At 36.0% G+C, this 128,491-nt stretch overlaps 1 protein-coding gene and 1 long non-coding RNA gene across 6 annotated transcripts; both read left to right on the top strand.

Annotated features, from left to right (window-relative positions):
* Positions 1-2,305: 2,305 nt before the first annotated feature.
* Positions 2,306-39,801, top strand: arhgef7b (Rho guanine nucleotide exchange factor (GEF) 7b). Of its 4 annotated transcripts, XM_048196468.1 has the most exons (23): positions 2,306-2,964; positions 5,461-5,541; positions 14,777-14,861; positions 16,849-16,982; positions 17,200-17,401; positions 22,322-22,410; positions 29,353-29,447; positions 29,521-29,616; positions 29,787-29,909; positions 30,099-30,237; positions 30,847-30,906; positions 31,855-32,001; positions 32,308-32,394; positions 32,725-32,803; positions 32,904-33,037; positions 33,226-33,447; positions 34,596-34,689; positions 35,854-35,904; positions 36,470-36,559; positions 37,602-37,772; positions 38,205-38,304; positions 38,461-38,515; positions 38,619-39,801. In XM_048196468.1, the coding sequence occupies exons 1-23, from the start codon at positions 2,800-2,802 to the stop codon at positions 38,739-38,741; spliced, it is 2,622 nt and encodes an 873-aa protein (XP_048052425.1). In that variant the 5' UTR covers positions 2,306-2,799; the 3' UTR covers positions 38,742-39,801. The 4 variants fall into 4 exon arrangements, with proteins under 4 accessions (XP_048052425.1, XP_048052426.1, XP_048052427.1 ...); XM_048196469.1 differs by lacking the exon at positions 35,854-35,904 and having other exon boundaries at positions 2,308-2,964; XM_048196470.1 differs by lacking the exon at positions 37,602-37,772 and having other exon boundaries at positions 2,311-2,964.
* A 23,103-nt stretch (positions 39,802-62,904) lies between these two features.
* On the top strand, positions 62,905-127,871 carry LOC125271995. 2 transcript variants are annotated; one of them, XR_007185748.1, is made up of 4 exons: positions 62,905-63,444; positions 121,073-121,174; positions 122,974-123,035; positions 127,057-127,871. It is a non-coding gene; the product is annotated as an uncharacterized LOC125271995 (long non-coding RNA). The 2 variants fall into 2 exon arrangements; XR_007185747.1 differs by lacking the exon at positions 127,057-127,871 and having other exon boundaries at positions 122,974-123,135.
* Positions 127,872-128,491: the final 620 nt, after the last annotated feature.

The following is a 128,491-nucleotide window of genomic DNA, read 5'->3' as shown; positions in this document are numbered from 1 at the left end:
AACATTTGTAATAAATCAGCATATTAATATAATTATTTCTGAAGGACACTGAAGACTGGATTTAATGATAAATCCAGTCTTCAGTGTCCTTCAGAAATATATGCTCTGCTAAATTACATTAATGATACATTAATGAAAATATCAGGGAAATTTGCTTAATTGTCTGAAAATCATAATGGTCCTTAAATTGTCTTTTTTATGCAAAATATTCCTTGTCGATATTACAACTTTTACTAAAAAAAAAAATTTTACTTGTCTTTTGAATTCAGATAGATTTTTAAAGAATTAGTTCACTTTCAAATTAAAATTTCCTGATAATTTACTCACCCCAATGTCATCCAAGATGTTCATGTCTTTCTTTCTCCAGTTGAAAAGAAATTAAGGTTTTTGATGAAAACATTCCAGGATTTTTCTCCTTATAGTGGACTTCAATGGAGCCCAAACGGTTGAAGGTCAAAATTACAGTTTCAGTGCAGCTTCAAAGTGTTCTACACGATCCCAGATGAGGAATAAGGGTCTTATCTAGAGAAACCATTTAAAATTTTATACATTTTAACCATAAATGCTCATCTTGAACTAGGTCTCTTCTTCTTCTCTATTTAAATTCCAGCAGTGTAGACGCTGCTACACTGTTAAGTTGAATTTACTTAAAAAATTTGAGGAAACTGGTTGCCCTAAAAAAATTAAGTAATGTTAACTTAATAATTCGAGTTCATTTAACTTAAAATGTTTTGTAATATTAATTACTTTGTAGTTATTACACCTAGTATATTTAAGTTCAATGTACTAAGCAAGTTAACTTGCCACCAATCAAAATTCATCCATGCCTCCCATCATGCATTGCTGCATGAATAAATTATGAGCTGAAATGTCTTAGTAATTTTCTTTATTCTCACTATTTAAATTTTGCTGTTTTTCTGTGACTTTTTAGTAGCTTGTTTTCTAATGTTCAGAGTTGTTCTGTTTATCAGAATATGTTGCTTGTCACCGTTGTTGAGATTCATACGTTGATTCTTGATGTCTGTGTGTGCCTAAAATTATTATTATTATTATTATTATTTTTTTTGTGATAAGGACAACTTAAAAAAAAAATTGTATTGTAAAAGTTGATCTTCCGCTGTAGAATCACAGAGCTGCTGTAATCAATAATGTAAATCTAACTCAGAGATTTGGCTCTAAATGAGTTTAGTGATTCAGATCAAATAATGATTATGTGAAAACATAACCAACACCACCTGATCATCTTTTAACTTTGCTTGTCTGGTTGGTTTTAATGCAGTTAAAACTGCCCAAACAAAATCTAATATTAAAAAGTCAAGGGTCAAGAGCTCAACTAAAACAAACCCTGACCTCGATGATGGCAACTTAAAAATTGTGATTTTCTCCTTTGGTGAAAAACTATAAAAATGTTTGGAAAAAATGTCTGTAGAACAGCCAAAACAAATGTTCCAACTGCTCATCAACAGCTCCTTGAATTCACACACACCACGACAAAATGGCGTCATTACCTGCCGCAAACCAGTGTGTAGGAGGCGTGGTCAGGAGAAAAACTTCATAATTTAAGTGCATTTAACTTACATTTATTAACACATTCAAATAATAGAATATACTTATATTTTATAAGTAAAGCAACCAAACTTAAATATTTTAAGTATACTGTAATTATATTTTTAAGTAAATATAAAATCTGGGCTAAGAGTGTAAGTGTATTACTGCCCTCCACAGGTCAAAGTTTGAACTAATTGTTATATACTTGCACTAACATTGCATATGACAATTTAGTTCAAACTTTGACCTGAGGAGGGCAGTAATACACTTAGCAGTGTCTACACTGCTGAAATTCTAATAGAGAAGAAGAAAAGAGCTAGTTCAAGATGAGCATTTATGGTTAAAATGTATATAATTTTATTTTTTTTTGGAAAATGAGTGATGGTTTCTCTAGATAAGACCCTTATTCCTCATCTGGGATCGTGTAGAACGCTTTGAAGCTGCACTGAAACTGTAATTTTGACCTTCAACCGTTTGGAGGTCATTGAAGTCCACTATAAGGAGAATAATCCTGAAATGTTTTCATCAAAAACCTTAATTTCTTTTCGACTGAAGAAAGAAAGACATGAACATCTTGGAAGACATGGGGGTGAGTAAATTATCAGGAAATTTTAATTTGAAAGTGAACTAATCCTTTAATAGCTGTCGTGAGGAGGTATGGGAATCCGGCAGGGGGCGCTAGAAGAACATTTGGATTTCAATGGTAACCTACATTATTTGGCATCAGCGCCTTTTTTGAATAATATAGACGCACTGTTCGGTCTTATAACAAAGCGCTGAATTTTATGGAAACATGCGGTCTGTAGACAATAGAAGTTGACTTTTGCTAAAGATTGTATTAATAATGTGTGTTTTTTCTCCACCTATGGACGTGTGATGGTAAAAATATTTGTCTTTCATATGCATTATAGTGCTCCTGAAAGCCTAATGTGTCTCTGAGGTCTTTAATGTATTCACTGACCCGAGCTGCTTGAACTGGGTTTCATGTGGCGGAAAACAATTGTGGGTTGTTGATTTTGGTTTAACACTAGCTGACATCCTGCCAGATGAAAGAAGCGGCGAGAGAAACCGGACCTGCCAGAAAACCCTAAACAAATCGTCATCCCTATATCCAGGGAAAAGGAGGGATCAGAGCACCAGCTCCAAATGTCCTGCTGCTGTTGTGGACTACACAGGATATCTGTCATTTCATACAGATTTCATATTCGTTTGCTCGTGGATTATCGCTTTTAGCTTTGAACGCATGAGGTCATGAATTCGGCTGAACAGACCATCACATGGTTAATAACGCTGGGTGTCCTGGAATCACCCAAAAAGACACTCTCGGATCCCGAAGGATTTTTACAGGCATCTCTCAGAGATGGAGTGGTTTTGTGTAAACTGCTGGAACGACTGCGACCCGGTACAGTTTATACGGTAAGCTGTTGTTCATGAAGTCCATGCTGCAGTTTCACATTAGAGTAAATAATTTACACAGTTACACAAAAACACAGATGTGACACACACAAGACCCTTATTTGTCTGCGCGCGCGCGTTTTGTGTTCACCGCACGCGCTAAACCAGTGTAAATTTGTGCATTAACATACTAACGTAACTGCTTTTTTATTATTATTATTAGCTTATTTATATCAACTATGAGTGAAAAGGGTGATCACGTAGAAAATATGTAAAGAAAACCTCGTATAATCTGCGTTGACGGGGCAAGATGTTAATAATCGTAATGAAAAACGCACGGTAAGTGTGGCAGTAAATATATCAACGGGAATTAACCTTGGGATTCGTCCATATGAGTCGACCGCCATTGACTGTGAGAGAGAGAGAGAGAGGGAGAGAAAGAGAGAGAGAGGGAGAGAGGGAGGAAACGGCGGTGTCCGGTTTGTGTGAACGAATTGTTCTTTTGATTTGGATCTTTTCAGCGAATTGTTCACGAATCTGATTCTTTGAACCGAACCAATTCGGACATGTCCAAGAACTGACGAGGGAACAAATCATAAAAGCAATGAATTCTTCTCAGTTGTTTTTATGAGCTGAATCAAATTACTGGGACACTTCAAATGACTGTGAATGCACTTATTAATCAAACTTCATACCAAAAGTGTGAATGTGTCAACATATGGTTTTATTTTAACGTTTTACAGCAGGTGATATGTTGCATTGAATGGGAAGTCAGGGTCCATTGTTGTTTTTGTTTTGTTTTTTGTTGTTTTTGTTTTTCTCCTGAACCAGTTCATTGGAAAGAATTGTTCGAAATAAGCGATTCACTGAAATGAACTTCTCATCACTAGAAAAGACCTTAAATATTGCTAATGGAGCAGAGTGAATTGAATTTGAGCACATTTCAACAAAAATTTCAACATCAAAACATCTTTATTTTTGCAGGAAGGACCTTTAGTTTTAATTTATATTCGGGTCAATGACATGACGGATCTTTTTTTCTTTCTTTTTTTTTGTCCAAAGGTAATAATAATAATTAAATACAAAGAAATTACATCCAGAGTATGTAAGGTAGTACAATTAGATCTCTTTTATTGAATCCAAAAGGTTTTAATTATATTTTGCTACATATAAAGGTATTTTAAAGATTTTGAAGTGTCAAAAGGTCATTCGGTTTAACCGTCCAAAGGCCAATACAGCCATTTCATTTGTGATTAAAATATCTTAAAATGTAATAAATGTATATATTTTTTATTCTTGCATGATTTTATAACATCATATATCAACATAGTGCAAAATGGTATTAAAATTATGTGTAGAAGTTGTTGCTTTGTTATGAGAACGAATGTCCGAAAAAATACATTTCATTGATGTCATTTGGAGTAACCAATATAAAGGGACCGTTTTGGATAAAGTCATGCGGTCAGTATCATGTGACAGGATGTGACATCATTCAGACACCTGCAAAGGACCACATGGTCATGAAGCAAAGTAACTCTTTTAACTATTTGAAAAATTCATGTTTTCACTTGCTCATACGCATGTCCCAAAACATCAGGTCATTCGGTACGACTGCTATAAAACATGGAAAATGTTGTAATCTTTTAAAAACTAAATATAAAATGTTTAATTGTCCTTTTATTAGCTAGCAAGCAAGATAACTAGCTAGCTAGCTAGATATCAGCCTGTTAGCATTGTTCGTAAATATCGTCATTCGGTGAAACCGAAATTTTGGTTAAACCGAACTACTTTTTGGTGACAAATTTTGTCCATCTTGTGAAAAAAATTACAAAAGCAGTTTTAATTGATTATAAAAACCAAATAATCTCATTGTTAACACTTAGTGAAACTTCAAAAAAATAATTATATCTCTATTATGTTTTTTTTTTTTTTAAACCTTATTCGTCAATGACCCATTCCCATATGCTATGATATAAATGATAGTGGTTGTACTTAATAATTCATAAACATTTTGTGAACTATATCAACCACAGTCTTGACAAGTTTAGTAGAATGTATTCTAATTCATAGGCAATACAATCTTCGATGCTGACAGCAGTAATGACTTTATCCAATGTCTGATATGCTCGACAGACTGTGACAAACTCTGGGAAAGTGTAATATTGCACTAAAATGTTCCATTGTTCCATTGTTAAACTCGTTCTATTATAAACAATATGTCGCATAGTGACAGAGTTACATCGTGAAGATGTTAGACTTTGCTCTGACAGGTCAGGTAGTGTTTGCCTGTGCCAGCATGCCCCTCTCACTGAACCCAACCACAAGCTATTAGAGCACGTCATTTCCGCTATTCCTCCGCCAACTTCCCTATGAAGAATAAGTGTCTTTTTGCAGGAACGGGGCGATGATCTGTGATATAAACAAATGGCGCATTCGTATACGTTTTTGTTTATTTTTTGACAAACCTTTTTGAAAGTACGGCTCGTGAGAGGACTGATCTGTTCGCTTGATTTTCAGATCTATCCGGACCCGAGGAAGGACGAGTGTTTGAGTAATATCAGAGAGTTTGTGAAAGGCTGTGCTTTATATCAAATTGAGGTGAGTGTTGCATGATGTTTGCGCTGCTGCTTTAGTTGTTCATTTTATTTGCATGCTCATATATATTTCTGTTATTGATTCAGAGACTTAAATGTGGTTTGGAGCAAATCAGGTCGCCAGACTGAGTCTCAGCTGGAGTTGGGAACAGACTAATCCTGTGTGTTTTGGTTTTAGAGTTATTACTACATGGGTTACAATGGCATTTAGTGTTATTGCGGTATTTGTGACTTATTTGTTACCATGACAATTCCTTAAATGATTTATGCAACAGTGCATTAATGTTCTTAATGCAGAACTGCAACAATGTCTCATTTGTAGATGTCCAGGGAGCTGTACCTTTTGTTTACAGTCAAGCTGTTTTGATTAAAACAACAACAAAAACAGTGAAATAAAAAATCAATAAATCATCATCAATAATTTATTTATAAGAGCCTTGTGGCCTGCAGTTTGCAAGTGATCTTTTATTATTAAGGACTATTAATTAATGAGAATTAATTGAGTTGTGACTGTCCAAAATTACACACAATAAATCCCAAGAGCAAGTATTTCAAGAAAAGATTGTACATGCCTTAGTTTATTCAGAATATGCTGGTTTACCTGTACATTAAATATTCCAGTAGCTGCGAAACATTTTCAGCCTTCAGAATAAAGCAGAATGTGGACCTTAATGTGAAAATTATGTGTTTGTAAGTCATAAATTTGATTTGTATAGCGCTTTTCACAATACACATTGTTTCAGAGCAGCTTTACTGAAAATCATTGTTAACGTTCATAATATCTTCATACCTTATAGTCACATTTAACAGATCAGAGCTTGGTGATGATATAGTTTACATTTTTATGACAATACTAACAATCAAGAGATTTTCTTTACAGTAAACATTAGGGCTGTCAAACGATTAATCGTGATTAATCGCATACAAAATAAAAGTTTGAGTTTGCATAATATATGTGTGAGTAATGTGTGTAAATAATATGTATATATATAAATACACACAAATTAATGTATATATTTAAGAGAAATATGTTATTTATGTACAAAAAATGTATTTATATATAATATAAATTATATAAAAATATAAATAAATACATATACTTGTAAATATTTCTCAAATATATACATGGATGTATTTGTATTTATATATACATAATAATTACACACAGTACACCCACATATATTAGGCAAACTCAAACTTTTATTTTGTATGCGATTAATCGTGATTAATCGTTTGACAGCCCTAGTAAATATCGCTTTATGTGAGTATCCGGTTGTTAAGTCTGACGTCACGCGGCAGCACTTCCGGGTCCAAACGCTCTATCTCATACCACAAGAAAACAACAAATGGTGCTAATATACACACGTAATACTACAAAAACATATATAATCATAACCTTTATCTCCATACCAATATTCCAGATGGCCAGACAATGATTCATCTTTTATAAATCGTTAAAATATTAATAACTTTGACGCTGTGAGCACGGAGACTGTTGTGTAGACTGTAAGTATTTAAAATGTTTAACTTTTTAAAATGATTGATGTTTAATTTGAATAAATATCGCTCATAAACGGCCGTCGATGGCATTTGCCAGTGAAACGAGTTGAGGCTTGGACCCGGAAACAGCGTTCCTTACGTCACGACTTAACAAGCGGATACTGTATGTTTGTGGATAAAGTTGGATTTACTATATATCCAACTTTAAATGTATTGCTGTCAGATAATATAATTTAAATGTTGCCACAAAATAAACAATCAAGCAGTAGCTTTATTTGCTGTATATATTAGCTTTACTTGATTGTACTGTATGTATGCAGATAAAGTTGGATATACTTGTATATCCAATTTATATAGAGAGCTGTGCATATTTTGCAAAGGAAACATGATCTTAGTGAAACTTTTGTTAACAGGGTCTGCTGAATTACATTCATAAATGTCCAATATTTAACATTTCATAATGAAAACTTTCCCTTTTGTAATGTACAGGGTGCAGCCAATTGTTAATGGGTGTTTCATCTGGCAATTCTCGATGCCAGGTAAAATTTATCCAGAGTCGTCCAGACTTGTTTATCAAGATTAGTGCTTTGCTGAAAATTGCAGTGTATTGTAACAAAAATATCCAGTGTTGATGATATATTATAACAGTTCATATGTTTGTAAACATGGCATTCTGGCAGCTCATTCTTCACACAAATCCACTAGGTGTTGGTGTGAGATTGGATCAGATCCCTCACCCACACACTGTTTAATTGGAGTTCGAGCCAGTGCTGTTGTTAAACCTATTTTTATGGCTGAATGTTGGGTTCAGATCCAGCTCTGCCCATTTGCAGATCTCTATGTCTGTACAGGCAATTGCATGTCTTTTCTTGAAAAATCATGCCATACAGAGCACAGTATGCAGCCATAAATTATTCACAATATAGTGCAATGAATTATCACATGACCTTTGATTTACTGCAATCCCCGAAGTCTGGCTATGTAATGAATTTCTTTCAGATCTAATATGGTAGCATATTAGTAAAACGTGACACTTTTCTCAATGACTGCTGTTCTGTCAGTAAAAGCTGTTTTGAATGTTTGAATGTCACATTTTTTTGTCACTCTTAAGTGTTTTTTAGAAAAACTGACAGTATTTTTTCTTTACAAAGACTTGTGTTTATTAATCCCTGTTCACACTAAGAACAATAACTATAAAGAAAACTATAAACTATATTATCGTCCACACCAGCGGACGATATTGTTGTGTTTATCATAAGCTCATGCTGTAGTTATGTCATCTTTAAATACTTGAGCTCTTAGGCCCTGTTTACACCTGGTATTAAAGGTGCCCTAGATTCAAAAATTGAATTTACCTTGGCATAGTTAAATAACAAGAGTTCAGTACATGGAAATGACATACAGTGAGTCTCAAACTCCATTGTTTCCTCCTTCTTATATAAATCTCATTTATTTAAAAGACCTCCGAAGAACAGGCGAATCTCAACATAACACCGACTGTTACGTAACAGTCGGGGTGTACGCCCCCAATATTTGCATATGCCAGCGCATGTTCCCAACATTATGAAAGGGATTACACGCCTGGATCTGTGCACAGCTGAATCATCAGACTAGGTAAGCAAGCAAGGACAACAGCGAAAAATGGCAGATGGAGCAATAATAACTGACATGATTCATGATAACATGATATTTTTAGTGATATTTGTAAACTGTCTTTCTAAATGTTTCATTAGCATGTTGCTAATGTACTGTTAAATGTGGTTAAAGTTACCATCGGTTATTACTGTATTCACAGAGACGAGAGCCGTCGCTATTTTCATTTTTAAACACTTGCAGTCTGTATAATTCATAAACACAACTTCATTCTTTATAAATCTCTCCAACAGTGTAGCATTAGCTGTTAGCCATGGAGCATATAGCCTCAAACTCATTCAGAATCAAATGTAAACATCCAAATAAACACTGTACTTACGCGATTAGACATGCTGCATGACAAACACTTTGTAAAGATCCATTTTGAGGGTTATATTAGCTGTTTGAACTTTTTTTATGGTGTTTAAGGCAAGCACGAGCTCTTGGGGCATGGAGCACCAGATTTAAAGGGCCACACACCCTGAATCGGCTCATTTACAATTATGCCCCAAAATGGGCAGTTAAAAAAATGAATTAAAAAAAATCTATGGGGTATTTTGAGCTGAAACTGAGCTGAGACACATTCAGGGGACACCTTAGACTTATATTACATCTTTTAAAAAAAAGTTCTAGGGCACCTTTAAGTTGTGTTTGGTTGTTGGATGAGGGAGACACATTCCCGTTTTCACCAGGTGTTTTAATCCATTTCTTTTGTCCCCTTTTCAACCCCTTCTGTCCTGATATCTCTGAGGGGAGGGTCTTTAGGTGGGTAAAATGTATGGGCTTTTTCAGATATTTCGATCTAATGGATGAAACAATTACAAACAATTTACATTGGCAATGAAAGCAAACAAAGAAGATGGAAAAATATATGGAGAGCAGCAACAGCTTTTGTTTCTGCTCTGGTACATTTTTCGTCTTCAAACCAAACTTGGGTCTTCAGACGAAGTTTAAATCCCCTCTGACTAGCATGCTTCCCATAATGTTGAGAGGCAGCTCACTGCAGAGCCATGGGTGGAGCGTGAAGTCCAGCTCCCCCTCTCTGGTTGAAATTTGGGTATAATGGGTGGAGCTAGAAGGTCACAGAGATGGAGATGGACTAGGTCAGGCTGAAACCATGACGTCCAGAGAGGTGGGGCTGGATGTCATTTAGCTCTGCAGTGAGTACCACTTGATTATAGGTGTGATTGACTTGAAGTGGCACTGCGCAGACCGATCGGCCGGGTGCAGTGTTGCCAGTGTTGGTTTTCACGGTGGAATTGGGCTACTTTTGCAATGTTGCCGCGGGTTGTTTTTCATGTCCATGGGTTGAATTGACCCAAAATAATGTGATATTCAGCCTCTGGAATGCAAATTTTTCCAGGGGAGCCCCACCAAAAATGCAAATAATACCCCCTGAAATGCGATTGGGCTAGTTTTGGGATAGTTTTGAGGAGCAATTGGGTGGGTTTTGTTGTGAAAACCTGGCAAACCTGGCCACAACACTGAAACAACAACACTGAAATAGGAGCATGCAGTTTATCTGTCAATCAATTACATGTGAAATGTTGCTTTCATTACTGTAATAGTATATGTAATTGTGTGTAATTCGTACCCTGCCAATCGGTGTATGACATCAAAGTACCGCGAGAGTGATGCGAAAGCATAAGAATCCGTCTGCTCTAATCACTTTCACTTTGATATCATACACCAATCGGTCTGCGCACCTCCGCTTCAAGTCGAACGCACGTATTTTGTGGCTGTTCTAACGCACTCGATCACATGAGGGTTTACACCACGAAAGTAATCCGGTCGAATGTGTTTTCGACTACCTCTAGAAGTGGTCGAAAATGGACCACCTCAAAACTTTGTAGACCCATTTTACACCTGTTTTTAGCGCCGTCTATTTGTGATCCGATCGACCAAAAAGTACCTTAGGCTACTTTCACACCGTCAGTCCAAATCCGATTATTTGTGTATCTTGTTAACATCTGATGTTCACATTTTACGTGGTGTGAGAAAGACATAAACCATGCGAAATCCGATTAGAGTGGTCAGACTGAAACTGATTTCAGAAATGCGTTTTGAACAAGATTTCAAACTACATATTTCATGTTATTTTTTTTTTTTTTAACCGTTCACACTTGCTTAATCTAATTTCAATCGGATATGCACAAAAATCACATTTGTACTGACACTCTAAACACAGCCTTAATACCATGGATTCTGATTGGATGTCATTGTTTTTATCGTTCAGCAGCTGGAAAAAATCATTCTGAAAGTGATATCTTGTCTCTGTGCCTTTACCATTATAGTTGTGGTGTGGACTCTGCTTATTGTTGTATATTTTTAGAACAATTTTTAGCGCTATATCATTGTTGTTATAGTTCCATTGTTGTTATCGTCCTTGGTGTGAACGGGCTTTTCATTTTTGGCAGCGTGATCACGTAACTGAGATGTTTCAGCTCACAGAGATGCTGTGTGCGTATGTAGCTCTGTGCGGCATTTGTTGCTCTGTATGAGTGGTGTTGTGTGGGACGGTTATGGCTCTGTGTGTGTGTGACTGTGTGTTTCATGAGTGCCAGTGTCTTCGGTTCTTCTAGCCAGCTGTGAGAGGTTCAGACAAGCCCTGTATTGTGGTGAATGGAGTTGTGTGTTTGAATGGGCAGAGCTGCCAGCTCATTAATGGTGTTGTGGGGTTTGGCACAGGCCGGAATGAAGAGAGGCACTCCACTAAAACTACTTTTTCAAATGGCGTGGTTGGGTGACTGGTTTAAAGAGAAAGAGCAGGAGGGAATTTAATTCCACTACAGTGATGGCAGATGATGTAATGTAGACTTAGATGTGTGTGATGATTGTTGATAGTGCTTGAGTGTTGGGGATTGGACTTTAGGCTTGTATCAAGTACTGAATATTAATGAAATGTCTTTGTGTCTCTTTTTGTCAGAGGTTTACCCAATTAATTTGAGCAAATAAACACATTTCTTAATTCACTGATAGGAACTGATGAAATAAGCTTTATTCTGATAAATTCAACCTTATGTTAAGTAACTGTAAATGTTTTCAGATTGCTAAATTGGCATGGGGCAAAAATGTCATTTAGTTATGACTGCAAGCTGTTAATGTACACTACCATTCGAAAGTTTGGGGTTGGTGAGTTTTTGTTTTTTTAACGGAAAAAATGTGAAATACTATTACAGTTTAATAAAATAAAATAACTGTTTTCTATTTGAATATATTTTAAAATGTAGTTTCAATGTAGTCTTCAGTGTCACATGATCTTTCAGAAATCATTCTAATATGATGATTTGCTGCTCAACAAACATTTGTTATTATTATCAATATTGAAATCAATTGTGCTTCTCAATTTTTTTGTGGAAAGTGGAAACCATGATCTTTTTAAGATTCTTTGATGTATAGAAAGTTCAAAAGATCGCCATTTATTTGAAATGGAAGTCTTAACATTTAAAATGTAACATTTTAAATGTCTTTGTCAGTTTAATGTGTCCTTGCTGAATTAAACCAAAGACTATGGATATAGAAAGAAGATTCACTCCTATTAGTTATGAATGGGAGAAACTGCAAGGTGCAATATGGCGGAATAAGTCCCGCCTTAGTAAAAGAGCCAATCGCTGATTGATAAAGTCATTGTGTCACTGTAGCTGTTAGAAGCTCTGGTTTCCATAGAAACCTGAGACTTAGGACTTAGAAACCAGTCGCGCTTAGGACTGCACATGCGCATTGGCTTGTCTAGCCTGAAAAATAAGCTTTTTTTAAAATGCTATTTTAGCAAAAAAAAAAAAAAAAAAACATTTATGGGACAGTTCATGTCAAATTTTGTTGCTGATTTGAAATATGTAATTTAATTGGGAGTTCGCCAAGCAGTTTTTTTCAGGATTCCCCCATTCAAATAGATAGGACTTGGTCTTGGATGCCCGAAATAGCTGCCCGGAGACGTTGCAAATATGGCCACCGAGTGAACAGACTTTCCTTGAAAGGGACTTTGATAAACTAATAATTTCTTTAAAAAAAAAACCTTTGAACTTTGAAGTGTATTTGGTTTATGAAATTAAAAACAAATCTCCAGTCAACGTAGCTGAAAACTAGTTGTGATAAAGTTACAGGTTACTTTAAGACAAATGAACCCGAATTATGTTCTTAATACATGTTCAATTTTTCAGTCAATCAAGTGTTTCATTATTGCTTTGCATGGAAATACTTAATATTATGGAAGTAAAATTGTTTGCAAACACCATTTCCAAAAAATGAAAAATTTGTAATGTTAAAATGGCTTGCTTCCTAGCTGTGCAGTGAAATAAATTGAAGCAGGTTGATTTTCACCTAAATGTATGGTTTCCTAAATTATAGTAATCATAGTGAAATGCAAACAAGCTGATCCAACAGGACACATTTTGTGTGTGGACACAGATCCAGGATCACATTCCATCTCTATCTGAATGCCTTGTATCTTTTGAAGAGTTAGAGTCAAGATCAGGCCAGTTTTGGGGCAGGTCGTTTTGCTTGAGATGAGCTTATGTGTCCAGATGGTCCAGAGAGCAGCAGGTAGTCTGAGAGCCAGAAACCCACACACAAACATTGAGCGTAGCAAAATCACGGTCCCATATTCCCTCAGAGAAGCAAACACATTTTATAGAGAATCTTTGATCATCATAAATGTTTGTAAGTTTCTGTAATGTACTTATTAATGTTTTATTTGGGAATGGAAAGAAATTGTGTAGAATAAGAATAGGCACACTTTTATGAATGATTGTTACTGTTCTGCTGTTTTGCATTTCATATGGCCTCCGGCTTTGCATATGTAGCATTAAATGACATGCATTATAATCCATCCTCTGCTTAAACTGTCCATCCAAGTTTAATATTTAGACCTGAAGCTTTCATCAGGTTTAGTGCTTGAGTCTGCATCACTCATCACTGCACACTACAGTAATATTGTCAAATAAACAGTAATATTGTCAAATATTATTACAATTTAAAAAATTGTTTTAGAAGTGTAAAAAGTAGGGGTGTAATGATCGCGATATAGAGTTAGTTTTATCCAAGACTCAGCTTACTGTATTTATAAAGTATGATTCACCCAAAAATGCAAATTCTGTCATCATGTACTCACTCACTCATGCCGTTTCAAACCTGTAAGAGTTTTGTTCATCTTCCAAACGCAAATGAAGATTTTATTTTTTTTGGATTCTTTGATGAATACAAAGTTCAAAACAACAGCAATTATTTGAAATATTAATCAATGTTTTGTGACATTATTAAAGGATTTACTGTTACTTTTAATCTCATGTGTCTTTGCCTGAATAAAAGTATTTCTTAAAAAAATTAAAAATAAACTGACACCAAACTTTTGAACAGTAATTATTTGTCATGAATTAAGTCTTGGATTGCAGATTGAAAAGCAATATTTGTCCCCTTGGGACATGTTAGTCTACTGCACTCAAGATTTAAAGGTGCTAAAGAGGATCTTTTCGTCGACTGAGAAACCAAAGACTCTTACTGAGTTTTTGAAATGAGCGCATGCGTAAGAATTTCGAGGGAACGCCTCCCAAAACTCGTGCACGAATATTGGAACACGAGTGTTTACCACCGGCATTCACTGTGTCGTGTTAGTGGATTCATTATGTCGGACTCACCGCATGTAACTCATAATCTGCAGTTGTTACTACTGTCTCCTGACAAAAACATTGCATGCGGTGCCTGTAGAGTGTGGAAAGTTACTGGAGTGCGCAGCCGCGCTCGTCTCTCACAAGGAACGTCATGGCAGTGATTGACAAGCCAGAGGGCCAATCGTTTATGCGATTGGCTGATGTTTTTAAGGCCCTACCTCATGCACAGATGATGTATATTAATATTATTCCTCTCAGTGCACCTAATAAATAGTCTTTTATCAGTTAGTAAAGACAGTTTCAAGTAATATTGCAAAAATGTATAAAACAAAACATCCTCTTTAGTACCTTTTAAGATCATGCTAATCTAAAATAATTTCATTTCCTTTACAGTTGACCTGAGAGCAGCAGATTCTGTACTTTTTCTTTCACTTCATATTTGAGCTGATGTGTTTTTGTATTTAGCATATGTAATTGTGAGATTTTTTTTGCCCTCTGCAGGTGTTTGAGGCCAATGACTTACTTCAGGGCCAGAACTTCTCCAAGGTCTTGAATTGTTTGGTTGCACTCAACAAAGCAACTTCAGGTGAGATATGTCTGAAACACCTGCATTATCAGAGCTGTCTGGCAGTAAATTTACAAAATGAGTCAGTTTGTTTATTCACAGCATTGCCTAGCTGCGTTTGCCGTGTGTGTGTGTGTGCCTGCCTGCCTACTTAACTCCCTGAGGTCTGAAAACGCGCCGGCGCGTTTTCAGGTTTTTTTTCACATTGCAGCAAAACAGACTTAAAATACTCCGTCATTGTAATATGACATAAGTAATATATCAATTGAAACTATAGAATATCTTCTTTTATTTGTATACACTCAGAGTAAAAACAAAATGTTGTGCTTTTTGCAAAATAAAGAAAACTAAAATGATGTATGATCTGTCCTCTCCCTCTGAACAAAGTTTAATCTGATAATTCTCAGAAAATGAACTATAACTTAGTGAATACTAATCACAAAAAAATAGACTTATGTCTAAAGACACGTTGAAATGTCAGGTTTTAAATCATGTAAGTCATATCGAAAACAAAAATTCTGTGTTTATGTAATCTGTATGAAAAGAGACACTTGTCAGAAATCCGTGATTCAGCTCATTATCCGCTAACGCGGCCACGCCCACGGAGCGAGCGCTATTCAGAGGCAAATTCAGAGGCAATACATGCATACATTGTCTCAATCGTGTATTTATTGTCTTGAAAAGTGTTTATCTGTATGTAAAAGCCTGTATGTTAGCGACCTCTGGAAGACATGCCGTTAGTTCCTGATATGTCCTCTTCTTCTTTAGAATAATTTGTGGACTAAATGTGCACAGAGAGCGCCCTCCGGCTGCAAGTATGAATTGAAAACACCATTCCTGAAATGTCCTCTTCTTCTTTAGAAAAATTTGTGGACTAAAGGTGTACAGAGCGCCCTCCAGCTGCAAGTATGAATTGAAAACACCAGCGCTCATAGTGATAACAATGAATATAGAATAAATATAACTCCTCTGTATAGAAAATTGACATAAACATATGAGAATCCATCAATATTTCTCCAAATGTGAATGCTTTTAAACTAAAAACCTATATTCAGACTCTTTGCATCACAGAAATACATTATATTTTAAAGAATATAATAGAATACCATTATTTTAAATTGAGCTGAGACATGATTACAGAGGGTTTTTTCACAGCCTACCTGACTGAAAGGCCTCATTAATATGCAGCACCATTAGAGGATCTTTATGCGATTCTTTTGTCTTCTCAGGTGTAAATGAGCCATTATTCATGATGATTCACGCCTCCACACATACTGTGTTTCTTGACAAAAAGTGTCTTACAAAAACTAAATCAATATATTGTTTTATATGAACAAGTAGGCATTATAATTTTTACATAATTTTGAAGCAAAAATTCTAGCCTACAACCCCCAATACCCAGAAGTCTTGTAAACACAGATTTAATATATATTTTTGGCCTTATTTCAGTGACTTAATTTTTTTGTTTTTTCAATAACCACGCATAAACGTTATTCCTTCAAAAACACAAACATGTGCATACATGTTCCTCACATATTATGGTAGCCTAGTTTGTGCTGAATACAGTGTAATGACACTTTTGTCATTAATATGTTTATGAACAACTGAAAAAAGCACAAATGTCAGGGCATGTCAAAACTTCTCCAGGCCCCAAATCAGCCTCAGACTCCAGAGGGTTAACCATATTTTGGGGCCAAATTTGAGCCAAATCTGACAAAACATCCCAAAACCTCCGTTTGAAGAGGTACTTATTTGTAAAATAATAATAATAATAATAATATTTAAAAATATATATATAGTTTTGTTTGGTGGGGGGGAGATGCAGATGGTTTTCTGTTACGGTTACAGTATTTATTAAAGTATTTATAACTAGCTGTAAATTAAAAACAACAGTATATAAAAAGAGTATAGATGTCTTTGGAAAGTCCCTATTTAAATAGCAAAGTGAACGTGTGCGTGTGTGTGTGTGTGTGTGTGTGTTTTGTTGATCATTATTCTCTGATTGTAGAGTCCGGTGGTGGGAGTAATTCTGTGTGTTCTCGTCACTCGTCTTCTCTGCGGATCAAGTCCTTTGACTCGCTCAACTGTTCGTCCAATCACAGGAGATCATCCAGACACAAGTACAACCAGTACCGCAGTCTGGTGAGAATCACAACCACTCCACACCCTTATGAAGAATAAAATGCCTTTTCTAAGCTCCAGGAAAACAGACTGAAATTATTTTAAGAGTGATTGTCAAAGGTACCATTCAATTTTAGATGTGCAACATGTGTGAAAAACTACTTTGTACGCCAGTAAATAGAAACCTCAAACAAATACGAAAGATTCTCTCTGAATTTTCTCCTCTCTTTGTCTCTAGGACATGTCTGAAAACAGTGCCCCTCAGGTGCTGGTGAAAGCTCGGTTTAACTTCCAGCAGACCAATGAGGATGAGCTGTCCTTCAATAAGGGTGACATCATCCAGGTGACGCGGCAGGAAGAGGGCGGCTGGTGGGAGGGGTCTCTCAATGGCAAGACAGGCTGGTTTCCTAGCAACTATGTCAAAGAGATCAAAGGCTCTGGTTAGTATTTGCCACTTTTAAACATTCAAAAGTTTTAGTTGCAGAAGTTGAACCCTGACAAATTCTTGTAGGAAGACATCAGATCTAGGCTCCTGCAAGACCAGACAAGCAAAGTGAACTAGAGGCATTTGTCTTACTCATACTCCTCTCACAGACTGCCAAGAAAAGCAGAAGAGATAATAAGAGAATGTGTAGAGAGTTTTGTAGACCCCATTTACCTGCTGACTTTCTTCTGTATCCTTGTGTTCCCATAATATTTTCATAAAAAGACCTGCTGAGTATGTGTATAGATCAGAAAATTGCTATGGGCAGCTGCATGTTAGGCTGTTCATATTTTAGCCAGCTTAAAATATTTGAGTGATTATATATATTTTTTTAAAAGCGTAATTTTTTATTTGGACTCGGAGGCACTACGAGTTGAGAATGTAAAATCTGGCCAGGTCCATTAAAAGGGCGATTAATGGAGGACTTACAGGCTTAATGAGAATGTGCCAAAAGAGAACTGAATGGCTGCTCTCTGCAAAAGCCAAAAACTGAGATTATGTGACCATTACAGGCTTACATTGGACAAATGTGTGCTTATCCAGCCCATGTTGGGTACAGGTGCTGGATACAATGCAGCAACCTAAGAATAAAAAGAGTAAATGGTAGGACGCTTCATGTGAAGCCCCGATTATAACGTCATAACCTTGTATTTATTTATTTCTTTAATCAAATTGAAACTACCCAGCGCTCAGCAGACAAAACATAACAAAAGAAATCTTGTGATCCTGTGCTGGATTTGAAGAAGATTTGAAAGACATGCTCACTAAGGCCTTAATTTGATAAAAAAAAATATATATATTAAAAGTATTATTATGAAATATTTTTTACATTTTAAAATAACTGTTTTCTATTTTAATACATGTCAAAATGTAATTTATTCCTGTAATGCAAAGCTGAATTTCCAGCATCATTACCTTCAGTGTCACATGATTCTTCAGAAATCATTCTAATATTTGCTGCTTAAGAAACATTTATTATTATCAATGCTGAAAACAGTTTTGCTGCTTAATATTTTTGATATCTTTATCATTTTAAACTTCTAATTTAACCCCTCAATCGCTTACGAGACATTCTTGTCACTACAGCTGCTCCGGCCGTCGAGACAATGGCGGACATTGTTCAACTCGCTCTGGGCGGAAACTATGATAATACAGCAGAGTCCGTCAACAGTTGTGGGTGGGGCCCTGAAAATGAAAACGGCTTGTTCTATGAGACCGTTGAGGTTTTATTTGGATTAAAAAAAGGAGCTGGTGGATTTTTATGATTATAGGGTGGTTGTGTACACACACTGCCAACACACATTTATGTTCAAACACCATGTAAAAGTGAGTTTAGCATAATTAATGCATCCTCGCTGAATAAACGTATTAATGTCTGATCCCAAACTTTTGAAATGGTACTGTATAATTTAAATAACCAGCTCTTACAAAGCCTTATCTCAGTGTATGTCTGCTATAGTATAAACAGAACCCCTGACCCCTTGCTCACCAGTCCAAACAAAAATAGCATATTCTCCCCCCTAATGATGCCAAACAGATGCTTCCCTCTCATGTATGGGGAAATGGCCTTAATGTGTATTCAACCCAGCTTCAATGGAAATAGTTTAGGATGACATCAGAGCTTGAACATCCAGGCCTTAACAGGAAGGAAACACAATCTAACAACAAAGACAGGAAGTGCAGCGGCCAGAAGACACTACTTCCCCGTTTCCTCTGAATATGACCTCACACTCCAGTTTATTCCACTGTCCGAGCACTTAGTAATCCAGACTCTTTTATGTGATTTACTTGTGCTAAATGCATGCCGAACATCACTTGTAGTAGACATTAGTAGTATATTGATTTCATGTGTCATCTTCAAAATTGGCTGCAGTTAGGAAGAGGGGAAGTGTGAGATTTAAAAGGATAATTCGTCGAAAAATGAAAATTCTGTCATTTAGTGACACACGTTTCAAAACTGTGTGGCTTTCTTTTATGGTACACAAAAGGAGAGGAAGAACCTGTCATGCAGGTTTGGAACAACATGAGAGTGAATGAATGGATGATGACAAAATTGTAATTTTCGATAAATTATTCCTTTAAAATTAGATTTGTTCAAATCTCTTAACTCAAAGTATGAGCAATAGTAAATATGATGTTTACTTGGTAAGCAACACTAATGAATGATTCAGTTTGTGGAGTAGTTGAGCTCTTAGAGAACTTAGAGAAGCAAAGTAGAGAATAATTTTATAATTTTCAAAAGCTATGTTTCCATCCACCTATTTTTGTGCACATTTTGGGATATCGCATAAAAAGACACAGGATGGAAATGCCAAGATGTGCATAAATTCTAAAAATGTGCATAAATCGCATATACGCTCAATTGACATTTTTCATCCGATAAGAAGACATGCACATAAACTACGATGGAAACACATTTACCGAATAAATCCCTCAATGCGCAACAAAAAACTTGCGTGACTTTGCCTCAGCAGTGGATGTGGTTGGATAACTGGACTAAGCTGTGAACCAGTTTCATTGCACAGCATCTCAAATAGGTTTGATCATTCTGAAATGCCTCACCCAAAGTCTGTCATCAGAATGATTTGGTGTAATGACCTCTCAGAAGCTTCTCGCACGATCGCGTTCCCAAATGCCAGGGCCCCCATTTATCAATGGTGCGTACGGACAGATTTCTGCGTAAGAACAGTTTCATGCAAAGTGTGGGATTCACCAACTTGTACTTATACGTAGAAATGTGTGTAAATATAAGCTTACGCAGAGAATCTAGTGGTAGAATAGCGACACTACACATAAAAAGCATTTAAGAGTGTCACAGTATGCATTCCACATACAGTACAGTCCAAAAGTTTGGAACCACTAAGATTTTTAATGTTTTTAAAAGAAGTTTCGTCTGCTCACCAAGGCTACATTTATTTAATTAAAAATACAGTAAAAAACAGTAATATTGTGAAATATTATTACAATTTAAAATGACTGTTTTCTATTTGAATATATTTGACAAAGTAATTTATTCCTGTGATGGCAAAGCTGAATTTTCAGCATCGTTACTCCAGTCTTCAGTGTCACATGATCCTTCAGAAATCATTCTAATATGCTGATCTGCTGCTCAAGAAACATTTAATGTGTACAATTGTACAAAATATTTGTGTACAATATTTTTTTTCAGGATTATTTGATGAATAGAAAGTTCAAAAGAACAGTGTTTATCTGAAATCTAATCTTTTGTAACATTATAAATGTCTTTACTGCCACTTTTGATTGATTTAATGCATCCTTGCTGAATAAAAGTATTCATTTCTTTAATTTCTTTTCAAAAAAATAAAAATAAAAATTCTTACTGACCCCAAACTTTTGAACGGTAGTGTATAATGCTACAGAAGCTTTGTATTTCAGATAAATGCTGTTCTTTTGAACTTTCTATTCATCAAGGAATCCTGAAAAAAAAAAAGTACACAACTGTTTTCAACATTGAAAATAATCATAAATGTTTATTGAGCAGCAAATCAGCATATTAGAATGATTTCTGAAGGATCATGTGACACTGAAGACTGGAGTAACGATGCTGAAAATTCAGCTTTGCATCACAGGAATAAATTACTTTGTCAAATATATTTAAATAGTACACAGTTATTTTAAATTGTAATAATATTTCACAATATTACTGTTTTTTACTGTATTTTTAATTAAATAAATGTAGCCTTGGTGAGCAGACGAAACTTCTTTTAAAAACATTAAAAATCTTAGTGGTTCCAAACTTTTGGACTGTACTGTATGTCCTGTGTTTCCTTTAATTATAAAACACTCAATTTATAATTTGTCTAGTTTTAAATAAGATGCATAATTGGTGTCAAACCCTATAAAAGACAGCTGTGACAAATGTTCGTCTCAGTGCAATGGCTTATCTTGCGTTATTGGAAGACTTGGCAAACAATGCGCTCTGCAGAGAGTGTGTTTTCCAAGATTGTGCTGATCTGCTTGGCGAAAGCACAGAGTGCTCTCTTTGTCATTATTGAGGTGAGGAAAAACACAATCAAGTGATTTTTTTTAAAGAGAAGTGTTGTCACCATATATGGTTCATTGGAGGCGTTTCCGAATGCTAATGACCGTGAATGTGAACGAGCATGGTACTTACGCACATGTGGGATTTATCAACAATGATTGCTTACTCATGTGCGTAAGAACTGCGTGCGCACATTTAATAAATACGGATTTTCTTGTACTTGGGCACATTCTAAATTTCATTCGTAGGACAAAATATAGAACCTTTTCTACGCACTGTTCATAAATGAGGGCCCAGGTATCTGAACGTAAGATAACATGACCACGTTTATTGCCTTTCTTCTGTGCAGACAGAAGTCATTTATGATGTAGAAGAAAAGAGCCACAGTGGCTTCCCTGATTGGCAGCACCTTCCATTTTTATTACAGATTTTTTGCATCAATTGAAGTGACGATTTTGTTACTTTATGCAAAATGCAAAATTCCAAATTTTGTGCATAAGTTAAATTCGCAACTTTGCATGGAAACATAGCTAATGATCTGATTGGTAGCTTGAGGAAACTCATGATGAGGAATGTTCAAGCTGATATTTTTGATGATTCCAGGAAGTTCACACATTGAGTTACTGATATTAGTGTAAATGAACCATAATGGATTGAACCAAGTGAAATGTTCTTCTTACTGAAGTAAGAGGTATAATATTTTCCTGTAAACCCAGATCTCCCCCTCTAGATATCCAAATCTAATATTGCTGCCCTGACTGCTCACTGCAGGAGAGATGTACTTTAATATTCAATAACAGAAACAAAATGCTTCCAGATGTTGGTCTAAGGTGACCTTCTTACCTTTTGTTCTGTTTTTGCTCTCTTAAACAGACAAACCTGTGTCTCCCAAGTCTGGAACACTGAAGAGTCCGCCCAAGGGTCTTGAGACCACTAACTTTTGCAAGACTTACTATAATGTGGTAAGAGAGATGTGCTGTAGTGTTGCATGTAACGTGGAGCCAGTTGATTTACTTGTTTATTTATGTGCATGGAGTGATGCCTCTGGGAAGTTTGTATTGCACCAGCATTTCCCTAACCAAATAGGCAAGTACACCACCAACCCTGTCTATAGCTGACAGATAACACTAAGGATTAAAGATATTAGAAATTATGGAAGCTATCACAATGTGATTGTTATAGCAGGTCATGAAAGGGTCATGAAACACAACACGTTAAAACACTGTGTTGCGAGGATATTCGATTTGTGTAAGGGTTATTTTGAAGCTGCGTTGTCCGGTTTTCTCAGACTTGGCTTTAGACTAATCCTTGAATTTGCAGTCATAAGGCTTTAATCTGGGTTTAAAAGCCTTGCCAAACCTGAGTTACTTAGAGTTAATAATCCAAGTTTAAACACCCAACAGCAGATGCTACTCCGGGTTTGATCTTGATTTATGTCATTAACTAAGAGAGACACAAGTTCAGTATCCTGACAATGACAATTCTGCTAATAAATGTAATTTTCAGGTCATTTATACTGTATGTGAATGCGTGTGCATTGTTTCCTTTCTTGTTCTCCATTTCCTCATGCGACGTGTCCCAGAAGCCTCCCTCTGATCATCTGCAAACCCAGTGAACCTTTAGTGTGTGTGTGTGTGTGTGTGTGTACATTCGGCTGTAGTTTGCTGTTTTTCTTTTGTCAAATAATTTTGTTAAATACCTTAACCAATTTTAGTGATTTGTTCTTCCGTATATTTTAAAAATATAAAATATTTATAATATTAAACCATATTTCAATGGTTTAATCGAACTTGTAGGGCCAAACAAAAACACTTTTGGCCACTACTGCATACATCCGACTTTATATAAAGAGCTGGCGATAATATGGTTACATTTCACAATAAAAAACCACACAAAAAAACAGACAGTTAAGATTTGTTATATAGTTGCTTTGTGTGAGTGTACTCTATGTATGCAGGTAAAGTAGGGTGAACTACACATCCAGCTTTAAATTGTGAAGATCAACCGACCATCTGCATGAAGAAAATGACTTAAAGGGTTAGTTCACCCAAAAATGAAAATTCTGTCATTAATTACTCACCCTCATGTCGTTCCACACCTGTAAAATCTTCGTTTATCTTCGCAACACAAATTAAGATATTTTTGGTAAAATCCAATGGCTCAGTGAGGCCTCCATTGCCAGGAAGACAATTGACACTTTCAATGCCCAGAAAGCTACTAAAGACATATTTAAAACGGTTCATGTGACTACATTGGTTCAACCTTAATGTTATAAAGCAACAAGAATACTTTTTGTGTGCCAAACAAACCTAAATAACGACTTTTTAACAATATCTAGTGATGGCCGATTTTCAAAACACTTTACGAAAAGCTTTATGAATCTTTTGTTTCGAATCAGTGGTTCAGAGCGTGTATCAAACTGCCAAAGTCACATGAGCTATTGAAATTTAAAAACACTTATGACGTAACAAAGCCTCGTTTACTGAAATCACGTGACTTTTGTGCTCCAAACCACTGATTCGAAACAAAAGATTTGTAAAGCTTTGAAGCTTCATGAAGCAGTGTTTTGAAATCATCCATCACTAGATATTGTTTAATAAAGTCGTTATTTTTTTTATTTTTTATTTTTTTTTTATTGATTTATTTCACTAATTCCATTAAAAAAGTGAAACTTGTATATTATATTCATTCATTACACACAGACTGATATATTTCAAATGTTTATTTCTTTTCATTTTGATGATTATAACTGACAACTAAGGAAAATCCCAAATTCAGTATCTCAGAAAATTAGAATATTGTGAAAAGGTTCAATATTGAAGACACCTGGTGCCACACTCTAATCAGCTAATTAACTCAAAACACCTGCAAAGGCCTGTAAATGGTCTCTCAGTCTAGTTCTGTAGGCGACACAATCATGGGGAAGACTGCTGACTTGACAGTTGTCCAAAAGACGACCATTGACACCTTGCACAAGGAGGGCAAGACACAAAAGGTCATTGCAAAAGCTGGCTGGCTGCTCACAGAGCTCTGTGTCCAAGCACATTAATAGAGAGGCGAAGGGAAGGAAAAGATGTGGTAGAAAAAAGTGTACAAGCAATAGGGATAACCGCACCCTGGAGAGGATTGTGAAACAAAACCCATTCAAAAATGTGGGGGAGATTCACAAAGAGTGGACTGCAGCTGGAGTCAGTGCTTCAAGAACCACTACGCACAGACGTATGCAAGACATGGGTTTCAGCTGTCGCATTCCTCGTGTCAAGCCACTCTTGAACAACAGACAGCGTCAGAAGCGTGGGCTAAAGACAAAAAGGACTGGACTGCTGCTGAGTGTCTAAAGTTATGTTCTCTGATGAAAGTAAATTTTGCATTTTGCAATTAAAAGATATAAATAAAAAAAAATAATTAAAAGAATTAAAAGAAAAATTAAAATTAACTCAAAATTAAAAGAAATAAATATTTGAAATATATCAGTCTGTGTGTAATGAATGAATATAATATACAAGTTTCACTTTTTGAATGGAATTAGTGAAATAAATCAACTTTTTGATGATATTCTAATTATATGACCAGCACCTGTGTGTGTGTGTGTGTATATATGTATATATTTATTTATTTATTTATTTAAAAAAGTTATATATATATATATATATATATATATATATATATATATATATATATATATATATATATATATATATATATATATATATATATAAAAAATATATTTTATGTATTTAATGAAATGGGGGGGGGGGAAAATCCTTATTTTGAGCCTCATGTAAATTTGTATAGAAAATTAAAAAAAGATTTAATTGTTTGATTTGTTTTAGCTTGTGGATGATGCTTTTTTGCTTTGCCAGGTAATGGCTGCATTTCAAGGTTTATCCGCTGTCAGTTTGAGGACAGATTGAAGCTATATTGTGAGGTTTTAACTGCCTGAATGTATTCTGAATAAATGAATAAATAAATAAATATATAAAAAAAAAAAAATAAATAAAATAATAATAATATATATATATATATATATATATATATATATAATATTTATTTATTTATTTATTCATTTATATATATAAAAAAAAGTCCATACTGAATGCGTCTCCCACCCAAGACCGCATCCAAATGTGCTTGGCCTGTTTTCTTTTCCGACTACAACAACTACTGCGGTCATCTCCTGCACATCAATGTTTGTTTCATCTGTCATTCTTCTTCTAGCAACAGGGCACGTGTGTTTCTGTGTCAGTTTGTTGAGTTGAGGAATGATTTGAAAGTCTTGTAGTGTAAGATCCACAGTCGTTTAGCGTATGATGCCCAGTTTTTCTCTGTGACAATTTACAAAGTCGGCAAGTGTGTGATGCCTGGTATTTTAAAATCTGTTCAGATTTTAAAAGTTGTGTAGTGTATTCCAGCCTTAAGTAAACAAAATATCTTAATGAAAATGTGGAAAGCTTTGTGTGAGGGATAGCTTTAGGGGTTGGAGATAGGAATCATTATATCATTATCTCAATATATATTAAAAAAAATGTAAATCAATGGAAAGTCCCCACTATGATATAAAAACAAATATGTGAACACATTAGTGTTGTGAGTGTGTTTTGGAGGTGTTGATATAGAGAAAGTGTGTGTTTGGACCTGTGTTTGCATGTTCATATGTAAATGTGTTATGAATTCCTGTATTTGGTTATCAGTTATCAGTGTGTGTGTGTGTGTGTGTGTGTGTGTGTGTGTGTGTGTGTGTGTGTGTGTGTGTGTGTGTGTCTCTCTCTCTATCTGTGTGTGTGTCTCTCAGTTGTGCTGTAATATAGGTCATCTTTTCCATCTCATTGACCAGGGGAACAGCTGTGCCTGAGGCCCTGCTCTGTCTGTGTCTGTGTGTCTCTGTTGGTTATTTGTCATGTTTAACTGACCCTACTCTTCTTAAGACTGTGTAAGGCAGACTGGCTGAAGATGAAGAGTGTATGTCTGTGTGTGTTTCGGCTGGACGAGAATTTGAGGTCAGGCAGAGTTCAGTCTTTTACAGCAGCATTGGGGAGGAGATCTATTCAAGTTAAAGATGCAGTTTGAAATGGCTGTAACGGTCAGGCTGTCATCTCCAGGTGTCCAGTGTTACAGTTTGTCAGTGGTTGTTCCGTGTATGTTTACACACAAACTTTGTTCTTGGTCCTGGCTAGTTCTTGAGGTACAGAAAGTTAAAAATTGGAATTTTTCAAGACGAGGCTGTTAAAATGTAGGATCCACAACATAAAAGCTTATTTTTTTTTTATCTTTATTTAATTATCTGTCTTTAAGCCCTCATGCAACATGTGGAAGATTTTTAGATTGTAAAAATTCTATGCCTCTCTCATCCCTTACATCTATATTTAAAGGGATAGCTTACCCAAAAATGAAAATTCTGTCATAATTTACTCACCCTCATGTTGTTCTAAACCTGTGTGCGTTTCTTTCTTTTGCCTTATCAAAAAGAAGATATTTTGAAGAATATCGGTCACCACACAGTTGACGGTAGCCATTGCCTTCTATAGTATTTTTTTTTTCTCCCCCTATATGGAAGTGAATGGCTACCGTCAACTGTCTGGTTACCAAGATTCTTCAAAATGTCTTATTTTGTGTTCAACACAAGAAAGAAACTTTTTGATGACACAATTTTCATTTTTGGATGAACTATCCCTTTAATAAATATTTTAGCTCATTTAGTGCTGCATTGACACTAAATCTTACATTGGTTGATCTTGTACATGTTTTTCTGCCTTAAAAAATCTTTTCTGTCATGTTTTGAATGATTAATTTGATCATTAAGTAAGTAATATTAAATGGATGAAAAATATCAGCATGGATATTTATGGATGTTTTATATGGATGATTATATATATATATATATATATATATATATATATAAAATATACATGTATTTTTTCTAAAATGTGTATTTATTATACATATATACATATATATATATATATATATACACAGGTGCTGGTCATAATTAGAATATCATCAAAAAGTTGATTTATTTCACTAATTCCATTCAAAAAGTGAAACTTGTATGTTATATTCATTCATTACACACAGACTGATATATTTCAAATGTTTATTTCTTTTCATTTTGATGATTATAACTGACAACTAAGGAAAATCCCAAATTCAGTATCTCAGAAAATTAGAATATTGTGAAAAGGTTCAATATTGAAGACACCTGGTGCCACACTCTAATCAGCTAATTAACTCAAAACACCTGCAAAGGCCTTTAAATGGTCTCTCAGTCTAGTTCTGTAGGCTACACAATCATGGGGAAGACTGCTGACTTGACAGTTGTCCAAAAGACGACCATTGACACCTTGCACAAGGAGGGCAAGACACAAAAGGTCATTGCAAAAGAGGCTGGCTGTTCACAGAGCTCTGTGTCCAAGCACATTAATAGAGAGGCGAAGGGAAGGAAAAGATGTGGTAGAAAAAAAGTGTACAAGCAATAGGGATAACCGCACCCTGGAGAGGGTTGTGAAACAAAACCCATTCAAAAATGTGGGGGAGATTCACAAAGAGTGGACTGCAGCTGGAGTCAGTGCTTCAAGAACCACTACGCACAGACGTATGCAAGACATGGGTTTCAGCTGTCGCATTCCTCGTGTCAAGCCACTCTTGAACAACAGACAGCGTCAGAAGCGTCTCGTCTGGGCTAAAGACAAAAAGGACTGGACTGCTGCTGAGTGGTCCAAAGTTATGTTCTCTGATGAAAGTAAATTTTGCATTTTGCAATTAAAAGGAATGCTTTTAAAAAAAAATTAATTAAAAGAATTAAAAGAAAAATTAAAACTAACTCAAAATTAAAATAAATAAATATTTGAAATATATCAGTCTGTGTGTAATGAATGAATATAATATACAAGTTTCACTTTTTGAATGGAATTAGTGAAATAAATCAACTTTCTGATGATATTCTAACTATATGACCAGCACTTGTGTGTGTGTGTGTGTGTATTTATTTATTTATTTATTTATTTATTTAAAAAAAGTTCTATAAAAAATATATATTTTATGTATTTAATGAAATGGGGAAAAAAAATCCTTATTTTGAGCCTCATGTAAATTTGTATAGAAAATTAAAAAAAGATTTCATTGTTTGATTTGTTTTAGCTTGTGGATGATGCTTTTTTGCTTTGCCAGGTAATGGCTGCATTTCAAGGTTTATCCGCTGTCAGTTTGAGGACAGATTGAAGCTATATTGTGAGGTTTTAACTGCCTGAATGTATTCAGTGAGGTCAAATAGCTCTGCTCAAGTAGAAATGTCTTTAAATCTAGACTGAAATCAGACTTTCATGACATGGAAGGACTGGCCCAGTTCTGTCATCTCTTGCTCGTTCTCTGTGTGTCTGTAGTATTTTGTCTGCAAGGATAATAATGAGTGTGTTGAAATGGACCCTTGATTCAAGTCTCTTTGCTTTTGACCTGTCAGTTCTACAAGTGCAGTGTGAAGTGCTTCTCCTTTTTCTGGGTTTACCAGGATAATATTCATTCTACCACATATCATTGTCTGGTTGTTAAATGTTGAGCATGTGGGCTAGACTAAGAGACACATGATGAGTACTTGCCCCTTTTTTCCCCTGGAGGCTGATGCTTTTAACCCTCAGGATCAGCAGCAGCCATGTAAATTTGCATATATTTATTATGTTTATATATATATATATATATATATATATATATATATATATATATATATATATATATATATATATATATATGCATTACTTAATATATGACATTTGCACTTGTATGTAGTTAAAATGTACAGTATGTTATCTTATGATCACATTACACTGTTGTGATATAATCATTTAAAAATTCTAAAATATTATTTTTAGTTGTTGTACATGTGTAGTTGTTGTTGGTTTTTGTCAAATGCACAGGTGGTTCAGAATATTGTCCAAACTGAGACCGAATACTGTAAAGAGCTGCAGACGCTCCTCTCAACATATCTGAGAGCATTGCAGCCCACCGACAGGTACAAACACAAACCAAGAGTCCAACATAAACAGAGATAACAGTAGTTCAGTACTGAATTTCTCTCTTTCTAGGCTCAGCGTGTCAGATATCAGTCACATCATGGGAAATCTAGAGGAGATCAGCTCTTTCCAGCAGACACTGGTGCATTCACTGGAGGAAAGCGTCAAGTAAGAGCTCTGCTTCACTCAATTAGTCAACAGCGACATCTAGTGGTAGTTACCAATAATGTACCATACTTTAGTTCTGAAGTTTATCCACCTAATATGAGAGATATAAATTCAGCTGTTCAGCTTTAACATTATTTATTTGTACATAAATTGGTGTGTGTTGTGTGCAGAGTTTCAGAGAGTCAGCAGAGAATAGGAGGCTTCTTCCTGTCCCTCATTCCTCAGATGAGGAGTCTGTACGTGACCTACTGCTCCAACCATCCATCCGCGGTTAACGTTCTCACACAACACAGGTGCGTAACACAACATAATACACACAAACAACACAGGCACATGTATACACACTCACAGAAACACTGTGCATTGATCATTTACATTAAATCCGTTTTTTTTATTGATTCTTAACCATTAGGTTTAAAAAAAAAAAAAACAGTCTATGCAACATTTCCAATGGCATCTTTTTGCATATATGTATATTTCAGTGAGGAACTAGGAGAGTTTATGGAAAGTAAAGGTGCAAACACCCCTGGAATCCTCACACTCACTACAGGCCTGAGCAAACCCTTCCTGAGACTGGAGAAATACCCCACGCTACTGAAAGAGATGGAGCGGCACATGGAGGTACTGTAACTCTCTTACTACTGTTCAAAAGTTTGTTTCTGCCACTGAATTTAAAAAAAAAAAGGAAATTCTGACATTTTTTTTCTCGCAATTGCAAGTTTTCTTCTCACTAATTCTGTCACAATTGCATGTTATAAAGTCAGAATTGCATGATATAAACTAGCAATTCTGACTTTTTTACGTGCAATTCTGACTTTTTTTTGTAATTGCGAGTTATAAAGTCAATTGCGAGGAAAAAAAAGTCAGAATTGTAAGATAAAAAAGTCGCAATTATCTTTTTCTTTTTGTTTTGTTCCGTGGCGGAAACAAGCTTATGCTCACAGAGGCTGCATTTATTTGATCAAAAATAAAGTAAAACAGTAATATTGTGAAATGTTATTGCCATTAAAATAACTGCTTTCTATTTTAATATCTTTTAAAATGTAACTCACTCCTGTGATGACAAAGCTAACTTTCCAGCAGCCATTGATTTTTTTTTTTTTTCTTCAAGATTATTTGATGAATAGAAAGTTCAAAAGAACAGCATTTACAGCACCTCCTTACATCTTTTGTAAAATTATAAATTTAAACCAGTTTAACTCACTCATATTCTTCCTTGGTTCTGCCCAGGCGCTTCATCCAGATCATCCAGACATTCAGAAGAGCATGACCGTGTTTAAAAATCTCTCAGTGAGTATTATAAGGTCAACATCATTGATTTTTTTATTTTATTTTCTCCAGTATTAAAGGGATAGTTCATCCAAAAATGAAAATTTGATGTTTATCTGCTTACCCCCAGCGCATCCATAATGTAGGTGACTTTGTTTCTTCAGTAGAACACAAATGATGATTTTTAACTCCAACCGTTGCCGTCTGTCAGCCTTATAATGCGAGTCAATGGTCACACAATTTATAAGAGTCAATAAACATGCACAAACGAATCCAAATTAAACCCTGCGGCTCGTGACGACACATTGATGTCTTAAGACACGAAACGATCGGTTTGTGCGAGAAACCGAACAGTATTTATATCATTTTTTACCTCTAAAACACCACTATGTCCAACTGCGTTCATCACTCGGTTAGTGAGGTCTGATTGCGCTCTGACAACAGAAGTGATGTCTTGCACTCATTGAAGTATATGCGCGAGACATCACTGCTGTTGTCAGAGCGCGATCAGACCAAACGAATCGAGTGCTGCACGCGGTTGGACATAGTGGTGTATTAGAGGTAAAAAATGATATATATACTGTTCTGTTTCTCGCACAAACCGATCGTTTCGTGTCTTAGGACATCAATGTGCCGTCACGAGCCGAAGGGTTTAATTTGGATTTGTCTAAGCAAGTTTTTTTGATTCTTATTGATTGTGTTACCATTCACTCGCATTATAAGACTGACAGACGGCAACGGTTGAAGTTAAAAATCATCATTTGTGTTCTACTGAAGAAACAAAGTCACCTACATCTTGGATGCCCTGGGGGTAAGCAGATAAACATCAAATTTTCATTTTTGGGTGAACTATCCCTTTAAAGCATGAAAGATGTGTGAAATGGCACATGAGCTGTTTGTCTGAGATACATTATCTATCAGAATGGGATGCTGTGCTTATTTGTGTGTTTATTGTTGTTGTGTCTTCAGGCCCAGTGTCAGGAAGTGAGGAAGAGGAAGGAACTTGAGCTGCAGATTTTGATGGAGTCTATTCGGGGCTGGGAAGGGGAGGGCATTAAAACCCTGGGCTCTGTTCTCTACATGTCTCAAGTCCTCATCCAGAACCACGGCGCTGAGGTGAACGTTATCAAATAATCTATCTTTAAGCATAAAACCAACCATCAGGGGACACCCAGTATAAAAAGCTATATTTACATTAAAATAATTAACAGATCATTGGTTAATAGTTATAGTATAGTAATAGTTAATAGTAAGAAACGTCTTCAAAATGTTCTTTAATGGACCCCTGATTAAAAACCTTGGTTTAAGAGGAACCAGATATTATATCAAGAGTATTATAAAAGATTATAATTTACTGATTTTGAATTCAGTAAAATGGTAGACTCAAAATGAAATCTTTATTGTGATATTCTGCTTCCTCAGGAGAAAAACGAGCGATACCTGCTGCTGTTTCCTCACATTCTTCTCATGTTGTCTGCCAGTCCTCGAATGAGTGGTTTCATCTACCAGGTAAATGATTTTTCTGCCATTTCCCCCCCCCTTGTCATGTTTTGATATAATAACAGTTAAAATATTGTCTATTGCTGTTAAATTGTTTTTGGAATTTTTACAGCTTACATGATTATATTCGTTAAAAAATTAAAAACTTGCATATCCAGTAAAATAATGTAATGAATTTAATAAATTCTATTAATTTGCATTTTTTCACTGGATCTCAGGCTCCATATTATTGTATTATTATGTTGTTGTCTCATATTGTCTCAGAATGAATCTCTGCTGTTTAGTCCGTCATGTTTGCTCGAAAATGTTGACAGCTCATTGGTTTATTGACTTACACAGGGGAAGCTTCCTCTGACTGGAATGGCTGTTAATAAAATAGAGGACAGTGACACCACAAAAAATGCTTTTGAAATATCTGGTAAGTTTTCCAGCCAGTTGTCCTCGTGATTTTTACATATTAATATTGGTAGTTGTCAATAGTGCATATGCTTGAGCAGTAATGATGTTTTTGCATGCAGGAAATTTGATTGAGCGGATCCAGGTGATCTGTAATAACCAGCAAGATCTTCAGGACTGGGTGGATCATCTACACCGGCAGACCAAACGCACTTCAACCAGCAACTTGAAACCACAGAATGTCCCCTGCCATACGGTGAGAAACATCTACTTTCTACAAACACATACACTACTGTTCAAAAGTTTAGGGTGAGTAAGATCTTTTAATGTTTTCAATAGAAAACACTTATGTTCACCAAGACTGCATTTATTTGATCAAAAATATCTATATTAAAAACAACTGATATTCGGTATCACTCATCTGATCTTCTTCTTCCCTTTCAGCTGCCGTCTCATCCTCTCACTCCGTCCAGACACTCAGAGAATCGGGGTGTGAGCGGATCTCCAGTCTACCACACTCTTCCTCATCTCTCTTCACTCGGAACTCCTCACAGTGGGATGATGTGGGGGCCTCTTGAACCCCCCAAAACCCAGAAGCCCTGGAGTCTCAGCTGTCTCCGACCTGCACCACCTCTAAAACCCTCAGCTGCATTGTGTTACAAAGAGGTATATGTTAACACATGAAAAGACTACTAGCCATGAAACAATATGTGTACAGTGATTTACATATGATACACTGTGGATTTGTGAATAAATTATGTATTGGCTAATTATTGTTTATTGTATCGAACGTTTTTTTACAAGATGTAATATAAGTCTAAGGTGTCCCCTGAATGTGTCTGTGAAGTTTCAGCTCAAAATACCCTATAGATTTTTTTTTATTAATTTTTTTAACTGCCTATTTTGGGGCATAATTAGAAATGTGCCGATTCAGGCTGCGGCCCCTTTAAATGGTCGCGCTCCCCGCCCACGGAGCTCGCGCTTGCCTTAAACAGTGCATAAACAAAGTTTACACAGCTAATATAACCCTCAAAATGGATCTTTACACAGTGTTCGTCAAGCAGCATGTCTAATCGCATAAGTACAGTGTTTATTTGGATGTTTACATTGATTCTGAATGAGTTTGAGGCTATATGCTCCGTGGCTAACGGGCTAATGCTACACTGTTGGAGAGATTTATAAAGAATGAAGTTGTGTTTATGCATTATACAGACTTCAAGTGTTTAAAAATGAAAATAGCGACGACTCTTGTCTCCGTGAATACAGTAAGAAACGATGGTAACTTTAACCTCATTTAACAGTACATTAGCAACATGCTAACGAAACATTTAGAAAGACAATTCACAAATATCACTAAAAATATCATGATATCATGGATCATGTCAGTTATTATTGCTCCATCTGCCATTTTTCGCTGTTGTCCTTGCTTGCTTACCTAGTCTGATGATTCAGCTGTGCACAGATCCAGACGTTAATACTGGCTGCCCTTGTGTAATGTCTCGAACATGGGCTGGCATATGCAAATATTGGGGTCATACATATTAATGATCCCGACTGTCACGTAACAGTCGGTGTTATGTTGAGATTCGCCTGTTCTTCGGAGGTCTTTTAAACAAATGAGATTTATATAAGAAGGAGGAAACAATCGAGTTTGAGACTCACTGTATGTCATTTCCATGTACTGAACTCTTGTTATTTAACTATGCCAAGATAAATTCAATTTTTAATTCTAGGGCACCTTTAAATAAACTTATTTTGTATGGTGGTATTTTTTTAAATAAGTATGTTCACATCTAATTTTTGTATGTCTTCAGGATCTCAGTAAAAGTCCCAAAAGTATGAAGAAGCTTCTGCCCAAAAGAAAACCTGAGAGGAAGCCATCTGATGAGGAATTTGCTGTGAGAAAAAGTATGACACTCATGACTCTATAAAAATCTGTTCTGTTAGGGCTTGTTTACATCTGGTCACTTCATGCGTTTTTACTGATTGAATATAGATATCTGATTTGTTAAAGGGTTAGTTCACCCAAAAATGAAAATTATGTCATTAATTACTCACCCTCATGTCGTTCCAAACCCGTAAGACCTCCATTCATCTTCAGAACACAGTTTAAGATATTTTAGATTTAGTCCGAGAGCTTTCTGTCCCTCCATTGAAAGTGTATGTACGGTATACTGTCCATGTCCAGAAAGGTAATAAAAACATCATCAAAGTAGTCCATGTGACATCAGTGGGTTAGTTAGAAGTTTTTGAAGCATCGAAAATACATTTTGGTCCAAAAAGTAACAAAAACTATGACTTTATTCAGCATTGTATTCTCTTCCGGGTCTGTTGTCAATCCGCGTTCAAGACTCCGCAGTGACGCTGCTGACGTGTTATCTGGTGCGCCCGAGCTTCGTTTACAGTCTGAGGTAGACGCACACTGTAAACAAAACAACCTTCGCAAACATGTCTAAGGATTTCAACACAGAGGAAGACTTGCGTTTTTTTGCTCAGCCATATTTATTTGAACCCGAATACATGGACGAAGAACTAAGAGCGATGGAAGAAGCTCCTACACAGCAGCAACCGCTGTCACAAGCAGTCATGAACGTGGATTGACAACAGATCCGGAAGAGAAGACAATGCTGAATAAAGTCGTAGTTTTTGTTATTTTTGGACCAAAATGTATTTTCGATGCTTCAGAAAATCCTAACTAACCCACTGATGTCACATGGACTACTTTGATGATGTTTTTATTACCTTTCTGGACATGGACAGTATACCGTACATACATTTTCAATGGAGGGACAGAAAGCTCTCGGACTAAATCTAAAATATCTTAAACTGTGTTCTGAAGATGAACGGAGGTCTTACGGGTTTGGAACGACATGAGGGTGAGTCATTAATGACAGAAATTTTATTTTTGGGTGAACTAACCCTTTAAAATGGTTCCATGTACACTTGGCCACATAAATGTGTCTCCGCAAAACGGATATAAATCCGATCTTTAATTCCCGCGCTATATGCAAGTTTAACGGAGTTCACGTCATCAAAAGCAACAAATATGAGCTGCATTTTATTTGTCATCAGCTAAATTCAAGATCAAAGACCGCAATAGGAGAGAGCGCGGCAACAGCACTGGTAAGATCATTTAGTCTCAATGCTTTTAATGAAGATGATTGTGTGTTGAGCGTCTACGACTTACTTTCACTTTAATTTGCGCTAGTTTTTCGGCTTGCTGAAGAGATACTCAGCTGCTCATCTGTGCTGATGCTGCTGCAGTAACGCTGTCATATCTGGCTATAACATGTCATGTAGCCTATAACATGCTCTCTCACACTTATTTTTTTTTACATTTTGGAAGGAGTAAAATTGACAGATGTGGTTTCAACAACAAGATGCATTTATACTTGTCCAGTTTCGTCTGGAATGTGTCTCAAACCACCTCCTGAAGTCCCGAAAGCATTTCAGAGGGCATTTACACCTGGTCTTTTCGCAATCGGATAGCAATCCGATTAGAGAAAACGCAAGAAGTGACCAGGTGTAAACAGGCCCTTAGTGTTCACATATGCATGTGATGTATTTATTACTAACATGTCACATGTATCGCTTTTGTGTTTGCTGTTTAAGAAAACAGTCTCTTGCAATAATCTCACAATGTTACCTGATCACTGACATCTTTTGTGCTCTTCTTGTTTCCCATAAGGCACTGCAGCTCTGGAGGAGGATGCTCAGATCCTGAAAGTGATCGAAGCATACTGCACAAGCGCTAAAACACGGCAAACACTCAACTCAAGTATGTACTTTTTACACGTGTTATGTATTCTCTTGTGATTTTCATATACTTTGAAGGAACTTTGAAATCTCACTTTAGTCCCAGACTGTGTGACAGGAGTGTAATGATCGAAGAAAATATAACTGTGCATCCCACATAATTACGTCAGTTTTGTCACAATTTAAATGTATTTTTCAAGTTCTTTCTGAAATACACCGTTCTAAAGTTTGGGGTCAGTAATATTTTTCCTATTTTTTTTAAGAAATTAATTCTTGTATTCAGCAAGAATGCAGTAAATTGATCAAAAGTGACAGTAAAGACTTTGTATTGATCAACGAACCCAGAAAAATTTATCACAGTTTCAATAAACAAACTGTTCTCAACATTAACTGAGCAGCAAATCATCATATTAGAATGATTTTTGAAGAATCATGTGACACTGAAGACTGGAGTAACGATGCTGAAAGTTCAGCTTTCCCATCACAGGAATAAATGACATTTTAAAACAGAAAACATAAATAATGTGTAATAATATTTCACTATAGTATTTTTGATTAAATAAATAGAGCCTTGGTGAGCATAAGAGACTTATTTCAAAAACATTAAAAAATCTTACCAATCCCAAACTTTTGAAAGGTAGTGCATTAAAAAGTCCTACAGAACATCTTTGTCTGTCCTGAAGTCTCTGATAAACTTTCTTACATGTCTGTAAAATACTGCAACATCTTTTCTGAATTGTTGTCATTCGCTATATAAATGTGTGTTGACTAAACTCTTTACCACTATGTTGTTCACTCTAATATTTTCTGCTCTTTTAATATGCATCTTTGTCTCTTTTCCTCTCCCTTCCCTCCTTCATTTCTTTTGCACCCGTTTCTCTCTTATGTTGTCCTACCATTATTATTGCATTTTTGTTATATTTTCATTTAATTTTGTCACCAATTATTATATAATTTATTGGGCACCCTGGGCTCTCCCTCACTTTACTCCTCTTGGTTTGGTCCATCCTCTCAACCTACCCATCCTCTCCAATATGATTGGTTTGATCCCCATCCCTGATTAGCATGGCAGGGCACTGATTTGATGCATAATCATGTGCTGGCTGATGTTGACCAATCGTATGTGGATGCTGTGGGTTGTCGTAGCAGCGGATTTCCCTCTTCTGACCAATCTGAAGACTCGGACTATGACACTATATGGATAACTCACACTAACAGAATTGGTTCTATGTCCCGTAAGAGCTGCTGCTCGTATATACACATCAAGACTAAAACACTTTTTCTTTTATTTTGTTTGCATTGAAAGTGATGAGCTTAAATATAAGTTTTGCATACTGAAGAGATGGTTGACATGAAAGAGCAAGAAATATGTTTTCACTGCTTTTGCTCCATGGCTTTCATAGGACCCCATTTTAAAATTCTGTACGATTCAGAGTTACTATAGTGAACTAAAACTGAAATAAAAAAGAATAAATTCTATATAGATATATTTTTAAATAACAAAACTACTAAAAATGGCAAAAACACACAAGCAAATTACTAAAACTTTAAAATTAAAATGATATCGGAAATTCAAAATATGAATAAAACCTCTTAATGATGCTAAAATAACACTGGTTTAACCAGTTACAGCTGTTAACCTTACATTGTTAAACTTCTTCTTTCAGGATCAAAGAAGGAGTCAGGGCCACATATGCTTTTTCCTGAGGAGGAGAAAATCATTGTGGAAGAGACAAAGAGCAACGGTCAAACCGTAATCGAAGAAAGGTTCGATCACAGCTTTATGCGGCTAATTTACCTATTTACTTACTATTAAAATATTGCCACTTTGTCATTAGGTCTCTCAGTTTAATGCATTCATTTAAAATGAAAAGTATGTCTCAGTAGGTGTTCATAATGATTTAGTCTGGATGTTCTTTGCAGGAGTCTGGTGGATACAGTTTATGCCTTAAGGGATGAGGTACAAGAACTTAAGCAGGTCAGTCCACATGCCACATGTAAACATTCATTAATACTTCTATGTCTTTGAAACTGAAAATCTGGTGCCGTGACCCGGATGCTCTGATATTTTACATCACCAGGATAACAAGAGAATGAAGCGTACTCTTGAAGAAGAACAAAAGGCACGGAAAGAGCTGGAGAAGGTTGTCAGGAAAGTGTTAAAGAGTATGAACGACCCATCCTGGGACGAGACTAATTTGTGAGCCCATCTGTGCATTTATAAATGAAAACTGCATCTGATAATTGTGTGTTGAGTGTAGTACAAGTCCTGACCAAAAATGCTTGTAAATATTGTGACAAAACTGGACTTGATCCCCTCAGTCACAGTATTATGCCTTTTTGAACCTGATCCTTTTTAAGCCTTTTTTGTTTGCCAGTGCCAAGTATCTAGTTGAACCCATTTTCAGATATGCTAATGATAAGGAAATGTATTGAGGCTGGACATCATCTATCAGAAACTTACTTCTCGTCTCTACAGGATCAGGTGTGGTCTGGCAAAGCTGCCAAAATAACTTCTTGCAGTTTCATTTAGTTCACCGTCACAGATGTCATTGGTTCCTAGTGTAAAACTGGGAGTCTCAGGGATGATACACACACTGTACCTACAAATGTTGCCAGGCCTGAATCACTGCCTGCGTCCGCTGACTTTTAGAATCATTAGCCAATATGTTCAATAAGTGATGACATTAAGTAGAATTTTTCCAATGGAAAACCTTGCAATGCAATACTGGAGACAAATCTGAGGGAACTAGTCTTAAATGATTACATTTCAAAGTTGCTTTTACAATAACCTCAGTTTTAATTTCGTCTGGTTGATCTTTTGCACCTTGCAGCTTGTATCTTTTTTACTTTTATTATGGTCCTTTAACCCTAATTGTGCATTCACAGATTTTTTGTTTTGTACATAAATAATCCTTTATTGTATTTAATGCTCAGAAATGTGCCTTTTTGGAAAAAGAGATTTCCAGAATTTTGTCAGCATTTCTAGCTCTGTCAGCATTTCAAAGAACCTTTGTAAGAAAACTGTATGCAAGATTTATTTTAAATTAACACTGAATCTGTGGTTAGGAACTGACAGATTAAGAGTCTTATATGTTGTCTGTCTAATTTATGTATTTAAATGAAATATTGTCTACTGCAAAATGACTGTGTATTGTGAAATTTCCAGATAACCTCGACTACTTTCTCTTTCCAAAGCACTCTATCTATCTTACTCTATATTTCTTGCTGATTGAATTAAATAAATACAAATTCTTACTGTGACTCTTTGAAAGGTATTTGTGCTTGTCTCATTGCTTTCTTGCACTATTAGCTAAATTTATTCTTATATTGTCATAAGTAGATCCGACATTTGCATATAACTGCCTCCAGAGCAAGATCATTAGCTTTGATGGGTCCAGTTTAAACAGTTCGTTTGCATTTCTGTACAGACTTGAAGGATCCCAGATAGCAACTTTGTGCTGGCCCAGATCGGGCCTACATCTGCCACATGTGGTATGATGATCTGGGCCACATGTGGCGTGGAATGATGGCACTTGGGCGGACCGGCCCTGTTTGCCGGAACTGAGCCACAAGCAGGCCATAGCAATGCCACATATCAGCCAAGAGCAAAGAAATAAACCAGAACTGGACCTTATCTGAGCCACAAAATCTTTATATATTATTTATAGAATCATTTTAGTATTAAGCCTGTTAACAAGCAGAATCACTCAAGGAAAGAAGAGAACAGAAAAAAGAGACAAACAGAAACACAAGAGCTACAACTGACTTCAGCCACAGCCTTAGATGAAATTATCTGAAGATAAAAGAAGACATTAAATCTCTCCAGATCTCAGCAGAGGAGGATTAAACATCTCCACAAACAGCATTACAGCTTCTCATATTACTAACCAGATTGGCTTAATTTCTGTCATTCATCTACAGAAGCTCTTATTGAGAATTAACATAAGTTTAATGCTCATGTTTGTTTCAGTTGAAGTCACCATAATGGTGATTGGTGTTTCCATTAGTTGGGCTCTTAACTCTTATATGTTTCTTTTCTTTGGCTGCTGTGACAGAGTGTTTGTCAAACACATTTATAGTAGCAAAGAAAGCTGAAATGAGATTGGATAATGATTTTTAGCTATTGGTGGTTTTATAATTACTGATGTCATTTAAATTACAAACCATGTTTTACTGCAACATGAGATCACACTGTATTACAAAAATGATAAGCAGAAAACAGTAAACTAAAATGACAAACACAGATATGAGCAATCAGCATAAGAATCTCAACAATGGTGACAACAAAATATTCAGACAATCAGATCAAATTTGGACATCAGAAAAAGCTACCAAAAGACACTACAAAACCTACAGCAAAAAATAAAAGCAAATAGAATTAAACAAAATAATAGGACAATTCAGCTGCATAATTTATTCATGCTGTGATGCATGCTGGGAGTTTTGTACCATTGTTCCCAGCATGCATTGCGGCAGGACACTTGAATTTCCTTTGATTCACCTTTGTTGAGATTCATGTGCTGATTCTTGATGTCTTTATGTGTCAGCTTAGAATAATTTTTGTTATTTTTAATCATTTTGCTCCATTATAAGATTTCAGTGATGGTTGGTTTTGTTTGTTTGCAAAATCTCAATCAGTTTTGTTTCATTACGAGATTTCAATGACGGTCAGTTTTGTTCCTTTGTGAGATCTCAATGACAGTCGGTTTTGTTCCTTTATGAGATTTCAGTGACGGCCTGTTTTGTACCATTATGACATTTCAATAACGGTCGGTTTTGTTTCATTACAAGATTTTAATGATGGACGGTTTTCAGTGTCAGTCGGTTTAATTAGGTTACAAGATTTAAATGACAGTTACTTTTTGTCCGTTACGAGATTTCAATGACGATCAGTTTTTTTCAGTTATGAGATTTCAACAACGGTCGGTTTTGTTCCATTATGAGATCTCGACAATGGTTGTTTTTTCCCATTACGAGATTTCAAAGACGGTCGATTTTCTTTTGTTATGAGACTTCAATGATGGTCCTTTTGTTCCTTTACAAGATTTCAAAGGCAGTTGGTTTTGTTTCATTGCGAAATTTCAATGATGGTTCATTTTGTTTCTTTATGAGATCTCAATGGTTGGCTGGTTTTGTCCTGTTATGTGATCTCAATGTTGGTTAGTTTTGTTCCTTTACAAGATTTCAAAGACAATCGGTTTTGTTTCGCTACAATATTTCTATGATGGTTGGTTTTGTTCAGTTATGAGATCTCAATGACAATCGATTTTCAGTGTCAGTTGGTTTTGTTCTGTTATGAGATTTCAAAGACAATCGGTTTTGTTTTGTTACTAGATTTCAATGATTGTTGGTTTCATTCCGTTACAAGACTTCAGTGATGGCCAGTTTTGTCTGGTTATGTGATCTCAGTGAAGGTTGGTTTTATTCCTTTTCGAGAATTCAATGATGGCTGGTTTCGTTCTGTTACAAGACTTAAATGACAGTCAGGTTTATTCACTTATGAGATTTTAATGCCATCCTTTTTATTTGGTTATGAGATTTTTAGTGACGGAGAGTTTTGTCTGGTTATATGATCTTAGTTTTGTTCCTTTACGAGATTTCAAAGACAATCAGTTTTGTTTTGTTACAATATTTCTATGATGGTTGGTTTTGTTCAGTTACAAGATTTCAATAACAATCGATTTTCAGTGCCAGTCAGTTTTGTTCTGAGTTTTCAAAGACAATCGGTTTTGTTTGTTTGTTCTTTTACGAGATATCAAAGACAATCGGTTTTGTTTCGTTCCGTTAAGAGACTTCAATGATGGTCAGGTTTCGTTCCGTTATGAGATTTTAATGACGTCTGTTTTATTCAGTTATGAGATTTCAAAGAAAATCAGTTTTGATTTGTTATGAGATTTCAATGATGGTTGGTTTTGTTCCATTATAAGACTTCAATGACGGTCAGGTTTATTCGGTTATGAGATTTCAGTGACGGACATTTTGCCCGTATAGCTTAATGACCTAATGACCTTTAGTTTTGTTCCTTTATGAAATTTCAAGAAGATTAAGATTTAACTCATTTAATCTGCATTTGAACATGTTAATTTGAAATAAAACCAATAACCAAATCTTATTTATTAGTCATTTATGTAAATCATTCCATCTGCATTTGAACATGTTACCTTTGCAATAAAACCAATAAGCTACATATGTCTTTTAAAGTCTTATTTATTAGTCATTTATGTAGTACAAAAATGCAGTAAAACAACTTTTCACAACTAAAAAGTCTCAGTGAAATTGTGACTTGTTCACTTTTAAATGACAGAATATCAGGGTGAAATGCTTTTGTCTTGTTGCATGTACTTGGCCCAAATAGTGCCATTGATGTCTCAATGTAAATTTGAATTGGGACAAACTTTTGATTGTTCTCTAAACCATCTGAAAAAGTAGTAAGCAGTAACGTTTAATTAGACAAACGTCCAACTAAAATGTTTCAGCAAACTGTTCCATTAATAACATTTTTGTGCTAGACCAGATAACTTTGAACAAATCTTCTATTAATGTTACTGGAAGAAAGTTCATAGCTTGCCAGAATGTCTGAGAATATTCCCTGTTAGCTGGGGAGTCATTTGTTATACCACTGATCTCTTATAATAAAATGGCATGACAAACTTCAGCCGTTCATTTATTAAATGTAGCCCAAGCACTCTATGCACTGCCCAGTACAGACATGGCACAAACCTTCTATTGTTTCATTCCCATTGTCTGTGGTAATCCAGGGCTGAGATGGCAATAGATGCAGATGGAAGCTGCCGAACAAAAAGGCTGAAACTCAAGAGAAGTGGGTGCATTTTGGATTTGTTTTTGTTTTTATGTACACAGATAATGTGATGGGTGTTCAAATGTTACTCTTTTTTTCTCTCCACATCAAGTAATTTCTGTACCGTTTCTCCAACCAAACTCAATATTCATTTGCAATCTAAATTCCTGGCTTGATGTCACTGCTGCTGTTTCTTTTATTTCTTTGTAATGTAAGAAAGAATATCTGGATTATGATGAAAATGTCACTGGTTTGTTCATGCTTTTAGCATTGTCTGAGATGTTGGCACAGCAATATTTCAACCCACAGGGCTGCGGTGCAGGTGTGGCAAAACCTCTTGTGTATGTCTCACATCTGTTTTTCCAACATCGCTACCTCCACCTCCACCCTATTATGGCAAACAATGACTCGCACCAAACGCTTCCAAAGAATCACAATCCTCAGGGACAGCAAGGCATTGTGGGAGATTTAATCACTGGCTGAGGCTCATGCAGAAGGAGGCAGGTTGTTCTTTTGTGTAAGAACTGAGGCGACTTTGACATTTTGAGAAAGACTGACGTTTAGGACACATTTACATAAGGACAAAGCCCAGAGAACTGAAGAGAACGGTACAGAGAGACAGAAAATGTTAAATGTCACTTAATTGAGCTGCTCTGTGTGTCTCAAAAGTTTTAATTGTGTTAACCAAATCAAATTCCCAGCTACACTGACTGTACATGGACTGTCAGACAGTGATGAATGGCCTCTAAAAAAGATATTCCACATATAGAGTGTCTTTACACAAGGGCAAATGTCAATTTCATTACCATTCACACACGGCCTTAGTCAGGATAGACAACATATTTAATTTTATGTGACTGAAAACGAAGCTTTGTGGCATGTACACTATTGTTCAAAAGTTTGGGGTCGGTAAGATTTTTTTCTCTCTTATGGTTACCAGGGCTGCATTTATTTAATCAAAATTTTAGTAAAAACAGTCATATTTTAAATGAAATATTAAACTGTTTTAATACATTTTAAAATATAATTTATTCATGTGAAGGCAAAGCTGTCTTCAGTGTCACATGATCCTTCAGAAATCATTCTGATATGATGATTTGATGCTCAAAAAACATTTAATATTATTACCAATGTTAAAAACACTTCTGCTGCTTAATATTTTGTGGATACTGTGGTACATTTTTTTCAGAATACTTTGATGAATAGAAAGAATAGAAAGAACAGCACTTATTTGAAATAGAAATTTTGTTTATTTAAATAGAATCTTTGTAACATTAGAAATGTCTTTACTGTCACTTTCAATTAATTTAATGCATCCTTGCTGAATACAAATCATATTTGACTTTGTTGTATACCTGCTCTATACACTGCAAAAATAACTTCTGAATTACAATTTTTTCTAGTAAAAATATCTAAAAATCCTTAAAATACTGAATATGTAAAGTTTTACTGCTAGAGATCGCCTATACAAAACAGCTTGATTACACCGAGATTGAGTGTGGAACCTTGGGAGTCGTCGTCTTCACCTCACAGCCGGTAGAAAAGAATCAAGATGGGATCTGGGCAGAAATCATGTTCATGGATGAGATTACTGTAGTATGAAGCAGAGCAGGGTGACTGATGTTGGAGCTGAACAAGGCTGCTGGAGCGATTGCTAATGAGAGATGAGCGCGACACACGCCTCACGAGCAGCGGGACTTTTATTATGCTGTAGTCGCAGGCGCCGCTTCTTCCGGTCAAGCGTATGAGGTAACACAGCGCCGTTTATCATATTAGATACATTTGAGTGTGTTGAAAATGATGTTATAACGTTACTCTGTGCGTTTACTCGGTAACTGTTATGAGACACTTGTTGGACACTGCAGTAATCTAGATCCATATTAGAGTATCATATTAATAAATGCTGGATGGCTTGTGTTGATAAATGGCATGCAGTTCATTTTAAAACGTATTGTATGACGGAGAAAATGCTGTATTACCGCTACTAAAATTAAAGCTGCATCTGATTATGCTATGTTAGCCACCTGACAAAATAGTATTTTCCTGAGGCATGGTGAAAACATGGTACTCACGGAAAATCAAGAAAATGAGATTCAAACAAAAACTAAATGTGTTGAGCTATATAACAATTAGTTTTCTGCTAATAAATGTATCCAAACGGTTCCTTTTTTCTCTGGATTTTAACATTCTTGGAATAATGGGATAATAATTCTGGGATAATGTAAGTACACAAGTCAACAAAATATATAACACTGTTCTAGTGGTTTTAGGATATTTTAATCCAAAAATCTTACATATTGTGCCTTTTTGACTTGTTTTAAAAGAATGTATCTTTAAAACAAGTGGATTTTTTCTTACTGATATATTTTACTTGTTAAACTTGTTAAGTATTTTAGCTCTTATACCTGGTAAATAAGATATTACCAATAGACATAGTAACAAAAAGATTTTTGCAGTGTTTCAAAACATTGTCTGTAAAAATTGTTAAAACTGTGTGTAATTTGACATCAGATGTGACTAAGGTCCAATGCTTATACTTTAAATGGAAGATTTTCACCTGGTAGATAAAATGAGTAAAAAAATTGAATAGACTTGCACTGATAGACAACACCCCAAAAGCCACACAGAACACCTTAGCAGCTGCATAGCAATGCCTTGGCAACCACCCATCCACTCATGGCATTGTGAGAAATAGGTCACCAGGATTTTGCCAAGTAAGACATATTTTGTTGATCCTGGAACAATATTCCTGCCCGAAAATTTAGTCTTAACCCTATCCCAACCCCTAAACCTAACCCTACCCATAACTTATCCCTATAATCAGAGGGAAATGATTGGTGAATAACAACTTGTAAGCCTAAACTTGACATTGTCCCCCAAATCTGATTGGTTGATTGGAATGTTGATCCAGGAACGTGTTGCACTTGGTAAATCACATTCATCATGAGTTATAGTAGCTTAGTTCTTGTATTAAAATGAATGAGACCAAACATGATTTGATTGATCAAGTCCATGATTTGATCTCTGTCATGCACAGGTCATACAGTTGATTATATGCCATGGTGGCCTACTTTGTATTCCTGCTTGGCTAAGAATGCTGCGTTTAAGCAATTCTTGAGATCAGGTCTTAAAGCCCATTAGACTGAACAATGTTAGATGAAAGACAAGAGCTCTGTCTCCGTTCCATTTATACCACATAAGGGTTAAGGTTGTATACATTCGGCCTTATGAAAGTGACAGGCCAAATTTCATTCTTTTATGGACGCTGACTGCCCCTCATTGACTCACAATGGAAAGGATATAATTTTGCAGATGTTGGTGAAAAGCTCAAATGTCAGCCTCTTTTCAAACTGCCAGACCTGCCTTAGCCCAGGGATGAATAATGGATCAGTCACCTTTGTCTACTGCTGAATATTCTTACATAAATACAAAGACTCATAAAACGCATAAAAGAGCATCTAATTCATCTTTTAACGCACAGATCAAACGCTGTGATAACTCAGTGCAGAATCCGTTTTTCTTAACGACAGGCAGGTAAGTGAAGAACACCTTTGTGCACACTCCTGTCTCTTGTCTGGAACAAACGTCTGATTTACCCCTGACTGCTGTCTTGCATGTTTCGCCTGGTTTTTGTTAACACTTCCACAGAGGCAGAAAGGCATAAGAGAGTCTGATGTGTGCACTCATGGGGTTTTGGGTAAAGACTCTGGTGATTTTAAGGAGATGTTAAATTTGGTTAGCTTCATGTTGTTCCAAACCCATTTGATTTTCTGGATGGAAAGTCAAATGGGTTCCAAAATTTTCATGGAATACAAAATGAGATGAGGAATATTCATGCTACTCTTTTTCAGTATAATAAAAGTGAATGGAGACGAATGTTGTCATTCTACAAAACATGACCCTCACCCCCCAAAAAAACATCACAAAAGTAATTAATTTGGGCTGTATTCTGAGGTCACATGATAGCTTAGGGTGAAAAACGACCAAAAGTAATTATTCATGATAATGAATAAGCTTTAATGTCTCTTTCTCGTTGTGAATAATGACTTAAATTTTGTTCTGCTATCAGATGAGTTCAGAAGTCATTTGGCAATTTTTTTATGCTACTTGATGTTTTTGTTTGTTTTTGTCATTTTTGGAGCCAGACAGCATATAGTATGTTCCCATTCAATTTCAATGTATGGAAAAGAGCAGCATGAATATTCTATAGAACATTTTAATTTGTGTTCCACATAAGAAAAAATAATACAGATTTGGAATGACAATAGAGTGAGTATAATGACAGAATTTTCACAGATGGAGATGAATTTCAGTGGTGAGATGATTTTAAGAATGTTTCATTTTGACAGATGCTGAACATAGATGATTAATAAAGTGACTTTTTTTTATATTAAGCTGTACAAACATTGCATGTCCTGATGTCATTTCTTATTTAGATTAAAAAAACAGCCACACTGAGCGACAGTGAGGTGGTGTGTACTGTACACTCTCAAAAGTAAAGGTTCTCTATTGGCATCTATGGTTCCATGAAGAACATTTTGCAACACTTTTCAATCAGGTTCCATTTGTTAACATCAGTTAAAGGATTAGTTCACTTTCAAATAAAATTTTCCTGATAATTTACTCACCCCCATGTCATCTAAGATGTCCATGTCCTTTCTTCAGTTGAAAAGAAATTAAGTTTTTTGATGAAAACATTTCAGGATTATTCTCCTTATAGTGGACTTCAATGGACTCCACTGTTGAAGGTCAAAATTACAGTTTCAGTGCAGCTTCAAAGGGCTTTAAATTATACCAGACGAGGAATAAGGGTCTTATCTAGCGAATCGATCGGTCATTTTCGAAAAAAATTGATATGTATATGCTTCCGCCAAAACCGCACTTTCGTATTCTTCAAAAAGCTTCCCTATTCAACTTATGGAAAAAACAGAACTGGCGCTGCGTTCGTTCTGTAAGTAGAATAGGGAAGGCGTAGGACATACAGCGTAAGCTTTTTGAAGAATACGAAAGTGTGGTTTTGGCGGAACCACTTGGAAGTTGATCATTTGTTTATATAAAGCATATACATTTACATTTTTTTCAAAAATGACCGATCGTTTCACTAGATAAGATCCTTATTCCTCGTCTGGTTTCATTTAAAGCCCTTTGAAGCTGCACTGAAACTGTAATTTTGACCTTCAACCATTTGGAGACCACTGAAGTCCACTATAAGGAGAATAATCCTGGAATGTTTTCATCAAAAACCTTAATTTCTTTTCGACTGAATAAAGAAGGTCATGGACATCTTGGATGACATGGGGGTGAATTATCAGTAAAATTTTATTTGAAAGTGAACTAATCCTTTAATTACAGTTGTTAACATGAACTAGCAATGAAAAATGTAGTGCTCATTGTTAGTTAAAGGTTATGGCAATGTTTCTCATGAACATTTTTTGTTATACTGGTTGAAACTCTTTTCACATCCTGATAGCAATCAATAATAGAAGTGGTAATATTAAATATTACACATTCATTTGCCAATAATATTAAATATTAAAAAAATGTACATACTGTATATCTTCTGTGGAAGTCTCAGGACCAAAAAATGCATCCTAAAACGATAGGATGTCCTACTTGCCTGACAAATTTTGTACTTCGTGTTTATGCAGAGTTGTACACAGACAGTCACAGAGTGCAACAAACAAACAGCAGTCATCTTTTACAGTTCTTCCTGAACCAAAACAACAAGCTTATGCTGCTTTCACGCCATATCGTAACTGGCAACATGTGATGTTCTACCTGGAGCTGTTCACATCCTCAGACTCAGATTAATGCAGTTGCAGCAGTCCAGTGGTACAACTAGAGCTCTGTAAGTTGTTTACGTTCATTACAATATTGTAATGTTATGTGCTTTGAGACATGAGGTAATTTAACACCATCTCTTGTGATACTTTGCAGACTCTGCTCTGGTTGTGTGTGTGTTCATGTGTTTTGGAGGAGGTGTAGCTTTGAAGAGGGCTCTGAAGGGAGGGTGGGGTCTTATGCTTTCAAAGATATTGGTGGCCTCTCCGAAATTGTCAACCCTACCTTTAATGCATTAACTAATGATAAGTAATGGGAAGTGTTACTGAACCTTTAACATGGAAACATTCCATTGCACAAAAAACGGTTATTTTAAGAACTGTTCACTGAATGGTTCTTCTATGCCATTGCTGCGAATGGAGTCAGACAGCTTAAAGGGTTAGTTCACCTAAAAATGAAATTTCTGTCATTAATTACCCTCATATCATTCCACATCTGCAAGACCCTCGTTCATCTTCAGAGCACAGATTAAGGTATTTTTGATGAAATCCAAGAGTTTTTTTTTTATCCCCCATAGAAAGAAACGCAATTACCATCATTAAAGGTCCAGAAAAGTAGTAAAACATCTTTAAAATAGTCAACGTGACTACAGTGGTTCAACCTTAATGTTATGAAGAATACTTTTGGTGCGCAAAAACAAAACAAAAATAACGACTTTATTCAACAATTTCTTCTCTCTCCTGTCAGTTTATGTTGTAAAAGTATTCTTTATATCATTGAGGTTGAACCATTGCAGTCACATTGACTAATTTAACAATGTCTTTACTACTTTTCTGTACCTTGAATGTGGTAATTATGTTGCTTTCTATGGGGGATAAAAAAAACCTCTTGGATTTCATCAAAAAACATCTTAATTTGTGTTCTGAAGATGAACGAAATTCTTACAAGTTTGGAATGACATGAGGGTGAGTAATTGATTTTTGGGTGATGTAATCCTTTAACTCACCAGCTCCATTATAAACCTGTTGCCCTACGCCAAACTCTTGCTCTCTGCCCTGGACCTGGATAGCGATCATTCAGAATGACATGTTCTGTGGTACTGCAAGACGTCTTATCTCGTCTCTCTGAACAAACTACCTTTCATTCTCTGTACTTGTGCTTTAAAATATTGAAATGTATAAATAAAACAGAGAAAGAAAGAAGAGCAGCTAGGGCACATTGCATACACCGGTGCTCTCTTTCATATGGTTATTGTGTAAAATAGCTGTGCAATATTTTTTTGTCAATGGTTTACTCTAAAAGCTTTTCCCTCTGTCAGTATGAAAGGAAAGCAATAAAGGTCTTTCAATGGGCATGAATAAAACCAGGGAGAACAGAGGGGAGCCGCTGGGGGGGTTTGGCCGAAGGGCTTCTATTCTTTAGCTGGTAATCAAATTGAAGCTGAAATGAAATGGAGTTTCTTATGAAAATAGCCTTTGTTGACTGGAAGGCTGGTAATTCATAAACAATACGTAAGGCTTTTGTGAGCATAATAACATATTCATGCTCTCAGAGAAAGGGAAGGGAAGGAAAAGGAGAGAGAGAGAGAGAGAGAGAACGGAGGCAGTGTGGCAGTGAATAAAGGGCTACAGGGGTTTGGCTTGTGCGTCTCAACTGCCAGAGCAATAACTGATGTTACTCTGTGTCACCTCTCGCTTCCTCTCTCTCTCGTTCTGTCTCACACTGTCATTTTCTCTCTGTCATAATTTTTTTTTCTCTCTCTCTCCATAACTTCCACATCACTGGCTTCTAGCATTTGACAGGAATAGCAGAGTAGTGGGTCTTCAGAAGGAGTGAGTTGAACAGGCAGCAGGTGCTTCTGATGAACTCTGAATTACCTGCAGAGGAGCTCAGTGCTGGACGGGAGGCACAACTCTCAGCGTGGAGCATCAGCAGCTTGAAATGAAAGTGGATTTCATACAAACAAAACAGGATGACTTTTGAATGAACACTGGATATATTTGCTGGAATGAAGGTGATTTTTTTTGTGGGATAATGTTTCCAAACTGGACACTTTACTTCTCAGATCACCCTAAGGAAAGGTGTGAAAGTTTCTACTGTTTTATCTCTGTTGAGACCAATGGTGAGTAGGAACTGATTTTGACAGCTGTTCACGTGCCTTTCTGTCTGACAACACAATCAGAATATGCAGCTGAAGCAATTAATTTCAGCATTGCAATAACTAACTGATCTTTCTATATGCTGCTGTGATATAATGTCCAAAACTGTTCTTGCTTTAACTACGTTCCTCCAAAAATATTGTTGGGTGCTTGAAAAAGTCATGCTGAGGAAGTTCAGTGGCTAGTTTAGCAGTTCAAGCTGTCCGATTCACTTACCTGCACTGTTCCTCCTGATGGCTCATTGAGATGAATGATGCTCTGTGATTTACATTTTAGTCCATATACATTCATATTCTATTTGCATTTTAGGTATGACACCGACACTGTAAAAAGAATTGTTGGTTTAACTTAAAAAAAAGTAAGTTACCTGGTTGCCTTAAAATTTTGAGTTCATTGATTAAAAATTTGAGTTGGTACAATGAAGCCGAATGATTTAATAAACAGAAACTCAAAATATTATGTTATCTGAACCACATTAATTATCTAAGTTGATTTGACAAAAGAAAAAATGTTGTGATAAGTCATGAAAGTATATATATTTTTAGCAGTATTAGTTTTGCATATGAAGACTTCAGATGCAAAAGTCTCTAAGTGCCATCTGAAATTTTCCATCTAAAATGAGCATTTTTATCAAGCTTGTATGTTTATGTTAAGTTATTTCACTTTAATGGCAATGAAAATGACCTATTAATTGCCATTAAAGTGAAATTACTGAACCTAAACATACGAGCTTGATAAAAATGCTCATTTTAGAAGGAGATTTCAGACGGCACTTAGAGGCTTTTGCATCTGAAGTCTTCATATTTTATTTGTATGAAATTATACCTGATTCTAATTATGCTCTGGTGAGATTGAAGGCTTAATATTGTCAGATTGGATGCTTATTGTGTATGTCTTGCTGTATTAATGACTTTTACAAAACTCGTATAACAATAGCATTTTACACAATTCTCACCGTATTTCTGTTGTTTTTTCTATTTCTGGTTTCCTTATTTAATTTTCCCCAGATTTTCTTTTGACACTTGGGCACATATATCAAAATATTCTATAATTAAAAAAAAATAATAATAATAATTCTGTACAATAATTATTTTGAAATAGTGTTAGACTGATTGCACATCACTGACAAAAAATGGATAGATGCTTTAGCACAACTTGTGTTTAATGTTGTCTCAATCAGTAAAACTTCACACCTGAATGTTGGACAGAATCCTGCACTTGTACTCGCTAAAATAAGCTATTGTGTCTATCCAGTCCTCTGCATCATACAACAGTTCTCATTAAGCAAAGGCACATGGGTGTATATAGAGGTAAGTGATCTGTTTACAAAATGGCATCAGCTTTCTTTTTTGGTGTAAATGACTCAAAGTTAGTGTTTTGAGATTCAGATTGAGAGGAACCCACCCCTATAAACAAGTGTGACATTCAATCTTTTTTATGGTGAAGATTGCTTCTTCAGTCAATGGAAATATGTGCAACTTTAATAAGCAGCGGAGTTCCATCATAGCTTTGGTGGTGAACTCTCTAAGACGGGCCTTTTAGGAGAAAAAAAGTGTTGGTTTTGATCAGTCTGTCTGATCATTTGTTTTCTTTTTATTATAGGAAAAGTGTTTGTCAGGACTCAGGAAGTTGAATGGATGACTGCCTGATGAAAAAAGAATTGAGAGAGAGAGAGAGAGAAACAGTGAGAGTGGGGAATGGAAGAACAGAAAGAGAAAAATATATGAGTCCGTGTAAAGCGGATTAGAGAGGTAATCTTTTCACTTGTCCCAGAGAGAATGGAGAAAATGCATTTGTGAAACTGTGGATGTGAGAGAGAGGGTGGCTGAAAGAAGAAAATGTAAATTTGTGGGTATTTTAGAGTAATGTTAGCAATAAACTGAGCATCATAGTTCAGTGAATTCTCTACACCAAAGATACATGTGAGTCTGAGCAATGTCTGCATCGTTCATCTGATGCCACCTACCGCAATCCAAAGAAGTGATCTGAGAGTTCTTGGTTGGTTTATATAATCAATCCAGGAATGTTTTGCTCTTCAAGTCATGTAGAAACTTGCTCTTTGTGGGAAAAATGTAAGGAATACGGCTTTTAGTGTGTGAGAAAACAGAGAGTCTAGTCACGTCAAAACATCAAGACAGAACTAATACAGAGAAGAATCACCAGAATTCTAATTAACTTAACTTGCAAAAGTGAACTCTGAAAGACATCAAAACATTTTACTAATGCTTACTTAAAAATAAATCCTTTTTTTATTTGAGATAATGAAAACATTTCTTTTTCCAAACTTATTTAATTTAAAGATAGTTACATCAAAACCACCTTTTGGACATCTTTAGGGCAATTCTTATGCAAGACACAACTCACAGAAAAAACACCAGAATTTTATCAATGTATAATATATAGCTCTACAAATATATAAAGTAATTAATTTAGCTTCTAAACTGAATATGTAAGATTTGTTGTTTAACGTATTAAATGTAAAGATGAGGTTTAAATGTTTCAAACCTCATCATGGACTGTAAGTGCTGCTGCATTTGACTCAAGTGAAGGACCAGAAGATGGCAGTATCCTCCATGACTTGCTTGTAGTGTAACTTCCAGTGTCAGGATGGAATTTGGAGAATCTTTTTTTTTTTTTTTTTTTTTTTTTAAAGATACTGGATCCACTTGAGGCCTTCTTTTTATATTTTAATGTGCAATTACAAGTATGTAATACTTGTAGTTAATCAAATCAAACAAAAATGTATACTCACTGACCACTTTATTACAAACACCTTGCTAGTAACCAGGTTGGACCCCCTTTTGCCTTCAGAACTGCCCTAATTCCTCATTTGGCATGGATTCAAATAGCTGGAAACGTACCTCAGAGATTTTCGTTCAATGATAGCATCATACAGTTGCTGTAGATTTATCTCCCGTTCCACCACATCCCAAAGCTGTTCTGTTGGATTGAGATCTGGTGACTGTGGAGGCCATTTGAGTATAGGGAACTCATTGTCATGTTCAAGAAACCAGTTTGAAATGATCTGAGCTTTGTGACATGGCGTGTAATGCTTGAAGACATGGATGGACATGGTCAGCAACAATACTCAGGTAGGCCGTGGCATTTAAACAATGCTCAATTGGTACTAAGGAGCCAAAAGTGTGCCAAGAAAATATCCCAGACACCATTACACCACCAGCAGCATGAAACTTAGATACACATTTTTGTTTACGCCAAACTCTGACCCTACCATCTGAATGTCACAGCAGAAATCGAGACTCATCAGACCAGGCAACGTTTTTCCAATCTTCTATTGTCCAGTTTTGGTGAGCCTGTGAGAATTGTAGCTTCAGTTTCCAGTTCTAGGAGTGGCAGTGTGGTCTTCTGCTGCTGCAGCCCATCTGCTTTAAGGTTTGACGTGTTTAGAGATGCTCCTCTGAAGACCTGGGTTGTAATGGGAGGTTAATTGAGTTACTGTTGCCTTTCTAACAGCTCAAACCAGTCTAGCCATTCTCCTCTGACCTCTGGCATCAAAGAGTCATTTTCGGCCACAGAACTGCTGCTCACTGGATATTTTCTCTTTTTCGGACCATTCTTTGTAAACCCTAGAGATGGCTGTGCGTGAAAATCCCAGTAGATCAGCAGTTTCTGAAATACTCAGACCAGCCCGTTCGGCACCAACAACCATGCCACATTCAAAGTCCTTTAAATCACCTTTCTTACACATTCTGATGCTCAGTTTGAACTTGTCTTGACCATGTCTACATGCCTAAATGCATTGAGTTGCATTATTATATATATAATCAAATGTGTTGTGATGCTGTTTTCAGTGTGACAGAAAACAAAACGCAAACCAAGGGGGAAAAAGAATTTCACATTCATGAGCAAGAATTAAGACCAAATAGATCAACAGATCAAATCTAATAAGAATGACCTTGAAATATCAGAACTGCATGTCATATTAAGGTTTTAGTATGTTGCCAAAACCAAATGTTTCAAAAGTTCAATGGCTGACTTCATTCATCACTAGCACACGGCACGGTAGGGCTAAATGTTTGCCCTGCTGTGAATCATTAATGTCACCTAACCAGAAGAGGGCGCCATAGATCTGTCAAATATTCCTACAGATGAAAGCCAACAGTAATAATGCTAATAAATGTCTAATATTTAGCCCCCCCCCCCCCTTCTTTTTTGGTTATGTTGGCTCAGAAATTTTGCAAATTGTAAATTCAGATATACCAAGGAAGATAATTGTGCAGTTACATATAGGCATGGCCCAGTAGGCCTACCTGTAGAGAATTAACATTTTCAGGCATGTTACCTCACAAATTTCTTGTGGATTTTTAGAATGGAGGTTTATTCTGATTAAAACAACGTCTTTATGTTGAACACCTTCTTAGAGACATTTTGAAAGTTTTTATTTATTGTTTTTATATCTGTTGTGGCAAGGTCTCCTCAGGAATTATCACTTGTAGCCTATAATTCCTTGTTGGTGACACTGTCTGTTTGAAGGAGAACATGTACACCATCAATAATTCACTTATCTATTGGGCAGCACACCGCCAACTGTGGGCCCATGCAGACAGTAACTCAAACCTCACTGCGCAATTTCAAATGCAATGCTAATAATACCACGACTTACTGCAGCACGCGCTACATGGCGTCTATTGTGACATGGAGCACGTAAAGTACAGGCGCGGGAAACGCGTGCAGCGTTCCATTGAATACCCAGAATTGGCCGCCATCAGACGTCCTACTATTTTATACATTGTGCGCAAATGCAAGAGCTGTAAACAGATTACTGTAAACAAGTCTCCAACTGGCCCGTTGCCACTGCCTCCATCCGGTGCCGTCTAGCAGAATCAGACGTTTTTATTACTGTGGGTGAAACCCCATGCCTGACACAACGCGACCTGAGCGCATTTGTTTTCGACAGACGCTCTGTCTTAAACTGCATGTGCAAAAAGGTGCTTTCATATGGACCGCAGCGGGAGCAAACAGCACAGTACTTTTAGCACAATTATCCCCGCAGACAGCCGCCTGCCTTATCTATAGATCTAGCACAATTAGCTGATCCGTGTGGGTTTTCCACATCCACCCCCGTGTTTACCGGAAGGGTTAAAAAAAAGTAGGAATGGACGGGCCTACTGAAGTTTAAGTGCCGTCTCTGAACTGCCTGTGAATTCCTGCACCGTCTCGGCACTTTTCCCTGTTCGGTTTTTGATTGCCTGACAACACGTGGCAGTTAGAAAGGGACAATGGGGAGGAGAATGAAAGAAACTCCTAAAACTGAGATGTGACCAACCACTGAGCCTCTTAAACCATGTCGGAGAAATGGCCGTGACAAAGCATGCCCCAAACTCTACCATCGGTTGCCATGACAGCCGCTGCTGCCCGCTCTGCCTTTTCACCCCCCAAACGCGTGGTCACTATTATTCAACTCAAAATGTATTTTTGTTTTCTCTGATATTATAAGGTCTCCAAAATTTAATCACTGGGAATATAATCAGGCTTGGGAGGGTTACTTTAAAAATGTATTCCCTTACAGTTACAAATTACTTCATAAAAAATGTATTCAGTAACGTAATCCAAGTACCACAATAATGTAATCTGATTACTTTTGGATTACTTCAAGGTCACTCACACACACACACACACACACACACATATATATATATACATATAATCAGTGGCGTGCAGTGGTGTATTTTATTTATTTATGAATCTGTAAATTCACGCAGAACTCTTAACGTTGACACATCTTCCTTGTTAAATAAACATTACTTTACATTAGATCAAAAAAGAAAAAAAGAAACCAAATACAATTCTATTTTGTAATTTTACATTAACAATGTATTGTAATAAATGTTCTATTTATCAAAACCAATCTCATCAAGTTAGTGTTTTAAGCATTTCTACATTAATTCCAAAATAACTAAAGGCAATAATAATTTAAACAATATATTTTATTTGTGTATTGATGTTTTTCTTTTTAATAGTCATCTAGGCTATTTTGGATCATGCTCCGTAAACACCGTCTGTCACAGACACGAATTGTATTTTTAATTTCACCAAGCTGATTGCACTAAAAAAACCCGCAGTCATCATGATTTAAGTCCATTTCAAGTTTGATTTTGACGTGACATAAAGCAGTGATATCTAACTGGGTGATCTGTTTACTTTTTTTTTAATTAGTCTTCCCATTGACGCCATCATTTGTTCAGTCAAACTGGCACGGAACGTGCATGTAAACAAGAGGCGGGATTTATCGAACAAAACCAATAATATCCAATCATAACCAATTACATCCACATTGACTCCTCTCACGTGACTTTCCACCATTCATTCAATTTCCTTAAGAAATTAGAGTGACTTGCGCTCTTTTTAATGTCATAATTTGTAATATTTGTGTTTTATATGTAATATGGATTATTTTCTCATCCTATTTTTTTTTAGGAGGCACTGCCTCCCTTGCCTCCTCAGAAGAAACGCCCATGATATATATATATATATATATATATATATATATATATATATATATATATATATATACACACACACACACACACACACACACACACAGGTGCTGGTCATATAATTAGAATATCATCAAAAAGTTGATTTATTTCACTTATTCCATTCAAAAAGTGAAACTTGTATGTTATATTCATTCATTACACACAGACTGATATATTTAAAATGTTTATTTCTTTTCATTTTGATGATTATAACTGACAACTAAGGAAAATCCCAAATTCAGTATCTCAGAAAATTAGAATATTACTTAAGACCAATACAAAGAAAGGATTTTTAGAAACTGCCAACTGAAAAGTATGAGCATGTACAGCACTCAATACTTAGTTGGGGCTCCTTCTGCCTGAATTACTGCAGCAATGCGGCGTGGCATGGAGTCGATCAGTCTGTGGCACTGCTCAGGTGTTATGAGAGCCCAGGTTGCTCTGATAGTGGCCTTCAGCTCTTCTGCATTGTTGGGTCTGGCATATCACATCTTCCTCTTCACAATACCCAATAGATTTTCTATGGGGTTAAGGTCAGGCGAGTTTGCTGGCCAATTAAGAACAGGGATACCATGGTCCTTAAACCAGGTACTGGTAGCTTTGGCACTGTGTGCAGGTGCCAAGTCTTGTTGGAAAATATAATCTGCATCTCCATAAAGTTGGTCAGTAGCAGGAAGCATGAAGTGCTCTAAAACTGGCACCCCAAACCATCACTGACTGTGGAAACTTTACACTGGACCTCAAGCAACGTGGATTGTGTGCCTCTCCTCTCTTCCTCCAGACTCTGGGACCCTGATTTCCAAAGAAAATGCAAAATTTACTTTCATCAGAAAACATAACTTTGGACCACTCAGCATCAGTCCAGTCCTTTTTGTCTTTAGCCCAGGCGAGACGCTTCTGACGCTGTCTGTTGTTCAAGAGTGGCTTGACACGAGGAATGCGACAGCTGAAACCCATGTCTTGCATACGTCTGTGCGTAGTGGTTCTTGAAGCACTGACTCCAGCTGCAGTCCACTCTTTGTGAATCTCCCCCACATTTTTGAATGGGTTTTGTTTCACAATCCTCTCCAGGGTGCGGTTATCCCTATTGCTTGTACACTTTTTTCTACCACATCTTTTCCTTCCCTTCGCCTCTCTATTAATGTGCTTGGACACAGAGCTCTGTGAACAGCCAGCCTCTTTTGCAATGACCTTTTGTGTCTTGCCCTCCTTGTGCAAGGTGTCAATGGTCGTCTTTTGGACAACTGTTAAGTCAGCAGTCTTCCCCATGATTGTGTCGCCTACAGAACTAGACTGAGAGACCATTTAAAGGCCTTTGCAGGTGTTTTGAGTTAATTAGCTGATTAGAGTGTGGCACCAGGTGTCTTTAATATTGAACCTTTTCACAATGTTCTAATTTTCTGAGATACTGAATTTGGGATTTTCCTTAGTTGTTAGTTATAATCATCAAAATTAAAAGAAATAAACATTTGAAATATATCAGTATGTGTGTAATGAATGAATATAATATACAAGTTTCACTTTTTGAATGGAATTAGTGAAATAAATCAACTTTTTGATGATATTCTAATTATATGACCAGCACCTGTATATGTATGTAAAGGGCTATTCAGACATCTAGTGGCTACAGTATGGTATTACAGATTATTTTTTAGTCCTTTGATAAAGAAAGTGTTTTCGTAGCTGGATGGCAGAGTTTGCACTGTACAACCATGTTGTTTGCATTTTCTTCCTTGAAAACAAAATAGCAGCGAAATTTCCATGAATTGAAAGCGTTTTTCCCTGCGGGCAGCATCGTTTCTAGCAGCAGTGATTAAATCTGCGTCTGAGGAGACTGTAGATGGTTGTTATTTGCGCATGCACAGGCTTGCGTGAGTCATCGCTGGCAACAGAACCAGGAAATACTGTATAATCAAGCAGTGCTTCATATGTGTTACAATGGCAAAATAATAATTTATTTAGTTTTAAATGAAACAATTGTAAACCTTATAGTATTTCCCCCTTTTTTCAAAATGTAACTGTAATCTGATTACTACGTTTTTTGATGTAACTGTAATGGACTAGTTACTGGATTTTTGTATCATGATTACATAACGCCATTACATGTACTCCGTTACTCCCCAACCCTGAATATAATATAGCCTCGTACAATAGGCTATATTATTATTAAAATAGATTAGCTGCTATATTCCATATGGTCTACACTACCAGTCAAAAGTAATAATTACGATTTTTTAATGTCTCTAATGCTCACTAAGGCTGCATTTATTTGATAAAATATGATTAAAATAAAAATAACTGTTTTCTATTTAAATATAGCTATTTTAAAATGTAATTTATACTTGTGATGGCAAAGCTGATTTTCACTTATTATATATTGCATACTAGTGTGCATATTGCATATATATATATAGGAAGCAGTGGAATGAAAAAACATTCTACAAAATTCACCTTTCAAAGTTATTGCATCTAATTTCTTGCAAACAATTCTCATTTGAAAGATATTGTTCTTTCCATTAATTTACTCAAAAATGAAAATTTTGTCATCATTTACTCACCCTCATGTTCTTCAAAACGTGTATGAGTTTCTTTCTTCTGCTGAACACAGAAGAAGATATTTTGAAGAATGTTGGTAACCATTTGACGGTATAGCCATTGACACAGATTTTTTTCCCCTGTGGAAGTCAATGGGGTCCATCAACTGTTTGATCACCAACATTCTTCAAAATATCTTCTTTTGTGTTCAGCAGAAGAAAAAAAACCCTCATACAGGTTTGGAACAACATAATGTTGAGAAAATGATTAAAAAAAAATAATTTTTGTGCAAACTATCACTTTAAACCAATCTTAAAGTAAGGCATATAATGTAAAGAAATCTGGAAAATAGTGTTCATACAGCTTCATGTCTTGTCTGGTAAAGCTCTCCTCCCTCTGGAGCTGTCTCTCTGCAGCAGGTGCCGCTTCTCTGGGTTATTTTCCTCTGCCGTGTTATTTAGCTGTCATAGACCGAGGGCAACTTGCCAGCAAACATGACAGAATAAGATCAGCTCGACTTCTTTTAACGGGACAGACTGTTAGATCTGCTACTGCAATCGCCAAGAATAATTCTCACTCTTGAGATGGCGTAGAGGAAATGAAAAACAGATTAAGTGGCCGATAGTCTTTGTTTAAAATGGTTAGATTTAATATGCAGTAACTGTTGATTGTGGCTCTAAAGCCAATCTGTGGTGAGAATCACTGAAAAGCAAAGATCAAAAAACTAAAATTATTCCCTTGCCCGTCGCAGAATAGAGACTCAAATGATACGTTTAAAGGTTGCATTGCTGGTTTAATTTAAATAATTAGCTTAGCATCTAATAGACATTACCTGTTCTTGTTTTAAGTGTGTGTGTGTAGGAGAGAGAGAGATGTGTAGTTCAAAGACCCAGTATTAAACGCCCCTCTTTGAGGAATGTGAGGGGGTTATAAATTCATTGTCTCCTCTGAAAGGCTTGATAACCTATTCACAAACAAGCACTAAAGATTTTGATAGGCTAATGGAAAATAGGTGTCCGCACACTCCTTTGTAATTGGGCATCATAAATCTGAAGAGGCCTTGGCAGCGATACAAAGCGCTGTTATTTCTGTCTTTCTTTGACCCAACCTCTACACATATATCTCGCCGTTTCCTCAATGGCTGATCTGAAGGGCGAGATATACATGTTACGAACAAGACACATGACCAGGGCTCTGTGACATCGATTGCCTTCCACAATACCACTAGGAAATGTGCAGCCTTGGAGCAATAATACTGGCCTCTTTCTTATCAAGATCTCTGGTGTACATGCCTCTGTCAGAGGACATTAACCCTGCCTCTTTCATCCTGACAGTGGTGATTAGCGCGGCAGCCTGATCCTGCCATTGATGTGGCCGAACCAGGGCAATGGGGTCTGAAGAGGAGAGATGGAATAGACTGAGCTGATTATTGGTGGGTCGACGGACAATCTGCTGACTGCTGAAAGATGCTGTGTGATAGTGTTTCAGAGACTGGTGTAATTGTACGAATGAGGCAGTTTTCGAATGAGAGCCGTCAATAAGATCGCCGAATACAGGTGTCAGTCCTGAATTAGAATGCAAAACAAGGATATGTTCAGACACAGTTCGCTTACAAGTGAGAGTGACAATTGCTTTTTATAACAGAACTGACATTACATTTTCAGGAGGACTCAACTGCTTCTTCGGTAAGCATTTAAAGGGTTAGTTCACCCAAAAATGCAAATTATGTAATTTATTACTCACCCTCATGTCGTTCCACACCCGTAAGACTTCGTTTATCTTCAGAACACAAATTAAGATATTTTTCATAAAATCCGATGGCTTTGTTTCAAATCGGTGGTTCAGAGCGCGTATCAAACTGCCAGAGTCACGTGAACTATTGAAGTTTTAAAACATTTATGACGCAACGAAGCCTCGTATACTGAAATCATGGGATTTTGTATATCTTTATTGTTTTTTTTTTCCCCTTCCATATGTAAAAGTGCTTAATTATGTATGTATTGGTTATTGTTCTAATCATTATTTATTTATTTATTTATTTATTCTTTGTGTTGGTGATGGGTATTATCCCAAAGGAAAAAAAAAGTGAAAGTAGAATGAAAAATGAGGAATAACTATTGGTAAAAATATTATGTCTTTAAAGGAGATGTTTATTTGTATAATTGTATTAAATATGCTTGAATTGAAAGACATAATAGAGTATATAAAAAATGGGATTTTGGTGCTCTGAACCACTGATTCGAAACAAAAGATAAGTAAAGCTTCGATGAGCTTCATGAAGCAGTGTTTTGAAATTGCCCATCACATTGTGGAATAAAGTCGCTATTTTGTTATTTTTGGTGCACAAAAACTATTCTAGTCACTTCATAACATTAAGTTTGAATCTCACATGAACCGTTTTAAATATGTTTTTAGTAGCTTTATGGGCATTGAAAAAGGGAGTGTTATTGCTGGCCTCACCGAGCCATCAGTGTTTCGAAGATGAACAAAGGTCTTACGGGTGTAAAACGACACGAGGGTGAGTAATTAATGACAAAATTTTCATTTTTGGGTGAACTAACCCTTTAAATAAATAGTTGTAGGTAATGTCATGCAATTTTCAGCCTCAAAGCTCAAAATTAATGCCAAATCATTAATAGGCTACACAAACCAGAAGCAAAAAAAGAAAAAAAACAGGCTATAATAATAATAATAATAATAATAGGCTAATAGGCCTAACAACAACACAATGAAAGTAATGGTTATAAAAAAAAATAAAATAAAAAAACGACTAATAAAATAAAATATCAATGACTGTGTAGGCTACAGATAGGATACAGATAGGCAGAACGAACAAACGACGAGATGGATAAACATGCTTAGATAGAGGCCTACAGACAACTGTTGAGTAGCACTTAATTTGCCGCAAATTAAGCATGTCTTCCCTCAGTAACAGTTGCATTTCTCCTATTTCCGCTATGCTAGGAAAATGTTTATTGAGGTTTGAGAGCGCATACACGCCATACAACATACACGCGTTGCGTTTCTTCAACACCGTCCGGTGACTTACCCACAGACGGAGATTTGTGCCTGTCCTGTCGGCGTCTTCAGTCGCAGGTCTCCACCAAATGCCTCATCTACACTCCCTCAGGTAACAATAACACGCCTTTGAAGCCGCTGTCCGTTAATTAGGTTTCAACGGATGAATTGCGCCACTTTCTAACTAGTTAATTAATTTACTTTGCTTACGGTATGAGCTTCGCCATCTTTCTTTGTTATTTATGTCAGCCGTTGTTAGGCTACTATAGTTAGGCTACATGTGATATTCACTCGCTGTCGAGATTTAAAAAAGTGGGTTCACTTATTATTATCATACTGTAAGGCTGTGCTAGAAGTCCTTCATCAGGGGCCACTGAATCAGATGAACAGATTAGTAATTTGGGAAAAGGTCTAATCTTTCCTACAGTAAAGCCTAATATAATATCCTTTAGCTGGTTAAAGGGTTAGTTTACCCAAAAATAAAAATTATGTCATTAATTACTCACCCTCATGTCGTTCCACACCCGTAAGACCTTCGTTCATCTTCGGAACACAAATTAAGATATTTTTGATGAAATCCGATGGCTCAGTGAGGCCTCCATAGGGAGCAATGACATTTCCTCTCTCAAGATCCATTAATGACATGCTGATTCATTATGCTGCGAAGCTTCCTGAAGCAGTGTTTTGAAATCGGCCATCACTATATAAGTCGTTATTTTGTTTTGTTTTTTGGCGCACCAAAAATATTCTCGTCACTTTATAATATTAATATTGAACCACTGTACTCACATGAACTGATTTAAAGGTCCTCTAAGCAATGTCACGCGTTTTTAGGCCAAAACATTTTTTGTCACATACAGCAAACATCTCCTCACTATCCGCTAGCTGCCTGTCCCCTGAACACACTGTAAAAAAACGCAGTCTCTGTAGTCACCACAAGCTCCAAAAACGGCAACAAAAACAAACTGGTGCAGCCTGGACCACGAATCATAATAAACACGCTCCAGCCAATAACTGACAAGAATGATTTTAAATGCGCGTTCATGACTGTTTCAGGAAGCACGGAGGGGAGGGGGAGGAGGAGGAGGAGGAGGGAGGGTCTAGCTAGCCTCTGATTTGTTTGACATCACTTCGAACGTCAACAGGAACTAACTCCGCTCAGGATCGCTTAGAGAACCTTTAAATATGTTTTATTACATTAATGGATCTTGAGAGAGGAAATGTCATTGCTCCCTATGCAGGCCTCACTGAGCCATCGGATTTCATCAAAAATAACTTAATTGTGTTCTGAAGATTAACGAAGGTCTTACGGGTGTGGAACGACATGAGGGTGAGTAATAAATGACAGAATTTTCATTTTTGGGTGAACTAACCCTTTAACATGTGTCTGCAGAACTTGATTGAAAGGCCTGTCATTCATAAAGTCTACACATCCCCTGTCCTTTGCATGTTTATCTGTTAAATATTTAGGCAAATTGGATTATGCTTTTATCTTCCAATATGAGTGCAGGCTCTATTTAACACATTTACACCACATTTAAATCCATTCCACTGATTTCCCCTCAGTCCTGCAGTAGCCTACTAGTTCTGTAGCACTGGTCTGTTGTTTGGGTGAGTCCTCCTCTTCCTCTTCAATGATTTGTGGTTGTGATCAACAGCCCTCCTGATAAGTGGGTTACACTTGTTTTTAACCCTACCTGAAGAGAGATCGGTGGTAGTTTGTGTAGAGTTTGATAATTGCCGTTGTTAGTCAGAAGTGGTGATTCCAACCATAGAGTGACTCTTAGTGAGGCATTTTTCTGTTATTACAGAGGAGCTCTCGACAGGATTGAATCAATGGACCGGTTTATTTAACTTACCACCAAATATATGTGGGCTATATAATGTATTATTAAGTTCCTGTATTATGGCACAGCTTATTTTTCTTTTATCTTTTATTATTTTGTGTTTCATTAGTCTGAGTGAACTTCTCTTACTCGCCTCCAGAGGGCGACACCATTTGCATCATTATTTAACCATTGGTTCTCCACCAGAGCCAGGGCCCACTAGGGGGCCTCAGCAAACATTTAAGAGGGCTGTAATAACTAAGGTTATTATGTTTTTTATTTACATACTGTTCTTGATATTTCTAAAATCACAAAATGAATTAATTAATATATCAACACTTCCGCTTTCTGTTAAAAAGTTGGAAAACAAGTAGCTTTGTCATAGCTACAGCAAAAATACTTTACCTTATATTGGGGACCTTTGAATATTAGATACCGGGTGCGCCTTTGAGAACCACTTATTGACGTTTTTTGATGGATTTTATTGAGATTATTTCTATTTTACTCTGACAAATGTAGATTAATTGTTATATACATGTGTGAGAATCATTGTAGAGCCTTTAAATCTTCATAAAGGGATAAGTGTAGAATGAAATATATAAAATAAAAATGGTTGTGTATGTGTGAAAAATCAAATGAGGATGAGTGTTGTGGAGAGAAGCTCTTAGGGGAGGGAAAATGTCAGCTGTCTCTTCAAGACTGTGAGTGTGTGTGTGTGTGTGTGTGTGTGTGTGTGTGTGTGTGAGACCGAGCTTCCGTGCTCTTTGTAAGCATTTTGAGCCCTTGTTTAAACGCCTCTAGATTATGAGACATAATTCTGAGCGTATCAGTTTACACAATACCACAGGAAATCATGTCAGCCTCATTGTCTGCATATCTCTACCTCCTCAGGTAAAAGGACAACATTCGATGGCTTAGATTTACTCTTGTTTACTTTCTAAAAACTGCTCGGAGCCCCCCTCCTCAGCCCTCCTTGTGTCCCCTCCTTCCTCTCAGCCCACCCAATTAAAAAGCAAAAGAGGAGAAAAAAAGCACATTGCTGCCTTGCAAGTATTACTTATCACATTAATTAAAAACTGGTGGCACAATGGGAGCCCGCAGCTGCAGAGGAAAGCCAGGGAAATTAACAAACGTTTGATTTGTTGTGTTGTGGATGTGACATTTATTATACAGGTCAAAGTAAAACAAAGACCAAAGCCCAAATATGCTAATGGGGATCTGGCAACCTGGGGCAGTTGTACAAACACTGAGGACTGGCTAAATATTCCATTTTCTTACTGTTGCTCACAGCATCACGGAGAGGGATACGGCAAGGCGGTGTTTGTCACCTGCTGATGTTTGATACCAGCAAATTTCGACTCGGTTCACATAAAGACAGGTGTAGATTTTTGTCACTGCCACACACATAAAGTCAAACATAAAGAGTTATAAATAATATATTGATTTGTTGATCGATGATGATCATTTATAACAAGTTAAAACACTAGACACTAAAGCACTTAAAAAGAGGAAGGAAAGAGTAGAAATTATGGCATATGTCCTAGAGAATTTAAGGTGGAAAGCCTGGAAATGTCAATGAATTTGGTTCCTCTTTATATTAGGTAGCCTTAACTACTGTGTACGTACATCAAAAATGTGTTCATATTGAATTGCAAAACACCTTTGCTGCTATTGAGGTGCGATATGGGTAAGGTTAGGGACAGGTTTGGTGGTATGGGTCGATTTAAGGGTGGGGATGGGTCAACAGTGTATTTATAAATGTAATTACATAAATTAATTACAGATGCAATTACATGCAGGTATTATTTAGAATATAAATACAATGTAAGTACACAACATGTATGTACACAATAAGTGCATTGTATCAAATGATTAATTTAAATGCATGTACATATTAGTTAAGGCCACTTAATTTAAAGTGGGACCATGAATTTTTATTATTAGTATTATTATTTTTAAATTGTGATTTCCAGGACTAGAAAAGTCATGGGAATTAATACAATCTTTAAAAAGTTATAGTACACACATTTTTGGTAGTTAACCAAGCTCTAACACTTTTTTCTTCTTAGCTAGAAACAATTAATATTAAACCTTTATTTAACAAATAATTGGAAAAGTAATGGAAATTAAAATCTTAAAAATCATGGAAATTCCTATAGAGGAATTCACACATTCTTTAAATTATGTTCAGCTCTAAAATATACTGAATCCTTATTAAATTAAATAAACTAAAAAGACAAAAAATAAAATCTTAAAGTCTGAATTGACTATAGAAATTTCGGTGACACTTTACAATAAGGTTCATTAGTTAACATGAACTAATAATGAACTGAACTTCTACAGCATTTATTAATCTTTGTTAATGTTAATTTCAACATTTACTAATACATTATTAAAGTCTTGTTAACATTATTTAATGCACTGTGAACTAACATGAACAAACAATGAACAACTGTATTTTCATTAACTAACGTTAACGAAGATTAGTAAATACATGTATTGCTCAAGGTTCATGTTAATACATTAACTAATGAAAAGTTACTTTACTAACTGTAAAGCGTTACCAAAATTCTATGTTACGTTCAGCACTAAAATATTTATATTCTTTATATTTCTTACTCAATAAGAAACTGGAAAAGTCATGGAAATTCATTGGTCAAAAGGGGTGGGAGCCATGGAGAGGGGTCAACACTTCCTTTGACATACTATGACCAGACATTATGCAGATTTCACAGGGGCAGCAGGCAAATGAATCATGGGTAATGGTGTAGTCATTCACTGGGCTGGGGGTCATTGTTCAAAACACACACACAACGCCACGTAATGACTAGAACACACAGAACCTTGTGTTTATATAATTTATTCCACCTTTAAGATTTCTAAAACAAATTTTGTTTCTCGCAGTTATAGCGTAAGGCCTACAGCAGCCTCACAAACGGGTTGTGGAAGCAGTCACTGGAGAGCTGAGGTGAAATACACTCAGTAGTCATACTAACTAATGATGATATGGTGAAAGATGGAGTAGTAATGAGTAAAAGGGCAGAAAATGACAGTGAGCGATGCAGTGTGTAATTGCAAGTCTATCAAGAGGCAACGAGACGGCAGGCTTGTGCCGGGGGAACCATTGACATCCTGCCCATTTGCCTGGGGGTGCACTTTAACATGACCCCAATAGAAAAAAATGGACAATTTAAAGACTTCAAGTGCAACCCTGCAAGCTGCACACCAATTAAGGTGTCCTGATGGATTCACAAGCAATCCAGTGTAATATGGGTCCATCTGTGAGACTCTCTCTCTCTCACTCTACAGCATCTCTCTCACCCTTTTTATCTCTTCACTAGGATTGTAAAATGCAAGGATCATGAATTATAGTCTCTTCATGGACCCTGTTACATTGCATAAATGACATTCAGTTTACTGATTTCGAAATATTTGGATTCATATCCATATTACTTTACCACTTAAGAGTTTTATTCATTTACAGTTAAAAAAAAAAAACAGATCCATTAGATATTCTGTATATATGAGTTGAGATAAAAAGTAATTAAATATTTCCCTGATAAAAATCAGAAAATATGTAAATGCCCTTGAATGCATTTTTAAGAACCGTCATTTCTCTTATGCATTATTTGTAGTTATTACTAACTACATGTAACGTGTAACAAGGACACTGTAAAATACCTTATTTTTAGTGTGCCTTTTCTTCACTTTAGATACAATGAACAGAGAAATACATACATTCTAAAGGCAATAATTATTTGCGTGCTGTTCACATGCAGGGCATGATAGCTTAGCCAGTGTATTTGGTGTAAATATGTGATGCCATAGCACATTGACTGGACAGAGATGCATTTATTGGTTTTCACCATTGTTGTCTCTGTCAATGTAGTTTAAAGGAGTATAAATGTATGCATAGTAATTGCATGTTTTTAAAAGGAGTGAAGCAGCTTCTGTGACTGGCTCTAAACCTCTATTAAACACAAGATGTCGACATGTTAATGATGATTGCGTAGTTAAAATATGCCAAGTTCCTGAAAATGTAATCTTTATATTCTTGCTTGTTTCATACTTGAAATATTCTGATTTAATGCTTATAAAAATGTCAGGTGGTATAACCATCAAGTAATAAAGTTTTCAAACACACAGTATTTTTCAAAGTAAAAGTGTTTAAAATTTAACAAAAAATGACATTTTTCTCAGGGACACTCCATTTGACCTTGCCTTTTGATATTTTTATTATTATTACCATCATCATTATTATTAATAATAAAATGTTTTATTCTCGTTATATATTTTTCTGTTTTATGTTCTATAACAAAACAGCAAAATGGCTGCATCCATGTTGGTTACACCAACTCTGATTTGGCAGACAAAATAGAAACAATATTTTAATAAATCACAAAAAATAAAAATTAAACATTATGCCAAACTCCTTATTCCAAAGTCAAATTTAATTAATTAATATATTAATTTATTTATTTCTAGAATAATTTAAATATATTATTAATTTACATTGTTACCATTAAGCCTCACAAAATATTAAAATTAATTTTAATTCAGAAATTAAGTACACCTTCAATGTATTTTTTAACATTTCTAATAGAAAAAAAAATATGGTCACATCATAGACCCCAGTACATTTGTATATAACATTAAGAAAGTACATTATCTGTACATACTCTTAAAATTGTGTGCATTTTACTTCCTTCTTTTCCTTTTCTAAAACCTAAAAGTGTTTCGTTCATCCTCTCCAAACTGTCAACAGCCACCACCTCTTTTTCCCCACATTTTTTTTTTTTCTCACCAGCAGATGATAAATGACTTGCGGTCTCCAGATTTTCATTAAAACCCCCGTGTGTCACATTTAACCTGCGTTCGCTGAAATCAATTATCCAGCTATCACTAGGGCAGACGCTCCAGGGAAGGAGAAGATCGGCATCCCTCCATCAGCGTTTCAATTAGGAGGTAAATAATCAGCATTTGAAGGCCTCTCTCTCTCTTTCAGTGCCTCCCCAGAGCCCTCTCTGTCTTTCTATGGCGGCAATACGCTGATGACTCAATATGGAGCTTAATAGCCGTTGCAGCTGGGTGAGATAGAGAAGACTAACATTTTGAATGCTGTTCTGAAGTCAGTTTGTGTTTTATGTTTAAATGCAAGAGAGATGATGTTTTGGTAAAGTGAGCTGATCCTGGATCAGCAAGGGTCTCGCCACCTGGTGCCAGTGTTTTGTTTGCTCTGTCTGTGTTTAGTATCTGCTGAGCTCCCAGCAGCCCCTGGGGCATATGGGTGGCATCATGCCAGGGCGGAGGTGGGGTATTCTGTGTGTGTGTGTGTGTGTGTGTCTCTCAGAAAGATGGCTGTTGAGGCCTAAGGCAACATTCAGAAGGGTCAATGGTGTTCTTGTGTGTCAGAACCCATTTGAAAGTGTGTTTCATCGGGCTAATTAATGTACAAGCACCTATTTAGGAACCGCTGGAGGCAGAGCAGTTCATGTGCAGATGAAAACATAAAAAGGGCATCATTTTTAAAAACAGCATTGTCATGAATTACAATTCACAAAATCAATACTGTAAAAAGTAGAAAGGCCATGCTATATTGTGAATATACCCATTTTAAAATGTAGCCTTAAAATGTGTTGTTCAGTCATTTTAGACCGAAAAAAAAAAAGTTTTGAAATTTCATTGGAATAGTATGAAACTCTCTGAGTTTTGTGGCAGTAGCTATGTGAATTGTGGAATTGATTTTAAAAAGCTAAATGGTCATAAAAAAATAGTCACACTTGTGTTGTTCAAGGTCAAAAATGACTGCCATAGGAAATGAATGGAAAAAGGTAAAAATACGAAAATACTGAGAATTGTTTGTGTACAATCTACAAATCAGCCATCATGCAGAAAAAAGTGCACAGCAATGAAGGGGTGACATATCAAGAGTGCAAAATAGACACCCAACCACCCCCCACAGACACACATACATAAACTAGTGTGACTGTAACAAAGCAAGGTTTTGCAAATGCCTGAAATAAAATCAATAATTCAGCCACAATGCAGTAAAAAAAATCGACAGCATGGAAGAGGTTACACTCTGAAACATCAAGAGTACAAAACAGACACACCCATTCAAACTCAAACTCACACACATACACAACACACTATTATACACACACAAATGAACCGGTGTGGCTGTGAGAATATAGCAAAATTGAGCCCAAAGACTTAAATAAGAAGTTGAAATCAGGTTGATTAAGCACTGATAAAGCATTCCTGTTCATTTTTGTTTCATTTTGATGTTATATGTTACAAAATGTCTTTCTCTGTGTTCAGGATTGACTGTAGTAAAATTCATGCAAAAACTGACACTTCAAATCAACATTTAAAAAAAAAAATAAAATAAAAAAATCTAAACCTTTACTAAAAGACTTTGAGAATGTCTAAATGTATATCCAAATCCACAGCTTAATAAAAATAAGTATTTGTGTCTAAAACAACTAGAGTATTTTATGCCTTTTTTATATAGAGCTATAGAGGAATTTAGTAGTTACACCTTGCCATTACGTAAGTTTTTTTACCGATACATACCAATGGCACTAATCTAACATTGGATTTTAAAGGCATTGTCTTTATTTTAAAATGAAATACTGCTTTAATTGAAAAGTCATACAAATATTAGATATTTGTATTATTTTCAATGGGAAAAAAATTATCATAATTATTGCATAAATATTAATTAGTACCATGAAATTCTCTCAAAATACAAAATGAAAAAGAAAAAATATTATTTAACAAAAATATATTACATTGATTTTACTGAAATTAAAAAAAAGTTACATTTCAGGTGTTTGGTCACTTTTGACTGCAAACAACTCAAGTGTGACCTCCAAACAATACCAGAGGGTTAAGCTTGTCTTAGTTTAATCTCATCTCTCAGACTGTCCAAGCTGGTTTTCAGGTGGTTTAGCTTGTCAGGCAGTTTATCTGACCAGCTGAAAATGCCCACAACCCTTCTTAAACAAGCTGACCAGTTTACACAGGTTTAAGCTATTTTTTTTTATGAGTCTTTGATGTATGTCCAAAAGATCTACATTTATTTTAAACAGAAATCTTTTCTGTCACTTTTGATCATTTTGATGCATTCTTGCTTATTAAAAGTATTATTTAAAAAAAAATAAAAAATCTTATGAACCCAAAGTTTTGAATCGTAGTGTAATATTAAAAAGTGCGGTGCATTTGAAAATGTTTTACACTTATATTAAATTTTCATTTAATCACAAAAAACATTTCTGTCTTGAGCATTTTGAGGCCTGTTTTGTACAATCATTTTTGTCTTGATCCACAGATTAGCCATGTATTCATAAAGAGATGTAATGTGAAAGCATGTTTCATTCCTTGTCTATGTTTGCTCACACATCCATAGTACATGCACAAGTTCTCACTAATACCCTATATTTGCTGGCAGTCATGCTGTGGCTGAACTTTTCCAGACTGATATGTAATTTCTCTATTTGGCTCTCTGTGTATGTCTGTGTGCATTTGTGGTCTTTTTGGCCAGTGCCATTGCACTGATTATAACAAACAGAATGCTGGGAAATGCCAGGCATCAACACCACAGATACAAACATACTGCAATGAGAGACAGACACAAATCGGCTTTGGCATTTAGTCAGAGGGGAACCTATTATTACAGAGTGGTTCAATCACAGACTCTCTGCATGCCTTTTCTTTCTCTGCGTTTTTACTCACCGTACACTCTTTATACTCATGCTGCTTCATGCATGTTGGCTCTTCTTTCCAGACAAATACTCGTGCAAACAATCCTGTTCTGTGATATGGACCAGTTCACACCCATTTTTTGATCTTTCTTCTCCACAGTAAATTACTTTTTTTTTCTGGGTTTGTGGTCAGCCCTCTCTAAAATAACATGTTTCTGCTGTGCTCTATTACAACAGGAGGGATAGATCTGACACCTTTTACCCTCTGATCTTTGAGAACTAACAGATCAAAGGTGATGAAGAGGAATGCCCTCTATCTTTCTCAGCATCTCTCCTCTCGGCAGCAGGCCTTATTGCTGTCTTTCTCTTTTACTCGCTTGGTCTCCGCTTATTTTCCGGCATGGCTTTATCTTCGGGTGTGTCTTTTTAAAACTTATCTTCCTTAGTTGTACCTTTTCCAGCAAGAACAGCTAAACTGCACTCAGATAGTAACATGTTGTAGCTCATCATGATCATGCTGTGATGCTCATGTGTTGTTTTTCCACTAACTTAACCATCAAGAATTATTTGGTCAACTGGTTTAACCAGAAAGACTGTACCATGTTGGTCAACGAACATCATCAACTCTTTGTAATAAAAGATTCTAAGATCAGGTAAATAATACTGAAAAAAAAAGGTTATTTTATTTTATTTTATTTACTTGCAAGAAAATCTATAATTTTATCAGGGGTTTTTGATTAATGTTTTTTTATTTATTCATTTTATTGGGCCTGAAATAGTTTTGTTAAAACTGGGCAAATCTTTTTAGAATTTAAATATTTAAATGTTATAATGATGACAAATTGTAATGATGACAGAAATCCGAACTCTCGGATTTCATCTAAAATATCTTAATTTGTGTTCTGAAGATGAACTAAAATCTTACGGGTGTGGAACGACATGAGGGTGAGTAATTAATGACAGAATTTTCATTTTTGGGTGAACTAACCCTTTAAAAATAAACAAATGAATTCAACTAAAAATAAGCCATGCCAATTGCTGCCTTTTTGAGTACCTCATTTTGTTTTAATAGCGTTTTGCTGGTCTGCAAACCACCCTTGACTGGCATAAAGAGACATTTTTATGCATAAGAGTTTCTCTTATAGAGTTTAATTATCGAATTAATGTGGTTCAGATAACATAATATTTTGAGTTTCTTTTGATTAAAACAATCGCCTTCTTTGTATTAACTCAAATTTTTAATTTCAATGAACTCAAAATTTTAAGGCAACCAGGTAACTTACTTTTTTAAGTTAAACCAACAATTCTTTTTTACAGTGTATTAGAGGATAAAATTGGACAAAGTTTGTATGAATTGAAAGATGTTATATGAGGTACATTTTGAAAGAAGAGCTTTTCATCCTGATTCTCTTGTATGACAGGAACAGTGAGCTTTCAGACTGTGTCCGTGCTGCACTCTGGAGCTGAGGCCTGTTTGTTTAGTATTTGCTGGAACCTCATTTCGAGAGACCTCTATTTGTCTTTAACACACACACCTGCCAGTGAATATGTGAGTGGAGTCAGCATCCAATTATCCAATGCAGAGAGAACCAGACAGAGGAGAAAGCAGAGCGAGAGGAACGAGAGATGGCGTGACCGCTCTTCCCTTTGTCAATATTTACTTGTCCCTCAATTAATGCGTAGTCTTCTGGGAAACATTGGGTATTAAGTGATTTGTACTCTGTTTGCATATCTGTCTATGATATTACAAGAGGCCTCTCTCAACAGGTGATATTGAGATTACAGTAGAGAGTAGGGTTAGTTCACCCAAAAATGTAAATTGACATTTATTTGCTCGTGTATTTTCAAACCCATATTAGTTTCTGTCTTCCATGCAATTACAATGAATTAGGCGTTCAAGCATTACAAAAGATGCAAAAGCACTATACATTTTTTTTAACACATAATCCAAGTCTTCTGAAGTCATTTGAAATTTGAAGCAACTGAAATTTAAGTAATAATTCACTGAAAATCCATCCATGAGTGAAGTAGCGATATGAGCTTAAGATATTTACCTGTTAAAGCAAATGTTTACAAGTAAATTATGATGGGATAAACCTGATTTATATGCACAGCAATGGAGTTTAGATGAAACTGAATTAAGAAGCAGCTCGCCATCTGCTCTTGATAGGCAAGGGGACCAATGCATAGTCACCCTTGTCATCCACATCTGTTGCCGGGCCAATGAGGCCTCTGTCATGTCAAAAATGGTCCGTCTTTGTGAGACAACACGGTTAATTTATTAGAGATTGATTCTCGTTCTCTGGCCCTGTCAAAAACCCTGAGGAGGTAATTGAGGTTGAAAGCCTGCTATATTTTGCAGCTCCAGTGTATGATGTGATTCTTTTGTGTATGTTTACAATGATGAAGGACGGGCCTTGAAGTATGGATTCCATAAGAATCATGTCAAAGGAGTGCTGTACTGCCAGTCTGTCTCTTTGTTCGAGTTGGACAAGGACGCTAGTTACACGTTAGCAAAAGATAACCTACCATGCAGAGCAGACTTTGCTGGATTTGAAGGACAGATTTCGCTAATACCGCACGCAAGGGAACATTGTTCTCGTGGCAAACACTTTAAATCATTTTCTCAATGTTTAAATCACAGTTTTCGTTGTACTTCTAATTAAATCAAATCATAATCCATGGATTCAAATTGGCGGGACTATCTTGAAACCTCACTTGGTTTACCAAATCAAAGTGACAAGATAATCTCGGTTTGTATATGAATCTTTCACATCAGCATCTCTGAAACCATAAACCTGGGCGTGTGAAGTGTTTGTCGCCATCTGTTTGAACGGAGCTCAAGGTTCTCCAACTTTACATGGCATAAATGAACAATTAAACCTAATCCTTAATCCAGCCTGCATCACCCAAGCCAAGTTTATTTTTACACGACACAACGGCCCTTGCCAACAAATTCTGGAATGCCATTCAGCATTCCAAGCTAAAACCCAGAAAATCCACTGAATGTTCCAGTCAACCCAATTACAAATCCCTACACCAGTATGGTCATCCAAACACTGTGGCTACAGAATTTCAAGTGGGGAATTATTATGCTATATATTACTGATTATATGTATTATGCAGCTATTTTGATATAATTAAAGAAAATAAATCATTTATTTTGACTGGTCTTTTGGTTAGAGTAAGCAAGAAAACTGAAGGACACCTGCTTGCTGGCAGAATATTATAAATGTTTATGATTTATCATTCACGATATTTTCTAAAAAATGCTGGGTTAAAAACAACCAAAGTTGGGTTAAAATGGATAAACCCAGCGGTTGGGTTAAATGTTTGCCCAATGTGCTGGCCAGTTTTATTTAACCCAACTATTGTTTAAAAATTACTATATGGCTGGCTTAACCCTTAAATTCATGAATGTTTCGCCAATCATTATTACATATCTGGGTCTTTAGCGACCCAGATCTATATATAACACGGATGGATCTCTACTTGCCGCGGTAATATAAAACTCTCCTGATATTAGAGTAACAATTACAGAAGAATAAAATAAAGCATATTGTGTTACCTTTTGGAGCTTGGAAGGGTTCAGTTTGAGCAGTTGTTTTATACCATCATCACTGTCCTCGTCAGAGCTCATTTCCCAGTACATTCAGCATCTGGCTTATATTCGCAATCTCAAAAATATTGTCAAAACTATCATTTTTTTAACATCTTCAAAATCTATATTTTGATCGCTGACAGCTTCTTCACCTGATCCACCAGCAAGTGACAGTGACACTAATATTTGATTGCGTTCAGTACTTGCTCTGTAGTAAATCGGTGAGTTTGCAGATGATACTTCCTTATCTTTTGTTTTCTGTCTGCGGTAACTATGAGTGAACCATCACTTCGTCATTGTGTGTCAGACATTGCCACCTTGTGGAATAAAGGCGAATTGCAATTATTCAGTCATCAAAGATTAAATTATTGTTGTTCAGAAAAAATATACTTACACTGTTACACACCACCTATACAATTTTTACAAAAGATGAATGAGAAAACAGGCATTCTTTTATATATATATATTTTTTAAAATTATTGTTATATTGTTTATAATGAATTGATGGAGGAATACTAAGAAGGCTGAGTCTAACTTTAAAAAAAAATGAATGAGGAGGAGGGTAGTGAATGACGTCTCGGGTCACTAAAGACCCAAGGTATGCGTTTAAGGGTTAAAATGAACCCAAAATAGACTGCAAATTAAAAATCAGACACAATTACTAGAGGCAACAGTAACACTTTATTTTAGGGTCTTTTAAGTTGCTTCTTAGCATGCATATTACTAGAATATTGGCTGTTTATTAGTACTTATTAAGCACATATTAATGCCTTATTCTGCATGACCATATTCCACATCCCTTTATCTGCCCAATACCTAAACTTAACAACTACCTTACTAACTATTAATAAGCAGTAAATTAGGAATTTATTGAGGAAAAAGTCGTAGTTAATAGTGAATACATGTTCCCTATACTAAAGTGTTACCGGCAACAATAATAATCAAAGGTGAACTTTTTAAGCAAGCAATACAGTAATTTTAGTTGAGTTAAATAAAACTACCCAGCAGATTGGGCAAACATTTAACCCAATCACTGGTTTTGTCCATTTTCAACCCAACTTGGGTTGTTTTTAAACCCAGAATTTTTTCGAATTTAGAAATCATGAGGGCAAGTTAGTGTTTAAGAGTTTAACATTTGATAACAAGTTTTAACACAAGTTTTAAAAAAAAATGTCTCAATGTTTTTTTGTCCATACAATGAAAGTCAATGAGGTTCAGTGTTGTTTTGGACCTCATTAACTTGTATGAACAAAAACAGTTGTTTCGTGAAAAAGAAGAAAGTCATACAGGTTTTAAAAGACATGACTGTGAGTAAGTGATGACAGAATTTTCATTTTCGAATGAAGTATCCCTTTAACTCAGATTTAGACCTACTTAAAGTTTATGGAGCCCTTGAGTGAACCTTCAACTTGTTCAGAAAGTGTCATCATGCAAATCATTAATTTTTCATCAGGCCCATTAATCAGTCAGTTTAAATTCTTTTAAGCTGTAAGGAGATATGAAACATTTGCGGCGTGGAGTCATTTGACACCCGTTTCCACGTCAACCCCTCTCCATCCTTCTGCATACCGTTCTGGCTGAGTGTCTCGCTAACTGTTTTTTAATCAACTGGTTTGCATATGGAGTCCCCACGGGTCACTTCCCCAGAGAATAAGGGGCCATTGGTTCCTACACAGCTGACTGGGTGGCCAAAATGGGAGGAGGGAACCTAGGGTGGTTTACTTCACCTTCTAGCTTGATTCAACACAAAAGCATTAGCATTTAATACATTCAGACATTTTACAAGAAGTTGGGAGCGACAATGATTTCCAGAAAACTATTTATGGTGCAGTTAAGCATTATGGATGGTGGCAACTGTGAATAGTCAGCTTTTTGTGTGCAGGTTAATGCCCATAAACACTGGTAAATTATCCATGTGTGGCTGCGGGGACAAAAGCAAAGGGTGATGCTCTGAATGTGGGAACGTGAATGGGGATGAACGATAGGGGCGTATTTGGAAAATTACCCATCATACTCTCTGGGTATCACACACACAACACAATCCCACCGGGATGGCTTGCCAGACCTGGTGGATAGACACGCGCATTAACACCCGCGACTTCCTCTCTCCCTGGCTTGGAAAAATGAAGATGTTCATTAACTTGAGGGGATTAGTGAGCCTTTAAATCATTTTTATGATAATACGTGGCTGGGGGTGAGCTGATAAATGAAGACTCACCTTATCTTCACAAACACCTTTAAGTGCAGATCTCTCGCTGGAATTTCCACTTGACGTTATTTTTTTTCTCTAACTTTTTCCTCATCTTAGATTTCCTAGTATTTGTATCGTTAGAAGGAGATTCAAGGCTCACATTCCCCTCTTTTTTTTTTTGGTTTCAACGACTGTGTTTCTTATTTTCATTTATTTTAAAATGTAATTTATTCCTGTGATACCAAGCTGAATTTTCAGCATCATTACTCCAGTCTTCAGTGTCACATGATCCTTCAGAAATCATTCTAATATGCTGATTTGATGCTCAAGAAACATTTCATATTATTATCAATGTTGAAAACAGTTGTGCTGCTTAATATATTTGTGGAAACCATGATCATTTTTTAGGATTCTTTTCATGAATAGAAAGTTCTAAAGAAAAAAAAAACACCATTTATAACATTATAAATGTCTTTACTGTCATTTTTTGATTGATTTAATGTGTCCTTGCTGAATATGACTATTGATCTCTTTCCAAAAAATAAAAAATCCTACTGACACCAAACTTTTGAACAGTAGTGTATGTTAGACAATGAATCATTGAATACATTAATCATCCAATGTAACTATCAAAATACAGTATAATATAATATCATAATATGAATTATGTTTTAATAGTTATATGATTATTATAGTTATTGATTCATTTTTATAACTTAATGCTTTACGGGATTCATATGGGAATCATTCAGTATGTATTTTGTTTCTTTTTGAAATACTTTTTGCTTTGAATTGCTGTTTATCTTAGAGCTCTTTGGTTTTGTTTAAGGTCTTCATTCAACTCTTTGATTGAATAGTTGTTTTTCTAAAATCCATTAAAAAAACTATGACGCCTATCCCAAGGTCCCCAAAAAATTTGCCTCTTTTCTACCACAGCTGTAAGCTTAGCTGTGTAAAGAATCTATTTGATAGTGTAATTTTTAATGGAAGGTTAAAAACCTTACAGTTTGTGCCCTTGCTGAAGCTGCTTTTTAGTTCCTATTCATACATTCATTATGTACATACATTCCCCTGGGTGCTCAGATTGGTACCTATACCCAACTCTCTTTCTACATTTTCCAACAATAGACGGACACTTTTGCGTATGCACACACGTGCCACTTCTGCTGGCATGAGAAAAGATAACTTTCCAACTTTGTTTTGACACTTTTGATTAAGGAGCGGTAGAAGAACACCTGTACGTCTGCCTGCACAATACCTCGCTCCTCTGAGAGATTGATTTTTTTTACATTAAACCGCCTGCTTTTGTCTAAAGCAACAAGGCCTTTTGTTATGCTAACAACCCTGTGGAAGATTTCCAATTCAATTCCACCTGAGCGCTGGTCAGCTCCACGCTCCTTTTGTTCCGTCCCTTGGGCCCCTTCTTGTCTTCTAAACGCCAATTTAGCGATCACAGCGGACAGAGGAAAATTGACAGACGGTGGAGGAGGGAATGCTCGTCATGATATTAGAGCGATCAAGTCTAATTCCGTTTCCCAGTGTTAGGAGCACTATTAGTTTAGGGCCTTTAACGTATACTCATCAAAGTTATATTAAAGAACATGTGATGGGAATTAAAAAGGGGGAAGGAGAGAGGGGAAAACAACACATTTTATGTTAATGCTGAGAGGGGAATATTTCTAGGACATAGGCAATGGTGTGCACATACGCACACACAGATAAACATATATGCAACATTTAAAAGTTTATGAAAGAAGTCTCTTATGCTCATCAAGACTGCATTTATTTGATCAGAACAGTAATATTGTGAAATATTATTACAATTTAAAATGACTGTTTTCTGTGTTAATATTTTTTAAATGTAATTTATTCCTTTAATACAGTCTTCAGTGTCACATGATGCTTCAGAAATTATTCTAAAATGCAGATTCAGTTCTCAAGAAACATTTCTTCTTATTATTGTTGAAAACAGTCATTCTGCATAATATTTTTGGGATAAATTTTTTGCAGTATTCTTTGGTAAATAGAAAGTTTAGAGGAACAGCATTTATTTGAAATATAAATTGTTTGTCTTTACTGTAACACTTTATTTTACGGTCTTTTAACAAGTTGCTAATTAGCATGCAGATTAACAAAATATTGGCTATTTATTAGTACTTAATAAGCACACATTAATGCCTTATTCCGCATGACCATATTCTACATTCTTAATCCTACCCAATACCTAAATTTAACAACTACCTTACTAACTATTAATAAGCAGTAAATTAGGAGTTTATTGAGGGAAAAGTCGTAGTTAATAATGTATATGTGTTCCCTATACTAAAATTTTACATATTTGATTATTTCAATGCGTCCTTGTTGAATAAAAGTATTAATTTAATGAAGAAAAAAAAAAAAAAAAAACCACACTGAATGCTAGTGTACATTATTCATGCCAAGATCTTAAAAAAGCCCCAAAATAGTGTTTTTAATGGCAATTTTAAACAGTATTCGCTCATGCTGTGTGCTCTCTGGACAATGTCTGATATCTGGAAGCATTTTGTATTGAGGTTTGGAGAATCTGGCTTTATATTCCAGATCAGAATATGCTGCATGTCTGACAGAATCAATCATCTCTGTATTTAACTCTGCTGTATTTGAACCAGATTATCAGATGTATTTTTGACGGTCTTGACCAGGACTTGTTCTCACTAGCCTTGTTGATAAATTATAGATGTTTCTGACACTTTTGCAATCTTATGATTCGCTGATTCAACTACTGTTTAAAAAGTCAATTAAAGTGCTGCAGAGCAACTCATTTCAGCATTTGTTATGGAAATTGGATTCTGAAATAATGTATTTAATGCGTTAATTATGATTTTAGTGGAAAAGATAATCTGCAACATTGTCAGACAGTTACTGTGTCCTGCCGAATGAATATTATTATTTCTTGCATTTTTCTTTAAATAGAATCTGAAGATTTAATTAATGTAACGATCAAATGATTCCTATTGTTTAACCAGTGTATGATTTAAAAATTCATATGGGTTTGAAATGAGATACAAAATTCTTATTCTGCACTGCTTCAAAAACTGAAAAAAGTACCGAACACATCCTCACTCTCATTTGAATCTGGCTCATAGTATTTTAAGGAAATCTATAGCATGAATATGTTGTTTTTCATGGATTTAGAGTTTAAGTAAAACATCTACTATAAAGTCAGGAAATAGTAGCATTCCTGTGTTACTTGCAGAAAAAAAAAGGGTCAGAACATATTTCTAATTTAAATGCTGTCAATCCAGAAAGATGCTTGAAGAACCAGATTGTGTAGTAACAACATCTTCCAGCAAGGGCAAACAAAGCCTTATTGAACCAGCTAAACCTTGACCCTGTATAGCAGGGGTGCAAAACTCAGTTCCTGGAGAACCACAGCCCTGCAGAGTTTAGTTCCAACCTGGCTTTTGTCTTCAAATAAGCCTGAAGGACTTGATTAGCTGAATCAGGTGCGTTTAATTAGGGTTGAAGCTCAACTCTGCAGGGCTGTGGCCCTCCAGGAACTTTTGCACCCCTGCTGTAGGATAACTCCGGATCATAGTTCTCAAACCTGAAGAGACAGTGAGGTTGCGGTACGGGAGGGATACACAATAAACTTTGTGAAACAATAGCCGCTTTTCCACTGTCGGGCTAGTGCGAGCCAGTGCTAACAATGTGGCAGGTGGGGCCAATAGCCTCGGAACTCAAGCACCGAGGCCAAAATCAAGTTGTGTTTCCACTGTTGGGCCAGTAGCCCCATAGCGCTACCATAAAACCCGCCCTTAATATATTTCAGTATTTCAGAAAACTAGCTAGATCGCAAAATGAGCATGACCAAAGCGAACGTTTGGAACAAATTTTTCCTTTTCCAGAATTTTTTTTGTTGCGATCCTGCGATCTAGCTAGTTTTTAGTCAGCTGGTGAAATGGTGGGGTTGTGTGATGTTGTTCTATGGACTGAAATATATCAAGGGTGGGTTTTATGGTAGCGCTATGGGGCTACTGGCCCAACAGTGGAAACACAACTTGATTTTGGCCTCGGTGCTTGAGTTCCGAGGCTATTGGCCCCACCTGCTGTCTGTGGAAGGTGTAGAACCATAAAATATTCGTCCAATCATTACATTCAGTCCGAATGTAATGATACAATGTCCTACCTGCCTGTCAACGTGTGTGTTTATATAACTCTGCGCACCCTGCTCGTGCAGACATCACACATCATCAGTGTGTTTCATTCTATGCAGAGTTAGGGGCCATTCACAAAGAATGCGTTTTTCCATTCCAATGCGCTACTTTTCCATTGTTTTTCTATGTAAACGTGCTAGATGTGCATGTATGACCGTTGCGATCGCATCTTACGTCTTTTGCAGTATCTTGCGCATGACATGGTGTTCTAAAAACGCAGCGTTCAAGTTAAAATCATTTCAACTTTTAAAAAATGTGCCTTGAGCCCTTGAGTTTTTTCCCCCATTCCACTGCCTGTGGCTCGCGTTTTTGCTTTGAAAAACGCATTCTGTGTGAACAAGACCTTAGCACCGCAACCGAAACATCAGCCACCTTTTACAGTTCCTTCTGAATCAAAACAACAAGCTTTATGCTGCGTTCACGCCATGACTACCATAATTTGGAAAAGAAACCTGTGATGTTATACTCGGAGCGGTTCGTGACTTGAATTTATGAGTTTAAATGTCAACACTATCAATGCCGAAATCAATCTGCAGCAGTCAGGTGGTACAGGTCAGAGCTCTGTAAGTTGTTTACATTCATTATTATTGTAATGTACTTTGAGACATTAAGTAGTTTAACGCTGTCTCTTGTGACACTTTTGTTTGCTCCCTGCTGTACACGTTCATGTGTTTTGAAGGAGGCGTGGCTTTAGAGATGCTCTAAAGGAAGGTGGGATCTTATGTTCTCAAAGCTAACTCGCTATTGCTCTCCAAAAATGGCCTACCCTAGCTTTAAGGCTTTTAAGTCCAAAGGCTTACACATTTAGAAAAATATTTATAAAATATCATATGTCACATTTCTTTAGAAAGAGTGAGCATTTCTAATAATTTCGATTAATTCTGTTCTCTCCTGTCTCACTATACTGTTATCCTTTCAGCCAGAGCAACAGAGGGAGCTCACGAGAAGAAAATAGGAGTTAGAAGTTGTACGAGTTAATATATAACATATATGTGGATGCATTAGTCCGGTATCAACAAGGCACAGGGAAGAGACAGATACAACATCAAAACCAAATAAATACATGATTATAACTATATATGATTGATTTGTCTACGTTTTTCAAGCTGTCTCTGGTATTTTGCATAAACATATGTGTATTTATTATTGCAATGGTTAGCATGAGTAGCATTTAGCATTGAATATAAATATATTTCTGCCTCATATGGTGATCAGAATCCCCATCGGATAACAAGGAAGTTATTTCAAACACTCACTGGTGTCTAAAAGTGAGTTTTGAGCTGAAAATTGATTAAATGTTAAAGTTAGCTGGTAGCCTGATGTAAGAGGTGTTGACCGTCTTCTGAATCAGGTAAACTCCGCTTTTGTTTATAACCATTCCTGAAGCCCCAGTTCACCTGCTTTTTGGACCAAGTTATTCGGTGGGCCAAAAACCCATGGCCGTTGGCCCCGGGAAGGCCCCATTGGGGCCCGATGAAGTCACTGAAGTAACAGTGGAAACGTGACTGGCCCTGGCACACACTAGCACACTCGCTTTTGGCCCAACAGCGGAAAAACGGCTAATGAGCTGAACAACAAGATTGGTTTAAATTACATTTTTCTGGGAATCAGCAATCTTAAATCATTGAAAACCCCTGTTAACGGCCTTGGGATTATTCTAGACTTTTTGGAGCTCTGGGGATTTTTTTCCCATCACCTTTCTTTCTCGCTCTCTGCTCTCCAGCTATACTTTGAAGCTCAGCTTTTACAATCTTCCACACTCTTCTCAAGCACAGTAGACTTGCTCCATTTGAGCCGAGTTTCCAGAGCAGCAGGGACGGTGTACGCTAAGAGATGTGAAATTACACGTGGCGGTGAGAGAGGTGAAGTATTCCACATGAAGAGAATGCACATGAAAGTGTACCACACTCAGATCCGTCACTGAACTCCCTCTTTAATGTGATACCAGTAATGGAAGCATTTGGAGATGAGCTGCGTCTTCGACATCAAAGCTAATCGAGAAATGGAAGCCAATTGGCGTTCGGCCTTAGCAGTGTGTGCGCGAGCGGGCGGGCGAGTGAGATGCGCACAAAAGCGGATGAGCTCTCTTTACCTAAGAGGATAGATGCAAGAGATGAGACTTGACAAGATCCAGAGTAAAGAGGCTCCTTCCTTTTAAAAACAGATACATGCTGCAACACTCCGCCAAGACGCAACCCGTCTAATGTAATTACGTTTGTCAGCGTCAAAAGCGGCCCAGAATATCCTCGTTCGCTCCTCCCTTCCCCCTCAACCCTATCCCTCTCATTCTTTCACAACATCACAAACTGACATGTAAATGGACTGTCATTAAATCCTATTAGTTTGGCCTGTCATATTGGAGCAAGCCAACTCTTTTATTAAGTACTTTGCATGACTCTTGTTTATCCAGATTAGGGAAGAGAGGGAGATAAACAGACAGTATCGGAGGTAAACACAGTGTGGATCACTGTCTCTTGGATTCAGGGTTGTTCAAGATTTGTCATTTGCAGATTTCCTGTAGAGCAAGACCACTGACTTTCTTCTTGTTTTGTTCTTTACTGTGGTTCTAAGTTTAAACATTCAATTAGAAGAAGGTCAGATAATTTAATTAATCATACAGTGCTGTACGGCTGCCTGTTTCCACCTCAGAGTAAAAAAAAAAATTCTGACATTTGTGTTAAAAACAAAAACTAATTGTGACTTTACTCTTAACATCTGAGTTTACTTCTTGCAACCTCATAATCATGACTTTAAATCACAGTTGCAGCTTTTTGTCTCACAATATGACTTCATTTATAACGTAATTGCACCTTTGGCCCTGTTTACACCTGGTATTCTGCTTCGTTTCTGCTCTGATAACCACAAGACCACACAGAACACTGTGAGTGGAATGATGAGAGAACATTGTGCTTGGTACATTTTTCGTCTTTCGTTAAACCAAATTTGGGTCTTCAGCTGACAAAATTTGAATCCCGTCTGGCTAGCACGCTTCCCGTAATGTTTACGCTTTAGGTCAGTATGCGGTCTTTTGTGGCTGTTCAAACGTATTAGTTTTTGACTACCTCTTGAAGTGGACAAGCTCAAAACGTTTTAGACCCTGTTTACACCTGTATTTAGCGTCATCCACTTGTGATCCAGTTGACCAAAATGCATCTTAATACCAGGTGGAAACGGCCTTTATTTCTCAAATCGTGACTTTATTTCTCATATGTGACTTTAAATCTCACAATGTGACGTTATTTCTCATAACTGCGACTTACATATTTCGTAATCGTGACTCACAGTTGCGACTTTGTATCTCACAATGTGACATCTCACAATATGACTTTATTGCTTGTAATTTTGACTTTCTCACTGTGCATCATTATATCTCATATAATACGACGATGCAATGTGACTCGTTCATATCTCGCAACATGACTTTATTGCTTGTAATTGTGACTTTATTTCTCATAATTCGGTAACACTTTACAATAAGGTTCATAAGTTAACGAAATTAGTTAACATGAACTTGTAATGAACTGCACTTATACAGTATTTATTAAACTAATGTTAATTTCAACATTTACTAATACATTATTAAAATCTTGTTAACATTAGTTAATGGACTGTGAACTAACATGAACAAACAATGAACAACTGTATTTTCATTAACTAACGTTAACGAAGATTAGTAAATACAGTAACAAATGTATTGCTCATGGTTAGTTCATGTTAGTTCATACATTAGCTAATGAACCTTATTGTAAAGTGTTACCCATAATTTTTACTGTCACAATGTGACTATTGCTCATAATTGTAACTTATATCTCACAATCGCGTCTTTATATCTCATGGTTGCAACTTTTTATCTCACAATGTGACTTAATTTTATTTAACTTTATTGTAGGTAACTGCAAATTTTTTACCTTGTAATTGTGACTTTATATCTCACAGATGCAACTTTATCTCACAATGTGATTCACATTTCAGAATGACTATTGCTTATAGTTTCATCTTTATTTCTCATCATTTTGACTTTGTCTCACTTTGCAACTTTATTTTTCACAATGTGACATTATATCTTATGTTAAACTGTTTATTATATTATCTTTGTGATTTTGTTTAAGTGGCAACTTCCGCATTTCACTTTTAAGTAAGAAAAATTTCTGAACAGATAAAATATCCTTAGAAGCATTTCTCTATATAAATGGGTCTCGCTGTCTAAAGCAACAAGCACAGGAATAGTTGACAGACAAAAAGCAGGAGAAAAACATCGAAATTCAAACACTCTTGCTGTACACCTCGTCTTCATCTTTCTCATACTCATTTTGTCACGCCCTTCTTCATCCTCATCTTCCTCAAACTGTCAGCTGCAATTCCAGTCACAGACAGACTCATTCTCATTAAATTAATTACGACCACTCAATTGAATTATGATCAAAGACTCTACAGAAACCCAATTAGCGTTGTTTTGATCCTCAGCAATCAATTGAGAGATGTCTCTCCTCCCCGCCTCATCAGCACAATTAGGGCCAAATTCACAAAGCTATTAAATAATGAACAGAGTTTTACTCTCAGAAATGTGAGTGATGGAGAAGAAATTGTGATTCCATGTGTGATTCTGAGGCACTGGGAACAGTTTTGTCACCCGCTCAACTTTCACAGTTCTCTTCTAGTTAGGTTCAAGTCTAAATACTTCCATAGAATGCCAGAGTTACTCTTTTTCATTCAGTGAAAATGAATGGGGACAAGAGTCTGTCAAGCTCTGATATTTGTGGTACACAAACCTCTGAAAGTCATATGGGTAAATGAACTTGCTTTAAAATAACTACAAAATAACGTAAATAAATACAGTCTTTAGTACATATGCCTCTAAGAATGTTGTGTGCTTTATGCATTGCTTAGCTGTGTTGTTTTAATCTTGGTGACATATCATATTGTGTATAACCATTAATACAACTTGAATTTTACCATAAGCAAATATGTAGTGTTCACCATTTCCAAAGCTGAACCCTTTCCATTAGAACAAGTCAGCTGACCAGTCAATAGACTTCACAACTGTCTTCTAAATAGCCATTGTGAGTAATCAGATAAACTAAGTGCTTAATTATAGACATTTCGGCTTTGTATTCTGCTGTTCAGAATTCATCAGTTGGGAAACCAGGAAGGAAATCTAGATTCTCTAATGATGTCAAAGTCTTATATCTTGATGACTTACAGTATATTGCAAAATACACCAGTTTTGGAATGTAATTTCTGGTTTTGTTGTTCTAGTCTCCACTTGTGTGTGATTGTATGCCATCTAGAATCAAACTCAAAAAAATGTCTTTAACAAGGATCATCAATGTCCTAGCTCAATTAACCCTCTGGTGCGCTTCAGTCATTTTTGACTGTAAAATTTTACATTGGAAAAATTTTGCATTGGAAATGAATGGGAGATGAATTTCATCTAGTGAAAACCAAACAAAATCTTACTGAAAGCTAATTTTTTAAGATATCGAGCTCAAATTTGGAACACAACTTGTTTAGATTTATGGCTTTGATTTTCTTGCAGTTTTAGAGTAAAATCTGTTTTTGAAAATATGTATTTCATATAAAAATTGAAAAAAGTATTTTTGTGCATTATTCATAACAATAATTGTAAATTCTGTAACTTCTTTTAAGTTTAATCTGCCAAGTGTCATTTTTGAAAAGAGATCAAACTTAAGTCTGAGCTCTAAAGCTTTCAAGATTTATGACGGTTTAAGTTGGAAATTTAATTTTCAGGTCTATGCTCAAAAAGTGATTAAATGGATTATTACTACAAAGTAAATATAATTTAGTACCATAATTTGACCATCTTGGTCAAATCCAAACTTTATCAAAGCTTGAACTCGCCATTGCTTGGCAAATTAAACAACTGAGTAGTAAATTAGAGTAAATTGCTGTTTCTAACAATAATCTGGAGTACTTAATAAGTGTGAGGTTTATACAAAATTCTCCCTGTGAATTTGATTGTTTCTGAATCAAGTGTAATTGTTTGTGATGTGCATGTGTTTATCTGGCAATGTATATTTGCTGATGCAATGTGTGTGATTGTCTTTTATTTGGTATGTGTGTGTGTGTGTGTGTGTTGTGAAGTGTGTTTGGTTCTGATCCTCTGAGGAGTGGAAGGGTTTAATCTTTTGCCCCGAGGAGGGTCTCAGAGCTCTAAAACTGTGTATTATTCGTGCTGGCACTAATGCAGCCAGCTGAGGGTGGTGAAGAGGGAGGAATCGATGCTTTTGGAGCACCAGTGAATGAAATTCAGAGAGCTAAATATATTCACCACACAAAGCCAAGCATGCATCCATTTAACAGCCCAGAGTGCCCAGAGATTACGGACAAAAATCCTTAATCCAGCTGCATCCTGGAGTTAGGATTCAGTGTTTTGAAGTGATGGTGATGATGTTTGTCTTTGTATTTTCACTGTTAAGTAAAAAAGTTGTTTTACATTAACCCAACATGCAGTTAATCAGAAGGATTTTTTGTTAATCACAGTAAAATATATCTTTACCAAGGCAAACTGCAGCAAGTATTTTGAAATACAACATGAATACAATAAGTACATTGTACCTAACAATTATTTTTAATGTAAGTACATAGTAGTTTAAGACTCCTAATATAAAGTGTGACTGGTAATTTTACTAAAATGTACTGACTTCAGTATTTTACCCGAGGTTTGGTTATGCCAAATTCACTTACCTTATTGTAGTTATATTGTACATTAGGTAACACTTTATTTGATGGTCCACTGTAGACATTCTACAAACCATAAGTAACTTTGCAATAGGGTTGTCAAAATTACCAACTTCGGTACCAAATCACTACTGAAATTTTAAAATATGATGATGCCAGCATTTCCCCCTAGCATTTTGAGCGCTGTTGAGCAGATTCTTAAACACCTCTGATTGGCCATTGTGTTCACATGATCAACAGATATGTCTGCGATTGGCTACAGTGAGTAGCCAATCTGTTATCTGTTGAGTGCGTGAACACAATGACCAATCAGAGGTGTTTAAGAATCTGCTCAACAGCGCTCAAAATGCTATTATATTTTTAAAATTTCAGTACCGACTTGGTACCGAAGTAGGTACTTTTGACAACCCTAGCAATTACATGTCAATTTATACTACTAATCCAAACCCTAACGCCTAGCAGTCTACGAACAGTCTACTAATAATCTAATGACTGGTAGTTGATATTTGACATGTAGTTGCAAAGTTACTTATAGTTAGAAGAATGTCTAAAGTGGGCCATCGAAATAAAGTGTAACCATATATTATATTATATTTTGCTTGTCTGTAGAATGATATGGACCTGCTTTCATTGGTGGAGATGAGCAAAAGAACTGCCCATATTGGGTCCAAAATGTACTGTTATTCAAGTTACTCAATTTGAACAACTTCTCGAACTATAAAGCAAAATCTCTTTCGTGAATGTGCACAAAATGATTATAATAATAATTTAATTAATTAATAACAGAATTTATGTGGGACATATTAGATTGTGAAACATTTTGACTCTTTTATATTCTTCGCAATATTTTTTTATTCGTGAACATTCACTTTGATGATGTTGTATCCCCCTTTTTTGCCCTCCACATGATATCTGCAGTGTGGATATAATGGAAAACCGCTCCTTCAGTGTGATCCTTCAAAGGCTTGTCATTGTTTTTGGCATCTACTTGATTAGTTTACCACTATGAGGTTGAAAATTAATTAAAGTGATTAAACGGGATACTAATGGTGAGGTGACGGAGTACCAATGTTAGCTCAGCTTTTCACCTTTTTGAGAACACAAAGGGGTGACGGAGCGAAGGAAAAAGAGAGGCAGAGAAAGAGAGCAAGGGAAGTGGGGGGCTTGTTTATAGCACATTCTCAGCATCAATCAGTCAAGCCCTGCCTGTATGTTAATAATGAGATTTAAATATTCCTAATTGTGGAGTCTTGACCAATAATTATAAGGCTCAACACCACTGAACTGAGGTTGTGCTGAATCTTTATGTTCAGTGGTGGACCTTTTCATTAGTTTATGTGGGACATTTAAAGTCAACGCAACTCATTTTACTTCCATAGTCTGAAATATTTCAGTGAAATCATTCAGTGGAAAAAGATGTTGGATGGGACTTGATTTATCCTGTGAGAAATTATCGGTAGTGGGTGTTACATAACATCATAGTGACGTATTGAATGTGAGTTTGATAGATATTTGGCTGTCGGTTAACATGTAACCAATATGATTCATTTAAGACCAATTATATGTATTAAGTAAGTAAACGGGGTCATTTTTAAATTCATATTGACTGTTTTCCAAAATCAGGTAGATTCTAAAGTTAATGATGTAGTAACTGATAGAAGGTCAGGTGTCTTTTTTCACCTTTGTCCCTTCTAAGATGACCTTTGACCTTGTAAATGTTTCCATGGTTGTGTTTTACTACAAATGCGGCTGACTGAATATTTCCTGTCTGATATCCCTTATGTTTATGAGCTTGGCAACACTGCAGGCTTCTGATTTTACCACTCTACCCTCCTCTTGAATAATTACACAAAGAGTGTATGTGAGATGTGTTTGGGCGGTGTGTGCGTGTGTGTTTGTGAGATAGTGGGGCTGGTTTCCATAGCAATGCGACCCAAAGTGCTCACAGTAACCTAATTGGTATGCTTCTCCTGACCGCCCTTATTGTAGCCACGCTAATCATAGCCCTTTTGTAGTAATAAAGGACGCTACTAAAGAAATCTCCAGCCTTGCTAGGGTTTTCCTCTACCCCCCTCCCCCCCCTCCCATTTTTCTTCAAGCCCCTTCAGCAGCCACTGTGCACCCAGAATCTACTCTCGTGATTGGCAGCTGGGCTCTGAATACAGTGGAAAAGGTTTAAGAGTCCTTCCGTATGTTAGAAACCGTTTGGGATCATGCCACCTGCTTCACATCCTGCTTTGAAAGAAGAAATCTTACCTCATTCAGAGAACAGCTAGAGTGCCCGGGCCAAAAAAAATATGCAAAACAAAGACTGTGTCTTGTGGTGCTTTCACACTAGAGCTTTTTTTTTGGAGCCGTTCATTCTTGTTTTGATTCATTGGGTTTGATTGAAAGCGGTTGTCCAAACCCAGGTAAAGTTTGCTGGTGTGCATTCAAGTTGGTTCATGTAAACTCCAGTACAGTTTGCTGTTAATATTAAATAAATCCATCCTAAATTGTGAAGTGAATCTATTGCTGAAGAATAATTTGTGTCTTTGCATTCTCATAGATGCTCATTATAGTATAATGCATTTCTCAGAGCTGCTTGTCTCCAAATAAATTGCCTTTGCAGATAAGCTCATATTCTTCACATCTCTTTCAATACAGAGGGAGGGCGGTGGAATCAAACTTGGGTTCAGACCAAGTAATCGAATCAAGTGTGAAAATGGTTTTAAGGTTGGAATACACAGATTTTGCAGATTTTTTCTCCGATTTGATTTGATTTGATTCTGGAGGACGTGAAAGTGAGGTCTTGTCTTCAGATTTTGGCCTGTTGTAGTTGACAGATTTCACAGAAAATCAGTTGGCGTATGATAAGCACAGATTATTTTTTTAGCTTCAGACTATGAATCTGTCCAGCCAGAGAATATTGTATCAAGTATGATATTTTGAGTTGATTTTAGAACACATATTGTTTTCATTTATCATGCGTCTCCTGGCACCGAGGTATATGTTACTCCGTGAGTTTGTTTGGAATGCCTTGAAAGTCTAGTAGTGTGTGATCCTCAGTCGTTTGATGCCCAGTTTTTTTTTTTTTTAACCATTCACAAAGTTGGCAAGTGTATGATGCCTAGTATTTTAAAATCTCTTCAGACATATTTGATATTTTGAGTCGATTTTGGAATATTGTTTTCATTTGTCATGTTTCTCCTAGCATCAAGGGGCAGGTTTTTGTGTGTGTTTGTTGTATTTGAAATGACTTGAAAGTCTGGTAGTGTGTGATCCTCAGTTTTACTCTTTAAACATTTGCAAAGTCAGCAAGTGTATGATGTCTAGTGTTTTAAAATCTCTACAGACAGTTTCTGTACTATAATGTAGCTGTCGAACACCTGTGCATGTATACTTTACAACTGTCAGCAATGTTGGGGAGTGACTAACTAAAAGTTATAATGCTACTAACTTCAAGGAATAGATCACCCAAAAACAGTTTTGGTGACCAATGATGTCCATTGTAAGGACAAAAAAAGAAAAGAAAAAAAATTAGACATTTCTCAGAATATCTTCTCTTAACTTCCACAGAAGAAAGAAAGTCATATAGGTTTGAAATAACATGAGGGTGAGTAAATGAAAAAATTTTTGGGTGAACTATAGGCTTTTCAGTAGTGTAGTTCAGCTGTTGTCCACAGTGAATATTTTCTATTATTAATAAGCTACTTTTTCCCAAACAATTAATTTTAGTACATGTTAGAAAAGTATTATTCATTCAATTGTCTGTTTGTTCAAACGGTTCAAATGAACTAATTAAGAATACGATTTATCAATTTATCAACCCTTGCAGAAGACCATTTATAGTGAAATGTTTAGTTAATTGTTGCTGTTTATGGTCATTTTAAACTATTTATGTAAATTAGTGTATTTCTAGTATTTCTTGTTATATTTTGTGTATATTTAATGTGATTTTTTTTTTTTGTACCAGGAAATACAGCTCTGATAAATTATATCATTGCATATACTTATTTAAAGTATTGCTCCGTTAAGTAGCAATGCTGTTTGCTACTTTTGTTGCTTTTAGTGTTGCCAAGTCCACAGTTTTCCTGCAGAATTGGTATACTTTTACATCGTTTCCGCGGGTTGAAGCTAAACCCCTCTCCCGCCACCCATGCGATTTTTAGCTCCCAGAATGTGACACTTACACTCTTAAAAATTAAGGTTCTAAAAGGGGGGTTTCACAGTAATTCCATGGAATGTTTTGACTTCCCCAAAGAGCCTTTTAATGGAAAGTTCTTAAAAGAACCATGTTTTTCTTATTGTGAAGAACATTTTAATAATCTAAAGAACCCTTTTCCACTATAAAGAACCTTTTGTGCAGTGGAAATGTTCAATTGATGTTGAAGGTTCTTCATGGAACAATCAATGACACTAAAGAACCTTTATTTTTAAGTCTGTAGTATAGGTCCACAGTAGCTTGACTGTACTGCTTTGCAAAAACAAAATGCCAGTGACTATGCTCAGAAAACCAGCGAGAAATTGTAAAAAATCAATCAAAATTAATTCTGAAAATACTGAAGCCATTTTTCTCAGTAGCAGTTACTGCATTATGAAAGTTTACTGCTTTAAATTATATGTAACTTGTTCGCAAACTTCCAAAGCTTCCTCAGCTAGTACTGTATATATTCATTATAATAACTTTTGTCACATTTTAATTGAATTTTCTACAGAATATCTGTTTACTGTACAGCTGTGAGCAGCTCTCCAAACTCTGTTCAGCCCAGCAGTGGTTAACCGGTAGCCCTCCTCCTGTTTTACGCTAGTCTTTTTAATGAGTTTCTCCTATCCGTCAGAGGTTGTAAGGACTAATTTACGAATGCTTCAAATAATTTCTAATTACCACAAGTGCAATAATAATTGTCTCACTAATCTGGTGGAATAATTAGTGGTATAGCGTGTAGCGAATCCTACGCGCTTGAATGATCTCTGCGGGGCGTCCAATGTTGACTGTCCACTCGAGGGGGTTCATGCCGAGAGGACGGGGCAGACAGAGATGTCTTTGTTAGATGCTGGTTTGTGGGTGGCCCCATCTTTAGCCTGGGAATTTGGTCTAGCGCTAGTAATTGAGCTGCTAACTAGGCAGTGAATGGATGTAGTGTGCAGGGAATTGAAGATTTGAGCTTGGCAGTGGAAACCTGGAGTTAACGCAGCTGTAGCCAAACGCAACTGACACGTTCTGAGTCTAAATGTGTAGCTGTGAAATTTTAGAATACTAGCTTGGTTTGATTATAAGGAGTTTGGGATGGATTTACTGCATTTTTTGCTCATTACTCTGAGGAAGTAGGAATAGTAAGTCCATTTCAAGAGGGTCATACCTGCACTGACCCTACTTCATCTTTTGGAGACTTTGAGTGCTGACCTATTGCTCCCATAACTCAGTACAGAAATTCCCTCCAGACGAGTTAGAACAACTCCAGTGCCCTCTAATTACACTCTAATGTGCTAAATTGGTGGAAAATTAGCTGCTAATAATCCCCTAATTCGTGTCCTACTAATGGCCTGTTATCCTAAATTGTTATGTTAATTGAGGTTCCATCATAGGAACGGATGATCACTCTGTCATGGGTTAATGCAGGTCTCTCTCACTCTTTTTTTTCTACTGTTAATAAAGTATACCATTTCATTTGTCTTCAGCTGTTAAACCTACTCTCTCTGATAAAGTACTTACCAGTGTACACATTAATGTAACCTGGAAATCACATAAAACCTTTTAAAATAAATTTCAATTTGTTAAACCACTTAAAGAATCATTACACATTTATTTGAAATTCATTGTCTAATTGTTCTGCAGTCAATTTGCTCTTCCCTCTCAATCACTGATTTCTGTATGCAAGTCAGGCTTTTCCAAGTTACAGTATACTGAACTTGTTTAAGTTTGATATGCTGTGCAATAGTGTAGCAGTGGTTTTTAACTGGTGGATTGTGACCTAAAATGGGTTACTGGTCTGCTAATGCAAACAGTGCTTAATACACATAATAAAAAGCCATATAATTGTGCATTATTAAACAGACTTATCAACTTTTCAAAGGAAGGAGATATTTTTTGGTAGTTGATATCAAAGTCTCAGCTTCCAATTAAAATCTATAGTATTTTGATGCAAATTCACCTGTTACTTGTTAGTAGTTGATCAATTAGACAGGTGCCAGCATGGACAGGTTGCTTGACATGTTTTATGATTTAAAGCTATGAGCAAAACTGCAAAGTAAAAAACATATGAAGGTTCACTTGCAGCATATACAAACCTGATTTGTGATGAACCTAAATTGTTGGTTACACTTTATTCAAACGGTCCACTTTAAGCCCTGGGAATACTTTGTTTATTTATGCGTACTCAGTGTGTACATGCACAGTCGAACGCACAGCCTTGGAAAGTATACTTCATTTGAATCGTATGCATAGACAGGAGTTCGACGCATGCTCAGTTTTGAGCAATCTCTCGCCACAAGTTACATCCTATGTAAACGTCTTTGTATTTTTTCATGCTAAAGTTGTACAAATGAAGGTACTTTCTAACCTCTTCGCACAATCTCTCGTATGTGTAGGCCTCCATTGTCGCTGTAGCTTGCATGAGTTCCGGTCTGTTCTGTTTATGCAGTTTTTCTGTGACTACCTTGTGAATCGACGCCCCCAAGGCACGGTTGCCACCATGTGGATAAACTAATTACTGCAAAAAAAAAAATTAAATGTGCATGTACGACCAGCACGTACAAGTACACATGGTTACAAAAATCCGGTGGTGCGCGTAGATTACGCTTGTACTCTTCTGATGATGAAATTCGTGTCACTCGCACTGTACTCTTGTGTACTTGTACTTGAATTATACTTTGGGCTTTAGACACTATAAGTAACTATGAGCCCTATAAGGGGCTTTCGCACCAGGTAGTTCTAGGAACTAGCTGCCAGGGTGGTTCTCCGAGAACCAATAGTTCCCCTAGGGCCATTTTCCTAATGGCATTCGCGCCGCCATTAGGAACTATGAAGTGACATAAGCTGTGCTTGTTGTTGTGACTTTTATTTTGACAACGCTGAGAACACCAGAGCCTGCGTACATAGTGCTCACATTCTCCGTCTTCATTAGTTTACTATTTGTTTAACAGCCTGTCTGTGTCTAATATGTTATTAGGTAGAACTGCTATACAAAGAAAGACAGTATGAAAAAGTATTAGCGTTTGCCGTGTGGTTGATGTCCAATGTCACAAGTTAAGCAGAAATACATAATCATGTTTTGCTTGGTCCCCTCAAAGTTGCAATGGATTTTCTCCTTTAACACGAGAGGTCCATTTATCATTGTTTTCCATGTTTATAGATTTAGTTTGTGGAGTAAATATATAGGCTATAAACTGTGTGAATACACAGCTTTTTTAAAAATGGCGGGTGCCGGTGTTTTGTGTGTGTTCGGCCAATCAACATACACTTATGTCACTGGTAGTTCCCATAAGGGGCTTTTGCACCAGAGGAACCTTTTCATAGTTCTTAGAATTATTGGCTAGAAGTACTCAGATTTTGCAGTGTTCGCACCGCAGGAACTAGGAACGATTTCAGTTCTAGGAACTCTTTTTGGGGGAGCTAAATTAGCTCCGACTTCAGAGTAGGTTCTAAACCAGCACTATATCAATGTACGTTGCTTGGTCAAACGCATGTCAAACACTGGCACCCAGCATTTTTAAAAAGACATGTAAACATATTTACCTCATGAACATGGAAAACAGCGATAACAGCATTTACCCGTTTGTCTGCAGGGTTGTGTTCTTTTCTTCGCCTCGATGGTATGTAATACTGAAAGTTGTCATTGGAGATTTTGTCTCTTAGCCCCACTTTTTGTTCTTTCAGTCACGTAAATTATGCGTTTACATTCCATCTCCATTATCATGAAACCCCCAAAACACAACAAATACACCTCTGATCACGGTATCCTCCATCCTCCGGTTGTTAGCGTTTGTAAATGCCACGCTTAAAGATGTCACTGTCGGCCTCTTCAGAGTTCCTATAAATTTGTTCTCAGGGAACTATCCTAATGGCTAGTTCCTATAACTGAGTTAATTATTCGGTGTGAAAGCCTCAATAGTGCTAGTTTAGACCTAGACCCTTCGGAGCTAATTTAGTTCCCCCAAAAGGAGTTCCTAGAACTAAAATCATTTTTAGTTCCTGCAGTGTGAACGCGCCAAAATCTGGGTACTTTCGCCAATAGTTCTAGGAACTATGAAAAAGTTCCTCCGGTGCGAAAGCCCCTTATAAGTAATTTTGCAACTACATGTCAACTAACTCTCAAGAGTAATGGTAGACTCTTCGTAGACTGTTTGGTTAGGGTTAGGTGTTAGGGTTAGTAGTTGTATAGTAGGGTATGTAGTTGCATAGTCAGTAGAATGTCTGTTGGGAGCATCAAAATAAAGTGTTGGCAGATATTAAGCAGACAGTCTACTAATACTAGTTAGTTGACATGTAGGTGCAAAGCTACTTATAGTGAACAGAATGTCTAAAGTGGACCATCAAAATAAAGTTACTCTTTTTCCTTTGTGAGTGAAGTGAAGTAGCCTAAGTGAAGTAGGCCTAATTATTATCTGACAATAGCATTAAACCATCAAAATTTCCATTAAAAACTAAAATGGTAAATTTTCCATTTCAGCTTGTCATGTTAATAATTATGCATATTAGCAATGTCTGATTCATTAACGAATTGTTCTTTTAAACCAGTTTGAATCGAGTCAACGAATTTGGTTTTAATAAATAAGATTTTATTAAATTCATTTTAGTATTGTTCAATGTAAATACAAGGTTTATTTAGGTCAGGGGTGGGGAACGTTGATCCTGGAGGGCCATTGTCCTGCAGAGTTTATCTCCAAACCTAATTAAACACACCTGAAGCTAATCAAGGTCTTCAGGATTACTAGAGTTACAGGCAGGTGAGTGTTTTTTTCAGAGTTAAAGCTAAACTCTGCAGGACAGTGGCCCTCCAGGATCAACATTGCCCACCCCAGATTTAGGTTCTAAATTTGTTTGTGTTTTATGAGTTGAATTATCAATGCAACAAACTGAATTGGGACTCAGAAACTTAATGCACAATGTGTGTCTGTTTCAGGCACTGAATTGTTTTTGAACCGATTCTTTGAAATGAGTGTTTGAAAGAATTGATTCACAGAAATGAATTGAACTTCCCATCACTAATGCATATTTGTGGGTGTTTGCCATTCATTGTAATATTAATAATTCTAATGTTTGGTTCTAAGTACATTTTTATTTACTTTTGCAATGATACACAGTTTCAGTCTGCCACTTGATGTCCCATGTAAAAACTGTGTTTGAAGTGAAACCAGCTGAGAACCACTGCTGTACTGTGATCCGCATGTCGTCCGTTTAGCAGTAGGGTTCCCTGTGAGGTGGCCGTCCTGCCACTGGCTGTCTGTAAAATATGCTAACGTATATAAAGAAGTGATGGGTCCCCTGGCCTTTTGCTGACATTTACAGCTACTGGGCAAGGACATGGCCTTTTCTTTCTCTTCCCCTTTTTCTCAGCTAATCAGGTGGCTTGAATAGGAGCCAGATAAGGCTATTGTTTGCCCTGACAATGTCCTGATGGTTTGGCCCTGTGGAGATCGTAGGCAAGGCTTCTCCTTTTAAAGAAGGTAGGCCACCAGAGAGAACTCATTAATGTGGTGCATCTGGGTTAATTAGGTGGCAAAAATGCTTCTTGAGTGCAAAGACTGAAAGAAAATAATGTAAAAGTCCCTAATAGAAATATAGAAAAGAACGTAATAGGGGAGACCGGGGCTAGTTGTCACACTTTTAATTCCAGTGAATTTATCATGTTATTTTGTATTTCTATATAGAAAGACATACTGAATTCATGGCTGCAAAAAAGCTATTGAATGTAGTTCATTGTGTTTGTGAGAACATACCCCATGTAATTTCTCTCATGCAAGACAACCTGCCTTTAACCCTCTGGAGTCTGAGGCTGATTTGGGGCTTAAAGAAGTTTTGACATGCCCTGACATTTGTGCTTTTTTCAGCTGTTCATAAACATATAAATGACAAAAGTGTCATTACACTGTATTCAGCACAAACTAGGCTACCATAATATGTGAGGAACACGTATGTACATGTTTGTATTTTTGAAGGAATAACATTTATGCGTGGTTATTGAAAAAACAAAAAAAATTAAGCCACTGAAATAAGGCCAAAAATATATATTAAATCTGTGTTTACAAGACTTCTGGGTATTGGAGGTTGTAGGCTAGAGTTTTTGCTTCAAAATTATGTAAAAATTATAATGCCTACTTGTTCATATAACACAATATATTGATTTAGTTTTTGTAAGACACTTTTTGTCAAGAAACACAGTATGCGTGGAGGCATGAATCATCGTGAATAATGGATCATTTACACCTGAGAAGACAAAAGAATCGCATAAAGATCCTCTAATGGTGCTGCATATTAATGAGGCCTTTCAGTCAGGTAGGCTGTGAAAAAAACCTCTGTAATCATGTCTCAGCTCAATTTAAAATAATGGTATTCTATTATATTCTTTAAAATATAATGTATTTCTGTGATGCAAAGAGTCTGACTATAGGTTTTTAGTTTAAAAGCATGCACATTTGGAGAAATATTGATGGATTCTCATATGTTTATGTAAATTTTCTATACAGATTTTATTCTATACAGAGTTTATTCTATATTCATTGTTATCACTATGAGCGCTGGTGTTTTCAATTCATACTTGCAGCCGAAGGGCGCTCTGTACACCTTTAGTCCACAAATTATTTTAAAGAAGAAGAGGACATTTCAGGAATGGTGTTTTCAATTCATACTTGCAGCCGGAGGGCGCTCTCTGTGCACGTTTAATCCACAAATTATTCTAAAGAAGAAGAGGACATATCAGGAACTAATGGCATGTCTTCCAGAGGTCGTTAACCATGGCTTTTACATACAGATAAACACTTTTCCAGACAATAAATAAATGATTGAGATGATGTATGCCTGTATTGCCTCTGAATTTGCCTCTGAATAGCGCTGGCTCCGTGGCCGCATTAGCGGATAATGAGCTGAAACACGGACTTCTGACGTGTGTCTCTTTTCATACAAATTACATAAACACAGAATTTTTGTTTTCGATTTGACTTGCACGATTTAAAACCTGACATTTCAACGTTTCTTTTGACATAAGTGTAATTTTTTTGTCATTAGTATTCACTAAGTCACAGTTCATTTTCTAAGAACTATCAGATTGGACTTTGTTCAGAGGGAGACGAGAGATCATGCATCATTGTAGTTTTCTTTATTTTGCAAAAAGCACAACATTGTGTTTTTACTCTGAGTGTATACAAATAAAAGAAGATATTCTATAGTTTCAATTGATATATTACTTATGTCTCTATGACAAAAAATGACGGAGTATTTTAAGTCTGTTTTGCTGCAATGTGGAAAAAAAACCCTGCAAAACGCGTTGGCGCGTTTTCAGACCTCAGGGAGTTAAACAGCCTGTAAGCTAAATTTAAACAGTAAAACAATTATAAAACACAAAACAATTCATGAAAATTAAAGTAACATAGAAAAAGAGCTATGGAGCCCCTAAAGGGACACAAAAAATACGAGATAGGAGGAAAAATTATTTGTCAATGCTTTATTCTCTCGCAAATGTTTTGGTTTCCCCTAAGAAACTTTGCGTTCGCTCACAAAGAAAAAAAAGTTTTGCGAGGAAACGCAAAATGTTTGCAAGCAAATGCAAAAACATTGAAATATATTTCTTCCCATCTCATATAGGGATAGAATTCTTGAAAATTGTTCCTATTTAACCTTATTTATAATATACACACACATACATATAATCATTTAATAATTGAAATAACCAAATGCTTGAACATAAATCCCACTGTTAGAGAATAAGTAATCTGACTTTTGAGGCAAAATCTTACAGTGACTGAGAGCCCTTGTTTACATCGTCCCTGTGTGACAACTAGCCCCGGTCTAAAAGCTATACTAAAGTGAATTTCTGCTTCATATGTAGCTCAACAGACTAAAAAGTGGCCTGTGAATGAAAGTGCTCTGAGACAAGGCAAAATTAAGATGAGAGGTTTGACCCATAATCTGACACGTGGATAATTACTTAAATTTCAGCTGTCTTGAAGCTACCCTTTATATTTATTGTGAGATGGGGGCAGGGTTACGTGACAGGAAATGACTAAAAGATAGCAGTGTTATCGTTATGCGTTCTCGCTTCCTCTGATCAGAATCTTACAGCGTCTGCTTTTCTAAGAAGGGACATCTTTAAATGTTTCATTTGTCTTGAGACGGAGGAGTGAAATGGGAAGATTCGCTTAAGCGTTTGAAAACACGAGCAATGGAATTCAGGTTTTGACTCAACACCAACATCCTAAATAAAACACAGCAGTATAACAGCATGTGTAGAGCAATTTTGGCTGAGATTTGCATTTTGTCATTGAAGCAATTTGCTGTGGTTTGTTTTCTAAACCTGAAGCATAAAATACAGGGTTTATAAATGATAAGAAAGTAATTATGTGATTATCTTACCTGTATATTTGAACACATTAAAGGTTATATAAAGCTGATCAGTAGACTCTCTTGAAAATAAATGTTCAGCTGTAAGAACGGTCCGCGGCAGCATCCACAAAACTGAACAACCTCATCAGAAAAGCACAATCCTCTCTTTTATGTGTATGACACAGTGTTTTCACACACAAAAAAAAACACAAAAAAAAACACCCAGTGTTTTCAGAAGAGAATCATGTCTTCTGTATTTTTGTTGTTGTTGTTTCACCCACAGGGACTGAAAAGATTAGTATCACATGTCAAGTGTGGCATGCTGACGTGTTGTTTAGGGGCTGACAGGTTAATTTGTTTTCTCATGCTCCTCTATTGTCTATGTTTGTCATTTAAAACTTCCCTCCCTCTTGCCGTAGGAGGATGCAAGAGCATATCTGCGGTATAGCCGCAAGCGCTAAACAGAAATCCTTGCGGTTTCAAGCTGTTATTGTTTACACGGCGGTGTTTCCTCAAAAGAAAGCAGGCGTCGCTGCTCTAGGAGATACTCCGTCTCATGAAAGGAGCTGTGCTCTCATCATTGTTGTCTGCTGAGCTTGATTTGTGTGTACGGAGGTAGTTTGCATGTGTAGGCCAAGATTTTTTGCAGATTCTGTTGCCCCAAATTATAATGTTCCTAAACCAATGTAATGAAAATGCATTTATGCGTGTCTTTACTAAGCGTCTCTCTAAATTTTAAAATGGTCTGTTAAATTTGGAAAAATGTTTTTATTTTCAAATACTTTTTTTATGATTTAATGAATCATCTGCTTTTCATTAACTCACAATCCTACGGAAGAGGATTAGGGCCAAGCAATAATAAAAAAATAAAACCATATCGAGATTAAAGTTGTTAAATTTCGAGAAAAAACTCGTTAAATTTCAAGAAAAAAGTCGAGATAAAATGTTGAGAATAAACTTGTTAAATTTCGAGGAAAAAGTCAAGATAAAATGTTGAGAATAAAGTCATTAAATTACAAGAAAAAAGTCGTTAGATTATGAGAACAAATTCGTTAAATTATGAGAAAAAAAGTCGTTAAATTTCGAGAAAAAAAGTCATTAAATTACGAGAAAAAAGTCGTTAAGTTATGATAATATACAAATTTGTTCTCGTAATTTAACGACTTTTTTTCTCATAATTTAATGACTTTATTCTCAACATTTTATCTCGACTTTTTTTTTTAATTTAACGGCATTTTTCTCATAATTTAACGAATTTGTTCTCGTAATTTAATGAGTTTTTTCTCGTAATTTAATGAGTTTATTCTCAACATTTTATCTCGACTTTTTTCTCGAAATTTAACAACATTTTTCTCATAATTTAATGAGTTTATTCTCAACATTTTATCTCGACTTTTTTCTCGAAATTTAAGGAGTTTTTTCTTGTAATTTAACAAGTTTATTCTCAACATTTTATCTCGTCTTTTTTCTCGAAATTTAACGAGTTTTTTCTCGTAATTTAACAAGTTTATTCTCAACATTTTATCTCGTCTTTTTTCTCGTAATTTAATGAGTTTATTCTCAACATTTTATTTCGGCTTTTTTCTCGAAATTTAACGAGTTTTTTCTCGTAATTTAACGAGTTTATTCTCAACATTTTATCTCGACTTTTTTCTCGAAATTTAAGGAGTTTTTTTCTTGTAATTTAACAAGTTTATTCTCAACATTTTATCTCGTCTTTTTTCTCAAAATTTAACGAGTTTTTTCTCGTAATTTAACAAGTTTATTCTCAACATTTTATCTCGACCTTTTTCTCGTAATTTAACGAGTTTATTCTCAACATTTTATCTCGACTTTTTTCTCGAAATTTAAGGAGTTTTTTTCTTGTTATTTAACAAGTTTATTCTCAACATTTTATCTCGACCTTTTTCTCGTAATTTAATGAGTTTATTCTCAACATTTTATTTCGACTTTTTTCTCGAAATTTAACAAGTTTCTTCTCGAAATTTAACAACTTTAATCTCGAGATGGTTTTATTTTTTTATTATTGCTTGGCCCTAATCCTCTTCCGTACAATCCTCCTGCAGTTCTTTCATTAACCCCAGTCTGGAAAACCCTGGCATAATGTAATGCTTAATGCATTTCATGTCCTTGATAACAAAGACTGGAAAATATTTTCTTTCTTTTTGTTTTATATATCAATATGGTACACAATAAAATCCCATTCAAATCTAAGTGATAAACAAGTTAGGTCAAAAGTAATCAAAAAGTAATCAAAAAGTAGTCAGAATACATTACCTAAAATGAGTAATCTACATTACGAACTACAATTTGTAAGTAATCTGCCCACCACTACCAAGGTCTAACTTTAATCTAACCCATCTTGACTGACTTCTAATAATATAAATGACTTCTTAATGTCATCATAAAATAGCTGCATCATTTGGTGTTTGGCCATTGTTATTAGGATATGGATGCAGAAGGATGTAAAATGAGAGATGAAAGTGATGGTACCAGTTCAGCACAGAGAGAGTGAGCGAGAGAGAGAGAGAGAGAGAGAGAGGGAGAGAATATCCAGGGCAGTTGGACGTTTGTGCAGTCAGCAGTGTCAGTAACATCAAAGGATTATGCCACTTCACACTGTTCATGTGCTGGTAATTTGGGTAATTCTATTGCAGGGTTTGTCGATCCTGAAATTATGGGCGCTACTGTCCTCGTGTGCCATATAATTTAGTTGTTTCCTACTTGTGTGACTGAAACGAAAGGGAAGCGGCATCTAGGCTCGATATACTCGGAGGAGAATTGCTGCTATTGTTCCCCTATATTTTGGTCTTATGTAAAAGTGACATAGCCAGAGAGAGGAGCCTTCCCCTTTATTTCAGCTGCAATTTATGCGCTGCTCTTTCCAGAAGCCACAACTTTGCTTTTCGTTCATTCTTGCATTTTAATTGATAAATTCAAGCTGTTTTTAGGGGGATTTTTATAAATCCTGAAAAAAACCAAGATAAAAATGAAAATGTCAACATTTAAGCAATGATGCTTTTTTAGTGTTTGGTGTCATTGTTGCTGTTGTTAATATTTAAAATTTTAGTCAAGGGGTGAATGAATGATTCATGATTTTTATAATGTCTAACACAACGTTTATAAAAAAGATTCACTGGTTTGTTCTATGGATAATAATAGAACATGAACCTGTTTACTGCAGCTGTTAAAGTCTGTAACAGGCTGTAAAGGGGTTGCAAATATATTCCCTATTCGCCATGGTGAATAAAACTTGTGTTTTTGGTGTCTGTACTGTAGTAACCAAAACAAGATGTCTTCTACACTCTAAAAAAGGATGGTTCTTTAAAGGTTCTTTAACAGTTCTATTTACAGCTGTATCGTCTCGAAGAACACTTTATACGCTGAAATGGTTCTTTGTGTTAGAGTTTAGGGGTCTTCAAATCTGTCACTGTCAAAGCCACCTCATTACTGATTTTCTGGAGCTCAGCAGCCATTCAATTACACAATCTGTCAGCACACTCTCAACAGGTAAATTATTTCTTTCTTAAAATGTCTATACATTTTAACTTCCAAGTTGTTACTGGTCATGTCTTTTTCTCTTTTTAGTTTAACATAACATGTAAGTGTGAGCAGCTCTATTCAGTTACTGATACTTCTCTTCTTCCACTAAGTAACAGAGATAATTAATTTATCCATTTTGTTAGATTTTTTAATTATTACTTTATGCATAAACATACCCAGTCACAAAAAGAACATTAAAGCTTTATATGACTTTTTCACTCACATACTGTCCATTTTTACATAGACAGATACAAGAGACATACTGTAACTGTAAAGGTACTGATATTAATAAAAATAAACTATTAATAAAAAGGTTATTTATAACACCATTAAGGTCATATAGCACTTTCAAAGCATGGCTCCTTATGGAACCTTATAAAAAGGCTTCTATTTAGAACCCAAAAGGAGTTCTGCTATTGTTACAAGCCAAAGAACCTTAATGGTACAGAACCATTCTTCTTATCATATCAGCTATTGAGCTTCCTTCACTAAAAAAATAATTGGTATAGGATTTACTTTGAAAAAATTTCCACTCTCTAGTAAGTTTTTGTTACATTTACAACTTTAGTTTTTTTACAGTGTTGGTAGAAACAGAAAATTGTTTAATTATGTTAATATCTAGGAATATTTTAAACTTTGCCATATCATAACCGACAAAATTGTAGATGCTCATGAATTCACCATTTTTTCCCGTTCTAAACAAGCATTTTCAAAGGCAGGCTGAACTCTTCGTAGACCAGGAGCTTAGCTTTGTCTGTTTGTGCCACTGGGTGGCAGAGCTCCTCCTGGAAGGAGACAGGATTTCATTTCACACTATTTCAAGTCTAATTTAAGTTTATTTTTAACAGTAGTTTAGCATCATCTCTGTCTCACAGTCTGCCTGTAACTCATTCACACAGACACAGAAACACGTTAAACAAACTTGTTTAAAGAAACGCTATGACTAAATGACTAATAGACTCACACACTACACAGGTTATCGTGGCATTTTACAGAGATATTTGTACTTTTTAGCAAGTTTTTTGGTCTGAAGAATTACTGCAGAAAGTAATTTTCCAATTCATTAATTTACATAATAGTTTATACATATTCATATACATATATGATAATATAAAACTTGTTTTTTCAATGAAAATTAATATTAATGATAATTTTCAATGAACTACTCTGTAATTTGAACATGGGGTGACAGTATCATACTGTTATACCACAGTACCATGACATTTTGTTGTAAAAATAGGATGATAAAATATTTCTAATAACATTAGTAAGAAACTGTAATGATATCATATTCTTTTTTCCCTGTAATGCGATATAAGTACTGTATCATATACTGTAAATTGCTTTGGATAGAAGAATCTGTACTATGACAAGTTGCTCACTTACTAAATATAAATCATGATTTTAAACATTGAATATATATCTTTGCATATAGATAATAGTTATAGATGGGAAATACCAATGCAATTCCACAGGAAATATATGAAAACATATGAATACTAGGGGTATTAAACTCTATTTAAATATAAAACTAAATGTGAATACAAGTGGTTCACACAATCAGAGACACCTTCCTTTAAGTATTTCAGGAATGTCAGATGTAAAGACCATTTCATGTGAAAAATATTGGGAGATAAAATGATGTATGCATTGTAGGATTTTAATTATGCTGAAACGCAATGGCACTCAATCATAAAACTGAATTTCCATGACATAAAAATGTCTTTTCATTTTCCAAATGTTTTGTAATGTGAGAGGTCTTCAAGGACTCAAGAAATTCTGGGTATAAACTCACTTTCATGTTTCCTACACACACACACGGGCAATCACTCTCCTTACCTCCATAAGCACATGTAGATTGTCCCCTCTCATGTAGGTGCATTTACGTCTCACAAATCAGGTTTTTTTTCAGAGCAAATTGAGACACACTGCAACAACCATTCAAGTGAGTGATGTGGAATAAATGAAAGAAGCAGGACACACGCAAACACACATACTTTATAAATCAGCCCTGACGGCAGCAATAGAGCAGAAGTGACAGTGGCCAGTTATCCCAACCACATCCAACACCGTTATTGATCCATAATCCGCCTTCACATAAAACACCCAATTTCATATAATGCCTATAATAACAGTGCATTCAGACTCAAGTAGCCGTCAGAAAAGAGGGCCGTTGTGTCTGATGCCGAGGGAGAGAGAAGGAGTACCTCGCATCACAGAAAAGGGAAAAACGAAATTGCATTTTTTTTTAAATTTGTTTTATTTTCTGGAGCACTAGGGAGTGTGAAGGGCCATCATAGTTATTTGCTTAAGATGAATGCATATTTTCTCAGTAATTGCAAAATAACCACCTGTACCTGTAGCTCCAAACAGACAACTGATGGAAAAGATGTTGCCTGTTATTCTTATACAGATAAATTAATTTATTATTCATTTATGGATATGTATTGGTTGATACTTTGATATACTGTACTTTTTTTATTATTATTATTTTTTACTATAGATAGATAGCAGATAGATAGATAGAAGCAAGCTTCTGTATTTTTTTTTTTACCACAGTAAAATTACTATAAAACTAACTACAGTTGTTTTAAGCATACTGTAAAATAAATGTTATTAGTATTATTATTTAATTTTACTCTTATATATATTTAACAACACCAGTTATTTCTTCACATCAACAGCTTAATTCAGGTTTAATCTTATACATAGCTGAACTTCAATAAAATTACCAGCATAATAACAACATTTCATCAATGAACAAAATACAACTATAGCCATACAATCACAGTAACACATTGTGTCAGTGGAAAATAAATGTTGGAAATATAAAAATAAACGTTTGAAGAGTTCAAGTACTGAATTAGTAGCAGTATTTAACAATAACCAGCGAATAAATATCATCTTAAAACTTTTAAACCCCATGCTGTAAAGAAAAAGGTCTTCTTTGTCCAGATGACTCTTCCCACCCATCTCACAATGGTCCGGCCGATCTGCCAGTGCCGTCGTGGGAAGGAGAAGCTAGTTAGCAAGGCTTAACTGGGAAATGAGCACCCGTGCCGATGACATTTTTTAACAGTGTCTCCAAGGCTACGTTCAGACTGTAAGTCCAAATCTGATTTTTGTGCATAGGCTATCCGATTAAAATCAGATTTAGCAAGTGTAAATGGCCAAAAATCACATGAAATGTGATTTTTACAAGCTACATTTATATGCGGTTTGAAATCCTATTCAAATTCAATACTCAAAATTTTTAACAATATCTAGAGATGGCCGATTTCAAAACACCGCTTCATGAAGCTTCTGAGCTTTACAAATCAAATCAGTGGTTTGGAGCGCCAAAGTGATTTCAGCAGTTTGATACGCGATCCGAATCACTGATTCGACTCAAAAGATTCATAACTCTCTGAAGCGGTGTTTTGAAATCGGCCATCACTAGATATTGTTAAAAAGTCGTTATTTTGTGTTTTTTGGCACACAAAAAATATTCTCGGCGCTTTATAATATTAATATTGAACCACTGCACTCACATGAACTGATTTAAATGTTTTTAGTACCTTTATGGATCTTGAGAGAGGAAGTACCATTGCTGTCTATGCAGGCCTCGCTGAGCCATCGGATTTGATCAAAAATATCTTAATTTGTGTTCCGAAGATGAACGAAGGTCTTACGGGTGTGGAACGACATGAGGGTGAGTAATAAATGACATTATTTTTGGGTGAACTAACCCTTTAAATGTAAATGTCAGACATTATTATAGGAAACATGCTGAAAGTCATTGTAGAAACAAGGTTGTGTTGTTGCTGGAAGTGCAGAATAACAATATAACAGAGACATGTTTTGAAAGCGGTAAAGACGACAGCACGGAATAAAGCCGCACATACCAGCCTCCTTCGTTTCTGCTGCTGTAGTACACAGTTGTCCAGCACACGGCGGCTACACTTTCTCATGATGTAAATAAGACAACATCTGTATTGCAAAGCCCATGCATGCTGTGGTTGTTGTTGTTTTTGGTGTATGTCTACCAATGCAACGTCATTGCCATAGAAACCAGTGCAGATATTCCGGAGAGCGAAAGAGCAGCATGTACACACAAATCAGATCTAAACGGTTGCGGTACACACTGTGGACTTCAATAATTTTAGATCAGATACACAAAGTAATCGGATTTGGACTGACAGTGTGAACGTAGCCCAATTCACCTATACTGCGTGTTTTTGGATTGTGGGGGAAACTGGAGCACTCGGAGGAAACCCACAACACAGGGAGAACATGCAAACTCCACACAGAAAGGACTCCTGGCTCGGCCGGGACTCGATCGGGGTCCTTCTTTCTGTGAGGCGACAGTGCTAGTGCTAACCCTAACCCTAAACCACACACACAAACATACACACATGCACCACTGTTCCCACTAGATCACTGCCTCGCCCTTATCACAGGCAAACAAGCATGCTCATTATAGGGAGTCCCGACTGCAAGCATCTATAGAGCATTGTGTTGTATGGGAGGAAGGCTGATCACTCGAGCACTGTGAAAGACAAAGCAGGACTCACACATACATCAAAGAGTTACGAGAGAACGGATGGGGTTAAATGCCGTTAACAGTTGCCATAACGATGACTCCGCTATAAATCTAGATGAAGATGGATTGGTGACTGTTGTGTTGGAGAAATCTTCTCAAGAACTGATTATTTCTTGAGAGCCAAAATTAATGTTCTTATGATTCATATTCTTAATTTATGAATTTAACTGTTAACTGATAAAATTTAGTTTTTTTTTGGGTTGTCGAACAAACCTATTTCCATGGGGGTGTGTCTTGCAGGCACTGTACCTAGCCTTTCTATCACTTTTATTTTATTTTTCCGTGTTTTACCCAAAATATTCACTCATTTTTTAACTATATCATTACCCGTATGATATACTCCAATTGTCAATTAATTTGTATGTTGTTTAAAAAACTTTATAATGCTCATTCAGAGAATCAGATCTTTGGATTAACATCACGTAAATTCACCTTTTGCTCCCGAAATTCAGTCGCCATTGAACTAAGAGAAGAATAGAGTGAACTTTATAGTTATATAGTTATAAAACACATTGTCAGATTTTAATTGAAAGGATGTTGAAAACACTTCTGCGTAATATTTTTGTGGAAACCGTGATACATTTTTTTCAGGATTCTTTGATTAATAGAAAGAACAGTATTTATTTGAAATAGAAATCTTTGTAACATTATAAATGTTGTTACTGTCTCTTTTGATCAATTTAATGCATCCTTGCTGAATAAAAGTATTCATTTCTTTCAAACACTTTTGAACGGTAGTGTATATAGTGAGTGTATCTTGTTGTGAATTTAAAAAAGTTCTTTAAAAAGTGATATTCTCATGGGTTTTTCTCAAGTCGGAATATTCTTTGGTCAAAAATTTGGGTAACGTCAATGACGCTACTTTGCTTCAGCTAAACAATGGCTAGTTTTACAAAAGACGGGCAAAGGAACAGAGAGTTTGTGCGAGTTCTTGGCATTGACGTGTGAGGTGTCAGCGTGTTGTCTCTGCCTCGATCCCTTTTTTAAAAACACAGAATGCCAGAGAGTCTTTCTTCCGCACTGCTGCTTGCTCAGCTAACTCTGCCTGACGCCAGCCTCCGGTCTCCTAACACAGCACTGTCAGAATCATCCAAGACAGTGCTCGTATTCTTTAAAAGTGGGGGTTTCGTGCAAAAGTTGATAATGTAGGAAGATTTTTTCAAGAAATATTTATGTATTAAATGTTGAAATGTGAAAGGCTGTTTTTTTTAGGAGACTAGAAAGCCAAATTCCATATTTATTAAAATATGTTTTTAGTTTAGATGAATGGATTCCTTACAATATTAGAAGTAATAATTTAGTTCACCCAAAAATGAAAATTCAGTCATCATTTACTCACCAGATCAACTAATTAATTAAAAGGAAAAAGATTTGTTCATAAGTCTCTCATAAACATGTTCAGGAGGGCTAGGGAGGATTTTATTGTTTTTACTTAAAGGGTTAGTTCACCCAAAAATGAAAATAATCCCATAATTTACTCGCCCTCAATCCATCCTAGGTGTTTATGTCTTTCTTCTTTCAGCCGAACACAATCGAAGTTATATTAAAAATTATCCTGGCTCTTCCCAGCTATATATTGGGAGTGAATAGTACCATTTTTTTTGAAGCCCAAAAAGCACATCCATCCATCATAAATGTAATCCATACGGCTCCAGGGGGTTAATAACAACCTGGTCTCATAGGACAGGCGTACCCGCGGGCACGTTTTCGCGAGACAAAAAATTACGTACTGACGAGTACGTCTCGCTGCAGTTTCCGACAGAAACGAACGCTAGAGGCCGGTAAAACGTCGTTAAGCGCTTTTGCTCGTTTTCACGCACTGTTTTGATGACGGCCGGGGTCAGATTATGGATTCGTAAAGACTCGTTTTGGCGTCTCCTCGCGCAATATCATGTTACGACTTCAAAACGCATCTGACCAGAGTGCCCGATTTGTAAACGAATGTACTTTGGACTTTCCGGCTCTACGCGTTTCGCTTTTTTGGCCGTAACCAAGCTTGCTCGGTAGCTCAGCCAATACGGAGTTGTAAATTTGTAAATTTTTCTTACAAAAACACATAGATTCGCTTTAGAAGGCATTTGGATTACTTTTATGATGGATGGATGGATATGCTTTTAGGGCTTCAAAAAAATGGTACCATTTACTCCCATTATAAAGCTGGGAAGAGCCAGGATAATTTTATAATATAACTCCAATTGTTTTTGGCTGAAAGAAGATAGTCATATACACCTAGGATGGCTTGAGGGTGAGTTGGGTGGACTGTCCCTTTAAGTCGGTTTTTCACATAAAAATTCCATGTAGTTTCAGAAGATATGGAATATAGTGCTTGAGTTTGTATAAATCACATTGATGTTCCTGGTAACACTTTACCATAAGGTTTCATTTGTTAACATTAGTTCACACCAAGAACAAAAGCTATAAAGATAACTATAACAATAACTACATTAGCATCCACATCAGCAGATTATGTTTTTCTTTTTATTATAAGCACGTGCTGCAGTTTTGTTGTCTGTCACTTTAAATACTCAAGCTCTTTAAAGCAGGATGGATTCAGATTGGCTGTCAATGTTTTTATCGTTCATCATCTAGGAAAAATCGTTCTGAAAGGGATTCCAATGGCATTGTTTCTCTGTGCCGTTATAGTTATGATACTTTTTGGTAGGCTTTCTTCTTCTTTCTTTATAAATGCATGGAAAAAAGTCTTCAAAATGTGTCCTTTTGTGTTGCAGAAAGAATACAGGATCGATCAACATTGAATTTTCATTTTTGTTATATAATTGGGTTTTAATAGATATAAATTTGATCATCATATGTATTTACTTTCCTCTATGCTTTTTATTTTTCTTCCCACCATCTTTTCTCCATTTGTGAGTTTTGTGACTCAAGTATGAGCTGCCATAATATAATCATGCCCCCTGCGGATAGTTTGTTCAGAAGAGCCCATAACATGGGACATCCCTTCCTCAGGTAATCACCCTCTCAGAAAGAGAAAAACCAGCACTCAGAAAGAGAAATACACTACTGCCTGCCATACAATTACTGGATTAATCATGTTATTCTATTGCTGAACCCCCCGAGAGAGCGGGAGAGATGAGGGGGGGGGGAGATATTTTGTTAAAGATCTGCTTTTTCAGAGCATTTTGCAAATGGCTTGTTAAAACCAGGAGGTCACAGGGTCAGGACTCTTAATTACACTCCAACACGGTAGAAATGGCCAGAAGAGAAGCAGTGGAAAAAGACTAGAAAAGAGGACGAATGCAAAATGATATTGCAGGAAATTACAGCTTTGGTAATATTGCAGAATCCCCCCTATTTCTCTATACAATGCAGATGAGCCCCACAATCAGGTCTGGCGAAGGTGTCAGTGCAGGTCCTTATTAATAACAATACAAGAGAAATGGCCTCTCATACAAAATCACTGTGGTTCCCCTCTACCAATGTGAGAGTGCAGAGGAATAGAAGAAGAGAAAAACAAGGGCAGTGTCTCATAAATGTATCTTTTTTTTTTTTTTTCTCCTCGAACACTACAAGAATACTTTTTTTTAATTATTGTTGTTTTTCACATCATCATATGATGATTTATTTGCTATGCTGAATTATTTTCCGGTTTGTTCCTGCCTGTCTTTCCTGATGGACACTTTCACTTGGCAAATTTCTAATTGCACTTACTGTACCTGTGATGTCAAATTTGACCCACATGGAAAACCAAAGAATTTCATGGTTAGGGTATAATTTTCCCTAAAGGACTTTTTAATATAAGTATATAATATAAAATTATATTTTCAAATGGAATTTTATTTTATTTTAGGTAACACTTTAAGGTGACAGTATACTTTTAGTAATAACTGCACTACATGTATTTATAGTGATAACAGTAAATTATGCATAATTACAAGTATCTAACCCTAAACCTAACCCTAACCACAACTAGTAAGTACATGTAGTTAATTAATATTATTCAGTACTTATTTGAGTAATTACAATGTAACTACGTCACCTTAAAATAAAGTCTAACCTTACTTTTATATTACTTAAATTGAATGCTGGTGCACAATTTGTGTTGTGTACAAGAAATGTTAAAGAAGGTGTGCCGTTTTGTTAATTTTGGTCACTTTGGGCATTTTGTAATATCTCACATATTTTACAACAACTGTTGTATTATTCTAATATTGGTAAATGAATGGTGGACATATTAGAGCTACAATTTTAGTTCATGTGTATTTCCCCATTGTGGCTGCAGCAGTCAATATTATGGACTCACTTTGCACATCACAATAAATCTTTTTCTCCATACTTATGCAAAACTATTTGTTTTGGTACTAATAGGTATTTAGGAAAGTGTTGTAACATGCTGAAAGGTCAAATTTGAGACCCAAAATGGAACCTTTCTTCTTAAATGTTACATTTATGTAACTGTTTACAATGAGGTTCCGTTTGTTAACATTAGTTAACTAACTAACAATTAAAAATACGGTCCCACTTTATATTAGATGGCCTTAACTACTATGTACTTGCATCAAAAAATAAGTACAATGTACTTATTGGGTTCATATTGAATTGCAAAACACTTTTGCTGCTATTGAGGTGGATACGGGTAAGGTTAGGGAAAGCTTTGGTGGTATGGGTAAGTTTAAGGGTAGGGGTAAGGTGTAAGGGATGGGTCAACAGTGTATTATAAATGTAATTACATAAATTATTTACAGATGTAATTGCATGCAGGTGTTTTTAAAATATAAGTTTAATGTAAAATCATGTATGCACACAATAATTGCATTGTATCAAATGATTAATTTAAATGTAAGTACATACTAGTAGTTAAAGTCACTTAATTTAAAGTGGGACCAAAAATACTTCTAAAGCATTCATTAATCTTAGTAAATTTTAATATTTACTAATACATTATAAAGTTGTATCTATTAATATTATTTAATGCACCTGAGCAAACATGAACTAACAATAAACAGTTGTGTTTTTATTAAATAATTTTAAGAAAGATTACAAATGTATTTCTCATTGTTAGTTAGAATATGCATTTACTTACATCAACTAATCGGACCTTGTAATGTGATGTCAACTTTGTGTTTGTTTCTATTTTTACAGTGTCACAAAGCTTGGTTCCAAACATCAAGAAAGTGGTGAAACCACACGAAACCGACCTAAAGACAATAAAGGGGTTAAATAATCTCACCATGACCCCAAATACTGGCAGTCATCTTAAAACAAGCAAACGAGGCTTTTTTAATCACCCCCTGTGTGGCCTTTTAAAGGCAATCTTTTAGCTTCTCCATCCAAATCAGCATGTGAGTTCGGCCACAGTGGTGACATTTTAATGTGGGTGTCGTCGTCTTGCCACCCTCACCACCCCCCAACAACATGAGACATGCTGTCTGATTTCGTATTCATACCGCGCATATTAATCAAGTCGCCCTGGCGCTGGCCAGTTTCGTCCCTCCATTCTGTCTGCCAATCTGCATATCCGCATATTACAGACGGAGGGCCCCGTATTTAATTTCCTACAGGAGCAGATAATGATCGGCTTGTTCATGCAGAGGGGGGCCTTTGTCAGGAGAGGTCTGATATTTCACATGGAGTAGGAAAGCTCTGATTAATGCCGTGCTGAGCGGATTCCGCCGGCCCGTCGTTTCATTACAGGCGAGGTGATGAAACGACTCTTGGTGTCGGCAGGATCGAGGGTGGCCATTCGGCAGATTTACTGATGCTGTTTTAATATGTCTGAAAACATCTGTGGAGGAGAGTGAGCAACAGGGGGAAAGTGAGGAGAGACGCATTAGAGGGCCTGCTGACCCTGTCAGACACTAATACGAGTCATTTGTAATTAGGTTTTTTACATCAAACATGAGGCGACTGTCTCATTGATTAACCCTCGGTGTGTTAGAGCTGGCAGCAAAAGAGTTTTGACTGGCCCGTCTCTTCTGAAACAAAGAATCCTGCAATAAAGATTTCAGTTTATTTGCATTGGAAGGTTAGCATGAAAAAAAAGGTTCTTAATTGGCATCTAGATTTCACAAAGAACCTTTAACTTTTATGGTTAAATTCCACTGCACAAAAGGTTCTTTTTATAGTGGAAAAAGGTTCTTTAGATGATTAAAATGTTCTTCACGCTTGCACTCTTAAACACTCTTTTTCACCGTGATAACATAGAAGAACCATTTTTGGCTCCCCAAAGAACCAACAGTTCTTTTGCGTAGAGAACATTTAAAGAACTTTTTTGTAAAATGGAAAGGTTCCATTGATGTTTAATGTTGTTAATGGAACCTTCAATGCCAATAAAGAACCTTTATTGTTAAGAACGTAAGCAAAATATTATTATTATTATTACTCGAGATGCACTGATATATCAGCCAATAATCGGTATTGGCCGATAAAAGCAAAATTTCACACTATCGGCTATCGACCGATAGTTTATAAACATCTGATATATTCTGTCAATCAAAAGACGGCAGGAAAATGCACTGCATTTGGGCTTTGTGCTAAGAGACCAATTTGATGTTCAGTATTAATAGTAATTATATGAATTAATAACATTCAAAAAGTTAATAAATATTAATTTAATCTTTAGAATTTAGTTAATGTGTGTTAATATTAACTTGAGTAATGTGTTTGTTTATAACTGATAGCAGTTACTCTGAAACAAGTTGATGAAATGGAGAGAATAAAGTTTTTATTTGCATTTCTTTCAAAATATAATAATTAAAAATATAATGATTAATTATTAATTATAATGAAATTATCAGTATTTTAAAAGAAGGTATAAAAGGCAGAACCTCCAAACTGTCAGTATTGTTATCGGTATCGGCAGATATCGCTCTAAATAATCGGCTATTGGTATCGGTGGTGAAATGTAGTATTGGTGCATCTCTAATTATAATTATTATTATTATACATTTTATTAATAGGCGCCTTACATGAAACTCAAGGACACTTTACAAACACAACAATCAACATTAAACAAGAATCATTATTACAGACTTGATACAAGCAAGTAATCACATAAAAGCCTGACTAAAAAGATGGGTCTTAATGCAAAACTTAAAAACACAAATACTTTCACTGTTTCGCACATTCTGAGGCAACAAGTTCCATAAATAAGGAGCTGCATGACTAAAGGCTCGTGACCCCATAGAAGTAGTGCAAGTTTGAGAGAAAACAAGAGAGAGCGCAAAACATGATCTTAAAGTATGAGCAGGAGTGTTAATATGAAGAAGGTTAGATAAGTATGAAGGAGCAAGATTATTGAGTGCCTTGTAAGTAAGAAGAAGAATTTTAAAATCAATATGATATTTAACTGGGAGCCAATGCAAGTGTTGTAGTATGGGAGTAATGTGTTCAGTTAGAGGAGTTCTGCAGATAATTCGAGCAGCTGAATTCTGTACTATCTGGAGTTTGTAGAGAAGCTTTGAAGGCAGGCCATAAAAAAGAGTGTTACAGTAATCAATATGGGAAGTAACTAAAGCATGAATAAGAATCACAGTGCTCTTTACTGAGAGAGCCAGATGAAATCGGTTCATATTATTTATGTGGAAATATGCAGAGCGAATGACACTGTTAATATGTGCTTTGAATTATAAAGTACTGTCAAAGATGACAATCAAACTTTTAACCTGAGCCCCTGCCCCTTTCATCGCGAAAGTGAAAGTGCCCTTTGCGGTCGCATCGCGGTGCCCCCTGGAACGCGATTTCTACCGAGGGAGACCCACAACACAACCACCACCCCCTCCACTTTCGCCCCTGCCCTTGCGGAGGTCTGTGCACGCCACTGCCGAGGGGTAAATGATATAAACAAAAGAGGACCCAAAACTGAGCCCTGCAGAACACCAGCATTGACATACAAAACTGTTCACTAAAAGGTTCTTTGGGGAACCAAAAATGGTTCTTCTGTCGCATAACTGTGAAAACTCGCTTTTTGGAACTTTTTGTGCAAAACCATAGCATGTAACATGAATCCTAGTAAACTGAATGACCTGTGACTCAGACGACTTTAGAAGGGCAATATTATACAGTTACACTCATATTTAATGCACTCTGTGAGGAGAGCAATTAATTTTCTGCACTTCAAGTTCAGATGGTTTAGGATTGAATGTGATTGTACTTGTCCTTCAGAGGCCTCGCTGTTTTTTGAGTCCTGCACAGTGGTGGATCACGCAAGACCTCAGAGGAACGGCTGCTGTGCCACTGTTTGACAAAATTAAATTGATTTAACAGCATTGTAGTCATACTAGATTTACATAACTTTCTCTTTACATCCAGAGAGCCCTTGTCTAATTAAAATGTTCTGCTAAACGAGAGAGTTGTTGACAGTTGTTTGTCAGCAGACTGCACTCTGGGGAGGCAAAGTTGTTATGTTTCTCGGGCAGCTAAAATATTGTTTCCCTGTGTTTTGTGTGTGTGTGTGTGTGTGTGTGTTTGTTTCAGCATCTAATGTACATCAGAGGTGGAGCTTGTCTTTTAGGACTGTGGGTGAAACCCCCAGAAACCTGGGTTAGGTGCAAGCTTGTATACAGCAGCCTACAGCATATAAAAGCCTATAAAATTGGAAAGTGATACACAAATAGTTATATGTTATAGCTAAAAACATTTAAATATAATAACTGAATGTAAGCTATGTAACTTTTTTTTGTTCAAAATGGACAAAATGTAAATAGTGAGTCAATATTTCATCAATACTTTACCAAAAATTGTTTTTGTCTTACCCTGATTAACTGTGGTAAGCCTGACAGGATGGTTTTGGCGGGAAATTGCATACTTGCGTCACTCACCTTTGCTTGTCTCGTCTTGGCTTGGCTTTGCTTTTCGGAGTTACGGAGAACTGGGGGATTTGCATGGTTGTAAAAGTGACACGGAGAAGGTGTTTTTATTACTCAACAGGCGAGTAAGGTGAACAGATATTGAACAGATAAGGCGAGTTTATTGAACAGATAAATTGCCATATGTAGCTCTCTAACAGAGTTCATTGTAAAGCATTTTCTGTTGTGAAGGGTCATTCCATTATGGTTGTTGAATCACTGTTCGTGAATTTATTTTCAAGGAAGTACCGTGTCTATTACTGAGTAAAGCTACCGTCTTCAGCTAGTCAGCTTGGGATCCTTTCCATCTAAACTGGTATTATCTGTTAAACCTAGTGTTTTATGAGCAATAGGATAACCGTATTCAACTGCACAGTCACGCAGAGCCGAAGCAAAACCAAAACAATGTTCTTCCGCAAAATGCATATGATATCAATATATAATATACAATGATATTTTTTGTAAAATAAAAAATAAATAAAAAATTGTGCTGCATAAATACATATGTACACTAGTGGTTTAGGGTTATTAAGATTTTTTTTTTTTTAAATAAAAAAAAAAGAGTCTCTTATGCCCACCAAGGCTGCATTTATTTGATCAAAAATACTGTAAAACTGTAATATTGTGAAATATTATTACAATTTAAAATAACTTTCTATTTGAATATATTTTGTAATTTGAATTTGAATTTTCAGCATCATTACTCCAGTCTTCAGTGTCACTTGTAATGAGAAATTATTCTAATGCTGATTTGCTGCTCAAGAAACTTTTCTTTTTCAGGATTCTTTGATATAATACAAATAGAAAGTTCACAAGAACAACATTTATTTGAAATAGAAATGTTTTTACTATCAATTTAATGCATCTTTGTGGAATAAAAGTATAAAATAAAGTATGCAAAACATAATAGCAATATTAATATATAGTATTTAAAGCGAAGTATAATATAAAACATTAAAAGTAGAATACAGAACAAATGTTAGTTCATTTTTTGCCTTTTGTCTATCATGACACAGGAGCAGCTGTTATTGGAGCAGCTCAGTAGAATTTGTGTGAATGTTAATTGGTTTACGTTATTGATCGTGCTGAGAGCTCTTGGTATAAAAAGGCTTTGTTGCCACAGCAGCTAAAGAAAATATTGTTAACAGCCTTTAAACAAAATGAACCTGAAAAATCCTGATTTTCTGAATTCTGAAAAGAAAAGCATTGCTTGAACCAAAACTCTGGTGAAGAGACATTAAATTCTCATAAATAATAGTTTAAAAGCCAAAATAAATAAGTGCCTTAATCCAACCAGACAGTAATAAATTACCACAAATATGAAGCACCCAACTAATTTCATTTCAAGATAAATGTGATGTATGGGAGAAACACTAGCCTGTTTGTCAGATGTGTTGATTTTGAGCTAATGTCCAGCTGACGGAGGGTTAACTGAATCACTTTCAGACACAGAGGGACCAAGACAACTTGGTTTGCCCATCAATCCTCCATCTGTCATAGTTTAGGTCACAACTGTCATCCAGTTTGTAATGCCATTGTCAAAGCTGGTCCCATTTGGGAGTGTGATGCGTCGTGCGGTATCTCTCCTCACAAAAGGAAGTCCAATTTTTCCTTGTGTGTTGCTTATCTGATGGTCCCAGAAATTTCATTTGATTGTAATTTTGATATGTGGAGTGCTTTTTCATGGCTTTTTCAGAATTTGGAGACTGACTGGTGGGCCTCCAGTAATGGAGGTCTGCGCTGGCATACTTGGCAAGCCTGCTTGTCCAGGTTACCAAATCCCTTTTACATCGAATCTCACACAAACCAAAGCTTATTAGCTTCAAATGGCTTGAATGGATAATATGGGATAATACACTGGCTCACAGGCAGTTTGCCGCAAGGCCGGGACTTTATTAAAGGTGAATGACATTCGTGCTGCGACTAGCATTAGCGTGCTAATTGTGAAGACTGTAATTAGCCTTGTATAGCAAGGTTAGTGGCCTAGAGATGTGGCGCTCATTCTCTCGCACAATGTCAAACGCACATCATGGAGAAAATGCTAATCTGTTGTTTGGCTATTGTGCTTGCAGACCTTGGAAGAGATGAGAGTGAACCTGGAGGGGCAGAGGAGCTAAGAGAGAAAGAATAATGGAGAGACAAAGCGTGAACTGAGCAAGACAGCGGAGGAGAAGGTGAGCGTGGTCGATTAAAGGGAGGATGAGAGAAGAGATGGATGAATACAGAGAATTAAATGTCAAGGAAAAAATTCCAGGAAAGCTTGATTGAGCTCACTTGAAAGGAAGTTCCAAGGAAAATGAAAATTCTGTCAGTATTTACTCACCCGCATATACTGTTGTTATTATTATTATTATTATTATTATTATTGAATATAAAAGTTTTTTTTCTTTCTCAGAAATCATTACTCGTTTCAAACAACAAGGTTTATGCACTGTAAAACTCAAGTTCAGAATACTCAAAACATTTGAGAAAACTTATTACCTCAAAGCAAGTAAACTATTTCATTTTTTAAGTTAGTAGAACTAACATAACAGAACCCCCTGTAAACCCTACATAACACAACATTAAACACTAACTTGTGTCTCCCTATGTTAATCTTGAGCAAAAACACATAAAATAACACTTAATTTCAACATTTATTTATACAGTTTGATGCAAAGCATGCTGGGAATTAGAAATCTGCTGCAACTCAACTCAATCATATTAAGTTCAGCTTACTATAATGAAATTTTGAGTTCACACAAATGTACAATGAACTTTCATTATTATTTGAGTGAAACTAACTCATTTCATTTAATTAATTTCTCTGTTTGGTTTTACAGTGTGGTGACCCCCCCCCCCCAAAAAAAAAAACCTTTCAAAAGTATCGTATAGTATAAGAAGTACAAATTGTGTACTATAGTTCAAGTCTTCTGAAGATGTACGATAGCTTTGTGTTACTGAACAGATTTTTATTATTTATTCATATTTTCACCCTCTGTTTAAACTTGCATGATCCAGATCCAGAGCAACATTTTTGGATGATTATCATTGAACAATGACATATATTTCGGTCTGTTCCTGTTCCATGCAGCTGTTTCAAGAAGATTGTTCAAAGCGACCATGTCTTTCAAACTAAAATGAAAATAAATATATTAAATAAATCAATTACATTTATGTAAATAAATAAAAATAATCAAATTAAATTAAATTGTGTGCTATAGCTGTTTTTCAAAAAGTTATACTTTTATGTTCCATGGAAAAAGTAACGAATATGAAACAACACAAAGGTGAGTAAATGACAGAATTTTTATTGTTGTGTAAACAATCAAGATCATAATAGATCAGTTTTTCCTGAATTAAAAAAAAAACATGAAAAGCAGACAAAATCTGACAGAACGCTCAATGCCTTTCCCGAGCTTCCTTCCAGAGTCCGTCTTTCTTTGTGTATCTGTGTTCCTCAGAACTTCAGTTCAGAACGGTGTATGCGATTAAGTGCTAGACTCCGACTCGGCACAATAGAATACATCTTCCAATGTCATGGACTGTGAAAGAATGCTTTGTTTCCAGTGTTCTCTCTTTCCTTCAAAAGATGATAATGGGTTTTGTGAAATATTATATTGTGAGGGATACTATTCCTTTTCCTCAATGCTTTTCTTGACTGTATTCTATATTAAATAAAATCTGAAACTGGACCCAAGGTTGGAAGAACAGCATATGATACTGTATAACAACTAAATATTTCTGCTTTTAAATAAGGTGAAAAATGTAAATTGCAAGTTAAATAAAAAGGTGGGTTAGACCAAAAATATGGATTTGCTGACTTTGTTACTTGGTTTGAATTCATGGAACACATTCAGCAGAGCTCATGTGATCCAGTCATATATATATATATATATATGGCACAGAACCGCATCTCCATGAAAGCATGTCAAACTCAATCCACTTTAAACATCATCTGTCATTTGCCCATCAAACTGTGCTTTCCTTTCAGATGCAATGAAATCTGCCAGAAATACCAACAGACTGAAGATCGATGCTGCTCAAGTCACCACTGTCTGTGTGTTTTTAGACTGTAACAATAAGTCATCTATGCAACTGTTTCTGCTTCATCATTTATTATTTATTAATAAATTATAGGGAGTTTACATTCCAATCTCATTCCTCAAAAGCCTAATGTATCATATCTGATACTCATTTTTTATGGGTCATTGATGAATAAGTTTTAAAAAAAGTGTAAAAAAACATAATAGAGATATAATTAATTTTGAAGTTTTATTGGTTTTTATAATCAATTAACACTGCTTTTGTAATTTTTTACATGATGGACTAAATTTGTCACAAAAAAAGTTCATTCAGTTTAACCAAAATTTCGGTTTTACCGAATGACACTTTTGGTTTTATTGAATGATGATATTTTCAAACAATGCTAACAGGCTGTTATCTTGCTAGCTAACAAAAGGACAATCAAACTTTTGATATTTAGTACAAGTTTTTAAAATCGTTTTCTGTAAATTGTCCATGTTTTATAGCGGTTGCACCGAATGACGTGATGTTTCAGGACATGCATATGAGCAAGGGAAAACATGAATTTTTTAAAATAGTTAAAAGAGAGTTACTTTGCTTCATGACCATGTGGTCCTTTGCAGGTGTCTGAATGATGTCACATCCTTTCACATGATACTGACCGCATGACTTTATCCAAAATGGTCCCTTTATATTGGTTACTCCAAATGACTTCAATGAAAGTCATTTTTCTGGACATTCTTTCTCATAACAAAGCAACGACTTCTACACATAATTTTAATACCATTTAGCACTATGTTGATATATGATGTTATAAAATCATGCCAGAATAAAAAATATATACATTTATTACATTTTTAGATATTTTAATCACAAATGAAATGGCTGTATTGGCCTTTGCACGGTTAAACCAAATGACCTTTTGACAATTCAGAGTCTTATAACAGTTCCCCATTATCAATTTCTGCTGGTCGTTTTAAGTGAGACAACCTCTATTTTGCTAAACGCCAGTCTCATAGGATTTGAACTCATGAAACGGGCACCTTTTAGTTTAAAATTGTGTGTAAAGAGTGTTTCAGAATGACAAGACAGAGAGGGAGAGTGACTGTATTTAAGTGAGAGCTGAGGAGTGCTGGTCTAGGTGAGAGCGGTTGGTAATTGTAGTGATTATAGCCTTTGCTTCCTCTTCACCCTCTGATGCTGTAACAGCATAGCGTTACCTTTAAAGACTGAGAATAGAGACCCCATTATGACCCTATTCTCTCAATATTATCTTTCTTACACACAAACAGTCTCTGTCTGACACATACTCTATAGCCCTGCTCTGCGTGTCGTATGAGAACATGCATATCATCTAATAAAACTACTTACAATTTATTAGACAGAAAAATGGTGGTCCAAAGAGGTTTGGGCAAGGTTGTCCGATCCAACCCACTGCCCTGTGGATTTTAGAAACACACCTGAATAGCTAATCAAGGATTACTACGCTGCATCCAAAAAGTAAAAAAGTATGTTCTATATAGTATGAATGTGTGTAGTATGAATGAATGTAATCCGGACGTACTGCATTTGTCATGTTGTCATTTGCAGCATTTACACTGCAAGTCTTAATGCACAGATCTGATCTTTTGACCATATCCTTTTTTTTTGTTGTTGTCCCGCTTGCATTCACTTTAGACACGACTGGTATCCGGTATCTGTGTTTACATTAATCCTCACCCTAAATGATTCTGTTGGTGATCGCTTTACTATGCAACATGGTTGACCATCAGGTTTTGAGTGGCCGTACTAAAATTATTTTATAATTCACGTCAGGTGGCCATGATTATTTGCCAGCATGCAGGTTAAGAGCTGTAAAATTTCGTTTGACATTTACGTTTGAAAGTCACATAAACCACGCAGAATCTGATTAGAGTGGTCAGACTGAAACAGATTTCCAGAAATGCAATTTGAATAGGATTTCAAACCACATATGAATGTAGTTCGTTTTTGGCCATTCACACGTGGTAAATTTGATCAGATTTCAATTGGAAATGCACAAAAATCAGATTTGGACTGACAGTCTGCACGTAGCCTTAGACATAGGTCAGATGTCTGATTTAAACCAGATTTGGAAGTGGATCAAAACAGATGCAAAGAAATCTGATCTCATGCAAATTCTCGTGCAGCAAATTCCGATCTGTGTCAGGTGTAAGTAAAAAATAATAATAACAATAATAATAACAACTTTGTGCCACTGTAAACGTAGCAATTGTCATGTGACCTACAGTGTCAGTTGCGTCCTTCCACTATCATTCACATCTCTGTGGCATTATGGGATGGTAAAGTGTCCATCGGATGTGCACTTTAGAATCTCTCCTGAAGTAATAAGTCATCCAGGTATTTTTTCCCACTGTTCTATGAATACTGTCAATTCAGACATACTTCACTGCTTTTTCCAAAGGTGAAGTGTGCCTATTCGGATGCATACGAATTAGCTACCAATTTTCCAAAATAGTTATGAATCGCCATATTGCCATGAGAGTGTGTTGTCTAGACAGGTGTGTTGGGGCAAGTTGGAAACATAAGGTTTTAGAAAAAAAAGTAAGCATGAAGGTCGACTCCTAAACATAACTGTCAATGGGGCATGAGCAGATTGTGTGAAAACATTTGAATAAGACAAATTCATATATTGGTCAATGACAGTTTATCAAATTTAGACAAAATTACAGTTTCAGTGCATCTTCAAAGTGTTCTACACGATCCCAGACGAGACAAAAGGGTCTTATCTAGTAAAACGATTGGTCATTTTCTAAAAAAATAATATACTTTTAACCACAAACTGCTATTTGTGGCCAATTGAAGTCCACTATAAGAAGAATAATCCTTCATCAAAAACCTTAATTTCTTTTCTACTGAAGAAAGAAAGATACAAACATATTGGATGACATGGGGGTGAGTAAATTATCAGGAAATTTTAATATGAAAGTGAACTAATCCTTTAATAATAATAAAAAACAAAGATATGACATCTAAAGAATGTAAGGTAGTACAACTAGATCTCTTTTATTGAATCCAAAAGGTTTTAATTATATTTTGCTACATATAAAGATATTTTAAATATTTTGAAGTGTCAAAAGGTCACTCGGTTTAAACGTCCAAAGGCCAATACAGCCATTTCATTTGTGATTAAAATATCTAAAAATGTAATAAATGTATATCATTTTTATTCTGGCATGATTTTATAAAATCATATATGAATATAGTGCAAAATGGTATTAAAATTATGTGTAGAAGTTGTTGCTTTGTTATGAGAACGAATGTCCGAAAAAATAAATTTCATTGATGTCATTTGGAGTAACCAATATAAAGGGACCATTTTGGATAAAGTCATGCGGTCAGTATCATGTGAAAGGATGTGACATCATTCAGACACCTGCAAAGGACCACATGGTCATGAAGCAAAGTAACTCTCTTTTAACTATTTGAAAAATTCCTGTTTTCACTTGCTTATACGCATGTCCCGAAACATCAGGTCATTCGGTACAACCGCTATAAAACATGGAAATGTTGTAATCTTTTAAAAACTAAATATAAAATGTTTAATTGTCCTTTTGCTTGCTAGCAAGAAAGCTAACTAGCTAGCTAGTTAGATATCAGCCTGTTAGCACTGTTTGAAAATATCATTTTGTATAACCAAAAGTGTCATTCGGTGAAACAGAAATTTTGGATAAACCGAATACTTTTTTTTTGTGACAAATTTTGTCCATTGTGTAAAATATGACAAACGCAGTGTTAATTTATTATAAAAACCGCATAATCTCATTGTTAAAACTTAATAAAACTTCAAAATTAATTATATATATTATGTTTTTTTTTTTACTTTTAAAAACCTTATTAGTCAATGACCCACATATTGGCCACCAATTTGTCAAAATGTAAAATAGTTACGAATTGCCATGAGAGTGTGTTGTCCAGACATTTGTGTTGGGGCAAGTTGGAGCTAAAATCTGCAGGACACTGATGATCATGCAACGTTATTGTTGCAAATTCTGTGTTTCTCCTCTATTAGATGGGTCTGATTCTATGGGTCTGCAAGCAAGACTCAAACGCTGCTCTCGCGAGGTGTTTAATAGGAGGGACAGCGCGTGAATCACTCAGCGTCTCCAGCTAATTACTTGCGCCTTCAAGTTAATTAACTGCGAGCAAGGAGCAGCAGGGAGGGAGGACTAATTAAGCAGTGCTTAAAAATCACAGGATGAAACAGCATTATTCTGACCCGACTGAAATTGTTTTGTCATAGACAAGGCGCTGAGAATCGTAGAAATTCAGTGGCGACTCAGACAATATTTGTGGTAGTCACCAGATATGGGATGCTGTTGGACAAAACAAATAAATTTGACAGTTAAATGTGTTTTGTGAAAAATGTAATTGCACTTTTTGCAGCAGTTTAACAATTTGGCACCACGAAAAAAAAACAGACACATCCTTGACAATGTTAGCGTAATGTTCAAAACATGATTTGTTGGCTTAGAAGAATCTATAAAACGTAAATAAATAAATAAATAAAAATGTCTTTGGCTTGACAGTTGTCCAGTATAATCCAGTGTGTGTTTGTTTGTATGAGAGAGCTTGACACATGGAAAGGTTTTACTATTTTCAACTCACAGGTAAATACCAGTATCCCACTTTTTTTTTCTTTTTTTCCAATGCTGACTCTCTATTCTGATGAATGACAAAGAACTTTCTGTCTGTCTGTCTGTTTGTTTGCTGTGACAGCACTCTGACACACGCTATGTTTTGTTCTCTTTATTGGAGAGCAGGCTCTGCTTCTAATGCCTGCTGGAAACCTGTATAGAACTGCCTGCCTAATCCATTCTGTAGGAGGAAAACATCCTGGCTATTCTCTGGCTCTGTGTAGTCCTTTTTCAGCAGAACGATCAACCTATTGTGTTAAGGCAATGCATAGAAACAAGATATTCGTTAACAAGCTCTCTGTTCAGATATGTTATTCTTATTGTTTTGGTGATTTGCTGCTCAAGAAACATTTATTATTATTATCAATGTTAAAATCAGTTTTTTGCTGCTTAATATTTTTATGGAAACGTGATACATTTTATTTCTGTTACACACAGAAGGGGACGGAGACACAGGTAAGGTTAAGATCTTGTTTATTTAACAACCAGAGGATGAATGGCAGAATGCAGGTGAGTGAAGGTAGGATAAGTTCTTGACTGTAGCTGTGACTGGATCTGATGTGGTTTCTTATCTTTCTCAGGGAACGTGGATGTAGGCAGACGTGGAGCAGACAGGACACAATGACACTCACAGGAGACACGGAAACACTAGGAGCCACGGAGAACGCTGGAGACAGGTAAGCAGGTGTTGGGAGAGTCCTTGAGGTAAGCATAGAGGGTACATATGCATTAACGAGACCGGACAGTGACTGAATGCTCTGGAGTGTCTTTTATGCTGCGGTGGTGATGAGTGCTGATGAGTGTCAGGTG

Source organism: Megalobrama amblycephala, linkage group LG7, assembly GCF_018812025.1.
Source record: "Megalobrama amblycephala isolate DHTTF-2021 linkage group LG7, ASM1881202v1, whole genome shotgun sequence".
Classification (NCBI taxonomy): domain Eukaryota; kingdom Metazoa; phylum Chordata; class Actinopteri; order Cypriniformes; family Xenocyprididae; genus Megalobrama; species Megalobrama amblycephala.
Note: the sequence above shows the minus strand (reverse complement) of the source record. Positions and strands in the feature narration are given on the sequence as shown.

Coding starts and splice junctions, on each gene's coding strand:
- arhgef7b (XM_048196468.1), top strand. CDS start 2,800: ATGAATTCGGCTGAACAGACCATCACATGGTTAATAACGCTGGGTGTC. Junction 32,002..32,307: donor TCCAGAACCACGGCGCTGAG/GTGAACGTTATC, acceptor CTGCTTCCTCAG/GAGAAAAACGAGCGATACCT. Junction 38,305..38,460: donor CAAACCGTAATCGAAGAAAG/GTTCGATCACAG, acceptor TGTTCTTTGCAG/GAGTCTGGTGGATACAGTTT.